The sequence below is a fragment of the Neopelma chrysocephalum genome, unplaced genomic scaffold (assembly GCF_003984885.1).
Source record: "Neopelma chrysocephalum unplaced genomic scaffold, ASM398488v2 Primary Assembly neopelma1_96472, whole genome shotgun sequence".
NCBI classification, from domain to species: domain Eukaryota; kingdom Metazoa; phylum Chordata; class Aves; order Passeriformes; family Pipridae; genus Neopelma; species Neopelma chrysocephalum.
In genome coordinates, this window is record NW_020925118.1 from 39,651 (window position 1) to 183,829 (window position 144,179).

The 144,179-nt window shown below is 41.3% G+C and overlaps 1 protein-coding gene across 3 annotated transcripts; it reads left to right on the forward strand.

Moving 5' to 3' along the window:
• The first annotated feature begins 23,399 nt into the window (after positions 1–23,399).
• Positions 23,400–115,635, forward strand: ZNF462 (zinc finger protein 462). 3 transcript variants are annotated; one of them, XM_027708687.1, is made up of 13 exons: positions 23,400–23,574; positions 62,733–62,983; positions 63,572–69,057; positions 69,940–70,104; positions 71,886–71,989; positions 75,019–75,137; positions 79,378–79,569; positions 94,555–94,816; positions 99,082–99,218; positions 103,874–104,097; positions 106,467–106,599; positions 111,708–111,822; positions 112,812–115,635. In XM_027708687.1, exons 2-13 carry the CDS (start codon positions 62,764–62,766, stop codon positions 113,011–113,013), a joined length of 7,359 nt encoding a protein of 2,452 aa, XP_027564488.1. In that variant the 5' UTR covers positions 23,400–23,574; positions 62,733–62,763; the 3' UTR covers positions 113,014–115,635. The 3 variants fall into 3 exon arrangements, with proteins under 3 accessions (XP_027564488.1, XP_027564487.1, XP_027564489.1); XM_027708686.1 differs by lacking the exon at positions 23,400–23,574 and adding an exon at positions 23,938–24,089; XM_027708688.1 differs by lacking the exons at positions 23,400–23,574; positions 79,378–79,569 and adding an exon at positions 23,938–24,089.
• The last annotated feature ends 28,544 nt before the right edge of the window (positions 115,636–144,179 follow it).

Genomic DNA, 144,179 nt, shown 5'->3' on the forward strand with positions numbered 1-144,179 from the left:
TGGTTCCCAAAGATACCTTCTTTTTTTTATTATTTGGTGGAAGCCATGCAACATGACACCAGATCTCCCCCAGCAATTCTATGGGAACCAGCACTCCAGCTGTGGATGGATTGCAGGAGGAGAATGAGAAGCCTAAAGCCCTAGTCAGACCAAACCAATAGACAAAATCACTAGAGAACAAGCTTTTTCATTCAGTCAAGTTTGAGGAAGGGAATATTTACACAAAAGCAAATTTACTTTGCTGGTACCTGTTTTGTTTATTAACACCATGGAAGACTGCAAGTGCTGTGTTTCTCCCAGCCCAGGTTTCCTTTCAGCCTGACCTCCTGTCACATGGCTGGAATAGTATAATGTTGGGATGTGTTACCATGGCAATGACAGTGATGATGGCATGTGTTCAGCATAGCCAAATTTGAACCTAATGAGAGCAGATGTGACTTGGAACTTTCATCCCCGAAGAGCAGATCTGGTTACACTGACGTGCCTTTTCTTGGGAATCATGGAGAAAGCTCCTTAACACAACTCTTGGGATTGCATTAGCTGTGAACACCGATACGAATGGGTGAAAATAATTTCTGCCTGCTGTAAACATCGTCTTATGAAGTTGAACACTCCCATATCAGGAGAGCTGGGAAAGAGGACAAGATATGAGAAAAACAAGAAGTCTTAACTGTCTGCAGTCCTCTTTGCTGATGTGCATTATCTTCCTTAAACATAAGCAGATTCCTGTAAGTCATTGTGTGTTATCAGTTCTGGTCTCTACACTTTCCTAAGAAGATAACTACTTCCAGTTGCTGCAGGCCTGTGTGACATGCTATGCAAAGCTGCAAAGCACCATGAATAAATTATGGCTGTCACCAACTTCTCAGTCTAAAAAGGACTGTTACAAAAATAAATTAACACTACCCTTGAGCACTGCTAAGAGCAAACATCTCACATATGACTTTGCTAACTAAAAGAGTAAGACCTCCACTTCACCATAGTGAAGCCCTGTACAAACAATGCATTCTCCATATGAAAGAACAGCCACTGTGATAAACAACCACAGAGAGATAAAAGGTCCTAATGCAAGAAAGCAGTATTCAAACCAAACATTTTAGAGCCAGTTCCAGCCCTGTTAACTTGGATCAGGATCACGGAGAAAAGTCTAAGGCTTCTTCATCACTACTCTGGTTAATGCTTTCTCTTGTAGCTTCTTTGGAAGAGACTGAACCTCCAATACTCCCCCTGCCTCCAGGGTGTTGTCAGCTGGAGATGCCAGAAACAAAGTAGCTCTGAACCCCGCCCATCACTATGTAGGAGATGTCTTATATTGCAAGTACTGTGACCTTAGATTTGCAAAAAACAACTACAACTTTGGCTTCAGGAAATTTTTGGAAAAAAATTCTTACAAACAGTAGCATATGTATCTGTACATTTAGATGAAAGAAACCATCCTATCTTTGTATGTGGAGTCTCCTGTCTGCATCTTTTCTTTCTCCTCGAGGTTTGCAAAAGTCCTGATCCTAAACCAGAATTTCACTTGCAAATGTTCATTGCTTTATCTGTGGGGACTTTTTACTAGAACTGCCCAATGGACTTTCCACCAGTGGGCAGCCAATTCAGAGATTATTTGAGAAGCCAGTTTAATCCTCTTCATATCTCAACATTGGACCAAAACTAATTAAGGTAAACCTTGAAATTACTCCTGAAAAACTAAGGAATATTTGTTTTTAAGCATAAAAAAAAAAACAAGCTAAAAGAGGGGAGGAGGATTACCATATCATTGTCTACTCCTCTTAATACTTACATGTATTATGTGGCAGAGGACATGTCTATGAAGATGTTATAGCCATCTCAAAAAGCAGCTGAAGCCTGTGCTGTACTTTCAAGCATGTGCTGCTGCTTCTCCTATTCTCCCTCTAGCTCCCTGTCCCTCCTTCCAAAGAAACTCATCACAAGCTTAACCCAACTCCCATTTCCAGACTCTAAATTTTAACTTTAAGGGAATCAAAGTTAAAGTTCCAGGGAGTAGCAGCAAGGGAGGGCAGGTAAGCTGCACTTTCACATCAAAACCTTGCCCCTCATACTCCACTTCCCTGTTCTGACAGCTCTGAACCTTTTGGGGAGATGCACCTCTAGATGCTGCTGGGAGTCCTTTAGGAGAGCAAGACTTCACAGTGCCCTGGCTGAACATCCTGAAGGAAAGCATCCCTGCTCAGTGGTCTCACCCAGCATATGAAGCTCTTACCATCCTCAAGCGGGACAGCAGAGCAGGACATGGTGCTTGGCCAGAGAGCTGCCAGTACATGCTCCTGGATGGATGCATGGATGGATGGATGGATGGAGCACCAAAGACAAGAGGTAGAACCTGTAAAGAGGTTGCTTTTCAGCACACTGGGCATCAAGCCATCACCCTTCCTTAGTGCTGGCCAAAACCAATGCAACCACACATCCCCTGTGCGCTTCATGTTGCCCCAGGTAGGTGGACTATCCCATAGGGTTCAGGTTGACAGTTGTTCTTTGCCTGGGTGTGACATCCCAGCGCTGTGATGAGCACTGTGGTGTGATGAGTGATGGCTGTGGCCCCTCAGCAGGCTGGGCATATCACCAGCTACAGCTGAAATGTTAGCTGAAAGCTGGGTGAAAGGAATCTGTTTAACAGGTGTGCTAGGAGCCTGGAACACAGACTTGGGCTGGGGCCAGTACCACTGAATGTCTGCTATGTTGCTTTGCTGGCTGGCTAGAGTTACAGCAGGGTGGAGGGAACTGATTGCAAATGCCTCTTTGTCTGCAGCAGCTCCTTGCTTGCTAGAAAATTCTCTCAAGGTTCCTGAGTCATCTACTGCCCAGGAGCCACAGCCCTCTTTTCCTCTTGGTTTTCATTTTTCCACCAGGAAGCTATGCAGCTGTCCTTTGCCAGGGGTTGTTCCTTTGCAGTCCCAGTTCAAACTAGAAAACACAGGGCAGCAGGGAGCAACAGTCCCGAGATTTGATTCACTCAGGACATCCATCAGAGTCTTTCAGATATGACTTTGACTAGTAACAGTGAGCTGCCAAGTCAACCTTCTCACGACACAAGACACAACTAACAGATAACGATTGGAAGAGATCTAAACACGTTAGGCTTGATGGGTTGAGACAGTTTTAGCAAGCTGAGTAAGAGCTTTCTGAGCCAAAGCAGTATCCTCTGCATCCTCATGACTTCAGCCACATGTCAGCAAGCCCTTAAGTGTGAACTGTCAGCCAGAAAGCTTCCTGATGTTCCCCTGACTCCCTTCACTGGGAGTTTTGAGTGTGCAGGACCAGGTGGTAAAAGAACTGGGAAGCTTTCCTTGATCTGGAGTTTTCAAATATGCCATTAATGATTTTTTTTTAATAAAAATTTGACTCTGTATGCCTGAGATCAATAGGAGCTTTGATTCTGACCTTAATGGGATTTTTGGAAGAACATTTAATAATGTCTGTGCTTCTGTCTACTAGCAACAACTACAGCAGAAACTTTTTTACCAAGTGCTAGCACTTCATGGGGCAAGTAAGGCTAGAAAAGCACAGTCTTGCTACACAACAGGCCAGGTTGCCTCCAGAAAGAAGTCCTGAAATGGGAAACAGCAAATTCCGCAGTCTGCACAAATTTAGTGTGCCACAAAAGTGTGACTGGCCAGAGTGTGATACATTCAGTCCACTGGAAATCTTTGCAGGACCAGAGCCATAATCACCTCAACTTTATGTGCTCTTACTCTCATTCTTACTATCCTACTTCTTGATTGACCTCCCAGAATGAGGAAAGATAGCAGAATCTATCCAGGAACTGTTCAAATCAAAGAGAGTTTTTCATCACCTGAAAACTAAAACAAATGAAACCAGAAACATAAGTTAGACAGGTAAATGTTCCTAAATGAACCTCATTCTTTAATTCTTTCAAACAGCAAGCATGCAATCAGGTCAGGGAAAACTGCTAACCTGAAACAATAATTATGATTTGCCTTCTGTGATTTAGCAATTAATTAGCATATGACTAGTGAACATTAGGCTTATACAAGATTGCAAATCTGTTGTCCCAACCCCAGCTGGAGGCTGTGTCAGACTATACTGCTGACATAAGTCTTAATAAGTGGATTGGTAATCTTCGTTATAGGTTTCTTTCTTGTTCAGAGGGTAAGAAATATCCCATTCCTCTAGGTCTGAACCAGGATTAATTGATTGGTCTCATATGAACCTGAAAGCCATTAAGAGCATGAAGGATGAAAAGCAATTCAAACTGCTTTATTACTATTTTCTAGTAAAGTACCAGTTTAGACTCCGGACCTACTGTGAAGCAGCAGGTTTCCAGATACTGACTGTGCTGGTATGCACTTCTGGAAAAGAGGAAACAACTGATTCCTAAAAGCAGAAACATCTGCTCGAATCATGAACACACTTTCTAGCTGAGACCAAACAGCAGGACTGCTAAAGAAGTCCATGTGCTGCCAGCCACGTTGACCAGAACCACAGCAAAATGGTGGTGAGCTGTGAACCACACTAGCTCCTCCTTCACCTTCACCCTAAAAAAATAATTTTAGGGGGCTCACCATAGTCCTTACCATGCTGGTTTTTACAAATAAGGCAACAAGACCCTTTTTCACCCCCAGGTATGGGTGGAGGAGCAGGAGACTCATCAGCTTCAGTGAGGCCAAAGTGGACGAGTTGCCAGTCTGGGCACAGCACTGGGACAGTTTAGATCTTTGCTTATGGTGGTTATATTACACCACATTTTCATTTCTTGGGCTAATGGATCCGCTTGTCTACCCATTTATATCACTATGAGCAAACTCTACCAAAGTCTCCATGACAGGATAGTAATACAAGTATAAGTAATACACTGATGTTAAGACCCCATTTAACATGCTTGTCTGTCCTGAGTTCAGTTTACTTATCAGAATTTCGAAAGTAAAGAAAGGGAAGTGACCATTCCAATTCTGGAACATAGCTTTTCTCACAGCAGCAGAGCTGCAAAATCCAGGTAAAAATATCAAGACGCTCTCAGTAGTTTAGCATTGCTGGCAAGTGAATATGATTGAGGAACCTGACTACCATTGGGATATCAGTCTTATGTTCTTAGCAGAGAAACTCTCCCCACCTTTTATCTTCTATTAGGAGTGTGGGCTTTTTCACTTGTGTCAGAAGGACAACATACTTAAAATCAAAAGAATGACAGCAAAGTCTGAAGAAAAGGGAGCAGACAGTAAACTTCAACCTTGTAGCAATGAGCAGTGCATGTAGACTTACATTCTGCAAATAACTCAAGCAGAGGATGAGTTTATTTTTGACCTGTGGTTAGTTCTCCCATTGAAGACATCAGACTCTGACCATAAGCATTTGCTAAAGTCCTTGCAGAATGAGGGTCATAGAACTGAATACAGCCTAGAGAGAAGAAAAGTGCACAGCCAACCCGTGGGGCATGTTTTCCAGTTCCTGCTACACCTTCCTTTACAAACTATTTACCCTTCTTGTCTGCCTCACAGCATTATGTGAGCATTTCCTGCTTCAGAACTAACACTGCAGCCTTTGATCCTACAGTGAGTCCCATAACTGAGACTTACAGTAAGGAGCTCTTTCTTCCTCTTGCTTCCAGGCCTCATGAAACATATCTCCATCCACACTTCAGCAATGCACTCGAGCACATGCTTAACATTAAGGTCATGCAGGACTTATGTACGTGATTAAAATTAAGCATGCATTTAAGTGCTGTGTGGAACTGGGACCTCAATGAGGATGGCTGTTGGATCAACCTGCTATGACCTCTGCTGAGCTGATTATAACTCAGCCTTTGTAGCATTCTATTTTTCCCAGAAAAGTCATCGTTTATTCACTCTGTCTTGTAACCAAAATTTAAATGGTCCTGGGTTTTTTTCTCTATAATACTGTGCAAATGACACTGATTTTTCTAGCCCTTTAAATACTTGAGATGATAGGAAAGATTCCCCACACACCCCAGCTTCCCCCCTGCCCTGTTCTGTAACAACTTCTGTATACCAAGAAGGCATGTGGAGCACAAAAATACTCTGGGTTCCTTTAAAGTCATAGGAAAAAAAAAATAAAATCAATTTCTGTAAAAATTTCAAGTTTCTGAAAAAACAAGTTTAAGAGAAAAAAAAAGTACATTGAGTTTGTGTCTGTAGCAGAACAAAGAAGAATGGTGAATCATCCACACCACAAAGATTCCTGTCTTGTCCACTTCTGACCATTGAAAAATTTGGAGGCATGAATAATGAGACAGATTTTCTTCACTTTCTCTTCTGAAGGAACATTGCTTTCTTGCTGAAAGCTCAGAGAGGACTCTGGGTATGTAAAATTGAGAAGCAGAAGAAAATTTTTAATTTTTGTTTTCCAGATTCATATCTATGGATTGTGCTAGTCTACTACCCAAAAGAGAAAACAAAACAAAAGCAAAAACAAACAAGCCATGGGATCATCTGCATCACTGCTGTAAACAGATTAGCCCCAAGTCATGTGAAAACTCCTTATCACACAGCTGGGATTTAACATATGAGGACACTTTGTTGTGTGGCCCTGCATGTCCATTCACTCTGATGTTCCAAAGGCAAAATATTTTCACAGTGCTTTTTTTCAATTTACCTATCATACATATTATGAACAGAGACAGTTGATCTTCCTTCTGATTTTTAATCCTTCCCCCTTTCTGTCCAGAAGGACTGCTTAACCTAAAACCTTAATCCTTAAGCTTGGAAAGTCTATAGTCACTTGCCTTCATAACCATGTAGCTTTATCACTGCATCATCAGAAGTACTATTTTTTTTAGCAGAAAAGTCGATGTGCTAAGCCTCTCCTCCAGCATTGCAGCCTTCTGATATTTCAGCCTGAGATAAAGCCAGTGTCTTCGCCCAGACTCATAGGTGGGGCACTTTTTAATTCTAGGTTATTTTATCCTCCCCAGATAGCTGCGAAATCTTGGCTAATCAAGAACCAAAAGGCTAGTAAAAATTCCATGTTTTACCCTGAAAGAAAAGGAAAAGAGCTGTTTATCTTAAGCAGATAATCAAAAAGAGGGCTGAAAGTCCAGCATTTTACAGTCAATGAAAGCTGTGCCATCCACGTCAGCAGGCCAGAATTTTACATGGGATTACAGTTGGTTCCTGGGTGTTTTAGCCTTGGCTCTACTCTCTTTGGCTTCCACAGGCTTTACAATAGCTTCTGCCCTTTTTTCCAATTCATATAATTGAGTGTTTGATGTTTCCCTCTTCTTTCCCTGAGAGTGGCCAATAACCTCACCCTTTACTAGAGATGGGAAAAAGCATATAAGAAAGAGGTGCTGAAAACCAAAATTCATTATTTCTGCCACTCATAGAGGACTTTTTCTTCATTAAGTGCGTTATCTTGAGGGCAAAAGAGAGCTTTAAATCCTTTTTCTCTGGTTTACATTTCTGTTCTTATATACTTTTACCACTCCATCCAACCATTTCTCCACTTACAGCCCTTGCATTTCATTTTTTTGGTCTTTCCATTCTGCCTCTCACCAACCCACCTCTCCTCAGGCCTAGTCCTTTTAGAGACATACATACAGACCTTCTGTATGATACATGAGATGCCCCTATTTATAAAGATATGCAGAATATATGCTTCATATTTTTATACTCCACTGTCAAATTGGGTAATGTGAGGTTAAATCAAGAACAGAGATAGACTTATTTAGCTCTCTGGTATTCATGATAATGAAAATCTGAAACGTCTTTTTTTTCTTTTTTTTCCCCTGAATATTTACATTCCAAAATTTAAACATGTTTATAGCATAACTATATAGTATATAGCTTAACTTAAAAATTTTCTTTCTTTCACTCATGAAAAAAGCAATCACAGACAATATATTCCAATTGTTCTGTCAAAGACTGACAAGTATATTTTAAGTGGTTATTTCATGTGAATAACTTCATCTTGTAGAATTTTTTTATTAAAGAGTCATGAAGGAAAATGATGGTCTAGTAGTGAATATCTGACACCATAAATTCATCAAAAATAGAAGAAGGGCCTATAAAAAGTTTATTACAGGACTTTTTGTGGGAGAAGCAAAGCCTTTAGACCTTCAGTCCTTAACATTGAGAGTTTCATGCCTAATCAACAGCACAGGTGGGCTGTGTTTCCCTCACAAGGATGCCTCAGATTCCTCCCCTGAAAGGGTGCCTGGCCTTTTAGCTGCCTGGTAAAATGAAAACCTATGGCTGCTCTTGGTAACCTGCATCTCAGCCTAACTGAGAAGCACAGGAGGACATGCTCTTCAGTTTTAAAGAGTTTAAGAACAATGACTTTAATCAGAAACATTAGCACTCCTGATTAAATAAACAGCAAGGCATCAGAGAGCCTATGTAACTTCTGCTGAAAAGCTGAGGCCTACTTTGGCTTAGCTTAACATATACAGCAATTTTTGCATGTCAGCTGTGGAGATGTTGTAGTGCCAAGACTCTTGAATTTAATTTGTTCCCTTCTTCTTTACTAATATGATTTATTTTAACAGCACCAGGCAAACTCAAGACTCCACCTCGCTCGACCATTCATCAGCATTGTCAAGCAAAAGAAAAGAAAAAATGCAATTACCCAAGGTATGTAGAATTTGTTATGGTAGGTCAGATTGATCCCATCTCTGACAATGACTTGCAGCAGATGCTTGAGGAAGGAATACAAGGTCAGAACAGCTACAGAGAGATCTTTCCCTGGTATGCTCTTCCACATTCTGAAAAAAAAAAAAAGAACATAGGCCTCTACAAATCTGAATATGCTGTGAGAATTTAGTTGTGTACTTGCATGTGCCCCTCTGCACGATTGTCTAGAAAGGGGTTTCAGTGAATTTTGAACAACAGCTGGCTTACAGGGCAGTAAATCCAACAAAAAATATCTGACGTGCTGGACCCCAGAACAGAGCTTTAAAACTCAAGTAAGTGTTTGAATGTAGTGTCAGAGAACAGCACCTTGTCAAGTCAACCACTTTTACTTGAACACATAGCTCAGATTTTCAGCTCTGGCCAAGCTTGGACACCACCACCTCCCCCAACCCCTCCGCCAAAAGAGAGTTCATTGGGAATTAAATAAAACACACATCTAAACAATAAGAGCAAAACCCACATGTGATCAGCTTACTCAGTGTGCAGTGGAAGATCTAAACACAGAGGAATCTGAGGGCCTCTGGGGGAGTTAACACCGGGAGGATGCCAGTCACAGTGTTACTAATACTCAACCCTGTGAACTATTTGGCCAAAATAGAACAGGCAATCCCTTCATTTCTGTAGAACAATCCTCACTATACTGTGCTTGGATTGAGGAGCCTGAAGCTTGCCAAAACTTTGACTTTATCAAATGTTCTACAGTAGCTCAACCAAAATCAACTTATTTTGACTGGCTGAAGAGCTTTCTGTTCTTTTCTACTTGGGGTTCATATACGTGCATCACTTGAGTCTCCAAGCATTTCCAAGAGGGCAGTAAGCAAGCCAACCTGAAATCTGTGGCATGTCTGTTTTCTTATCCTCTTTTAACAGGTTGTTTGAGCTTGCAGGTATTCTGCTTACAGTTCTGTTGTGTTTGCACGCATATAGCCTTCACATATACATATGCTTGTGGCTATACATTTGCATGAGACAGAGCAATTTCAAAGAAACAAGAGTTTCCTTTTTAAACAGTGGTGCAGACTGCAATTGTCCTTATAAGGCCATTTCTTAGCATGGCCCCAAGCCCTGACAAAGCACTCTGTTCTGCTCAGCAAGTGCTGCCTTTGCAGTGTGGGGATCCACTCTGCTACAAGCATGAAGGGCACTCGTTACCTTGGGAAACACAGGAAAAGCTGATTGAGACCCCATGAGACATCGTTTCCTAGCTTAAAATCCTTCCTGAACTGAGGGATTGATGGATTCTTCTATAAAAGAGCAAAGTGCAAGTACACCTAAAGGGAAACTTTTTTTCTTGACTTGTTTAGATGTGTGGCAGGAAGGAGCTAATATTTTGGAAAGAATAATTTGAAAATGAAAAAAAAAAGCCTACCAAATGAGTGCAACAGGTAGCCCATAAGGTCTGCTCATCCTTCTGCTTTGTGTGCTGAGGCATTTGGTGGCTTGACTTGCTAGGTGAGACATTGAGCAGGTTATGGAGAAGGAGCAAGGGGAAGCATCTTTCCCCTGCATGTGAAGTCAAGGCCAATCTGAAAACCCTGGGTGCAAGGATGCTCCTCTCTTTCCACCCTATCCTGAGACAGGCTGTGCATCCAGGCTGAAAGAGAAACAAACCAGTGTCTGAGCTGAGGACGAGGTGGCAGAGGGGACAGTGGGACTACACCTAAAGTGAAGCACCACTCAACAGCAGGGAAGAGTAGATGCTTCAAGCCCTCAAGGTTTGAGTCAAGCCCTATTGTGGTTGATGGAAAAGTTTACATTCATTTGAGTGGAATAAATTAATGAGTCACAGCACGTATTTTTGAGGTGGTGGTGAGTGTGACAGGAATGAATCAGAAAGGTGCAGGCTCATGATGTATATGAAGTCTTTTTTAGATACAGATCACACTACAGGAAGCCTTTGATCTTCAAGGAAAACCTTCCTTTGCCTTCAGCAACATAGAGTGCACACACTGAGGCAGATCTGCCCTCTGCAAGCCATAGTTTCTGTTGTTAGATTGACTTCACTTCTGCAACCTGGGGAAAGTGAAAAAAATGACAGGGCTGAAAAACTTGAGCGGAGAGAGCACAGGAGTGCAAGTCAGGACAGTTTGCTGTTTATTAAACATGGCTTCCAAACTGATCAGTCTCAACTAGGATTCATTTCCCCACAAATATTGTTTCCTCTATTTGGAAATTCAATTTCCAGACAAGCCCCCTGTGCCCAAGTCCAGCAAATTGCAAGAAGACAGGACTTGTAGGTCCTCGTGTGGACAGGATTCATCAGGTGCCAGAGGTAGACACTGATGCTTTGCCCACTTGTGCAGAAAGCAATGCAACTGCATCAGCAGTATGCAGACCAAGGATGGCTTGTGCCACTTCTTGCCACACAAGGCAAAGTGAAGTGCTTACAGATGCCAGAGGTGGAATAATCCGTGATTATTCCTTTCCTTCCTTATTCACTTACTCTGCCAAATCCACCTGTGCCTTAAGTTGAGTACAGACACGTTTTTTCCTGATAACTGCATGTTTCCTCAGGAAACACTGCCATTGAAAGGCGCAGTTTGGTTTTTGTGTTCACCCTTATTACAGCTCTACTTAACCATGGTCATTCAAACCTCAGTTTGTTCACACTCCCGTTCTACTCCTCATTACTTTGAACATATTGGTAATATATTGGTATTGTTTTGACAACACTTGCCTGAGAAACTTTAGTTCAATGAGTATTGGTCTTCAGCATCTGCCATACCTATCCAATTTTTTAAGATGCTTACTTCATTTTTATTTTGAAGTATATTTCTCTCTCTCTCTATTTATACTGGAATACAAACACAAATTCTACAAAATTTTCTAAGATCAATGAAATACAAATTTCACTTAAATTGTTCTGCAAGTCTCAATTACTGTGGTTATAATTTTTCCCAAATTTATACACTAGGGGATGAATCTGTTTAAGAGCTGGGATGATAGTAAGTTCTAAAGTGTTGTGACAAAAGTTGTGTGAAAATATTAAATTCCTGTTTTAAAAGTCTTAAAATCACCACCACTGTATTGAGAAAAAATAATTGTAAAATATCAATATATTTCAGTACAACTATTCCTTCATTCAAGCATCAGTTACAAAAGACTATTGTTTTAAAAGCTATTCAGCTATCAGTAAGTTATCAGGATACAACTTATATATTACTAATGAATTATTTTAAAAATTAGATCAACTAGAATTAATTTAACAGTGCTAGACACAGGCATATAAGCAGAAAAGAATTATTAAAATTACTTTAGAGATAAGTTTTCTACATATAGTTATGTAGTTTTACCAAAATGCTGTTGTTATGATTTTGGTTATTTTTATTATATTTATTATATTTTTATTATTTATATTTTGGTTATAAACATGAATTATTAAATTCAAATATGTTGAAATAGTCATAAGAGTTTTTTACTTTCTCTTCTGAATAAAACCAAAAAACAGTTTCAAAATATCCAACCTCTCTTGAAATCAAAACTATGTTTTCCAGACAACTTTATTCAATGTTCATTAAATACAACGTACTGATTAATGAAAACAAACCTGAAATAAGAATTGCCTGAATTGATTGGTGGCCTTTTGTGGTGTGTTTTTTAAGACTTTAGAATAGGTTTAATTATGTTTCATTGCATGGCTCAAGTGACCCAATACACCCCTGTTTCTCAGGAAGATCAATTGAAAACCATTGCATCTTGTTCTCTTACATTTCAGAAAAAAAGGAGGGAATAGGGAATGATTTATGCTCCCAAGACCAAAGAGAATAGAGTCATTCTGCCAGTGGCTGGGAATGGGATTAATGGGATTTTTGTCCTCACCTGCAAGGGTATCTCTTGATAAATCAAAGAAAATAATCAACAGTATTCACATTAAAAAACTTAAAAGGTTTTTTTTTTAACTTTCATAAACACCTTTTTGAGATGTGGAAATGTTAGACTGACCCCTAGACACACTTTTCCTCATCTGTATACCATGTGATTCCAACACTTCGTTCTACGTCAGTTCTTTGGTTTTCAATGCCATTCTAACTTGTGTGTCTGTTGCAATCTTCCTTTTATAATGCATGTCCACAATGCTAAAAACTGCATGTAATCTTGCTTCTGCTACTCTGGCTTGGAACCTAATTTAAACAAATAAAATTATGGATACTGTGTGAGACTTATTAAAACTGAAAATTACAATATCCAAAGAGACCTATCCACCCTGTGGTGTGTACTTGCATTTAGGTGTCTTCACAGGACATATCTATCAGCATCACTGCAAATTTGTTAGGTACTTTGCTGTTTTTTTCCCATATAATTTAATAATTTGTAAAGTAAGTTAAAGCAAAAATAATGGGATGTAGAATATAAAGATTGCAGAAGAAAGAATGTCTTCATTGCCTGCTATTTTCACAGAGGTAAGTTGATGAAATCATAGTTTGGTGCTCAAACTATGAAAAGGATTGAATAGGAATGATGGAATTTCTTGATTTCATGAGGTAGCACTGGAGACAGTGGAGAGTGTTGGTGCCTTTATATCACACAAGTCTTAAGAGAGCAGACATCTCTGTATCTATCTATGTCAAAGTTAGCAATAAGGAAGAGGAATAGACCCATATACCTCCAAATGTGCATTCTGGCCTCAAGCTGTCCATTGCTCAGGTTGTTAATGTTTGGACAAGGTTAGATATCCATGGGCAGAAGAACAGAGAAGGATTTTTGAGCTCGACACAGTAGGAGCATCCTGGTGACAGGATGTGTATAACTTGGCTGGAGCACCTTGGTTGATAGGGAAAAGATCTGGAAGCAGACAGGTTCTAATGCTCACATGGCAGGAAGCCTTGGACAAGATGAAAAAGTTTGGCAGGCTTCATAACCTAGGAGTGGAATGAGACTCCAAAGCATGTTGCAAGGCTTCTGCAATTGAAGTCATGGGTCAGGCAAGATAATTAGTCTAAAGGGCTTGTCTACACAGGAAATGAACTGGTTATATTGAAATAATGATACTGCTAAAGCTTGGCCGGTCAGTTTCCCAGTGCAGACAAGTCCTTTCCAAGGCAGAGAAATCCTTGTGAGAGAGGAAAGGCACAAGGTTGGCTAGGTTTTTCCATCAGGCTAAACTGTGGCTATCTCAGAGCTGGTTAATCCAAAGATGGCTTTCAGTTCTGCTTGTTGGTGAAGACCAAGGAAAACAACTTCTGATGGATTAATATGATAGCTGGGAAACTGGAGTCCTTCTGATTGTGAACACTGAGATGAGCTGAACCTTTCACAGGAACGGCAGTGTCCATCTCCTACAACTCATACTTCCTCTGCTTGTGTTCTTCAATCCTCATGCCCAAGGAATAAAGAGCAATACTTCAGGACTTAACAGTAAAGGACAGTGGATGTTTAAATAAACTTGTCCAACACTAAACTGCTGTGGATTGACATTGGATCAGTGCAATGAAGTGTGTTTGATGGAAAAAAAACTAGTTAATACCAGCCCTCCAACCCAGGGAGTGTAAGATCAAGATGGAAAAAGACATTTTGAGCTCTATGCCTCCTCACCAGCAAACCACACCTGAGCTGGTATGCCAAAGGATTCTTGTTGCCGTGAAATTATGTGGCAGACTGATTTTACAGTGAAGATATTGAAATCTGTGAGTAACTAGCTATGAAGCCAACTAATCATTCAGTGCATTAATCCCAGGGACAATTAAGTAGGTAGGCAAACAAATTAATTTATTGGAGTCCCTATGTTTTTTTCTAGTGTGCCATGGGTTCTTGCACTTGAAATTCCCATTGCAGCTTGAAAGTTGTCAAGAGGGAAAATAGATACCATTGCAGCTCTAGACTTCTCACTTGGAGAGCACAAGAAACACTTTGAAATTAGGGAATAAAAACTTCAGAGGGCTTCTGTAAAATGTTCAAAAGGGAAACAGTTAAACATGTGAGCCCAGCTATAAAGCTGATGTTTAAGTTAGAAGAATGTGAAGAATGACAATTTAAGAACATATTGAGAAGAATGAGAAGGTCCAAACCTCTTGGAGCTATTGCTCCAGGCTCTCTGAAAACTCAGAAGTACCTGCATCAGCTGTGTTTGAGGTACATTTATCAGAATTTAATTTGCAGTTACAATGACCAGAGACACATTATACAACATGCACACTTGGACCCTGGAGAACAACCAAGCATCAGGGAGAAGCCTCCACAGGCACAGCACCTGCAACCAAAACCACCACCTGAGAACAGAACAGACAAGCAGCAACAAGTATGACAATCCTGTCTAGAGACAGGGAGCAATTTTCAGTGCAAATTCAACTCAACTGGAGCTAAACTGGCTGCAGAATAGACCTGATTATATCCCCCACACATGCAATCTACCTACTTTTACTTCTGAAGAGCTGCAAACTTGCTGTTGTCCTCAACTTTTTTATCCAAAACATGAATCTTTGCTGTTTTCCCTGAAGCTAGTAATTTCTTTGTGGCTGTTCTGAAAAAATTTGGCTTGGTTACCTTTGCTACAATCACTGTTCTGGTGGAATTCCTGATACCCACTATGTCTCTTTCAATCTGTTCAAGATACTACCGCCAAATATCAAATTGTGATTCCAGCTACATCTCAGTGTTCTCCTAAATCACCCTCTCTGGTTACTACCTATCATCATGTCAAATTTGAACGTTTCTTTTCCTTCCCCCCCACCCCTCCTTTTTTCTTATTTTTCTCCTCCTCTTTCCCTTCCCCTTCCTGTCCCCTTTCCTTACCCTGGATCCTGTTGAACAAGCAGTGTACATATGTCATAACCACCTCTCTATTCAGCTACTTAAAATCTGTGCATTGTCCCTACATTGGCCATATTTCCTTTGTTATCTCTTCCAAGCCCTTCCTTAAAGTGTACTTTCCACAAGAAACTGCCTCACTTATCAAGTGTGTGTGTGCATGAAGTTTTCAAGACCCAGAGCAGAAATCATGCTAACATAATATAAGTAACATATCTGCTAAATCTCTGCTCAATCATATCACTTCTCATTACATTCCATGTCAAGTTTTGATGCTCGGCATGTTTTACTAGTAGAATAATAAGTACCAGCTTGATTGCAGCAATATCTTTTGAAAGACTACACAGAAAAGAGTACCACCCACTTGCAGTTGTCAGATTTTCATATAAATTAGTTCATTACTGAGGAAATTATGGCTTTTTTTTTCTGCCATCTTCTTTAGAAATTGATTCAAATATTAATATATTGATCGGACAGGTGGCATTTACGTAGAGACTGATACATATAAATAATTGTTACCTTTCTGAAGACAGAATGGGATGCTGAAATGTTTTTGTAATTATAGGTGAGGATTTTTTCCAAGTGCACTGGTCTATTTACGGACTTCTTTCTGTGTTCTCCTTTGCATCTTTCCTTTATGCTACCTTCTTCCTACTAACAGCATCCACCCACTCACCCTAAAGGCCAAAATATAGCCTGGGTTTCCATAAAAGAGTTGGAAAATCCTGATACTGAAATGGTGCTGACAAAAAGGAAGCAAACCCCACCAAGCTGTTTCCACATGTTAGTGTAAAAACATCACTATGTGGAGCCTCAAGATAGATAAGAATGGCCATAGATTATGAAGTATATTTTTAAATGTACAATGTAGCACATGCCTCCTTAAATATGAGATTACGTTTCATGACAGTGTGTCTGCCCGCCTCCGACTAGATCAGTCTGTAATGTAATCACTTTAAATATGAACTCGCATTACAAATTATGTGTCTTCAATTCTGGAGAACACAACAATCAGCTGTGTGGATAAAAGCTGGAAACAATGTCTTCTACATAATTGGCACAACATGAGCATAGGTGAGATGTTACAGAAGAAGGGCTGCTCCTTTGAAATGCAGTGCATTAAAATAAATTAATGGAGAGAGAACTCCGCAAAACTGTGGTTTAAAATGAAAGACGGTCAAGGTGGGCATTAGAACATTGAATAACTCTGGAGAGATCAGAAGGGGTAGCAGAAAAAAAACTGTAATTTTTAAAAACAGGCTAACACTTTATGAGCTATCAATAAACCATAGTTAAACCATTAACAGACAGAAACATGTAACTTTAATACCTAACACCTACAAGTAAACAAACAAATATCTAAACTACTGAAAGGAAATGGTAAAGATTAGATACAAGAATGAGCCAAGCAGAAGGTTTAGATTAGCAGTTTCTCCATTGGAGTCAATTAAGCCAACTGAATTGCATCAGCTGAGTATTTGGCTGATGATGTGGATATGTGGAATGGAAAAAAATATATGGGATTAGGAAAAAATCAATCTTTTAACAGAGATAAATGGAGAGCAGATGGATCAGGATGACCTTCATCTTGTGTTCGTCACAAACTTAAAATCATGGGAAAAATCTTCAGAGGCTTTTGTTGAAACATCTCCAGAGTAGCAGTGACAGTGACAAGCTCAGAAAGAGGAAAGGTGCGCCCAAAACAAAGGACATTATTAGAAGAAGAGAGCTGCATGCACTCCAGCAGTGTTTGACTTTCCGTAGTGTGCATCCCTATGCTCAGAGGGAAAATGAACTGGAATTGACCCACATGTACAACTGGGACTTCAGCAAAAGCCAAAGAAGAAACAATTTAATTAGGAAATAAACTGCAAGTTGAAGTAGTTCAAAACTAGGAGATGAAATACATTGTTTCATTTTTATATCTTCAAAGACACACAAGATGGGAAATCAACTGTGCCTGAAATCCTTCCACAGGCAACGAATATACCTACCAGAGTTGCTTCAAAAAAATGAAACTTGGGCTAAATTTGTAATGTATCAATAAAAATGTCATCAAACTGCATATACCAGACAAATTATTCAGCAGTACCAGGCACTTCCCTACAAAACCAAAGATGGCCTTGATCAATGTTATGGTGTGCCTAGAAAAATTAGATATCAGAAATACTGGCTAGGAAGTATTTCTTGGCTTTTTGGAGGCTGTATATTATACAGGTTGATTAGGACATACAGAATAGAAATTATTTGACTGGCATTTGAGAGCTTAAGTTTTAGAAATACTGGAGTGTTAGAGAGACATATGAAGAGATGCAGGAGTTGTATTTAGCTCTTAAAAAAAAGAAAGAAGGGAAAATGCACTTCTCGAGGGTATGCAAGTAAAAATAGATTTGTATTGAATTGCATAAATCTAGTAAAATATATTGGGGGGAGGAAGAGCCACACACTGAAAAATGACCAGTAATATAGCCAGAAACCACTTGTATCTAACCCATACATTCAAAATCGTTTCACAAATCACTCAGTACCTATCCCTTCTGAAAACAAAATCGAAATGTTTCTCCCTTGAAGTCTTCTTAGCAGTGAGTATAATGCAATATTGGGATACCATGTTGCTAAACTAACCAGCAAACAGTTGTCATCCTCTGAAAGTCAGATGTTGCAAAGTAGATGCAGTTTCAATCCCGTTGACTCCATCTAAAACCACACTAAAGGTAAATGAAATCCAGCTGTGTCTTTTGAAGGACTGAATTTCATACAACTTAATTTGCACCTATAGCAAAGAATATTCTAAAGATTTCAAAAGTGCAAAGTGAATTTGATTAAGCTCATGGTAACTGCTTTTTAGCAGTAAGAAATTAAGTCAGGATGTGCCTTTAGTTACTTATATATCCTTTTTATGGTAATTACAGATTTTCCCAAAGTCAGTTTGTTGTTTGTGATGGATAAAACACTCTTTTGACTAGACTGCATTCTATTATTTTATTAAATCAAACTCATCATTGAGAAGAAACAAATAACAACAAATTACTTACTGAAGATCGAGGGCCATTTGTGATTCATGTTTCAGTTACTATGGATGTGTTCTGTTTGCTTCCAACACAATTTCAACACTGAAGGAATTTTTTCATTAACTCTACTGCGAGATTCACGGGGCTCTAAACACATCTTTTTTTCTCCTGCCTGCACTTTTAGAGATGTTCTTAGATTGGGGAAGTGTGACCTGTGGTACTCACCAAATCCACCCTGAAGTCTACCATAGCCTCCCAACACTCATTACTAAATTCAATTAGTGATTTTGTAGAGTGAAATCACTCTCTTTGTAGAGTGATTTCTTGGGTCCTGGTCCTATTGAAGAGTATCTGACGAAACTCAGTGACAGCAATAAAACAAAACTATGAGTTTACCCAAACATCTGACTGCTGAAGATTCAGTTTCCTCCAAGGAGCAAAATCTGTATTTCTAATAATTGCAACTTATACATCTATCAGATAAGGAAGTGACTTCCAACACCGAACATGGTCCTCACCATCATGGTTCTTTAAAGCATTCCCAGCAACACAAAAATATATCTTTCTATGGGTCTTCAACACGTGTACTACATTCTAAGATGTCCTTGAAGACAAAGTGATCTCACAGTGAAGAGCTTGCTCTTGGAGACTTCAGTCTGAGCTCTGCCAGAAAGAAACCATTTCAGATTTTGTAAGCAATCTGAAAGTTGTACATTTGAATAGAAGAATTCCCTGAAGAGTTCTTAAGAGCCTAGGTTTGGACTATTTACATGTAAACTCTCTTGAATCTGCTGTCTTCTATAAGAGTATTTCCTTAAAGAAAACTTTGCTGATGAGATGTCCCTTGTTTTTCAGGGATTCGAGTAGTACTTCAGTGCTTCCAACCAACCAGTTTCTACTCAAAGTCCTTTCACAGTAAGGAAAACCTTGGAGATTAAAAAAATTTGTGAGTTGCCAGGGGAAGGGTCAGATCAGCACATTACTAACCTTTTTAGACAGGAAAGTGAAATTCTCTCAATAGCTGCAGAACATAATATTCTACAGACAGACTGATACTTAGTTCTTCAGGGAGCTGATACAATACTTGCCTCTTGCATAAAGATGCAAAACCTTGGCTCTGGTAGGATAAAACAGCCACGAAGAAAAGAGAGAATAAACAGGAAGTTTCTATAAACTTGTAGAAGAAGGAAGAAATTCTTCCAAATGTGGGGAGAAAAAAAGAAAGGTATTTCCAGTTTCATGAGTAGACATTAACAGTTGCCTCACTGTTGATTATGTATGAAGATTTTTCTTTCAGTGTCTTATTTTCCACATTGCTTTCCTGGTATCTCCTTCTCACTAAGACTGTGTTCACTGTCCATGCTGACCATGCCAGGGTTTGCCATCTTGAAGAGCTACTTAGAGCCCATGGAGAAACAGGTTTGGATGGGGGAAATTAAAAAAAAAAAAAAGTCAAAATATAGCATCATCTTGAGTTTTCTACACTGTCTGCTCACTCTGCTGTGGCCTTGCCACAGTGGCCTCAGCTTCCAGTGGCTGCAGGACCATTCATGCAAACCTGAATCACTGCACACCAGCAAAACCCTGTCTTGGGGATGAAGTGCTTGGGATCAGGCTCAGGCATGCCAGATTTTCTGGGTGAGGAAAGATGTCAATCCTGAGAGGCTGGAAAACCAGTCTTTTCTTTTTTTTTCCTCTCACCCCAGGCTTTCCTTTCCCTGTCTACATGGTGGAACATGGACCATCTACCCCAGGATCGATGACGTAGAATTCAAGTTTTTATTTAAAAGCAAGAACATCCCCTTCCTGTGGCTTCAGCCGATACGACAGTGGGACACCACCTTTGCTGGGAAGACGGACAGAAGCTGAAATCCCCTTGGCCCCTCATCCCCGGCTGCGGAGTGGGACTGCTGAACACCTTTGTGGGTCCGTCCTGGCAGCCCCCACCCGTCCGCACTTGGCAGGGGAGACCCCCGGCTATTCTGGCTACAGCCCGACGTCCTCCGGCGACCCAAATGCCAGCACCCAGAGCGGAGCAAACTGCCTTCATCAGCCTTAATGGGACAGTTAATCCTCCGGGATAACTAGGACCAGGGGGCTGCCAGTACGGTTAACCTCGCCTCCAGTGCCCTCGGCATCTAGAAGAGCCGAAACCAGCGGTCCGAGGGCTCCGGGGAGGCTTCCCCCTCTCTTTTGCCTAGTGGTTGCTTCTTCAGAGCCTAGCGTGTCCACCTCGCTGTTGGCGTTCCCCAGCGGCGCTCAGAGCGCAGTGGGGATGGCAGGAAGCCCGTGGGAGGAAGTTATGGACCACCCGATCCCTGGGGAGAAGCCTCCCGCCCCGTGCGCCCCTCAGCACTGCCCTCCAGAGCCCGGGTTCCTCTGGACGCTCCCACCTCCTCCCGGGGACGGCGGGTGAGTGTCCGGACATTCGCTTTCCCCGCCGAAACACGGGGGTCTCCTACGGGACCGGCGCAGGAGGACCCCCTCCCCCCCCCCCCGCCAAAACGACGGGAGGAGGGGCGACAGGGCGGGAAAACACTTCCAGACTATCTCCATGAAGATAACAGTTTCTTTCTGGTCAGAAGTACCGTGTTTAGTGGTTGTGGTTACTCTCTCTTCCCCCCCCTCCCCCCCCTTTGTTCTTCTTTGTTTTGTTTTGTTTTTGTTGGGTTTTTTTTTAAATTTAAAATGTAATGCTGAGAGACAAAGAGGTAAATTATCTGCCTCAGCGCTGATGGTACGTCAAAGATTGCAAAGCCCAGGCGCTCTATTCCTGCGATGAGGATGATTTATAGAAAATTGTAGGCAGAACACATGCACATTCTGGAAGCCGTAAAGACAGTCCCTCCCTTTTCCTTAATATTCTTTTATCAGCTTCTTAGGAGGTGTCCGCTTCATTTGTCTGCATGAAACCAGTAGTCTTAGTAGGAATCCTCAGTTTTGGTGGTTTTTTCCCTTTTCCTTAAGAAGGATTCTCTAAATCCAACAGTGCTCCTTCTGCCCAGATATTATCCTTCCTCCCATTTCCCACAGCACTTGTTTGGGGTGAGGAGGGGGGGGAGCGGAAAGAGGGAAGAGGAGGAGGGAGAAGATCTTTCTCCTGTTCAGTCATTAACTTGCACGGCTCAAAAAAAGAGAAGATTTAATGGGAGAGATCCTTTCTATGTGCTTTGTAGTCACAGCATGCTTGCGGAAGGGAAGATGGGAGGGTGCATGAGTTTAATATTTGACTAGTACCTGGGCTCCCGATTTTTGTGGTTTGGGTTTTGTTGTTGTTTTTTTTTTGTTTGTTTGTTTGTTTTTGTTTTGTGTTTTGTTTTTTTTTTTTTTAATTTTTTGCTATTGCTAGTGTTTCTGCGTTTGGTCTTCAGCTGAGCTGTGAGAGACAATGAAGTTCTAACGTGCCTGACCTCTCCCAGAACCAGTAAAATCTGAACTCAAATTTTATGGAGATCACCTCAGGTTCACCACTCATATAGAACTTCCTCGGAGCAGGGGAGGATCTCCCCCTTCACCCGAACCGGAGCTTCGTGGTTCTAGTCTGTCTTCCACCCATGCAAACTGCAGAGCTTGAGGGCTCGAGAAACCCCACTGCTGTTCCAACACCAGTCATGCCCTTGTGCTCAGATTGATTTTGCCTCTCTCCCGTGTATTGATTTACTGAGTCTGCAAGTAACTCCTAATTCCTCCCCCCCATCCCAATCCCCCCTTTCCCTGCTAGACATAACCCTAAAAAGAATCTGACCTAGTGCAGTAGAAAGATTGGAGGGGGGGGAGGAGGATTGAGGTGGGGGGTGTCGAGCAAAAGAAGTAACTCAGGCCAATGCTTAATAGAAAGGACACTAAATAAAAATGCAGGCTACAGCCGCTTTGTCTGCTTGCCTTCATCACCCAGATACCTTTCTTTGTGAGCCTTGATCGTTAGTCTCCACGGTTTTAAACACTCAGTCACAAAGAAGCAGACAACTAAGTGTTAGAAGGCATAAAAGTTATTTTAAGTAGATTTATTTATTTTATTTTGCAGCCAAAAACGTTTCACCAATGTAGGAAGTGATTCTGGTGATCAGTAGTACAAGCTCTCTTTTCTCCCCAATCCTTGTGAGAAATAAAAAACCTGGAGATGACCGTCTTTATTTCCAGGAGTAGACTTCAAAATACGTGCCAGAAATGGACAATTTGAGTGTCCTTTCTCCACATCAAATGCGAGCTGGAAGGGGGATTAAAAACCAACCACGTGGTAGATCTGGTTTTATACTTTCCAACCTCCAGCTCCATTTATGTTCTTTACCCTGCTCAGGGAAGATTAGCCTCTAGATGGATGTGTCCGAGGGGTCACCTTGTGGGCAGCTCTGCATGTAGAAACCGGTTTTTGCCATGGCTGGAAGAGAGCTATGACCCAGCAGAGTACTCCATCCGAGTGGCTCCCCCAGCATCGCAGGAGCTGCTGAGCACTCCTGCACAGGAAGCTTTGTGAAGGCAACAGCTTGGAAGGGGAAGATCTTCAGATCTTTCCCCCTCCTTCTCCTCCTTCCTGGCCTGTGAGTGATTCAGTGTCCCAAACCTTAACTTTTTGTTACCACCTTCCTCCTCTTAATCTCCTTCATCTTCAACACCTCCTTCTCTATCACTACCATCTTCTCCTCCATCTGTCTGCCTCCTGGATCTTTCTCTGGTTTGTTTGCTTTCCCCCCTCCTCTTCCACCTCCCTCCTCTTTCTTCTTGCCTTTTCCTCCTCTCTTTTCTTCTCTTTTCTTTCTCTTTTTCCTCCTCTTCCCCTACACGTTGTTGTTGTTGTTAGAAAGGATTCTTGCACCCCCTGGTGCTCTTGCGTTTTGTGTGGTAGGAGAGGAGATTGTCTTCTTTCTCTCTCTCCCTCTGGTTGCTCATTATTCAGAGAGAGACACAGAGGGTGAGAGAGAGAGAGAGAGAGAGAGAGAGAGAGAGAGAGAGAGACAGAGAGAGAGAGTGATATGCAGCTGCAGCAAACCAGTGAAGGAGAGGGAGAGGGAGAGGGAGAGGGGGGGGGGGAAAGCAGGGAAAGATGGCGATCCTCCATTGCTGAGACCTGGCAAGGAGCACATGAGACTCACAAAACAACTTCCACAACAATAACAAGAAGAGCTAGGCAGGGAGGAAGAGGAGAGGAGAGGAGACAGCAGCAAGAGCAGCAGTGCCGGGACGCTCCAGTAAGTTCTTGCAATTAAAACCCATCTCTGGTTTGGCATTGGAGAGATCATCTCTCGTTTGTATGTGTGTGTTTTGTTTGGTCTTTTCTGCCTGTCTTTCTTTTCATCACCTTCCTCTGAAATCCATTCATTCCGTCAACGGAGGAAGGAGGAAGAAAGAAAGGAAGAAAAAAAAAGAGAAGAGACGGGAGCGGGAGCGGGGTGTTTTGTTTGAGAGAGAAGTCTCTTGCATGGAGGAGGAGAAGAGGAGGAGGTGCTGGTGGTGGTGGTGGTGGTGGTGGGAGGAGGAGGAAGGCGGTTAATTAATTTTTTGTTGTTGCATTACGGAGGGGGTTGGGGGGGGCAATATGGGGAGATAAGTGAGATACCAGCCGAGCTTTCGGGGTGGAGGGTGCCCGAGTGGATATGTGTGTGTGTGCGAGGTCTGGATGGTGCTGTGCGTGTGGACTTGGATCAGAAACGGGAGACACACGGAGAAGAGAAAAGCTCCGTGCTGGCACAACCCAGGCAATCTGGTGACCTCTTTCTTCCTTCCTTCCTTCCTTCCTTCCTTTCTTTCTTTCTTTTCTTTCTTTCTTTTTTTCTTTCTTTCTTTCTTTCAGTCACTCTCCCCCTCCTCCTCTCTCTCCTCGTCCCCTCTCGCTGCCCTCTTCGTCACTGGCGAGGCTGGTCCCTCACTCCGGCGGTGGTACCCCCACCGCGGCTCTCTGGGAGCTGGGATGCCGGGGTCCCCGGAAGCGTCGGGGCTGGGGGGCTGGTGGTGCCCGCAGGAGGTTGCTTGGAGGAGGACAGCGTTCATCTGGAGAGCAGGAGCCATTACACACCCTTGTGCTCTCCTTTGAGAGAAAGAGAGCGAGAAGGGAAGAAAGGAAGGGGAAGGAGCCCACTTCTACTTGCTCAGTTCCCCGATGTCCCTACCTTTAAACCAGGCAAGGGAGAAGGCGCTTTCTCCCCTGTCCCTTTCTCAACCACCCAGAGCAGGTTTCTCCCTGTCTCTCCCCCTCTTTCCCTTTCTTTATCTCCCTGTCCTCCATTTGCAAGCTGTCTGCTTTGGTTCCAGTCCAGGCTCCACAACACAAAGCTTCTCCTCACTCTCGCACACATGCACACAGAGTCCACAGGCTCTTTATGTCTTCTGGAGTAACCTTCTCTTTCCCCCCTCGCCCTCCCTCCCCCCGGCCCCTCTTAGCATTGTGGTTTCTGTTCTCCACACAGAGAGATTCTCCTGGAGCTTCATGTAGTTGTGATCTGATAGGATTCCTCCTCCCTTCACCTCCTTCTTTTGAGGAAGAAAAAGGCAAAGTTTCATTTGTTTTTCTGGTGTTTGGAAGGAGAAAGACCTTCAAGTTTGAGTGCTTTCTGCTGCTGCTTTTGTGTATGCGTCTGTGGGGGTCTGTTTGTCTCATGAAGCTGCTTGCATGTCTAAGAGGAAGTGACTAGTTTGGCAGAGAGCTGTGATCTGAGTCAGGTAAGCCATGTCATGTTCTCTAGCTCCACCAGAAAATGGAGGAGAGAGAGAGTAGACAAAGCTGAGATGGGAAGTGCTCCTAACATTGTGGATGTCTCTCCAGGTTTTGAAGCTTTGCTGGCAGTAGCTGGCTTAATCATGATTTTTTCCCCTAAGGTTTCCTTCAGATTTTTCAATGTACAACATTGTGATGGGTCTTCTCACTGTCTTCATGCTATCAGGAAATGAGGATTGGAGGAAATTGCTCAGATTCTCCTTCACACAAGAGAAACACATCCTCAGGCTTTTTTTCTCTGATGCTTTCATGCGGAGGTCACCTTTTTAGATATTTTTCTTTGGTTAAAGACCACAGAATTTAAGAGGTTGATCAGTTGGCCAAATAAATAGTGTATGTAAGCATATTTATAGATTTTCAAAAGCTTTTGGAGGTAAGTGCATGCACCTTGAGGCTGCTCAGGTTCTTCCAGAGGCTATAATAAAATGTCTTTTTTTTTCCTAGGTGATGATGATGGTGCCTAATTTTTGGGATTTTTAACATCTCATTTTCAAGAGTATTCCTTCTTTTGGATGTGTTTTAAATTTAGATGGAATATTTCTCCCCACTCACAAGGTTGCATTAAAATGATACTGGCAAGCTTTTAGGAGGTTCCTCAGAGCATCATAACATTCATAATTTCCTTGAAAAAAAACAAAGCAGTTTTCACAGCTGTCTTTTTGCTGTCATAAAATACTGTTTTTCTGAAAACTCAGAGCAACATTCTTATTATGATTTTAATGTTATTATGGAAACCTGAGATCTTTAAAGTGAGATAGCAGTTGAATGTGTGCTTTTTTTTCACACAGCTTTTAATCTGAAATAGTTTTGAGTAGACCCAAAGCAGGCCTTGCTCTTTCTGAACCTACCTAAATTTGCACATCAGTTGCATGGTAGATGCAGTTCCTCAAAAAGTTCAAAGTACATGCTGAAATGCATGAAGGGGACTGAAATGCAGTTTCATTCACTGATTCAACAGTGCTGTTGAGCTTGAAGGCACAGCTTCATGGAAAAGTATCAGTTATGTTCATACCTGCGTTACTCTGAAGAGTTTAAGAACAAATTTGTGTTACATATGGAAGATGTGTCAGGTAAGGGACCAGTGAATCTGAATCACAACACTCCCAGATGTGCAAAAAAATAGAAAGATTTGAGGATTGCAATGACTTGAGATAAAGTTGAGATCCAGCTGAAAAGTTGAAATCAGTGTCCTTGTTTTATTTTTGCTATGGAAGAAATGTAATCAAATATACCTTGGAAGGATACTGCTTTATCAACTGTGCATTTCTTAAGTTCTGGTTGCTGATAACGTCACCCAAATTACCGAGATACCGTGTTTGTCTCCGTATTTTAGAAGAGGGCCATGGAACATACCATTTCAGGTATGTTTAATCTTACATTTTGACAAAAGGAGAAGTTAACAGTTTTGGGGTTTAGGGTTGTTTTTTTTGTTGTTGTTGTTTTTTGTTTGTTTTGGTTTTTTATTGTTGTGGTGGTGGTGTTTTGGGTTTTTTATCCCCCTGAGGTCATATTCTTTGATGCATTTTTCAGTCTTTGCACAGGTCTCAATCAGCAACCATTGAAGAAACTGAAAAATTGCCCACTGACCTTTGCTTATTTGGGTCAGATTGTAGATATCCCTCCTCTATATAAGAAGACTATGCTGACTACTCATAGTTCAAAACTGAATCTCCTCTCACTTCTTGAGAGGTCAGCTGGTGTTTGCACCACGATGTGCCCTAGAGATGCATTGCCACTGAACATGGCACGTGCACTCCAAGAATCGTTTGAGATTTATGCTCAGGATCTTTATGATCTTACCCTACTTTGTGGTGACAGACAACCCTAGAAAACCAAACAACATTGCAGTAGTTTGAGTTGGAGTGAGAATGCTGTTATTCACTATGACAATGAAGTCTCTCAATAGAATTTCATTCTTGTTAATGATGTTTCTTGCCATAGTTCTGCCCAGAGAGATTGAAGTTCATCTTGCTGTTAAAATACTAGCTAAAGAACTTATTTTATTTTCAAAAAAGCCCCCAAAACAACACAAAACAAATCAAAGAAAACGCCCAAAAAACCAACCAAACAAAAAAAACCTGTCAAAATCATTGGTTTTTAAAGAAGTTCTAGAAACATAATCTTAATTCTTGAGATGGTGGTGACATGAATGTTTCTCCTAATCAAGCATAAACTTCTTAATTTAGACAATGGCTTTCAATTGATTTTGCTTGTGGGCGCACAACTTTTTCTTGCTTCAAGCTCTAACAGAAGGAAAAAGCATTCATAGCTTATGCTTCAGTATATAAATTTGCTTTTCTTAATCACTTTTCTCAAACCTATTAGCATAAGCTATGAACCGTTGTTTTAAAAATGTTTAAACAATACTTGATTTCCTTATACATTTTTACTACCTTTATAGTGGATTATGTTGATGAGATGGTTAAAATTACATGTTTAGAATTTCATAATTTAAAAAAAAAATTTTGCAAGAGGAAAACTAAAAATATGTTGGGTATGTTTAGACTTGAAGAATATGAGTACATAATGGGATGCTGCAACTGGAAAGTAGAACAATTTCAAGTGGAAGTGGAAAAAAAAAGATAATTCCAATTCAGTAAAGTTTATAAACAAATTCATTAGTGTTGTAAACTTTGACTTAAAAGAGGATTGACTTTTATGAAGACTGATAAAAAAATAATTAAAAAGAGAGTTGATAAGTAGATGAGTATTGTTCAACATAGATGTCTGGACATCTGGCAGATGTTACTCTGGGCTCCAAGGAACGGACAAGTTTAATTTTAGCCTTAATAAGGAAATGATAAGAACTTAAGTCTTATAATAGTACAACTTTACAGTTTGAGGAAGATTACTTCAGAAAAGCCCAGATTTGTCTCTTGAAATCTGGAATTCCCATGAACAAGTGTATATTAATTTTTCCTATTGAGTTTTCCTATTATTCCAAATGTGTAGAGTTACAATTTAAGTTGAGTTTGCTGTAACACTTCGTGTGGTATTGTGGATAATTTCTGTAATTGATCAGAACAACTTTGCCTTGTAGTAAGGAATTGCATAAAAAGGACTTAAAAGTTCTTTCTTAAAAGAAACTGGTGAATAGCTGTGTGCTGTTCATTAACTAACATTGTCCCATTATGAAGCTTCACCAAGCAAACTTGGGGACAGATCCAAAAGTTCTCAGTGAAATTCTGAAGAGCATAATTTTGAGAAACACACTGATAGAGGAAGGAGATCCTGTTTTCACAAATCAGGAAAGGTCTACAAAGGCCAAGATGTCTGTGTAATTTTATGTGTTTTGTTTCCTTATATTTCGTTTCACTTCCAATCCATTGTAGAAGAAAAATAATGTAAATGCTCTCCAAACAGATATTTCTCTATTTTGAAATAAAAGAATATGTGTTTTGTGAACTTGTTCTGGATGAAGATGGTCTGCTGCTAATGCCAGAACTGTATGATTTGCTTAACTTGCATCGTACTTGATCAGGATGTATTCAAGTCTGAACTTCTAATTGGTGGCTTCAGCAAAAAATTTTTTTCATCAGCCTAAATGCTTGCTTGCTTTTCAAACAGCTTTTTCATTCTAGAGCACTAAATAGTCAAGCAGTCTATGGGCCCTTAGGAGGTGAGCAGGGGGTCTGCAAAGTGTTAATTGAGGAGAGAATGAGAAATGCCATCTTGCTCTTCAGAGAGTGAGAATAATTTTGAGGGGAAAAAAAAAGGAGTATGATGAGACTGAAGGTTGCTTAAACATCTGCTAACTTCTCAGAGAGAGGAACTCAAATTGTTTGATCAAGAGGTACTGGAGAAGGTGGTGTGATGCAAGTCCTTAGCTGCTGGCAGAGACACAGTTAACATTGTAAACGGTTGAACTTCAGCATGGCACTTCTCCAAATGAGTTGACTGTTGAAAATAAAATGTTCCAGAAGAACAGGGAGAACAGGAAAGAAGTTAAAATAGCATGGTTTGTATGCCAGTGCTGAAAGAAGAAAAGGGGGGAGGAAGGGAGATAGATCAACTTATGATAATTATCTTGTTGGTTGTAGCAAAAAAAGGCTTTAGTAGAAGTTTCCAAACGAGGGGACTGGATTTAATAGAATGTAGTCTTCATCTGAATCCTGAGTTTTGGAAGTGTTCTTCTGTTTTCAGCTTGTGTTTGGGAATTTGGACACACAGGTAAATAGAAAATCATGTGAGATTATTTTGGATTTTGTTCCATTTTGTTCTTTCAACTTTAAAAACAATTCCAAAGATGTAAAGTCTGTCCCTCATCTTTTGAGCTTTATGAAGCTGTGCCAGAAGTTGCAGTACAAATACAACTCTGAAGAGGTTTGAAGGAGAGGGTTTGAGTTGAGGAAAGGGGAGTCTTTGTATCTGGAGTCTTAAGCACGGTCTTATGTACAGTATAAATTTTCTTCTGTGCTCTTTGGAAGTTGAAGATCTTGATACAGTTGCTTTGTTCAGCCTGACCTGGCATGTGTAACTGCAGTAACTCAAAATATCCTTGCCTAATTATGACTTGAAGGAACTCTTCCTTAAGGAGTGTATGGAAAAGAGCCTTCCCTCATCATTGGTTGTGACTGTTTTGTAGTAATTTTTGAGACACATTGATTATCAGAACATCAGTCTCACACCTAGCAGCAGTGCTATACTTTCTATCTCCCCTCCATCCAAAAGTCTCTATAGTTTTGGCTTATCTTTGTGGTATAATTCTGGACCTCCACAGCTGCTCTCTGGGGGGAATACAGTGGGTTTTTGGCTTGGGCTAGAAGCAGCTTTTCTGGTTAGAAGATGCTAAGATCCATCAAGAGAAGCACTTAATTTAGTTTAGTTTAGTTGATAATTTAATGAAGATGGAAGTGAGAGATCTCAGGATGCTCAGGAATTGTTCTTGAGTGGAGTCAAATACAGTCTCTTTAAGAATACTTGTTTAATAATGTCAGCATAAAGAGCTGTAGGCACAGCATCAATGTCATGAGTGATTAGGAAGGACTTAGAGCTTATCAGGGTAGCAATCATTGCAAGGCCAGTGTGTTGACAACAAATAATTCTGAGAAAACATTTGATTTACTGGGCTACTTGTATTAGTTTTGAACTAGCTCAATAAAGATTTCAGTTGTTAAATGTGTCACTTCTTACTTTGTGGTGGAAAATAAGACCATCTAATTGGGATTATGTGAGAAGCAGCTAAGTGTTTATATTATGTGTCAGTGTTTTTCAATCTCCTTTCAATTCCAGGAATATGCAATTAATAACTTGCTAGTCATTTAGATAATGCGTGCTCTGGGTGGTGTATATGCAGCACTTGTTACAGATGCAGGCTCTATGCTGACCTGAAGATTAGGAAGTGGGATGTTCAGCAGTGGCATTACTGTTGCTATTAAAAAGGACTGGAAAGGGGCCTGAGAACTGCAGCTGTTGTCATGGTGGAGGAAGTTAGGTCTTCAAAGGATACAAGGATTAGAGTGTCAGGAAAAGTAAATGGTAGCATCAGCACAAGTAGAAAATAGGCAGAGCTATTCAGCAAACAGAAAAGTAGGCTAAGGCATGCCATAATTGTGTGCAGTGGAAACTTGCTGCTAATAAAGCAGTGGCGTGGGGCAGAGAGGCAGGAGAATGATTCTTCAAGACAAAACAAAGCGGACATTGCAGAGAATGAGATGGGAGGACTGAGGGAGGATTCACTGTGCTCGTGATAATGTGAAAGAGAAGACTTTGTTTTGAAAAATGCTAAAAATGGAATCTTCTGATGTACATGTGGTCACTGTTTCCGTGGCTTGGTAGGACAATGGGGGCTTCTTTGCGTTGCCGAATGAGCAAACTCTTCCTTTCTGCCTGCAGTTCCTACGGTCGAAATAGTAGTGCTTCAGGGTGGAGAGAAGGCATCACAGGATATCCTTTTCGGGAAGAAGATGGGTCATCCTGGGTTGGAACTGTTGTCATGCAAATGCTTCAAAACACAATAGCTACTTAGCACAGGAGCCAGGCAAAAACATTCCTCCCACTCGCTGTCCCTGGACCTCTCACTGCTGGTAAAGAAAAGGGCAGAATGGGGGAATGGGACACATAGAACCTGTGTTCCAGCAGCACATATTTTTTTGAGTTTTCTCCATATTTATAAAAAATAACCAGCATAGATAAGGGAAGACCACATATGCTGGAAGATTTTGGTCCAGCATGATTGTGACATGGAGGGTGGTTCATTTACTTTCTAATTACTTTGACTTGCTGGAGAATTTAATTTAGTGTGCAGCTGGGAAAGGGATCATTAATAAAGGCCTTGCTGTGGCCCAAATACCAGAATTCAGCTGGCTGATGATGCTGAAAAGTGGTTTTTTTTCCTTTCTGTCTCTCTCTTGTTGATATTAAATTGACAGTTCAAATAGATCCTAAGTCAGAAATTCTAGAGGGATTGGAGAAGGTGGTTTATGTCAGTGGTGATTGTTTAGCAACTTCTTCCTCATTTCCTTCTGTTTTATTTTGTTGTTTGTGGGGGTTTTTCCTTTGTTTTTGTTTGTTTTTTGTTTTGGTTTGGTTTTTGGGGGGGTTTTTTGTTTTTTTTTTTGTTTGTTTGTTTGTTCTTGTTTGTTTGTTTTGTTGTTTTCTGAATTTTTATTAAACAAAGTGAACACTGCAGTCTGGGTTCAACTTGAAATAGCTGCAGGAGTGCCGGTCTTGAGGTGGATGCAGTGAGTCAAAGATAAGTGTTCATCTCTAGTTCAGCAAACTGTTTCTGGAGAGCACTTAGAGAGACCCATGGATATTTATTTAAGATTTTAGGTATTTATTTTAAATTTTTTATTTTAATATTTTATTTTTTAGACTTGGATTCTTCAGTTCTAATCAGACTCAGCTAGATTTGTGGGCATGTGGCTCTTTGTAATGGGGTTTGGGTCTCTGACCAAACACAAAGGAGACCAGAGAATTGGGGTCCAGCCCTTGAAATCTTGCTTTTAAATTTTTTTAATTCCTTCAGTGATCTATCCCTCTACCCAGTAAAACAGGCATAATTAGGATTTAACAGGGCTATTGGAAATTAAGTCCTTCTGTTGCTGAGTGTGTTGAAACAAACTACTGTGTACTTAAGAAAAATCTCCTTTTGTGAGTGGTTCTGGTGTGTGAGGCTGGAGCAGACCTGCTCTGCTCTTTGACAGATGGGAACTAGCTTGTGGTGAGTATGGAAGAAGAGACTAATATATATCCAGTACCTACTTAGTTGGTGATGCAGCAAAGTTTGGAAAGCAATGGCCAATGGAGTCATCATCTTGTTTTCTTCTGTGTTGTGAGACTAGTGGCACTTTGAAAAAAAAAAAAGTCAGAATGAACAGTTGGAATGATTTCTCTCCATATCTGATTGGAAGCTCTGGTTTTGCATTTCAGTTTTTCCCTCCCCTGTCTACAGGGTGGCTCTGGGTGCAGGATATGGGACCTCCAGCACTGGTGGGCTCTGAAGCCTTGTTTCTGTCATGCTCAGCTAAATAACTTGACAAGTGTAAAAATGTTAACAAATGGCTGATGGAAAATTGAGAGGAGCCAGACAGCTCTCAGCCTGGTTAATTAGCTCCTTGACTGCTTAATTGTTCCTGCCCTTTCATACGGCTGTAGCTTGCAGTCTTGCAAGAAGGGGTTTGGGTTCCTGGACAGCGGTGCATCCCAAAAGTTGAATTAATGTTACTTGAATTAAGTCAATGTGGACAGGTTCCTTTTGGTCTAAATGAACCATTTATCTTCGTTGGGGGAGGGCAGTGGGGAGAAAGCATATCAGCTTTCAGCTATGTCAGGTCATGTAGAGGCCAAGTAGAGGCCAAGTTCTCGTCTGTGATCAAGCAGGTGGTGTAAAACAGCCCAGTGTGCAACAGCACCAGGACCTGGGGAGAGGAGGACTCTTCTGTAGGAAAATGTGACTGAAGGCTGTGTTGTGCATCAGCATATATGGTGAATTTCAGCTCAGGACTTGCAGGATGAGTGTATTTAACCCTTCAGCAGTGCTGGCTCCTGGTGTGTTTCCACCCTGGTGGGTTGAGGAGAAGCTGTTGTTGCTCAAGAGCACACAGGTTTCTCCTCACACATGCATGTGTGAGACCTGGAATCTCTGGCTCCAAGAACAAAACTGTAGCAGTCACTGGGGCTGCTGAAAGAGTGAGTCAATACATTTAGGTCTCCCAGATGCATGAATACATGAGTAAATCTGAGTTATTTTCAAATTATCAGGTTGCAGAGGTGTTAACATACTACAATGAATTTTCCATTCCACATCCTCTACAAATGTGTTGCTCTTCTTCCACTGTGGAGCAGGGGGGGAAGACAAGATTTTCAGTGTGTTGCTCTCCCAAGGAACCACATGAAAACTGCTGAGGTTGTACTCAGAAAAGGTCTTTCAGACAACAAGCCTTGAGTCAGAAGTTGCATGGCAAGATGACAGGCAGGTTGACCAAATGTTGCACATGCTGTCCTCTTGCAAAATGAACATGAAATGGTCTTTGCCCTTCATGGTTCTTCAGTGCTTCCACAGCTTCACCCATGTTACTTCAGTGGTGTACAGGAATATTACTTGCTTGCTGGTATTCTGGTCTTATCTCTGAAGATATTTATTTTAAGAATTTATGTCTACATAGGTTTGTTAATACTGTACTGTAATATCAGATGGGCTGCAGAGACCTCAGGGGGGTGAGGAATCTATTTTTAGTGTGTTTGAAGGGTAGATGATGTTTCAGGTTATGGAATGACTTTCTAGGGGGCCTGTCACCATATACTGAAGTTTTGTATGTCATGGCAGTGGAGGCCAGTCATATGATGATGAGTTAGTAACTTAAATGGGACGTTAAAAAAATCCTGCTCTTTGGGGAAATTTTAAAGATAGATGGAGCTAAAATGCCATGCAGTCTGTTCTCATCCTTGTTTCCTTGATGTGCTGAAGACATCTAATCCTCTTTACAGGTGAATTAAGCAGTGTGCTTATGAGCTGAAGGCAGTACCTGCTGATCTGTTGACATCCAGATTGGAGAGTTATTCATGTCTCAGTCAGACTTTCAGTAATGGATGACCAAAAGAGCATTTTAGTTGCCCAGGTGGTGTAAAGAAGATGGTTTGTGATCTCCTTCCACATTAGAAGTTAATAACATGTAGAAAGTTGGATAAAAGAGGTGCTGTTCTATTTAAGCATATATAACACTCCTGCCTGCAGAGATTTGGAAGTTTAGATTGAGAACTCAGCCTCAGACGGATGCATGTGTGCAGCAATCTGAACAGTGATTTGGAAGCACTGCACTGTAGTGGTAGCCGTGAAGAACAGATTTAAATGATTTATTATAGTTAGATTTTATGTGGATTATCTTCCTATTTTCTTTGGAAGACAGTAAAACTGCAACTTTTGCAGGATTCTTCTTACATTCCTGGGATTTTGTTTTGTGTGCAGGCATGTAGCTTTATTTATTTATTTTATAACTCCTCACTGCCACTGTTGGGAATGTTAACAAAGGCTTTTAAATAGGTCAGACCTCACTGCCATTGCTTTTTCTTGTTGCTGTAGTACATTTGGTAGATAATAGATGATGGGGGCTAAAGCCCTTATACAGTAAAAGCTCATTCATGTGAATAGTCATTGTGATTTTGAGTTTCACTGCAGCTACTTGTGTGAGTAAGCATCTGAAGACTAAATCCTTGGCTGCATGGACTAATCTTATGGAGCTTTCCAGGAGGCGTTTGGAAATTACATCTTGAGTAGAAGATGCCCTTAACTTTCAACAGCTACCGCCTACATACATAAGATGCTCATTTGTGGTTGCATGTGAGGGCATGGTTGTAGCAGATTTGCAAGATTCAGCGGAAGTGTGTGCATTAGATAATTCTTTCTGTTTAATTCATGTGATCCTTTCCTTTCAGTCTTACTGTTTGTATTTTGACAGAAGGAGCATGTATGTTACAAACACTCAGCTTTGACTTCAGTCAGCACTGGCGTGTCCCTGAAATATGATTTCATGACTTGGTTTTGGATGTTCTGGTGAGAACATTCATGTTGCTGTGTTGCCTGTACATGATTCTGGAGTCCCACCGCTAACGAATGGTTTTGGAAGGCTTTTTTATTTTTTTTTAATTAAGGGATTGATTTGAATAGACACAAATATGGTAATTGCCTGTTCAAGGCAGAAGTGCTTTAGATCAGGGAAAATGCACCTAGGCCCTTTTACAATGACAGGAGTGTGTACCTTTGAGTATGTGTACATAATACAAGTTGCTATCCATGTGGTTCATACTGCTGTGGTAGTTCATCTGGCAGATCATTTAAATATTTACTCCAAAAGATCTTGTTCTCTGTTGGTGTGAAGCAGCATTTCCAGGTATTTTTAGGTCATTTTCATCTTAGCAACCCTGTTGGAGATAAATCAGATACAAGTGTTCTAAACTGTCCCTGCATTTTGGTAGGAATTAATAAAATAAAGTTTAATGGTTTGGTCCCAAGGGGAGAACAGACCATCTGGTTAACAGAAGGTTAGGCCAAGTCATACAGCACTGAGAGTGCCATAAACCAACCCAGAATATCTGGTAGTGTGTCCAGTTGCTTCATGTATTAAGCATTGAAACAGTGCTTTCAGATCTGCAGAGCCAGCAGTTCTGTTACCACTGCTGTGACGCAGGAGATAATTCTGTTGGGCAAGCATCAGCGTGGGGGTGGATCTACAGCACAGGATGTGTAATGTCAACATGAAGCATGGGAGCTGGCAGTAAGAAGGAAAGCAGCCATTTCATGCCAATGCAGGAAGCCCAAATAAATTTTTCTGCTCTGCATCTTGTCCTTTTATGCAGCTTTCATACTTGGTATTTAACAATTACCTTCTGCTTTGTCATCTGAAAACTTCAGCCCAGCAGGGTTTCATTTCTTTCTCTCTTTCTGAACCTGTTTGGGGGGGGGTTTTTTTTTTTTTTGGGGGTGTGTGTGGGTTTTTTGGTTGGTTGGTTTGGTTTTGTTTGTTTGGTTTTGTTTGGGTTTTTTTTTGGTTGGTTGGTGGGGTTTTTTGTTGGTTTTTGTTTGTTTGTGTTTTTGTTTGTTGTTTTTTAAACCAAAACAAAACAAATGAAGGGCATTCCAAAAGCATTTCTGATGGATTACAAACGGGGCTGGGTGGAGGCTGAAGTAGCAGATCTAGAGAAAGAGTTCAATTATGTGCAAATCCTGAGCTTCAGATGAGTTTCATTGAGGATCCTTTGCTTTAGTGCAGAGATAGTTTGTTCAAAAGGTGTAACCACTTGAGAACGTTGTTCTGCAGCTGCAAAATGCAGACGGTATGAAATGGTGCAAGTGGTATTGTGTAGCCTTTGGCATTCTGTAATCACTAAGAAAATGTAGAAGGCTCTATTGTAACTGTTTCTGCTTTCATTTTAGCAGAAATGCAGTATTAGAATGCCTTTGTCTTATTTGGCTAAAGCTACTGTCAAATTACTGTGACACCATTTTTTAAGAGCCAAATATCTGTCTAATCTGTGGAAATAAAAAGATTTCTAACTTGCTAAGCATTTTGTGGACTTAAAAATGTAGGGATATGTCTTCTGTCAGCTCAGTCACTGGTCTACTGGTTTGAGTTTTTTTCCTCCCATAATATCTGGAGATACCTTCCTGTATCTGCAGCCTGGGAAGCTCTGGAAGGCTGAGGGCTTGTTTCCTGATGGGCACAGCAGAGCTGAACTCCATAATCAGAGCTCTCACAGATTCCATTGCCTGTTCAGCAGGATCTTCAAAGAATGTATTACAGATCCCCTTGAATGAATCCTTGTCCTAGATGCTGTTCTGTGGTAGCCCTGCAAAAGTACGACTTTCTTCATATGTTCCTAAGAACTCGAGTGGGAGTGTGGGAGTAATCAACCCACAAGTATGTTTTCCGAGTTGCAATTTGGTGATGGGAGGGGGGGGATGCATATAAAACATGGCTTGTGTGTGAAGACTGTTTGTTCTCTTCTGCAGTAACTTCATCCTTACACAGTCCTCGTAGCTTCATTGGCCCCATTCAGGTTTTTTGGTTGAAGCCATGGAAGTCTAGCACTTCTGCATAGGTCACTTGCAAATAATGGCACTGAGGAATTATATGAAACTTGAACAACATCTCTCAAGACAGGAGTTTTTCTTGGTTCCATAGATAACTCCATGTTCTGGTAGCTGTTTCAGCATCAAAGTTATTAAGGATGCAGGAAAATCAAGATTTTTTCATACGGGGTGGTCACTCTGTCCTGTCTGTCTATGTAATTTTCATTGCAGATTGTATTTTGTAGTATCTGGCAATCTTTTGCTTTTTCCAGTGGTGTTGAACATTTTTTAGAACATCCTGGAGAATGTTCATCAGAAGTGCTTCTTCATATTCAAATGAATAATGCCACTAGATATTGTCTGCACATTTTCTCATAGACCATCACTGCACTGCAAAGGAAATACATTGTCCATGACTTTTTCATACTGAAAAGGGTGCTATTTGCTGAAGATAGTTTATTATAAATAACTGCTAAGATGATAATCTCACCACAGCATGCTTGGCAGTCTTCCACTGAGTTAGCCTGTTTCAGCAAGGAGCTGTCGCTTAAGATACAAAGCAATCTGCAGGGACATATGATCACACACACTGACTGTTTTCTCTGTCATCATGGATGCCTCATCGTTTGCTCTGCCTGTAATTAGGAACTGGAATTATTATCTGGTAAACCAGGAGGATCTAGCACCAGAAAGATGGACTCGAATCCCTATCTCACAGACATTTGGTTACACAGAAGTTCTCAGTTATGGAGGCACTTGTAGAAGAATGTCTGTTGGACATGGTTGTGGTTGGGTTTTTTTTTTCACTTTTATTTTTGTCACAAGGATAGTTGTGAACTATGGGGAAACTCTTGATGTATATATAATCCTTACAGCACTTCTTCCAGTTAAAAATTACGGAGAAATATAAGCCTGGCAATGGTGTAAAGAAGACTTTTTTATTGTTGTCTTTGTTTGGGTAAATAATGACTTCAAGTGTTCTGAATGTTTTGTTTTGTAGAAATAGTGTCCAAAAGAAAGACTGTGATAAAGAGATAAGAGTGCATCCATTTTTATGAGAGTATCAGAAAACTAACATTAATGTGTATTATACACTTAGTGTCAAGATCTGACTGTAGTCACATAACTTGATGGTGACTTTTGAATTTGAAAAGCTTATACTATTTTATGGTGCATGACTGTTACGTTATTGCAGCAGTTATGTGATGGGTATCAGTGGCTGTTGTATGCAAACTTCCTTTCATTTAGAGTGCTGGCAAGTGTTTGTCTTTTATTTGTTTAAAAACAATTTGATCAGGCCATCTCTAGTGCCTTGTTGACAGTATAATATGAATTAGAACTCTTTCTAGCTTCCATGTTACTCGTGGATTCTGTTCTTTGGTGCCTGATGCTTTTCAATCCTAACAACTTGTATTTCAAACCTGGGCATCTCTGGTTGCTTAGAAGTATGGAATATGATATTTAGTGGAAGCAATTGGTAAGACAGAGGTGGAACTAATAAAGATACCAATAATGATGATGGATTTTTTTTTCTCCTGCATTTGGCAGATCATGTTAAATCTTGTATGTATCTCAACAAGATCAAGGAGAAAGCAGGACATGAAGAATTTAGTCAGACACTGACTTGCAAGCCTTAATATCAACCCTTTTTTTCAAACCTTGCAAGTGTTTGGAATTGACTCTCACCTGGACAGAGATGCTAACTCTTTATCTAGTGATAGTGTCCTTCCCTACAAACTCTACAAAGGCTCTGTTCTTTTCCTGTGAATTTGTGGGAGCAGATTAATGATGGAACGGGTCCTGCTTGCACATCAGATGAAGAAATTACTGGAATTGCTTCCTGATGTTCAGTGTCCCATGCATGACTGTGGAATGTTCTTCATCTCTTAACATCTGACCTAGATGCCTTTACATTTTGGGATGGCTGCTCAGAGTCTTCCATGCCCATAAGTTGCCTAACTTGGGTGACCTTTTGTCTTTAAAGAAAACCCCATGGAACAGTTAGTTTCAACCTTACTGAAGGACACATTCTGAAGAGCTAGCTCATTAAGCAAGCTTTGAAGGGTGTGCTCTGCAGAGCAGCTTCCTGTTATTTGGTTAATGGTTGACCTAGTTCTATTGCCATATGCCTCCTGGAACACATTCTAATATTAAATGTGTGCTAAAGCAAGACTGGGATAATAGAAGGAACATCAAAGCCTCTATGAACGAGAAATCATATAATGCTGTTGCATTTTGGAGGGTATCGCCGTTACTTAAAATGGCAGTATCTTCATGGAACTGTATTGATTTTGATTGCAAACTAGGGAGTATTAAACAGAACCATTTATGTATTTTTTTTTCCAGACTGGCCTTGTACAAAAGGTTTGTATCAGTAATTCCCTGTGCTCCATATGTGAGGCTAAAGTTAGGTAGTGAAGCATTCAGAGTGATATTACAGCTGTGAGAAAAGATTACATTAGATTTGGCTAAAGGCAGGAGGATTTTTTCCCCGTGGTAGGTGTTTTTTCCATTGCAACCATGGATTAGCAAATTTTTTCTCTCTCTGAATGCTGGCTAGAAGCCAGAAATGGGTATTCAAGCTTCTACCTGATAACAGAGACGACACAGCATACTCAGACACATACTTACACTTGGACAAAAATGTAAGAAATTTGGAGGTACTACATAAAGTTCAACTTCCAACCTGAATGAGACTTTCTGACAAGCTGAAGTTCTGGAGAGCCTGTGGGTTGTGTTGTCTGGCTAATTTGATATGCTACCCTAGGAAAAGGAAGGATGTATAATAGCAACTGTTTTTTATAAATAAGTGTGCATTATGGCAGAACAGGGGGAAGGGAAAATTAAAGCCATGCTTTGTAATTTTTTGAGACCTCATGACTCTATCAGTAGATGTTGGTGATTTATTTTTCTTATCTCAGTGTGGGAAACTGAGCTGCTCACCAGCTGTACCACTTCAAATTTTCATATGCCCAGGCGGTGACTAACCTTTATCTCTTCAGTTGCAGACGGCTGGCAAGCAGTCCAAGTGTGAATTCTGGGCAAAGGTATGTCACCACAGTGGTGGAGGTTGCCGGGCCACCCCAGTTTGTCTGTGTGGGAAGAAATAAGCTGTCAGGACCTGTAAAGGCAGCCGTTGCTGATCAGCATCACTGCCTAACCTTCAGAGAAGTGGTGGGATATCTTGGGAGTCATAATCATCTTGTACCTCTCCAGCTCCTTCAGTGTGAGCCCATTGATGTGCTGCTTGTGACTCTGGGCTCATTTGGTGAGGCTATGGATATTTTGGTGTGTTTGTCTAGGATACATGTAGCAACAGCATTTATGCAGTTCCCCCTTCTTCCTTAGTGTGTAACACTGAATGGTGTTTTTGTAGGAGAGCTGCTGGGTCTGATGGAAAACAAAACTGCAACATTTTTAGTAGGACACAATGTGTTGTGTGAACTGCAGTCATATTGGTCATGAAAAAAAAATCTCTGCTCTGTGACTTAAACAAGCACAGCTATTTGTGTAACCTGATCAGAACAAAGGATAATGCTTCTGCTGCAAGATCAGACAGATCTGACGTTTCAGCAGGCTGAGCAAATGAATGGCAGAAGTGGTCCGCCTCCTCTTATCCATTGTCTCAAAGATACAGGCTCATGGAGAAGTAAGGGAGTTTGAATAGGGCCTCTGAAGGAATATGCTGCTTTGTGTTCTGTGGGAAGAGAGCAAAGGAGGAGTTCTAGAAGTTCTCTGCATTGGCAGGCTGACAAGCTTGTAATAGGAAAATGTAGCAGTGGACTTCTGGTATTGAACGAGCACTTTCTCTTCTGTAGCCTGCTTAGGAAATCTTAACTGTTATTAGGAAGCTGATGAAGTGTTCCAGGCCTGGAATATAGGACCAAGCCTACCTTGAATGAGGGTCAGTGGATGTAGAAATCCAATGAACTTCTGACCTCCTAGTAAAGAATGATTTGAGATTTTTTTTTCTTTTCTTTTCTTGTTTTCTTTCCCTGTCTCCCCTAGATACATTGTCTGCGTGTTCTGGGACACCTCTCAATTGATGGGATTTTTGTATAGGAAGAGCTGGACTGATCAAATTACTGGAACAGTCACAATCTTCTGCTTGGGAGACTCCCGCTGTTTCTCTTGCTCCAGCCGTCAACCCCACTGGGATTTTAGTAGCAATCTCCCCTTTTAAAGGCATAATGAATCCAAGGAAATGTGAGAAGGGAGAGGGCAGGACAGGGATTTTTGATAAGCTGGGCAGAATTAAGGGTTACTTCACATTCCAGAATTATAATATATGACTTCCAGCCTCAAGGGGGATTTCAGCTGAGAAATGAATTGTTTAGAGAGAGTGGTATAGAATTTATATCGGTATCATAGCTGGTTAGATCTCTATATATTACCTTTTTGCATGGTCCTTGGGACTAGGACTTGCTAGCAGTTAGGTGTATCATGATCAGAAGGCTTTCATATGCAACCAGTTTTCTTTAAAACCAAGCACTTCTTGGCTCAGAGACCCATGGCTGTAATTTTTTTAGCAAGCATAATATTTTTCTTTAAGTTAATGTAGATTAGATTGGTGTCTGTGACAACAGAAGTAGTCTAGGCCACCCATGAGATCCCTTCTGTCCTTTGTTTTCCTGCATACAGCCTAGAAGATTTTGTCAATTTAAAAGAGAAGTAATTAGTTCCATAGGGTTCTGACAGTCCATCATTAGCATGCAGCAGGGATGAAGTTGCTGCTTTAGAAGCTCAGTTAAAAAAGCACATTAGAAAGCCATCAGACTCCTTGAGTGGAACCCTGTGTTGAAACTTTTAAATGTGTGATGACTAAGCTTCCATGATCAGCATGTTAGTGTCCAAAAGCAGTTATGAAAATTCTCAGAATCACACAGAATCAAAGAATGGGTAAGGTTGGAAAGGAATTACTGGAGGTCATCTGGTCCAACCTCTCTGCTCAAGCAGAGAGCCCTAGAGGATATTACTCAGGGTTGTGTCCAGATGACCTTTTAATACCACTACAGAGCAGAGCCTGATCCATCCTCTGACTCCTTCCTGCAGACACTGACAGACATGAATGAGGTCCCCTCTCAGTCATCTCGAGGCTGAAGAGCCCCAGCTCCCTCAGCCTTTCCTTGTAAGGGAGATGCTTCAGTCCTTAAATCATCTTCAAAGTCCTCTGCTGGACTTGCTCCAGGAACTCCAAGTCTCTCTTGTCCTGAGAGCCCAGAACTGGACACAGCACTCCAGATGTGCCTCACTAGAGCAGAGTAGAGGGGCAGGATCACCTCCCTCACCTTCTGGCAGTGCCTTTCTTCATGCACTCTGGGATACTATAGGCCTTCTTGGCCCCCAGGACACATTGCTGGCTCAGGGACAGCTGCTTGTCCACCAGGACCTCCAGGTCTTACTCCACAGAGCTGCTTTCCAGCAAGTCAGTCCCCAGTCTGGCCACTCCTCCCAGTTTTATATTATCAGTGGACTTGCTAAAGAAGCACTCTTTCCCGAGTCATTAAACTACATTGGACCCAGTATCAACCCCTGGGGTCACCACTAGTTACAGGTCTCCAACTAGACTCTGCCACTGGTCACAGTCCTGTGAGACCTGCCATTCAGCCAGTTCTCAATCAACCTCACTATCTGTTCCCTCTTTATTCATTGGAGGGTTAAAACCCATCCCAGAGGATGTACCATGCTGGGTTTGACCCAACAGAACCTCCAGAATTGGTTTCCAGCTTCTTTGATCCAGAGGGAGTACTGTTGGGGACAGGAAATAATATTATTTAGTTGCTTTGTTCCTTTATTCAATCATGTTTACACACTGCGTCTAAACTAAGTCCGTGTTATTTTGACAGGGTAATCAAAAGGGGATATATTCAAAAAATGTCTCATGGAAATGAGTTCAGTGAGCTTTCAAACCATGCCTGAGTGTGAGGATGAGGAGAAAAATCTCCCACATGGAATTAAATCTGACAAAAAAAATCAAGGAGTATTCTCTCAAGTGATAAAGATTTGAGTCTGAAAGTGAGTTCTTTCTGAAAGAACAGTATCAGCTCAGCTAAGCAGAGATTAAAAGGTCAGTTGTGTATCAGTGAAGGCTGAAAAAATATTTCCTACTATATTCTGCTTACAACCTCTTCAGGAAATAGGAGGCACAGCACGTCTTGGCTAGGTTTGGAGATCTTGAGAAAAATATCCTTTGAAGCTGTTACATTCCCAAATTTATATTAGGCAGATCTCAACTTTGTGGGATATTTTTTTTTGTTTTCTTAATAGTAAGACTCATTAAGATACAAGACAGCTGGACCAATCACTGTTTTCTGAAAAGTCAGAGCACTGTGCCAGTCATAAAGCTGATAATCCTTTTGTAGAAAATAAAAGGATACATTGTGGCCTAGATGTAAGAGGAACTATGAAGAATTGACTTCCATGAAATTTTGAATGAGAGCAATGTGCTTGGGTTCTCAGTCATCTATATCATGTTAAGCAATGTGGATGTCTGAAGTTCCTGTGTCCAAAACTTGAATTTTGGAATTTATCTGTTATACTTGAAAGAGAATAGCAGTCTTGTGGGCTGTCATCAAATATTCCAATGGAGTTGAGCTGAATAAGGGAAATGATCAAAACATGTAATTGTACCCTCTTTAGATCTCAGTCTAATACCTTTTGCACTTCTTTTTATTTCTTTTTTTATTTCCCCCAAGTAAAAGGAATTGAGAATTGGCTCAGTGCCTCAGGGATGATCCAGATGGAGGCACCTGCTTTTGCAGCTCTAGAAGAAGGGGACTGTGGGATAAGAGAACCTCATGCAGAGAGTGCAGGCGAGTCAGATCTCATTGGCCATTGGCTTTTCTAGTCTCTCAGAAAAGACTTTTGAAGTTTTCCATGACCAAAGTAGGTAATGACCTTGCTTTGATGGATCAAACAAATAGCACCAGTGTTGTGCCTTTGAGAGCCCTTGATCCCAAAGAGAAAAGCAAGAGTTTTCCTTTTTATCTTAGACCCATTCCATTCAAAACAAGAGCATCCCCCAGGTCAGACAAGTAGGGTATCTGATAAGATTAAAGGAAACTTTCCCTTTTCCCATCTGTTTCCTACATCAGTAATTTATATTTTATAACAGATCAGACCTAAAAGATTGTCATTCAGTTTATAACAGACAGAAAAAGTAGAACAGAAAATGCTCTCTGACTCATTCAAGAAAAGTGTTAGCTTTGTAGCCTATGTGGACTTGAAGACTCTTGTCTTCCTTTTAAATGAGAAAAAAAGTGAACCTGCAAAGTGATAGATACATTTAAAATGCTTAGAATAGCCAAGTGAACTAGGACAGCATTTAGATGTGGAAACACAGGACATAGTGCCATTCCTCTGCTGATGTATGTGAGTACCACTCTTGGAACAGTAAATCCATTCCTGGAAATGCTGGGGATAGTAATGACTTAAAGTCTGGAAAATTGTGCTTCACTGTGAAAGCTTTCAGGTAGTCCATTCCTCCCCTTCAGAGGTCTTCAGAAGTGACATTTGGAGGACTAAAAGCAGCTAATTTGCCAGGCTGTGTCCAATATTATAGGAATCAGGAGTCTGTACCAAGCTGTAAAAAGATGCAGTGGCTGGAATATAAGACTAGAAAATGCTTGTTGTATAAACTATTGTTTATTTCTGATTTAATTGTAGAAAAGAAAAAATAAAAGCCATTGGAATAACTAATGAACTCTGTAAAAAAAGCCATAAGCAGTCAAGTCTAAGTGTAGTTTCTCTTCAGATGCTGTGGTGGGAAACAGGCTTGACTGTTGCCATTGAGTTGGTTGTGGAGAACTTGTCTGATTGTAGAAGGTGAACATTCAGCAAGATGACTCTCGGTGCTGTTATCTCAAATCAGGGATCAGCTGACTTAAAGAACAGCTGAAGAGAAGGCTGCAATGTGGAGGTGGAGGGAGTCTGAGGAGGTGGTTGAGTTTTAGCAGAACGTGCTGCTAAAACTCACTTGGCAAAGAAATGGGAAACAGCCAAATTAAGTGAACTGATAAGACTGACTGTGGGTTTGTAGTTATGAGTTTGGGCTTGATAATCTGTTTGTGGGGTTTCCTCCATTTCCCTGTCTTGGGCTTAAAAGCTCAATGGACAAATGATTTGCATTTTGTTCTCAAAGTGGAATCTGTGCAGAAGATTGGTGGAAGCTACCTTCCTCTTAATAGTTGGATGCATTTTTCTGTTGTCTCTACAGCAGAGGAAATGAAGAAATGGAACAGGTTTTTTGTAGTCCTGACAGAGCTGCTGTAGACTTTCACACTGTAGTTTCTAAAGGATGAGTAAATTTCCCAGACAGAAGATCTCTGGTTTCCTCTACAACTCTACAACCCAGCACTTTGGTCATCCAGAAGCTTAGTCCTGGTTTTGCAGATGGCAACTAGAGTCTTTGTCCTGTAGCTACCATAGAGGTGATTGCAGCACAAAAATCCAATCAGATTTTGTCAACATGTCAGTTTCCTAGAGTAACGTAACTTTCTATTAGAGATAGCCCACAAAGCTATCTGAACTTACTATTAGTAGTCCTATTAGTAGTATTGGTATTACAAAAGCATTTCAGTAGATTCAAGGGTCTAGACCATAATCTGGTTCATTTTTTGTTAGATACCTCTCAAAATCTTAGGCTTTGGTCTGCTAAGGATGATAAATCTAGAAAACCTAAAGATTAACTCGTCTTCTGTCCTTATAAAAGACTTTAACAGTAAGCACTATCATTAGATCCTCTCTCTTGATAACTGATGCACAAACAGGTCCATTTCTGGGAAAAACGGTATATTAGCTTGGCTTCAAAGGTCATGCAGCAATAGAGGCCTCACTGTAAATGCTTTTATTTTTGACTGTATAAACCAATTACAACAGCAGGGTGAAGGAGGTTTTTGATTCCCTAAATGACAGTTTGTTTTCAGTTCTTAATTTGTAGTTTCAGTTTTGGAAGACTGCTTTCAAGATTCAGAACTCGGTATCGCACTAGTCTAGGTGGAGGAGTTAGAAGACAATAAGAGAAGAGAAGAGTTCAGGAATGAAGAAGGAGAAAGATGTCTAAGCTGTTCTCCTTGTTTTTGGAATGAGTGACTATTTTAACCTATTTTTTAAATAATGCTGAGGTTGGTGGCTATGTCCCATCATGAAATGGAAGTACAGATAAAATAAGAAGGTGACTTCCTCTTGACAAACCACTCTTTCTCCATTTCTCTCCCATATTCTGTATAAAATCTTTTCTCCCAAGCATGGGTGAAAAGGAGTCCTCTTGTCTTTAACTTGAATGGTTTTGTCCCTGTAGTAATGAAGCCTATGGATACAGACCCTGTGTGGTCAGCTGAAAAGGAAACCACTTTTTTTTCGAGTGGGGACAGTGAAGCGTCACTGCCAAAATGATCTTATACTGCAGGTGGCTTAGAGGTAAATGATACAAATTAGTTTGCCAGCTTTGCAACACATCTGAAGGGCGGGGTCTTCAGGAAGGGTGAACCACACCACCAGTCCTAAGATTAGCAAGTCTGGTTCTGCCTTCTTTGGCTTCTGAGATCTTGAAGACCCATTGCAGGTTCTGCTTTCAGGTAGAAAGAAACTCCTGTTTTGACCCTCTACTTCATAATAACAGCCTTTAGTTAGGTCTGGTCCTCAGCTGGGAAAAACTGGCAGAACTCCAGCAAATTTCTAGAAATAAAAGCTAGAGAAATCTCTAAAACCACAGCAGTTGCTGGGACTTGCACAATATTCTGCAGCTTGTGAGAATACAGCAGCATGAAACTGGAATGACACTGGTGGCTTAACATTTTTGTGATCTCCTGGGTTTTTAAGAGAACAAAAATCTTCAGGAGAGAACTTTGCTCCTGTTCTCTTGGTGATGTTGGCTTGTATGGCTTTGTTTTTCTTTGAAAACTGATAGCAGAAGACTATCCAGCCTTCAGGAGTGGAGCCATTATATGTGGGGCTGTGCAACAGGAGCCAAAGTTTAAAAATAAAATACCAGGCTGCCTTCCTGGGGATCCAGACATAGCACACACACATGCACACACACACACAATATCTTGACTGACCACAGTTTTATCTGTTACTGAGTTCAGAGCAACAGACAATGAGAACCAAAAAGGGAGTCTTGTTCCTCAAAAAGAAAGAGGAAGAAATATAAGACTTCTGTAGCCTCAGATACAAGTTTCTGGTGTGCATGGAGGCCCCGCAGCAGCAGCAGGGTTGAGAGACAGTGAGACCAGGTAGCTGCCAGTCATTCCTGGTGATGTCTGCTGGAGGACCTTCCCAGCCCTCCCTTTTCTCTCCCTCATTTTCTCTGCCCTGCTGAGTAATGGTTCTGAGCAGAGCAATCTTCTTTGAAAATGTGCTCTCTACTTAAGACATAAAAGCTGTGGCTTTTTTTTACACTGAGTGCTGAGTGACCAGGATGCCAAACATCTTCAGGAGAAAGGAAAAGCCACCTCTTTTGGCTTCAGAAGATACACATCACTGGCATTTGAATCTGTTAGACTCTAGAAATAGCAGATGATCATCTTTCTGGGAGATCTGGAGAATGAGAGGGTACAGAGGAGGTAGTTGATAGACCCAAAGGAATTATTTATGGCAAAAAAGCAGAAAGGCAAGGTTTAATGCCAGGAATACAGCTTGGAAAGTGAGTTATGCTAGAAAGGAATGATCTTTGGAAAGAAAAGGTGACACTACTCAGACAAAGAGTCTATGAACCTAGGAAGGTACAATTCCTGATTAATTATGAATGTAGACAGGAATGAAGAAGGGGAAAAATTTAACCTTTTTTGCCTGCTTCCCCAAAATGCTGACATCATACCAACTTCCAGATTTTGTGTGGTAACTGTGGGCTGGCAAGGGTGGGAAGTCGGGATTCCTATAGTGGCTTAGTGTGAAGCAGCAGGGAGTGTTCTTCTCTCAGCTGACATGACAGAAACTGTGTGCAGGAAGCAGCTGTGCACAGTCTTACCTGCCTGTATGCCACCTCAAGCTAGTGTGCTAAAAGATTGGAGCCTGTGCTTTTGACTGCATGGTGTGGGCAGATGCAGTTTCCATTAAAAAAAACCCAAAAACTGATCCCCAGATGTACCTCATAGTAAATGCAAATGGAGTTTTTAGCTAGGTGTCTTCCAACTGCAGCAAGAATGTTTGTATATCTCAGGTGACAGCCACAGGCAGAAAAAAACACCCAAAGAAGAGGTGTTACCACTTCTCATCTCTACCCAGGCAAAGTAACATTCACAGCTGCCCATGACACACTTGGCTTTTGGCAGAGCTCAGGCTGGTTCTGTTCTGTAGACATGGGATGAAGCATGCTCAGTATGTTTCCTTCAACAGGAGTGCCAGCAGTATCTTGGATTACTACAGAGACTGCTTTGTGTCTACCGTAAGCTCGTTCTGTAGAGTTTGGGTTCACATTAAATAGGATCAGGAGTCCCTGGTAGGCTGTGCCTGGCTCTGAGCACGAAGCCTTCTGGAAAGTTGCGTTTCCTTAGACATCCAGACTGTCAAACACTTCCTGTATTGAAGTTTTTCAGAAAAACCATACTAGCCTTACATAGTGGTCAAACATATACTGAAGGTGATGTTGTAGCCTAAAGGATTTGTAGGACTTGATTCTCTTACAATTTGAACGTTTTTTGAGAAATCCATAAAGTATCTGGATCTTGTTTGTGGTGATGTCCTAACAATGAGTGATAGGTGCAACTGTCAGTCTGTGAAAACTAATTGCTTGGTTTGTTCTCATAAATTTTGTTGGCTAGGGTGGAGTGGATATGTGCACATACTTTGTGGCTGCAGCTAGCATGTGTGAAAGAGAGGTCTGATTAAATCAAACTTCCTCTTCTTTGGTCTTGAATATCACCTGCTTACAAAAGACATTGAGGAGGACCCAGAGGATTCCTCTTGTAGATATTTTTATAACAGTGCTATAAAGAAGATTCTTTTTGATGACTTCTCGTAAGTAGTGGTGGGTTTTTCTGCAGACAATTGCTAGAACAGAAGAATTAATATTATGTTGCCCATTATTGAGAAGAGTTTGGGAAAGAGTAGAAAGACTCAGTAGTTTGGGCAAAGTCATATTGAGAGAAAAGCCTCTCAGATCATACAAGAATTTCAGCTTTTCTAGCTGTCAGTCCTGCAAAAAAATATTCTTCCTCACCCCCATATAAAGCTCCCCTTTTGGATGGCAACTGTTTTTTTCATGTCCCTTCTCCCACTGTGATCTCAAATAATGTGAGGATTAGACCATCACTAAACTCTGTCTCCACTGGTATTCTTCTCTGCAGCTCTGCAGACGTTTTGCTGAGTTGACCTAAATTCTTCAGCAAAAGGTCTGGATTCTGTGCAGAAGGCTGGAAATGGCAACTCCAGTTAGAAAGTAAATACAAACATAAATAAAGAGCATCTGTTATATCCTTGTGTGTGGTGTTTTGATTTACCCCTCCTCCCGAAATTTTAACTTCTGCTCTGCTGGAGAGCTTTTCATTTCTTCTTCTTGTGGGAAGTTAAAACTGGGATTTCAGGGACACAGAAAGGTAGCATGGCACAACTGGGAAGAACTGGAGTCTGGAAACCCACTTCCTGCTTCTGGCTGTGCCACAGACCAGCTGTGTGACCTGAAGCCAGGGTGCTTCACTTCCCTGTGGTTCCCCATTACCAGGTAAAGGAAGAAGGTTCTCTGTGGTGCAGATTCACTCAACTTGCTTTTCACACAGAGCCCACAACAGCATGGCCTGAAGCTGCATGAGTCAAATAAACAGGTTGTAAACTCATGGAAGAGTGTCAGTATTGCTACTTGAAATACTTACACCTGCCTTTTTGTTTCTTATGTATGTACATAAGAGTACATACATACGTATGTATGTATCAATGTACAATTGTGAGTCTACAGATTTTGTTCAATAATTTGAAGCTGTTCAAAAACCAGGGGAATACTTCAGTCTCTGGTCTCTCTGAGAGCAAGTCACTTCTAACTTTAATGACTTCTTTGTGACAAAGGAGTGGAAACCTGAAACATATGATACTGTCTTTTGTCATGCTTTGGTGTTCCATAAACAGCAGAAGGAAAAGTGAACTTTCTGCAGAACCGATTGTACATTTCTCACATAGATACTTTGTCAGTGGCGTCCTAATTGATGTGAAACTTTCACTCTGCATACATTCCTGCAAACAAGAGCCTACGCCGGAATGAATGCTTGTTGCAAGGAACAAGTAAAAAATATGCAAGTGCCTTTTATTCAAATGAGTTTTAAAGGGGAAAAAAGGGACTACAAAGCACATTACATTCTTTCTTTTTCCTCTTCCATAGTTTTAAAGGATCTTGGCCAACACAAATAAAATGTCTCAAAATACTCTTTGTATGAATTCTGGTGTCATAAGATTCGTGTATGCCTCTTTTGGGATGAAAGAAACAGAGAGGAGATTCACCTGACTGGCAAGTGGTGTTGCTGAATGCTTCTGAAGAGCTGCTCACTTAGCTGCACTCTTAATGAAAAGAGATGTTTTGTTTATATATGTGATTGTCCAGGTCTCCTCTCCATTTGTAAATAAAAAGATGCGCCCTGTCCCTTTCAACCAGCACAAATTGAAGACATACAATTTTGTAGCAGTTGAGTCTGTCATAGGTCTTTGTGGTTTAGGTTTTGTTTTCTGGGGTTGTTGTTTGGGTTCTTTTTAGGTTTTTTTATTTGTTTTGGTTTTGGGGGTTTTGTTTGTTTGTTTCTTGCTTGCGTCCATCTTTATTCCTTTGGTAAGAAGAAAATAGATTTCTTTATACAGTTCTGCTTTGAAGTTATACTGCTTTATTTTAAAATTTCTTGAGCTGAAGGATTCAATGACTCGTGGTGTACTGAAAGTACTTAGATGTGCCTCTTGGTAAAGCAGTAAGTTAGGAAGTTTTTAAGTGTCTTCCCTTTAAGTCAGACTTTAGCTCCTTTTCTTAAGAGGTTCTATAATAATCAATAAAGCTAATTTCAATTATGTACCCCTTTGCTTTGGAACTGTGGAACGTCGTACATGTGTCTTTGCCATTACCATAGGGGGATATACTCTCTCTTCATTGAAATTATTGTGAGCCAGACTATTCTTCCCTTGCTTTCAGAACATTATTTCTGAAATTTACAGATTAATAAAAAGGCAAGCTATATAGCTTTTTTTTTTCTGTAATTTATCAAATTGAAAGTTCTGTTGAGTCTATATATGGTTTTTAAACCATCACAGGACTTGAACCTTCTGGGTTCTTTTAAATATTCTTTTAAAATGTGGGGGTTTTCCATCTTTGTTAGCTTAAAATATATCTCACCTGCTTCTATGTACTTTGTGTGCAGAGTAAATGTCAAGGTTTGTTTAGCCATGGAGTTATTTAGACAGAGACACTGTAGTTTCAAACAGCCTCTTTAAGTCCAAAAGCACATCTAACTCTGGGTGCAGCCTCACTTCCAGTTCTGCTCTCCACGTACAGACAGGCAGTGACCTAATTGTGTTTCTTGTGTTGGGGTTGTGAAGCTGTTGGCAGTCCAGGTGTTCCGTCTCCTCCATTCTAGAGAGGGAATATCCCTGGAGCAGTTACTCTGTCTGCAGCTCAAGCAATGGCTTGTGTGGCGATGGGGAGAGAGGGGAACCGCTGCCCACACTGCTTTCCTAAAGTCAAGTGTGCATGCCTTTCTGGTTGTAGCCAAAAGCACAATCCCTGTCCTGAAGTGCCCCTGTCCCACTGATTTTTAATACTGTAACCATGTTTGTAACAAAATAAGAGTTTTTCTGAGGATAAGGTTTATTAGAAGACCCATTTCTTGGCCATTTATCTAATGCTACTCCTCAGGCTTCTCTTTGCTGCTTTTTAGTATTTATGCACAGAACCAAAATCCTGATGGAGCCTGAGATGCCATTGGGCTGCCTTTTTTGGAATTTGTCTAAGAATCTTGGTGGGGTTTTCTTCTATTTGGAGAAGGTCCAAATTTTTGCTAGGGACATACAAAAGTGCTTCCTAAAAAGTCCCTCCACCTTGAATTTACCCAAGAGGCCTCTTTCTTTAGGCCAAGAAAAGCAAAATCTCTTACAGTCTCCTCCTACCTCTTGCAGAAATCAAGCATTTGGGTGCAGATTCCAGGTTACACAGTTGTTGTTGTGTCTGTGGGTTTTTTTGGGTTTGTTTGTTTGTTTTTTCACCAAGAGATACTTTCTGTGTTGATAAACTAGTCTTGAATTGAACTTTTCCTAAGTAGTTTGGCAATTGTTTACATATTCTGGGGTGAAGTTTTGGCAACAACTTTCTGTTTTATCAGCTTTTATCCTGTATCTTTAAGGTGAAGTGTGTCTTCAAAGCAAGAGTAATCTGTTGACAATGAGGACTCATTATTTTGTTCTAAATTTGAATAAATTAGATAAATTAAAATGCTTGAAGACTGTTGAGTTTTAAACCATTAAATGCACAGCATTTGCAACAGCAGAAAAAAATAAGGTGGTGTGTAATGGACTTACAGAAGAGAAAAAAGTCCTAAGAGTTCTGTAATGTCTACATATTTGCAAGGATCATAGCTTTTGAAGGATGCAGTTGCTTATAATCTCAGCCCTTCTTAGCTATAGGCCTTATTACAAAGACAGTTTTAGGCTTTTTTATTTTTTATGGTCCATCTCCTGTTTGAGTATTTCTTAGGAGGAAGAAAAAGAAATTGGATATTAGTGGCTGACCCTCAAACAGCTTATTTAAAGCAAAAAGAATTAAACTTGGACAGAAGAACTCCATTAGGAGCCTCAACCTCTTACTATTTTTGACACAACTGAGTTTTAATACTAGTTTTCTCCTTAATTTCAATCTGTCTGTAGTAGTCAGGGACAAGGGCTGTTTATTACTGGAAGGACATGAAATAAGGTTAAAAAGAGGTTGGTTGATTGGTTTTTTTTTATTATTATCATTACTTTATTTTTGTGGGGGAGATAGTTCTTAATTATTACTTGCATAACAAAGTATGTTTCTTTTATAGACAGAAAATAGCAGCTTTTTTCTGGTTTTAATGTAATTATTTCTAATGCCTCTTTGATCCAAACACTTTCTGACTGTAGAAGTTTAATAAACTTGGTCAATTCATAAACGTTGGGATCCATAATCCTAGAATCACTCTGAATTCTTCTTCTCCCCCATCCTGAAGTGCATTGCAGATGTTCCACTTAGTTTCTTCTGGAGACTGCCAGCTATCTGTGTATCACATTAGTGATTATAAGCCAGTATGCTATTGTAATTATTTTGTACTTGGGCTTTATATGATTACACCAATAGTAAAATCATGTTTCCTGGAAGGAGTAAGTGGATGGAAATGGGGGTTGAAAAGGGGAGTAAAAGAAGCAAGGTTCCCATTTGGACCCAGGATATCGCATTCCAATGTGTATATACTGCATCCCAACATGTAACCCAAAGGAGTCTCTCTATCTATATCTGAAGTTATTTGGGACAAAGTATTTTGGACAGTGAAAGTGTTAGCTGCAACTTGTTCCTCCTTTGCAGCTGTATCACTTTTCAGGGGTAGGACCAGCATCTTGCTGCCACCATTACAAACAGACAGATGATCTTCACTTTCACAGGTGGAAAAGATCTTTCGGGAGGAGTGGCAGGGAGAAGGGTGGCAGCCTAATGGTAATCACTAGTCTGAGATCTGTCAAGTACTGGTCAAGTATATATTGTTTCACCTAGGGCAGAGATGCTGGCTGCCATGCTGCGCTTGAGTCAATGGGCAAATAAAACTGTGTATTCTGTCTGGCATTATAAATGGGTCAGTGATGGATTTGTATTACCTGAGGAAATGAACTGGCAGACAGAGAGGCTTCTGCTTCCTGCCCAGCAAATGTCAAATATAGCAGGAAGCTTGGGGGAAGGGGAGGCGTATCTGGAGACAAAGGCAGTGTTAAAATAGCTAGGGTGTCAGTGGAACTCCTCAAACAAATGCATGCTTCTGAGGAGTAGGCTGAGAAAGCTGAACAATCTTTAGACTTTGTTAATCAGCATTTTCTCATTCTCCAGTAGGGTTCCAGCTGTAGCTTTTGCTTTATAACTAGAGTCATGCATGTGGTGAGTTTGGGTTTGCATGAGGTGAGGTGCTGTTCTACTCAGCTTTGTTTGCTGGTACAAAATATGACTTTTGGTGCTTCGGTTTGATAGGGTTAAAACCACTCCTCTGAATGCTCTTCTTCATCCTCTCCACATGGGTTTCTGCATGAGGTTAACCTTCTAAAGGAATACCTCTGGAGCATGTAAGATCTCAGGATGGACTGAGGGAGAGGGCTCCTTACTCCCCAGGGTCCTTACTAAGCTGAGCTCTTACTGGTGATGAAAGGCAGGCAGTGGGCTATGGCTCACTTGGATCTGATCCACACAGTGCTTCTTTGGTTTCCAACTGCCCTGGGAGTTTTTCTTACTTAGTGACTCTTCAGTGACTACCAAACTGAGCACCAAATTATGGAAGTGATTTGTGGCTGAAAGATTACTCCTCTTACCAGCCAAGTTCAGTCTCTCTCACCACTACTACATCATAGGTCCAGACCAGTAGTTAAAGGAGAAACATGTGTCCAGAAAAGCATCTTTTCGCATCCATCTGTGGCAGATAGTGATAGTCTGTCTTTATTTTGCGTTACATTTTTTCAGTAGCAGGCCAAAAGCAGAGCTTTGTCCTTTGCATTTGTGGTTTCCGAGTGCTAGTGACTTGATTTTCACCTCTGTGACTATGCTGAGAGTGCCTGCTTGTGTTTTAAACCAGCTGTGTTGGCTGGTCTAATCTCAGATCTCTAAAATTAAAATTCTGTGCCCCCTAAAATAATCCAGCAGTTTCTGTGTTCCCATGGTTTAGCTCTGTCACCAGTTTATAAGCTGTCTTTAGCCTCTGTAAAAATACCGTGCTTCTTGCAAACTGAGATTGGTCCTCTCTAAAGCATGTTTGCAACTCACCAGCCACAGCACTGTGACCATGGAATGGAGCATGTAGTTCAGGGTCAGTGGCAAAATTACTTTTAAAGGCACTAGAGGCTGTTTTAAGGGCAGATGGCTATCAGGAGATAATCTCTGTCTTCAGACACAACTTTGCCCTTTCCCACTTCAGTTCATGGTCTAGCAAGGTATGAGGTAGAGTTTGCCATGTCTGATTTGCTACTGGCAGGACCCACTTTTTAACAGCTCTGACTTGTCCTGGCAAGAAAGGGATCTTTGCTGGGGTAGTGCCAAGCTGAGAAGCCTGCTCCTCCCCTGCTCCTTCCAGGGTGAGGCTGGTAATGCATCCTTTGTGTAAAAGCTCCTAGAAGATATTTGCAATGCATGAGAAGGAATTAGGTTGTTTCTGGAGTGCCCAGGCAGAATGCTGCTGTGTTCTTCAGCACCACCTACTGACATCTTTCTCTCAAGGCCAGTACACCGGGGTTTGCACTTCTCCTAACTCAGAGGAACTGGATTTTTTTGAGTTAATTAACTCTTGGCTGGAAATTAGAAACCCCAGACCCACTGCTTTTGGTTCCATTGTGCCATATGGGGAGCTCTAAGGAGCAGGGTACAAAAGCAAGCTGCTTGGCTCTGGCATCTGTTTTCCTAGGCTGGGCCAGCCCACTTGCCCCTTGAACACTTGTGTCTGTGCAGAAAAGCATTGAGCGCTTGGGTTGTGGAAGTGAGGTGAGTAACTTGGCTTATTTCCTGGGAGCATTTAGTATGGGAACCAAGTGGTAAACCACATTTCCAATCTAGAATTTTGCCCTATGCTGTTCCATCTTCCTCTTACACTACTTCTGTTCAGTAAACTGTCACACTTAATAAGAGAGAAAATCCTACTCTGGCCATCTAGTTGTTTAGATTCTCATATATATTTAGTGTCCTTTTGGTTTCTGTAAAGATTAATAACTTGCCATGAAAGTAATTCAGAAGATCAGAAAAACCCATCCTAGCCTTGCTTGGAGCAAGCATTTAATGTTTGAGAGCCTTTCTCATAAGGGAAGTTCTTCATCCTAAGACTCTGTTGCCCATGCTTTGTACCATGTAATGCCTCACAGCTAACCTTCAGAAAGGAAAGACAAAAGTCAGAATCGTAATTTGTATGACACTCTCAGTTTGTCTTGTAATAAGCATTTTATTTGCAATCTGCTTTTATTTTAGAAGTTTAAAGTTTTAAAGTGTCCTTCAGGCATTCGGATGCCCTCTTAATGTAATTTTTAAAAAGGACCTATGTGTGTGTATATAAAGAGAGACTCCAGTAAAGAAAGAAAGAGAAGAAACATTATTTGTGAGAAGTAAAGGTGTAATCAGCATTTATGTAGCTTGAATCCGTAAAGCCCTAGCCCTGATGTGCTTTCTAGTTCAGTTACCTATGTCTGAATTGTCTTTGTTGACTTGATTTCCTTGCAACTAACAAAGGGGTGTAAGATGAAGTATTTCATCTTGGACTTTTGTCTTTGTTGCTGGGGAAGTTTGTAGTGAGACAACTATCAGTTTAATGTATCTGCTTGAGGCTGGAGACTGCAGGATTTTCCTCAAGATGCCCTGCAGAAACTGACTCTGTGCCACTATCTGTGATTCTCCTTTCTTTCATACCATGGTGTGCCTTTATTCTGCTGGGATCTTACAGTGGGATGGCTAATATGCATTAATATTCAGTAAGCATATTTTTCTGGGGTTCTGGGTTTTTTTTCTTTGTTTTGCCTGGTTTTCCCCTCATTTTTTTTAAACTCTTAGTCTTAGTGAACCAGTTGAACTGATAGCAAAGTATCCATCATTTGGATTCATTTTAGGTCACTTACGTAAGAGGTGCTGTGAATCCCTGTTCTTTTCTTGAACTGAAAAAAAAAAATCTCCTGGCAGCTCCTAGTAATGTGTCGCATCTCTTCCATGAGCTGTAGGAATAATGTGGTTCATATTCCCTTTGAAATGCAGAAGATTTTGCAATCTATGAGGTAGCTTTACAGTGATGCATAGTATGGTATCAGATATGTTAAAAGAAGGTGTGTATTCAGGAACATAAATAAATATTAGCTGTATAGGGATCAACAAAGTTGGTACCCTATTTTCCATGACAGGGAGATTTCTGAGAAGTTTGGAAGATACTGTACAAAGAATTATAGTAGGAGGACCTCCTTTTGTGGAATCAGATCTGAAGCCCACTTCAGGTTCAAACACTCTTGCAGATGGCTGGATAAATACATTTTAAAGTGAAAATTAGTCTGTGTCTTTCAGTTTAGATTCTTGTTTTTACTGTTCAGTTGTACTGAATTTCTGAAAGAAGTTCTTTCCTGAAAATATCTTACATTGCAACACGTATTTCCAGGTAGATCAAGAGAAATATTTTTGGGAAGAATGGGTGAGAGAATCACAGATATCAGCTAATATATTTTTCTCATGAGTATAACTCTGTTGAGTGTCAAAATAGAATAAACAACCCAAAACTGGACATCAATATGGAGATCTTGGTAATTAAAGCTATAATTCCTTTACATGAAAATACAAACCACAAAGTAAGTATATTGGAGAGTTGAAACCCGACCCATGGAGTTCTATCAAAATCCAGTTCTATCAAATTAAAAAAAAAAGGAGTGAAGAAAGAAATAGTACTTCAGTTTATATTGTTAGCAGCTTGGACAAGTAACTCTAAAGACAGTGCTCAGTGGACCAAGAATTCCAATAGCTTGACTGGAATTTGGTCATTGAAAAAGACCCACGAGTTAAGTAGGTTTGCCTGACTGTAATTGAGAGTTGAATTTACTCTTTGAATTCTTAATTAATTATGGGGGGTTCCTTTCAAAATGAAAGATGAGGCTGGCTTCCTCCAGTTGGAATAGCTTTCAGGTTTCCAGTTTGTCAAATGTGTAAGTTTTTGCATTACTCCTATGATTTTATTTGTTTAGGCGTCATTTTCCCTGTTGTGATCTCATATTATAAACAGTGTTTAAGAAAAAAAAAATAAGAGGGAAAAAAAGCCCCAAACCCCAAACACAAAGACATCAGAGCAGCAGCTCCATCATACGTGAGCTGAACCTGGCCAGGATGCCAGGTGGGCACAGCTGGAAGGTCCTCAGCACAGCTGTGGGCACTGGTGCCTTAGAAAACCCAGGCTTCTCTAGCAGGGAAAAATGCTTGAGGTGTTACTCTTGGGAATTTTGAAAGCTTGTTTTATCTGTAATTACTTGCCAGGGTGAATCCTGTTGCTGTAATGTTTGGTGGTTTATTTCTGGTAGGGTAGGGAAGGTTGGAAAAAACCTCCAAGACCATGGAGTCCAACTCTTAACCAGCACACTCTAAACCATGTCCTTAAGTGCCACATCCACACATCTTTTAAATACCTCCAGGGATGGTGACTCAACCATTTCCCTGGGCAGCCTCTTCCACCTTGACAGCATTTTTGGTGAAGAAATTCCTTTCAGCTCCACCTAGTCACTGAGTAAAATGAAATCTCTGTGCACCACCTGCATGTTTGATGTAGGGATGAAGATACCCCTGATATCATCTGACTAAAGAAAGCCCTGGAGAACTGGGGATTCATTTGTTTTACATGCCATGTTACTAATGCTGAGCTTGAAGCTCACATTGTGTAGTCTGACTGACCTTTTCAGTTGTGGTTGTGCATGTGCATATTCTTAACTTCTAGAAGCTCTGCTGACTCCATCTCAAAATATAACGGATGGGTAGTCAAACCACAGAAGCTCAATTTTGAGGTCAGTGCCTTGGGCTTCACAATTAATTTTGTATTTTGAAGCTTCAAAACCAAACTTAAACATAATGATTTGTACTGCTTTGGCTGCTGCCAAATTCTGTAATTGCTGTTGTTCAACAAGCACAATTATCTCTTGGTTTGGATTTTTAAAAACCTCGAAATCTAATGCAACTCTGTTTCAGATGTTCTCATGCATTTGTGAGTGTAGAAAAGGATGTCGAAGACAATTTGAGACCACCTTGGGTCATTAAAACTGTGGCTTTGAGAATCTCTTGCCCAACGTTTTAAAAGGTTTTTGCTCATCAGAAAAATGAGAATACCTCCATATTAAGCATTAAGGCCATATATTTAAGAAGAACTTGGAAATGCAAATTAGTCAGACAATGGCATTTTAATAATGTTTGCTGAGGTTAGCACTGCATTAGTAAGGGCATTTTTGAAGTCCCATTATCTGTAGGCAATGTGGTCTCAAGAGATTGGTTGTGAATATGTTCAAGGGCTTATGGAGTTTATGGATTCACTTCATGGTGGTTTTGTTTCATTGTTTGGGTTTTTTTTTTTCCCACACTTACTGTGCTGCTGTTGAGTTAGTAGATTTGGTAACTCCTCTTTCACTCCACCTTCATTCCCCTCTACATTTTCTAACTGCATTATTTGAGAATTTGAAGGGTTATGGAATGTGTTTCCTTAGCTGGCCGTGATGGAAGTGTGTGAATTTTGCTTTGTCTCCGTTGCTTTGGATGTGTCTTGCCAGTGTATTAACATTTGCACTTGAAAATGCTCTTTGCTGGTTGGTAGGTGTGTCTTGCCCAGTGTCATATCCAATGCAGACAAAAAAAGAAAGATACACATTGTATTACAGTTTCTTTTGATCTGTGAGCTCGAACTGGCAGTTTGTGTTTTTAGCCTCCATGCAATGCCTGAATTTTAAAGAAGAATGTGGAAATGGTAGAGCAGAATTCCTTACAAAGTGCTTCATCCTGCTTTCAGTGTGATGCATGGTGAAAACTTCAAACTGAAGCCCATTCAAGCTGTACCCCATGTTTGTTCCTCACAGCTGCAGGAAGGTTAACTACTTCTTTGACTTGGTGCTGCCGTTGTCCTGATTCAAGCTGGAACCCATTAGAGAGTCTCCATCAGTTTTGTAATCAGCAACTATTAATGATATCTCCCAACACACAGGTTGGTTTAAGCTTGTCTAGACAGCAGCCAGCATCCTTCTCCAAGCAGCAGTGTATGCTGGAGATGGGGATGGTGGTGGTTTTTACTTCTTGAAGCTGCCAGGATTATCTTTTTTCAGATCCTCAGTGTTAGTCTCCGTTCTGGTTTTGTGTTTCGTAAGCTGATCTGAAGTTTCCAAAGGAGAGCTGAGAGCGTTTCGCAGTGATGTTTCTAAAGGGTCTGTAGTTTTCGGGGGGGGGGGGGGGGGGGGTGAGGGAAAAGAGTAGAGATTTTTGTGTGTGTGTTGTTTTTTCTCTCTTTCTACACAATGGAGCTTTCAGAGAATCTCTCTACAGCCTTTGTGTGAAGGGTGTGTCTGCTGGCAGGGTTTGCTGATGCAGACAAGCTGGCTGGTGATTAACAAAGGTCATTAGACTTTGGAATCTGGCAGGGGAGTGGGGTGGTGTGTCTTCTGCGCCAAGCAGGAGAGCTCCCCATGGACAGGGCAGGCTGGAGGCCCCCCGCCTGTCATCCCCCCTCACTCCCCCCCTACGACTCCTTCTTCTCTTCCTCCTCTTTCTCCTGGGAGGCTCAGCTGTGTGTCGCTCCTGCTTGAAGGACATCTTGGACCAGTCTTGCTGCTGTAATGCTGTGCTTATGGAATGAACTGTCACATTTGTCATCCATGGGACAGGGGAACTCTAGGTGATGGTTTGGGAAACCCCAGCCTCTGCTAAGGGAAAGAAGGTGCGGCTTGAGGAGTACAGGGGGACAGCAGCAACACGATTTGGAGGACAAGTCACGCAGGAGAAGTGGAGATGTGTTCTGGGGATGCTTGTTTTTAAAGCATCACCCAAGGAGGAGGAGTTAAAAAAAGGGGAGGAAAAAAAAAGAAAAAGGCTGGTGTGCTTGAACTGAAGCTAAGTGAGGCCATGTTGTGCACAGGCAAGAAGCTCTGAGCCTCTGAGTGCAGGAGTTGTCTGAGCTAAAATGGCTGCTTCCAAAGCTCAGAGGACTAGGGCAGCTTAGTGAGTCTTAAAGCTTCAGTGACGCAGGGGCTCATATCTCTTGAAAGTGTGATAAACACATTCAGCGGAGCTGTGGCTTGTTTGGCTGAGATGAAAGGACTAAGCTTGGGGGATGGGTAGTGAAAACTGGATGATCTGCTTTTCTGTGAAGTGCTCTAAATGCAGGAGTCGTCTGCTCCATGGAAAAATTTGTTTTCAGGTCTAATGGACTGTGCTAAAGGAGACGTGGGGTGGGGCTTCACTCACTGCTGTAATTTGATCCAGAGCAGATAGCAACCTCTTCCACACAATTTGGTCTGGTGCTTGCATATAAAAGCTTGAGTATCTCGATTATTGTAACTTTGTTAGCTGAAAAGAAGCTGGTGCAGCGTTCATTTTCTTTATTGGTGGTGGGAGGGAGTCGGGCAGAGAAAGGACATAGTGCAGCCTGCAAAGTAATGTAGGTAAATATGTGGAGAGCCTCTGTGCTCAGACTGTCCGGAATTTGACTTGCTAGAAGTTTATTTTAGCAGGCTATCAGAAGAAGCATTCTTTCATCTAAAATCGTGGTGCAGTACCCTCTCTTGTTTCTGTGCCTTAATGTTTTGGAGCTTTCTGTTCACTGTGGAGGTTGCTTCATACTCCACGTAAAATAAACACACAGAATTTAAAATGCTTTGGGCTGTCCTTGTGTCTTGGACATCTGAAATGCTCGCTTTGTCATCCTTTTCCAGCACAGTTCATGGAAGCTTAGAGAAGTAATTCCTGTGGTAACATAGGAAGGTGGTTCTTGTGCCTCAACACTGCACAGGGTAGGAGGGTCTAAGTTTTTTGTTTGGCTTGTGTTTTGTGGATCCTCTCCTTCATGACGGTGCAGACACATGAAACTCTGTTGCAGGATTAATTGTCACAAGCGGAACCATTGTACTTCACTGTATCTTATGTTGCTTTGTACTTCAAGGTATGCAGGGCTTTTGCATAAATCAAGGAAGTCATAATGACTCTGTGTCTTTGTAACTCATGTTTCCATTGAGCTTTTTCAGTATTGTTATTCCCGTTACTGTCCTTTTCTTCTTCCAGCTCTTTCCATCTCCCAGACTGCTAAGGCACAAAGGTCGTGTCCCAGAATAGACTAAAAGGAAGCTGTAAACATTTTAACAAAGAATGGAGATGCCCTTACAAAGCTTGGTGGAAGTAGGGCAGAGCGAAGTACTCTGCCTTGGATTCATGTGAGTGCGTCTAATCTTGCTGTTAGGTCTAGGTTTTCCACCAATATCAGGAGTGATAGGATGCTGAGAAGAAAGGCAAGAATCTCCCTGTGGAAGCTTTTGATGCATGGTAGTGAATGAGGCAGGAATTGGCAACTCCCAGCAAGGTTAGAATGGGTCTGACAGAGGCAGAAGCCACTGTCTTCTGATTATAAATTTCAGTGCATGACTGAGAGTAACGTGCCGTTTCCAAGCATATGGATTGTGGTCTTTGGACAAGACAAAATTCTGAATAACAACCCTGTGTAATGGAAAAGCCAAGAGGACAAAGTCACTTGTCAGAAAGTTGACTGTGGAGTCAGCAACTTGTGAGCTACCTAGGTGGGACTTCTTGTGAATCTGAATAGATGCCTCTTAATATGGTAAACAAAGTTTGAGTTTCACACTGCTGTATTTGTGGAATCTCTGGAAATGGCTGAGTCATCAAAAGCTTGGTGTTACCTAATTTCGGGATTTGTTCCAATAGCATTGCTGTAAACACATCTCTTTCTTCTTCTCTCCTTCTGTTGTTTTTCTTGCAGAATTTTCTAATGTAAAAGATCAACCTGAACCATGGAGGTCCTGCAGTGTGATGGCTGCGATTTTCGAGCTCCATCTTACGAAGACCTAAAAGCTCACATTCAGGATGTTCACACTGCATTTCTGCAGCCAACTGATGTCTCTGAGGAAAGTCCTACCCAGCCAAGATCTGGATCCATAAATGCTAGCAACCAGACTGAGGTTGAATTTTCTTCTGTAAAGGATGAATTCTCAATTCCAGATGAAATAGCAGGTAAATCTCAACTCTAAGATCTCAACTCTAACCCCATATTTTACATGTGACTTATTTCAGTGTGTTTAAGTTTCTGCCTTTAATGTGGTTTAAAAACTTGCATTATCTTTATTTTTATGTCAGCAAAGTAGATATCTATCATCAGACATATGGGTTCTGACCATAGCTTTTTTTTCTGAAAATACAAGCATAGAGGATGGTTGTATTTCCCATCTTCTTTTCATGTGGTTCTTCATATGGTTTTTTTCCTTTTCAGCTTTTTGTGATTGTTGTTCACTACCATGAACCACCTCAAAATTTTCAACTTTTATTAGTATACTAGTTTTGGTTTTTCCCCAAGAAGATTATTTTTGGAAATTGCCTACCCCTGACTGTACACCACAGTCATATATGTGTAGAAATTATGCATAATGGTCATTTTTCTGACCATTGCCAGGTCTGTAGATCTCGCCATAAGTGAGGGAATCCTGATGTGATTATTGTCTATTCAAGATGTGGTTACATTCTTAGGCATACAGGGTGGGTGGAGGAAAAGCCTTTTTATTTTATTTTTATTTATTTACGTATATACCTTAATTCTCATTTTAGGGCAAAATGCAACAAGTCAGATGGGGACTGGAAGTTACTATAGCCAGAGCCAGACTTTCTATGGCCAGCACATGGCTCCAAATCCTAAACCAACCAGCAAGTTTTTCCAGTGCAAGTTCTGTGTGCGTTACTTCCGTTCCAAAAACCTCCTCATAGAGCACACACGGAAGGTTCATGGAGCACAGGCTGGGGGCAGCTCAGTGGGGCCATCAGCTTCCAGTTCCCTAAATTACAACATCATGATGCATGAAGGGTTTGGTAAAGTTTTCAGTTGCCAGTTCTGCACCTACAAGTCACCCAGGCGCGCGAGGATTATTAAGCACCAGAAAATGTACCACAAAAACAACCTGAAAGAGAGTTCAACTCCTGCTGCTGCTGCTGTGTCTGAGTCAACGTCTGCTTCTGTGCCGGTACAGGAACCCTGCAAGGAGCTGCCTGCAGAGGTGGTGGAACGGAGCATTTTGGAATCAATGGTCAAGCCCCTGACAAAGTCTAGGGGCAACTTTTGCTGTGAGTGGTGCAGCTACCAGACACCTCGGAGAGAGCGCTGGTGTGATCACATGATGAAGAAGCACCGCAGCATGGTGAAAATACTGTCCAGCCTGAGGCAGCAACAGGATGGAACCAGCACACCTGAAGTGCAGAGCAAGAGTGCCCAGAATGCCTCTCCAAACTCTAATTATATCTCCATGAACACAACAGGACGTGAGATGTCAAATGCCAATGTCTCAAACTTCAGAAGCTCCATGGGCAATTCCCTTATCAGGCCCAACTCATCTACATCTTCCAAGTTTTCTTCTGTGTCTTACCCTCAAATGAAGCCTAAGTCACCTCACAACTCAGGCATGGTTAATTTGTCTGACAGATCCCGCTATGGAATTGCTGATATGACGAATTCTTCTGCTGACCTGGAAACAAGCAGTATGCTAAATGACTCCAGCTCAGATGAAGAACTAAATGAAATGGACAGCGAGAATGGCTTAAACTCCGTGGATCACCAGGCCTCAGGAATGTCTGCAGAGCAGCTGATGGGATCTGATGGCAACAAGCTATTGGAAACAAAGGGAATTCCCTTTAGAAGATACATGAACAGGTTCCAGTGTCCTTTTTGCCCTTTCCTGACAATGCACCGCCGCAGTATTTCTCGTCACATTGAGAACATCCACCTGTCTGGGAAGACAGCTGTGTACAAGTGTGATGAATGCCCTTTCACCTGCAAGAGTTCCTTAAAGCTTGGTGCCCACAAGCAGTGTCACACAGGAACAACATCAGACTGGGACACTATGAACTCTCAGCCTGAAAGCATTGCCTCATCTTTGAATGACAGCACAGTGTCTTATGACAGTGGAAATATAAATGGCAGGAAGTCAGCTGGCGTGATGGAACCAGTGCAGCCACAGCAGCAACAGCAACAACAGCAGTCACCCCAGCCCCACTCACAGCATCCATACAAGTGCACGTTGTGCAACTATTCCACCACCACTTTGAAAGGTCTCAGAGTTCATCAGCAGCACAAGCATTCATTCTGTGACAACTTGCCAAAATATGATGGACCACCATCGAATGCACCACAGGAGAGTGAGGCAGATGCTCACCCTTCTGCCAGCACAGTGAAGAAGAGCCAGACCTCCATCCTTGGGCTCTCTTCTAAAAATAACTTTGTCGCAAAAGCCCCTAGGAAGGTCTCAAATGACTTCCCTTTAGATCTTTCTCCCGTGAAAAAGAGAACTAGAATTGATGAAATAGCGAGCAACCTGCAGAGCAAGATCAGCCAAAACAAGCAGCAAGAAGATGCTGTGATTAATGTGGAGGATGATGAGGAAGAGGAGGAGGACAATGAGGTGGAGATAGAAGTAGAGTTGGACAGAGAGGAAGAGCAAACAGAACCAATGATAGAAGTTTCCAGTTCTTATGCACCCCAGCAAATGTGGGGCAGAGAGTCTAATGATTCCCAGAAGGAGACAAGCTTCAGAAGCATGCAACATGACTACAATTCCGCCAACGGAGCAGAGATTGAACTCACTTTGTCTGAAGATGAGGAAGACTATTATTCTGCTGTCAGCATGAAGGATCATCAGACTCCTAACGCCTCTGTTCTGGGGAGCCAGTCCAACATGTACGGTACTGACCAGAACAATGAGAACTCAGAGTTTAGTGACTCTGGCAGGCTTTACTATTGTAAACACTGTGATTTCAGCAACAAATCTGCCAGGAGTGTTAGCACCCACTACCAGCGAATGCATCCCTACATTAAATTCAGCTTTAGGTATATCCTGGATCCCAATGACCACAGTGCAGTATATCGATGTCTTGAGTGCTATATTGACTACACAAATTTTGAAGACTTGCAGCAGCATTATGGAGAGCATCATCCTGAAGCTATGAATGTACTGAACTTTGATCATTCTGATCTGATCTACCGCTGCCGCTTCTGCTCTTACACAAGTCCAAATGTTAGAAGCTTGATGCCACATTACCAAAGAATGCATCCCACAGTGAAAATTAACAATGCAATGATATTTTCTAGCTATGTTGTTGAGCAGCAAGAAGGGCTGAACACAGAGTCTCAGACACTGAGAGAGATCTTGAATTCTGCTCCAAAAACTATGGCAACCTCCACCCCTGTGGCTCGTGGGACTGGTGTGCCAGCTGGTTTTAACAAAAGTGCCACCAAGAGTTTTAGTCCTGAATGTGAAAATCAGAAGGAACCTTCAGTCAACACTGTGGTTGTTTATGACTGTGATGTCTGTTCATTTGCAAGTCCTAACATGCATTCAGTTTTGGTGCATTACCAGAAAAAGCACCCTGAAGAAAAAGCCTCATATTTCAGAATTCAGAAGACCATGCGTGTAGTCTCTGTTGACAGGGGCTCTGCCCTGGCTCAAATGTCTTTTGAGCTGGGGGCACCTGTCTCCCCAAAACTGTCCAACTTGGCTTCTCAACCTCCACCTCCCCCACCACCACCCCCAGACCTCTCCACTGAACTGTACTATTGCAAACACTGTTCCTACAGCAACCGCTCTGTTGTTGGGGTGCTTGTCCACTACCAGAAGAGGCACCCGGAGATCAAGGTCACTGCCAAATACATCAGGCAGGCACCTCCCACCGCAGCCATGATGCGGGCTGGGGAGCTGTCACCTGGCATCCAGAGGCCACCGATGTCGATGCAGCAGTTGGGCCGAGGTGGATCCGAGACCTCTGTGAACCCTCCTGAGAACGAAATGTTTTTCTGCCAACACTGTGATTACGGGAATCGGACCGTGAAGGGTGTGCTCATCCACTACCAGAAGAAGCACCGCGACTTCAAGGCCAACGCGGATGTGATCAGGCAGCACACGGCCACCATCCGCAGCCTCTGCGACCGCAGCCAGAAGAAATCAGCCAGCAGTCTCCCTGTTCACACCTCCAGCTCCGAGCGGGACAAGTCCAAGCTGAGAGCCCTCAAGTGCAGGCAGTGCAGCTACACGTCCCCTTACTTCTATGCATTGAGGAAGCATATCAAGAAGGACCACCCGAGCCTAAAGGCCACGGTCACTTCCATACTGAGATGGGCGTTTTTGGATGGCTTGATAGAGGCTGGTTATCACTGTGAATGGTGCATTTATTCACACACGGAGCCAAGTGGTTTGCTTGTGCATTACCAAAGGAGACATCCTGAGCATTATGTTGATTACACGTACATGGCAACCAAACTCTGGGCAGGTCCCGATCCCTCCCCTCCTGCCCTAGTGATGCCAACAGAGATGAAGACCTACAAATGCAGAGACTGCATTTTTGAAGCATCTTCTATTTGGGATATTACTAATCACTACCAAGCATTTCACCCTTGGGCCATGAATGGAGATGAATCTGTGTTGTTAGATATCATCAAGGAGAAAGATTCTGCTGAGAAAATCATCCCACAGCCTGATGAAACTGGAGTTAGGATGGATTCTGAAGACCAGATAGCAACATCGCAGCTGGACCAGGATGCAGAGTGTGCAGAAGACCCCACCCTTTCCCATGAAAAAACTGTCCAACTGACTTCTGCAAACCCTGCCATCTCCTCCACTCCGTATCAGTGTACAGTTTGCCAGTCTGAGTACAACAACTTGCATGGCCTCCTGACCCATTATGGCAAAAAACATCCTGGCATGAAAGTAAAAGCAGCAGACTTTGCTCAGGATATAGACATTAACCCAGGGGCTGTATATAAATGCAGACATTGCCCATACATTAATACACGTATTCATGGCGTTCTCACACACTACCAGAAACGACACCCATCAGTGAAAGTCACTGCTGAAGACTTTGTGCATGATGTGGAGCAGTCAACTGATATTGCTCAGAATGACGTGGAAGAGACAAGTAGGATTTTTAAGCAAGGCTATGGTGCTTATCGGTGTAAACTCTGCCCTTACACCCATGGAACACTTGAGAAGCTGAAAATTCACTATGAGAAATACCACAATCAACCCGAATTTGATGTTTTTGCCCAGTCGCCACCAAAGGTGTCTGCCTCAGTGGAGCAAGACGTGGTGACTGAAATCAAGGCCTCCCCAGAAATTGCTGCTGAGGATGTTGGGGAAGTCTCTGTGCCAGCACCTCATTTTTCCAGTTCTCACTTAGTGTCTCACACAGTTTTCCGGTGTCAGCTCTGCAAATATTTCTGCTCCACCCGGAAGGGGATAGCGAGGCACTACCGCATCAAACATAACAACGTCCGGGCGCAGCCGGAGGGCAAGAACAACCTCTTCAAATGTGCTTTGTGCTCATACACCAACCCCATCCGCAAAGGGCTCGCAGCACACTACCAGAAAAGACATGACATTGATGCTTACTACACTCACTGCCTGGCAGCCTCCAGGACGGTAAGCGACAAACCCAATAAAGTAATCATTCCATCTCCTCCGAAGGATGACACTCCTCAGCTTAGTGAGGAGCTGAGAAGGGCTGTAGAGAAGAAGAAGTGCTCGCTTTGTTCCTTCCAGTCCTTCAGTAAGAAGGGCATTGTGTCCCACTACATGAAGCGTCATCCCGGTGTTTTCCCTAAGAAGCAGCACGCGAGCAAGCTGGGGGGCTACTTCACTGCTGTGTATGCTGATGAGCATGAAAAGCCAGCTCCAGCTGAGGAGAGGAATGACTTTGAAAAGCCTGAGGTGGAGGCTGAGGCTCAGGAAATCGAGTGGCTTCCCTTCAGGTGCATAAAGTGTTTCAAGCTGTCCTTCAGCACAGCAGAGCTGCTGTGCATGCATTACACTGACCACCACAGCAAAGATTTAAAGAGGGACTTTTCCATACTGGGAAGTGGCACCCGCTCTCAGAGCCCTGTCTACCAGTGCAAGCACTGTGATACGAAATTGCATAGCACGGTAGAGCTGACTGCACACTTGAATGGCCATAATGAAGAATTCCAGAAGCGTGCCAAACGTCAGGAGAGGAGGAAGCAGCTTTTGAGCAAGCAGAAATATGCAGATGGTGCTTTTGCAGATTTCAAACAAGAGAGGGTAAGGATTTGTGTGTCTGGTCTGTTTCTCTGCCCCCTGCTCTGTGCCTGGGAGCCCAAAAATGCCCACTTGCATGTTTTCTTTGACAACCACATGACCACAAGCTAACGAATGACTCAAGAGTGCCAGCGAGCTCCGTAAGTCAGTTGCACATTCTGCTTTAATTTCCTCATCCATCCTCCACATCTCCCTAGGTTCTGTAGGAAACCCTGTTTTTTCCTAACCATTCCTTCAATATTTTCTTCATCTTCTTTCCTTTCCCTCATGCTTCTAGGGGGGCCATTTGTATCTGACAGTTACTTGTTCTTTTGTGGCAAGGCTGCCATGTACTTTGTTGCAGATTCTTTACTAAGTCTCCCATCCCCCTCATCTATGTCCCTCTGAATAACACAGCAGTTTGCCTCTCAGCCTTCTCTCTGTCTCAGTACTTTCTTTCATTGAGCACTCAGTATTAACATGACATGAATCTGTCTGGTGACTGAAGCTTTGGGCAAGTGCCTCATAAGAAGACCAAACCATGCTGCATTTCTTGCCCGCTTACCCCTTCCTTGTGCTTCAGTTTGAAATACGCTTGCTCTAGGGGAAAAGGTCTGCACAGCTCTTGGGGAAGTCGTGATGTCATGGAAGAGCACAGTTTCAGGCCAAAGTGAATGGTCTTCTAGAGGAGCACTCTTATGCATAAACTGAAGGATTCTTCTGCACAGATGTCCACTTACTTTGTAGGAATTAATGATTTCAACAAAAATTGAGCTTGCAGTTCTGCAGAAGGGGACATGTGTACGTCAAGCATAATTTCCCTTCAGGTGTTAAATCTGGTCTGTGTTCCTAAAAGTGAGATGACAAAACATATTTCAGTGATTTATGCTTGTGTACTCAAAACAGGCTTTTGGACATTTGGAAGATGTTTCAAAACTTAAGGAGAGGAAGGTGGTTGGCTACAAGTGCAAGTTTTGCGTGGAAGTCCATCCAACACTTCGAGCCATCTGTAATCACCTCCGCAAGCACGTCCAGTATGGGAACGTTTCTTCTGTGTCAGCTACAGTGAAGGTAAGAATTTTAGAAAGGTGACTGAAAGTGACTGAAACTACTTGCATTGTTTAAAATAAAGGGCTTGTTGATAACCTGCGGAGGGCTCTTGTGAAGTTGAATGTGTTTTGAAAAGGGTATTCTGTTTCAGCATGATGTTTTAATCTAACACTAAATTTCTGAAGTGCATTTGTTTTATTTCAAGATGTTTTAACTTTTTTTCCACTCTTGATCCAGGGACACGAAGACTCTTTAATTCTCATTTCTTCTCAGCCACAACAGAGTTGATGTCGTCGATGACCAAAAAACTTGGTTTATGAGCAGCAGACTTTCTCTCAGCTATTCTGGGCTACTTTTCTGCTTAGTTAAACTCAAAAAGAGTTCTTTGTTTTCTTTAATTTGTTTTGTTTTGTTTTGTTTTTTTAAGAAGAGGAAATGTGCACGTGCAAATGTGTGAAGTTGCTTGTGGTACACCTTTCCCCATGAAATTTGCACACTGGCTCCAAACAAAACATACTGGCCTGCTGGGCCAGTGGTTCCATTCAGGTGATCAGATGTAAGTGTGTTGTTCCTTTCTCCCTGAGAAAGGGAGTGCCTTCTAGGGCATCTCCAAGGATAGATGCTGTTCCACAGCCCAATTTCCAGGATATTGGCAGGGATAGTGAAAGTGCATCCAGAACTACCTGTGTATTCCTCCTCATGCTGCAGTGAGCTCTTGTCAAAGACTCCTGGTGTCTGACAGAGCTTCTTTCGTGACATAATCTGCTTTTTATGAGGAAGCCAAGTCCTTCACAGCCTAACTCATGCTACCAGAGAGCTTTCACTGCCCTATCACTGACCTTCCTTTACCTTATGTGGTACTCATGGCAGATTCAGATGCTTCCCTCCTAAGAGTCCTTTCCCTCTTCTCCTTGCTTCTCAAGTGATGCTTATGTAGGGTTGATGCTTTCTTTTGAGTAAATAGAGATTTTGCATCAGGGAACAAAAGCTGAAAGCCACTGCCTAAAGAATGTGATGGAAATAACTCTTACAGGTTGTTTAAATTGCTGCACAAATGCATGCTCTGGTTAGGAATGGGAAAGTAAAGTTATGAAAGAGAATTAAAAGAAGACTTCTTCTGTTTGCTCTGTATTTTTAAAGAGGATTCTAGGGTCTTAGTGTACTTCTTGTGAGTTTGACACTGATGGACAAAATCTATTGTAGACTAGACAACTATATTAGTCTGCAGAGTAGCTACAGTCAGAGGTAGTAGAGCTATACAGCAGAGCAAAATAAACTAAAATTAACTGCTCTGTACCTTACTAATGATTATCTGATCAAGTTTAGAAGATTCACATAAAGACTATTGAAAGATAGTTGATTTGGTTTCTTGTCTTTTTGCATTATCTGACACAAACTCGATCAGGGAGTGAGATTCTTTTCTCACCTATGTATATCATAGATATAATCGTGTTTTCCCCTCCCAAGAGTAGGTAATTTTTTCAGAAAGCCATTGGTGTGGAGTTTGTGTAGGGATATATTAAGAAAAATAACACAATGGGAAGCCTGGACATTATAATGAACATGGGGTAAAGACTGAGGGGCAGAAGGGAGAGAGAATTGATGGCTTTGGGGGGGTATGTGTTTTTTAGCAGGAAGCTGAAGATCCTTCAAACACAACTTTGATGGAGGGTTGTGAGGGAGCCACAGACCCTGACATTGTGGAATTTACAGAAGCTGAATATGGAACATCCTTGGAAGATGAAACCAGGCCTGGGGGCTACCACTGCAGCCAGTGTGACCGGGTTTTGATGTCTATGCAGGGTCTGCGATCCCACGAGAGGAGTCACTTGGCTCTGGCCATGTTTGCCCGGGAAGACAAGTACTGCTGCCAGTATTGCTCCTTTGTCTCTGCTTTCAGGCACAAGTAAGTTGTGGCTTTTATTTTTGTTTCCTAAAGGATCACAAACCAGCACTGATATTCTGTAGGTTGGCATTGAAAAAGAGCTCACTCAACTTGATCTTGATCTACACTTTTCTCAGCATTTGTGTGTTTACAGTGCTGCAAAATCTTATTATCGCCATTATGATTGGCTATTTATGAAATATTGCATTTTTATATCTTGAATTTATTTAAGCCCCTTTTTTGCATGCAGGGGAAAAGTATGCATGCCAAAGAATAAGATTCTTTCAGTAGGCAAATGGTGAAGCCCACCATTTATGCACCCTTGTAAAATGCATGAGACTTAACAAGCCAAGAAGAGGAAAGTATTTTCCTAGTTAATCTTTCATATGTAAGGATTTTCTGTTATATACAACTACCTTGTTTGTAATTACTACAGCTCTTTGAGGATTGAGTTTTCACTTCTAATGTTAAATAAGTGTCATAAGCTGACCTTGAAATCAGACTTTTTTCTTAATTATGGTGTGCAATTTCAGTGTACAAATATTTCAAGTTCACAACAGTATGGTGATACATAGTCATCATTAATAGTCATGTTTCTTATGATTTGTTTTCCTAAGATTTGACTTTGCTTTATGTTTAGCAATTTTAAAAATTATTTTAATGATAAAATATATATACACCTCCCAAAAATGGGGTTTGTGATATGTTTTCCACTGTATCTTGAACTGATTCACAAGTCTGTGTATTCTCTAATTTCTGAGGAGAGAACTGCATATTCACTGCATTCATGGCTCTCTTAAATTTGGTGATTATGTCACTGTTTTGCAATCAAATGCTTGTGGGAGGGAAAGCATGATAAAAAGCATTTTTTAATTCCTTGTGTTAAAAAGCAAGATTTCTGGTGGTGTCACAGCATTGCAAGTTTATGCCACAGTTTGGTCTGCCTTGTTGGAAAGGTTCATGGGATTGAGCAGGAAACAAGTAAGAAAGGGACTGGGGGAATGGTGTGAACTACTGAGTATATCCAACCCTGCTTTGGCAAGGCTGACAGTGAGGGAAGCCTGTGCATCAGATGGAAGCCTGTGCATCAGATGGTTTGTAGAACTTGCTGTTTCCAAACTGGTTTGCTTCAAAAAATCAGACTTGTGTTGAGTTTGGTGCCTGGTCACTCTGTTTCCTACTTAGGAAAGTCATGTCCTAGAAGTTTCAGAATGGGTAAATCAGAAAGTGGTGGATGTCGGGAGAACTCTACAGGCATCACATAACTTGATAATAGCTGTAGTCTCTGGTGTTGAAGTTGTCTGCTTTTTCTTTTATTTTTTTTATGCAATTACTCTCTTGGGAGATTAAGTCTGTGAAAGAAAATAAACCAAATGTTTAAACAGTCCACTGTTCTCCCAAATCTGACCAAAACTTTAAAACCTGCTTTCAGAAGAATGTTACTGGCAAAGTATGTGGTTGTAAATTTGATTTTAATTATTGCCATGTAGAATACCTTAAGGTATATATTTATAATAGCTTGATATGTATTATTTACCTCTTTGGCAGTCTGCTTTAATTGTTAAGTAATCTCATTCCCTGGAGGCTATTTAAAACAAGTTTTGTTCTATGAAGTATTCACTGCAAGTGATTAAAGTCTTAGTCATTTAGGAGACTTTTCCCCCTTTTCTCTGGAAAAGCTGTGCATTTTGTCATACCACAAACATCACCATGGATTTCTGTTAAGTTGTATTTGCATGGAGTGACCCTGAGAGGAGACATAAGTTCATTTTCTATTTTTTTGTTGTTATCAGATCTTTGCATACTCAGACTTCAGTGTTAGCTCTCATAAACAGGGATTTTCTGGCTCAAGCTCTTGTCAGAGTGGGACTAAAGTTCATGTGGAATCTTGTGTAGTGTGACAGGGCTGGAAGAACAACTGCTGCTTGAGCTACATGTTGATACTCAGTGAAAGAGCAGGACAATTTAGGACAAATAAAAGGAACTATGCCTGAAATACATCTAGAATTAAGGTGGGGGGTGGAAGGCAGTTTTGGCAAATTGTAACTCCTCCAGTGTCTCTGCCCTGTTGTTGTTCCATCACCATGCATGAGATGACTCAAACTAAGACTAGATCACAAGGCATGAATATGTCCAAAGAAGTGGCTGTACTGGAAATGTTTACAGTTTGGGCTGAAACTACCTGCCTGCCACCTGGAGACTGTGAATTCATGGCTGTCAGCCACAGAGCAGGAACTGCAGAGCTCTGCAGGATTCACTCAGTTACAATTAATTTGATCATCTGTTAGGAAATGTGGAAAACATCCCTTTTTCTCTTCCAAACTTTACTAAGCTGTTACAACACACAGTGGAGAGAGCAGGTTTTGATCACTTCACAGTATTCAGGCTGTTGGTAGCTTCCATTTTCCCTGAAGAAAGTAGAGGCTGGTCTTTGCTACCCCTTCTCCTGTTGAGCTTCATGCAGAATCTCCTACACTGCTGCTTCTGAAACTCAGCTGCCTTTTAATCCTGGAACTCATCGACTGTAGCCTGCTGGCACCCTCCCCAGAGCAGCATCTCTAATCTGCTTTTGCTGCTGTAACCAAAAGAAGGCTTCCTCAGTAAAGCTGGTCAACACAAAAAATTATTTTTTTCTCCCTTCAATCAACAGAACAGAAGGGGACATATTTTCACAAAAATCTTTGGCAGGAGAAAAATTATGTAATGATAATTTTACTGGTTTTGTCTGTTTCATGTTTCCTCAACCAGTCCTTTAAGTCTGGATCATGTATAACTTAATTTATACTAATCTTGCCCTATAAGTTTATTTAAATGTCTTGCTTTCTGTATAAACAGAATTGGTGTCAGCTCTGCTCCTGTTCTTCATGTTAGACTTGACTTTATTCTGTAAGCAGACCTATTGAATTTTAAGAGAAAGTGGGAGGAAGGATAGCAGAGTCTGGTCTGCCTCTTGCTTATTTTATTATTGCTCTTAAGTGTTTTGCTTTGCATATGAGGGAAGAGCTGGGATGACTGACTCTCGTTTGTTCCCCTTTTCTATCTTTTTGAAGTCTGGACCGCCACATGCAGACCCACCATGGACACCACAAGCCATTCCGCTGCAAACTATGCCCGTTCAAGTCCTCCTACAACAGCCGCCTGAAAACCCACATTCTCAAGGCTCATGCTGGTAAGTTTTCTCTCTCTCAATTTTGCAGTGGAGCAGCTGAAATGGCCCATGTGTTCTCGTTGCTGATCACAGATGCTGGTTTGAACCACGTGTTTTGTCACCAGAGTTGGGTAAGATTTTCAAAGGCGAGTCATGACTGGCCAGCCTGTGGACCTGTTGGAATGAGTTGGGGTTTGGGTAAGGGGAAGGATAAGACTTTAAAACGGTGATGAGAATTTAAAAAAGTGATGGGTACTTCAAGAACTTCTTTATTTTCTTCTGCTTTCTGTTATGTGCGTGATTTTTTTTTCTTATTTCTGCTTGCTTCCAAGTGAGTTTAATCGCTTATACCCTCAGTGTCTTAACAAATTGGTAGTGAGCTTTGCTCCACTGTTTGCATTTATGTTTGTGCTTTAGGTGACTCTGGGAAAAAGATTGTGAGTTGCACCTTGGTTTTGGTAGAGTCTTACGCTGGCTTTCATATTAAAACCAAACTTTCATCTTAAAACCAAACGTCAAACTTCGGGAGTCAGGTCTGTGTGCAACAGACGGAGAACGTCACAGTTTCATTATCGCATATGGAAGTTAGTCTTGCAAATCTCTGTATTTCAGTACAGAACCCATACAAGCAAGCAAGCAAGCAGACATGCTTCTGGTGACCTGGGAAGGTGATGTGTCACACAGAGTAGGTCACCTGAATGTGTTGCACCTTTGATTATTAAGGAGTGTGAGACCCAAAATTTCTTCATCTTTATTCCTTGGCCATAGACTCTTGACACCATCATGCATCCTGCATTGAAAGATTATCAGAAGATTGGAGTCAAAACTCACTGGCTCCATTGGTTACAGCTGCATCTTTGTGGTTGAAAAGGACAAAAAAATCAACCCTCAAACTACAATCTGAACATACACACTGATGCAAATAATAGAATAGTGACCAGCCTAAAAAACTGCAAACTAGTCCAGTTGTTAAAAACTTGTGAGTAGAAACTTCTTGAACAGATAACAAAAAGGGCTAGAAGTATGTTTGTTTTTTTTTATTATTTGTTTGTTCTATGTCATATACTCTGGTTGGGTTGGAGGAAGGTGGAAAATGGGGAGAAAAAGCATAGGGAATGTGTAGCTGTCTGCTGATATAAAAAAAAATTTAAAGGTTAATTGTTACCATTGATCCAAAGGCATTTTTCACTACAAAAATATAGGAGGGATTGATGGTCTTGTGCACTTCATTTTCTGTATTTTTTTTTTGATTTCATGGAGCTTGTGCCAGGACCCTTTCCTATACTTGGCTGGATATTATAGATCAGTTTAACTTTTGCTTCCTTCCTGTTGTACGGGACCATGACATGCCCTTCTAGGAAATCCAACTACATGCAGCAGTTCCAGTTTACAGAATCCCACATCTTGTATGCAGGTGACATGGTTCTTTATTTTCACCAACCATAAAATAATGTTTTCTGTATGCTATTACGCAGTTGGATTCCTTTGTGTTACCTTGTTTGAACATGCCACATTTTTAAAGCCAAAGTTACCATGCAGCTAATATTTACTTCACGCTTCTGTTCAGGTAATTCACTGATTTATTTATTATGAATTCATGCTTTTGAACTTGATTAGTGGACAGTCTTTGAAGGACTATGTTTTGCATTGTACAAGAACACAATTTCATGGTTGCCTGGATAGTGCTTGCACAATGACATGGGTAATAGTAGGGTTTCCAAAGGCTTATGATCTGTTTCTGCTTCAGTCCATTTCTACTAAATGAATATTCACACCACAGAAAAGTTGCTTGTATGTTTTTTGGCTAGAGCTTTGCTTTGCTGTGTTTGGGGTCAGTCCTTCAGAAATATATGCTCCTGAATAAACGTGTTATGGAGACTTCCTCAGACTCCCCAGTTTTTCAGTAACCCAGTGGTTCTCTGAACCTCTCTTACCACTTTTGTCACTTTTCAATCTTCCCATTATCATTTTATTTAGAAGTTGAAGCTTCAATGCCCCTGAATTTTTCTAAAGTCTCCTGGAGATCTGTAAAAGTCAGTAAAATCCTGAATCCCAAAGTGTTTTACTCAGTCTGCCTCTCTGCCTCATTTTCTGGAGATGGATCAAAATTCAGTGAACCACAAAATCCATTCTTGCCTGACAGCTGGTACCAGTGTTTCTGGCATTTGTTTTTCATCCAGTATGTGCCATCTCCTTTGGCATGGAGCAGAACACTTGACAGTATCTCTAAACAAGCTCTCTGTTGATTTCATCTGAACTTTTTGACTAGTTCTTTTTTTTTTTGCTTGTGTTTTTGAGGGACCTTTGTTAGCAATTTCTTTAGCAATGACACTGGAAATGCAGAAATAGATGATTGTAAGACAGGAGTATTGGCCCTGCTCAGTTTCTTTGTAATCTGGAACACAGTGCTTTGAGAACATATCAAGAGTTGAGACCCACTACATAAATGTTTACATTTATTTATTTATGTCTATTAATATGATCATTTTATGAAATGTGAAACCAGCAGTCAAAAAAGTGCAGAAGACATCTGTTGAGCCAAACTGTAGCCTTTCCTCTGCAATCAAACACATCCTTTTAGGTTGATGTCCATTTGAAATGAATTATGGGCATATTTATTAGTATGTCTAGACTGCTTCATATGTAATCATTCTCTATTTGCTTTAATTTCTTGTGGTGCTTTCAAGTTTACAGTTGGTTCGTGCATAGTGTCATCCAGGAATCTCTTATGCTGACAAACCATGAAGGTCTATATCTGCATCTCGCCGGTATCTTCTACATTGGACTATCTTTTCCTTTTATTATCCTGTTCCAGGAACTTTTACGTGCTATTCAAAAACATGTTTTATTTCTGTTTGTAAAAAGGAAATATATAACTGGTATGATACGCAGGTGAGGAATGTCATTTGAAAAAACACATGCGACAATTTCTTGTTTCACCATTTTGGACTCTTGGGTGATCTGTTCTTTTTCAAATGTACCAAAAAAGGGCATTCTAAGAGTTTGTATTTTGTTCTGATTATTAGCATACTTCTTCTGGAAGAGAATAGGGGTGGGAGATATTTTTATGGAGGATGGTTGCTAATCTTTTCAGGTGTGCTTACTCTGACTTGCTGCAATATGTTTTCACGTTCTCTTTTGGTTCACTTTATTTCCGGTGTTGGCAGCAATGCTGCGTGAGAACCTTGTTTACTGAATTTTTTGAGAGATGGAAAACATTTTCTGCCTCGTTCATTACCAGAACTCTTGTTCTTCTGTTACTATTCATGAATATTTCACTCCTGTATTGGTTTTGGCACTTTATGTACAACTCCATGTGGCCAGTGTTACTCTTGTACATGGAAATGGCACTTCCAAAACAATTACTTGGCACCTGTATAATATCACAGTGTTTGTGTTGGGACAGTTTCACTTTGTGTTCCAATTGCCTCCATGCCTCCATGCCAAACAAATCTTGTATCAGGATTTGTTTCCCCTTGTTTGCTGTCTCTATGGCTTGGAATGTATTCAAAATTAAATCCACTAAATCCACTACTGTTCATTACTGCTATTCTTTCACTTCTTTTAGTGCTTTTTCATAACACACTTTCACACAGCCTTATAGATATGCACTATACTTGGCATTGCCATGTTCACTTCTTGATGTAAACCAACCTTGATTTGGTTGCCAGTTCTGTGAAGAGTACTGCTGCCTAATGGCAGGTTTTTCATAAGGAAAAATGTGGCCTTCCCCAAATGTAATTCCGCTTACTCCCCTTTTCTTTTTTTTTTCCCCTTTTTTCTTTTTTTTTGGAGGGCTCTTTGTTAGCATTTTGTGGTGTCCTTCTTGCTTCGTTAATAATGACACTGGATTTTGCTGCATGCTGAAACAGTTGACGTCACAATCTCTAGTTGCTGTATTCCCAAAGAAATTTGGAAGTGCTATAGTTAAAAGTGACTCCATTTTCATCCCAGAGTCTGTTTTCTTCCCATACCATGCAACACAGGCATGCTGAGAATCTAGTCTCTGTTTTTTTGACTTCAGTCACTGTGCAAGGATCTGCAGTTGTCAGAAAGTGATACTTTGGTCCAAAGCAAGTGTCTACACCCACAAACTCCAGACTGCTCCAACAAGGAGATACGCATAGCTTGTTCTCTTTGGGATCAGTCTTTTGCTGAAGAGTCCATGGGAATTTTACTGCCAAGTTCAGTAAGAGAACTGTGAGGGCCCCATTTTGTTTCTTTTGTGAGCTGATGACTTGCCTGTATTTCGCTCACCCAGGTGAACATGCCTACAAATGTTCCTCCTGCTCATTTTCCACCATGACTATCAGCCAGCTGAAAGAGCACTCCTTGAAAGTGCATGGGAAAGCACTGACACTACCAAGACCCCGCATTGTCAACCTTGCAGCCTCACACGCCCACCACACCTCCAAGAACCACACTCCTGCTGAAGAAGTGGAGGACTCTAATGGTAAGAGGTGCCTCAAAACAAGAATTTAATTGTCTACGGTGCCACTTAATATTTTTATTGCAAACAAAATTGCAGCAGGCAGCTTGCACCGAAAGCATCTTCATTTGGTCGTTAAGAAAAAAACAGAAGTTGCATCAAAACTAAGAGTAAACGTCATGTTGTAGGAAGGGACTTGCTTTAGATCCTCACCAGTTCATACCACATTAGCTTGTTCTGTCACCACACCAGTTGACTTTGGAATATATCACTGCTGGCTTTACTTCTTAGCAGAGATTTGAATGGTAGAAAATTTTGAAAGTCATGGCTTTTATTGACAGCCAGTGAGAGAGGGACCATATAATTCCATTCCGTCTCCTGAAAAACAGCTCTTAATCTTCATGGAATCTTAGAATGATTTGGATTGGAAGGGGACCTTGCAGATCATCTAGTTCCAACCCCCTGTGATAGGCAGGAACGCCTTCCACTAGACTAGGTTGATCCAAGCCCTGTCCAACCTGACCTTAAAACACCTCCAGGGATGGGGCAGCCTGTGCCAGGGCCTCACCACTCTCACAGTAAAGAATTTTTTCCTAATACCTAATCTTTTTAGTAGAGCACTTTTGAGAAACCACATGATTAAGCTTAAAATGTGAACCTGTAATGGTAGTAAAAGTAATTATTCTTCTTGTCCTCTCTACAGAGGACACCAGAAGTACCTTCAGATATTAAGCTGCATGTGCAGAACCTGAGAACAGTTTTCTTTTCAATGTGTCCTTTGAAAGGTGTTAATCCCCTTGTGCTGGAAGGCTATGTTGAAGAATCTTAAAAAATAGCAGAGGAAGGGATACTATTTAAACAGAGAAAATACAGACTCACGCAAGAGGTGTTGTGTGGTATCACAGCAAGCTTTAAGGCTTTTTAAGAAGTAGCTTATGAGCCATCTTTGGATGTCACCTCCTGCCAATTAAGAAAAGAGCTCCTCTTTGAAAAAAAATTCCTGGATGAGTTCTATTGACATGGGAGGAAAATGTAGATGACTATGAGTAAAAGGGTCAGATCTGCAGATATTCAAGGAACTGGAGTTGATGGAGGGTGTATTAGAAGAGAGGAAAATACCTTTTTTTCCATAAGGTTGAGTGGTTCTAAGTACTCAACAGCAGCAATTTTGTTGGGCTGCTTGGGTTGCTGGTAAACTAAGGATGGAAGGTAAATATTATCAGTAATCATTTTTAGTCTCCCACCTTACCACCTTTTCTTTCTCACCAGAAAAAAAAAAAGTGAAATGAGAAAGAGTGAAAGATACAGAAGTTCAGAAAATGGCTGAAAGGGATTGAAATAAATAAGTAATCAGCATAAAAATACTTTATTGAAGAAAAAAAAAGGTGTGAAGAGTATTTTTGTGGTTTAGCAAGTCACTTTTGGGGTCAGAGTCACAATCTTAATAGAAGAGTTTGACCAGCTGCTCTCAGACAATCTTTTGTCAGTGAGTTGTCTGGAACAGTGCATTGAAGACTTGCTGAGGTTTTGCTAAAGCTAGCTTAAACTAATCCAGCAAGCCAGGTACATCTTGAGATATGTTCTACTTCTTTTTGATTGCTTTTTAAAAGCAAATGTTTGATTACTGACTTAAGAAGTGGAAAATAATTTTCAGTGGCTGTCCTAGTCTTTCCTGTCTGTTAACAGTAATTTGTTAGCAATGGTGTGTTGAGAGATACAGAAGGGCAATACTTAGTTTTGGTAAGGATGGTTAGTTACTCTTTTTTTTTTTTGCTTATCCAAGGACCTCAAACTCATGATTAGTGGAGTTAAAATTCAGCTGCAGGTCCTGTAGAAGATAATTCTACAGCCTTTAGGAACTCTTCCTGGAAATACATAAAATGATGACTCTGTTAACGAAAGCACTTCTTTAAGTTGACTCTGTTACCTAGATCTGTGATACAGCCTGAAACCAAGGCAGAATTTATCCCAATTAGCCAGATGATCTTTAAACGGGGTTAATGGTTAAGTCACTTTGACAATAATAGAAACCACCCACTGGGGAGCTGGTCAGACAAGTACAGGTGTTATAATAATCGTTTTAGCATTTTCAGCATTGCTTGAGCAAGGAATAACTTGCTTTAAATCATTTTTTTGCATTAGAAAGTTGGCTGCAGATCAAGTTAGTGATGGCTGCTCTTATGACATCACATATTTTTGGTTTTTAGAAGAGAATAATTCAATGTCTCTGTGGCCTAGGCCTATTGAGTTGCACATGGTGTGCAAGACTAGATAAAATGCTCGTCCTAACAACAGGAAATGCAGGTCTGTGTGATGGGAACAGTTATGTCCAGCTGGAGCCCGTATTAAGAAGGGCTCATGTGGTGTAGTGTAGTTGGATTTTGTCTGTTAGTGTGTATAAATAACCTGCATTGTGAACTGATCAAGTTAATTCACCAGGGATGCAGAATTTAATTAGGGCTGGGATGAAAGACAGACAAAAGGTTGCATCACATTGTTAGGAGCTTGTTTTGTAGGTTGATAGGTGTGCAGCAGGCTGGTATCATTGGAATAGCTGCAGAAAGAATCCGTTCCTGCCTGTGAATGAATATTGTGGTTGGAATAGGAGATAGAGCAGGATGACTTGGGGAGATCTGAGGAGCTAGCAGAACTCATCTTGTCAATTGTTGAGCACTGTAAAAATGAAGGAAAGGGAAAAGGGTACTGAATTGTAACAGCAGAGTGCATGTCTGAATAGAACTGCTCTGGGACAGCAGCCCAGTGGAACTACTGCCAATGCTTTTTTCCCCCCTTGCAAAAATTGTTCCCTGAGGGGCCTTACTTAGAACATTTCTTTTGTTCCTTTACACTGATATGTTCATTAAAAGATGTGAACGAATTTAAGCTTCTGTGGCTCATCTCTTTCAGTTCTGTCTTGGTAAGAGCAAACATATCTGAAGTATTCAGCTGTGTATCCCAGCGATGTTTTGGGATGCTTGATATACCTTTCATGGAAGTGAAGCTAAAGTGGAATAGGTGCTGAATCTTTTGACAATTATAATTCTAATGAAGGTGTTATTAGAAAGCATAACAACCTCTTCAATCCATATAACAAACATTTTGGTGCATTGAATGCTTCTCTCAGGGCAGTAGTGTAAGAAGGTGATTGTGGCAGTCCTGGTGAGTTAATGGAGAAGAATTTCTTCCAGAAACTTCATTTGAAGATCCTGCTTTTTTATCCTACCCCTCTTTGCCCATTGGGTAATATTTTGATAAATAAGGAACATGTTTTCATTATATCTTATTCTAACCAGAGGTAGGGCACTCAGGGTTTTTTTGAGTTGGGGGAGGACTGGGGGTGATGATAATTTGGTTTGGGGTTATTTTTCTTAGAAACACCCCAACAAACGTTGATCATGAGAGCAATTTTTTTGTTTTGTGTAGCATAGGGACACAGAATGGTTTGTGATGTCCAACTCTTATTGAAATGATGAGGTTGCCATTGTGGTAAAAGGCTCTTTTGCTCTCCTCAGAGTTTATAGGTATTTTTCATCTTACAAGAAGGAAATGGTAGGGATTGACTGTTTGCATGTGTGATTGGCTTGGATTTTATTTGGATTTACTTATTTGCCATTTACACTATAATGTTGCTTAACAGTCTTGAGAACTTATACAGTAAAAATTAATTGTAAATTGAAATACTGCAAACTGCTAGGAAGATTGGATGAGTCTCCTCACTGTTTCCATGTTCTTTCAAGTCTTTGTGAGAGTCAGAATTTGCATTCATACATATCTCTCCCCATGATGGGTGGTTTGGATATATGGATGGTGCTGTCATTCTGTGTGTCAGTGTGTGTCACAGGGTTTCCAGTGCCAACTCTGCTCCTGTTGACTTGAGTGCAAGGCAATGGAATCCCACAATCTGCACTGTCAAGGCATTAAGATTAGAAGGCTCCCATTTCTTTCAATAAGGAAGAGTTGCAAGCAAGGCACACACAAGAATTGTGTGACTGAACACGAGAAAACGCGAATAACAAAATGTGTTCAGTGCAAAGTGATCATGAGCTGAGGATAAATCACAGACACTGCTTGTGTTAGCACTGGTGTTATCCATGTGTGCTTGTGTTTGAGGGCTGTGGATGGGGGGTGCTGCCTTCCTCCTATTAGCTGGAGAATCCTAGAAGTGCAACCTGTTGTCATAAGGTCTACAAAGCAGAATGACTCAACAAATTGATAAACAGTTTTGTGTTATGACTACACCCACAGCAAAAGATTCTTCAGAGCATGTAAAATACTTGCCCTAAATTGCCCTGGCTTTTTTGAGTAGCCCTTTATTTTGTGAAAATAACCCCTTTGGCCCAACTGCATTGTAGAGCAAAGTTCTACTTTTTCTTCATATGACTGGTAGATTTGGAGCCTCATAAATTTAATTGTATCATGACTGTGTGCAATAATTCAAAATAATAGTTTGTTAGGGTTTTTTTTTAATTTTACTGATTAAGAATATTGAACTGTCAAAGTAAAACAGTAAAGTGTGAGGCTAAACAGACCTGGATGTGGTTTCTAATGTCTTCTCAGTCAGAAGACATGCTGCTGTTGTACAAGACCGTTCCTTTTTACTGGTGACCAGTTCTTGATATATAGAAAGCGGCACACTTTCTGTGTGTCCTTGAAGCTCAGTAATTATGCTTTTCACTGTTGTGCAAACCAAATAGGATCTATCACTAATACCAGCACACATCACAACACACATGCAGGGTCAGAACTAGAAGATTTTTTGAGTTTCCTAGTGCATGGTATGTCAACATCTTCACTGAATTTAATTACTTGCAGCAAGAAATGCATTGAAAACTACTAAGTGAAACACTCAGTTCCATTTTTTCCCTGAACTTCGGCCTTTGCCAGTGGAAAATAACTTTCCCTCATCTAGAGACAAATACAAATACATCTGTTTGCTCTGCCAGAGCTAGGCTGGGTACAAAGCTGCTTGGTGAAGTCTTATTTCTGGCACTGTTGTTTATGCACTGTAAATCCCTTCCTATTAATGTACAATTTTTCCAAGTAGATAATGCATAATCAGAATGGTTTTTCTTCTGTGGTGCTTGACAGATGAACTTCTGGAGGGTGTGGAGGGCCTTTGGTAGGTTCCACCTTTTAGAAAAGATGCAAGCTTTCCATATGGTCAGATATACTACCCTGATTTGTGGGGTTTGTTGTTGTTTTTTTAATCCCTATCAGGACTTGTGGCTGACTTGCTTGTTTTTATTCATGTGCACTATTACTCTTGATAAGGGATATTTTTCTAACCTTGCAATCAGAGCAGAAAGTTTGTAAGATGGTCCTCTTCCACTTTGGTGCTGTTTCTCTCCCACTGATTGTTACTGGTGTGTCTTGGTGTTTTATGGTTGCTGCTGTTTGGGGAAAATCACAGTGGTCAATCCTCACAGCCAGGAAACTTTGTATTGGAGCAGAATGTGTTTAGTTCATGGTTTGGGTGTTTTTTGGGGGAGGGGTTTGTTCAAAAACTCTTTTGAAGTTTCAGACTCTTTTATTTCATTGAAGTTTGACTGGAAAGGCAGAGAGCCAGTAGTGACTACAGGGCAAATTCAGACAGAGCTTCAATAGCTAATTGCTTTAATTGCAAGGTGAGTTGGAAGGATCACATCCCTGTTAAGGATGCAAGATGGTGATCTGCATACTGCAGAACAGAAGATGCCTCTACTTTTGCAGCCACAGTTAGGCTGCAAAAAGCTGACTATTTGTTCTGCCTGTTTCACTGCTTTTGTGCCCCACAGGAGGAGTGATGCCTCATGCTTACTCTGAAGTATCAGTGCCTTGCAGGCTGCTTTTTTTATCCCCAGCTGTGTTCCTTCTTTCCCTAACCCAGAGCAAGTTCCTGCTCTCCCCTCAGACTTTGCTTACCTTTTCTTCCTACAGTGGTCATGCTGCCTTCCAGTGCTTGTAAAACTCTCTGGTACTTGTTGGTGTGTCTTACTTCTTGTGGTCAGTGTTAACTAAATATCAGATGTTGGATCAGATGGAACTTCTCTACTGCATCAGATTGGCAGAGGCTGGTGGAACAAGCGCAGGACTTGTTCACCTCCAGTTCTACTGAACAAACTCCTCACTGTTTCAAGGTCCTAAGGCACTGGGGATGACCTTGTTCTCTGCAGCTCTCTTCCACTGTGGAGTTGTTTGGCTTTTGGCCTTTTCCTGCAGTTTTATGGGTAGTGGAACAGAGGGAGATGTCATTAGCTGTGCTCAGGGGGGTGTCAGCTTGCTGTTCATTGTGTTTTTTTTTCCTGGTACTATTTTTTGTGCTTGAACTGAATGGGTAAAGGCAAAACTGAAATTCAACAGGATGCAGACAGGAACTCATGCAGCTGGGGGAAGGTTGCTGTCAGTCTTTTTATGGATTCAGCCAGCCTGCTTTGATGGGATTGCTGTGGTACTGAAAGGCTTGCCTAGAGCAGGGAGGAGACAGACTGTTTGGGTGGATCAAGCAATAAATAAAGGAAGAAACATCTGGATTCCTTCTGAGCAGAAAGAAATTACCTGATCACACCCACAGTGAAAAGAAAGAAGCAAATCCTGACTCCTGTTGTGTTTTTTTCCTGAGGTTTTTGCTGTCTTTTGGCTTTGATTTTTGTGTTCAGGCTAGGGGACAAAGTGGTAGATGCTGGTCTCCTTATGTATCACATGCTACTGCTGTCCGTGGAATTTGTGATCACTCTATACAGAGTAAAAAGGATGCTGTTGGTGAGAAGGGTTATAGAGTATGACTTGACCAAGAGAGCATTTCTGTAGACTATCATTCCCGCATATTAGTAGCCTTCTTGTGTAAGCCAACTGATATTCCTCATGTCCCTTGAGACTCCAGTTACTTCCCATTGATCTAAAACATGCTGGAGGGATTTGGTGCTTGGTGGAGAGGTAAAACTCCTTTGCTCATTTTAGCTCTGTTGCAGTGTACATACATCATCATCACAGTTGACAGCTCAGTGTTTGACATTTAGGTAGCTGGTTTTATTTCTTCTTTAAGGAATATTGTTCCTACATGTACTTGAAAATATTACCCAAAATAGTGTGAGCTCAGAGCTGGTGATGGAGATGGAAACTTTCTGTTGGCAATAAAAATAATGTCAAGGTGTGTGCTGGAGGTCTCCAGAACAGATTTACAGGTTCCTGAACTCTATGATTAGAATAAATCCTCAATACCTGTATATTGTCACTGTAGTTTTAGGACCAGTTTTAAAGCAAAATGCAAATATGTAGTACTTGATAAAGATGATTTCTTTCCCTCTTCATTTCAAGCCTTGGAGGCAAGTGAGCATTTAGGTGACAACAACACGTGTGTTTGTGGCACTGTGTTTGTATTAATACAAATATGTAAAGGGTAAGTGCAACAGAGAAGGAAATGTGGAGCGCTCCTGAAAAACATCTGATGGATTGCCTCTTTAAAAATGACAAGGAAATCATGGAGCATAATAGCATGAGAATCATTTGGTTACTGGTGCAAAAAAAAAAAAAAAGATTGGTAGATTGTTGTCTGAGTGAGGGATCGGTTGAAGTAGAACTGTGTACATCTGTAAATTCAGAAAGGAACCTATTACCGGTAAATCCGTTTAGCAGATTGGTTAAATCAGTCTTTCTAAAGCTATTTCAGATTTGTTTGTGTTCTTCTCTTCTGTAAATGCCCTTCCATTTATGAGGTTTGAGATTGAGTTTGCTTCAACAGAATAAGAAATAGCTAGGCAACCTTTTATCCATTTTATGGAAGTAGGTAACTTTGTGGAGTTCCTAATGTTTGACATGTAGCAAAAGTCTTTGACCAAGTAGAAGTCTCAGTTTTAAGTGCATTTAGACAATGGAATTTCATTCATTGAATAACAAATTACAAGAATGTAGGGCTGAAACACGACCAACAGTTTGAACTGTTCAGCCAGTGTAAGTCAGTGGCAGCAGATTCTCAGACTGAAACATTCTTCAAACAAAAGGCAGTAGATAAACAGAGGTAAGATAACATGAGTGCCAGAGGAAACTCAATGCACCTGTGCATAATCATCTTCTTGTTGTTAGTGAAAATGGCAATGGGCAAAGCAATTGGTGGGGCCAGAAAGCTGTAGTGGCTTGTCACTGTTGGAAAGGTTGTGAGAGGTGGAGCAGCTGCTGAAAGTTTACAGTGAGAGGGTTGTGTGCAGCCTAAGTGTGACTAGTAAGTGGCCAAGTCACCTAGAGAACTGCAGGAAAGTTAAATTGGGTTGAAGGCAGGAAAGAAATATTGTTGTGGGGAAAACAGATGAAAATAATGGATAACTAGGAGTTAAATGGCAATATGATGAAGAGTTTCCTGACCACTAAAATGCTTCTTCCAAAACACACTGCAGAGCAGTTGTAAAAGCTCACGCTAATGGGAATTCCTGGTAGTGTTGGATACTCTAGAACAGGAGGGCATGGGAAACTCTTGGACTAATCCTTTTCTTCTGATGGAAATAACATGGTATGACTTAGTTCATCAATTACATTATTCCTTCATAAATCTTAAACAGTTCCTACTGCTTTCATTTGCATCATTTATACAGAGTATTGTAGCCACTCTTGATCTCAGCTGTGAAACTCCCAAATTCTTCTACAGTCAGCAGTGTGAGACTGTCTCTGTGGAAGGGATTCAGATGATAAAATTATTTATTATTTTCTTCTTATTAGGTGAAATTTATGTCCCTTTGAAATGATTTTGATATTAGCACAAGAAGCTACATGACATATATCTTACCTTGGTTCCATTCAGAGCTAAGTGTGCAGATAACTCTAAAAGGAATTCAAAGTTATAAGGAAACATGGATATAGGTTCTCTCATCTCTTTTGAATAAACAAGATTGTACAGTCCATGTGTCTTTCTCATTGCCTACTTCTGAGGCTTAGAAATATATGTAATATCTTTCTCACGAAAGCTGGTCTGAAATGATCCAAAAAGTGGCCTTTATGGATAGTGGTGAAATAAATTCCTCCAACAAGGTTTCTGTTTTGGTTTGAGGTTTTTTGTTGTTTTGAGGGTTTTTTTTGTTTTGGTTTGGGTTTGGTGGTAGTGGCTTTTTTGGGTTGGTTTGTTTGGGTTTTTTGGGGTGGGGTGGAGTGGAGTGGGTGGAGCTGGAGATAAATCCTTTAAATGGTAATTCTATTCCAGGACTTTGTTTCCTTTCCTTCGTGATTATTCTTTTCTTCTCTCTTTTGGAGGGTGCAAACAGGGGCACAAGGATTGTTTCTATCTCTTTCAAACATCCTAGCAATGTCAGGGTTCTTTAGCAGAAATCAGAATTTAGATTGAAGAGTAGACTCGTATTCTGTTTTTAAACATGCAGTGAATAAAAGTTCTGTATGGTTGTACTGTATGGTTCTCTAAGCTTCTTCATGAATGCTTTGTCACATCTCTCTGAGCCTTATCATTCCCTTCCCTCATCTTAATTCATTGCCAGAACATTTCACCTCCCACATACTCTTCCTTCTAGGTCGGTGCTGCATGGCATAAAGTGAACAAATGTGTGTAGTCTTCACAATCTTTGTATGACACCCTGCTTTGCCACCTTCCCACTTTTCAAGCTGTTGCCATTCATGACTATATGCTATCCTACCACTCATCGAGCTGGTAATTTTGAGTTCCCATTGAATTTTGGAAAGGATTGTGTTCCTAAATCTCCTAGGTTCCGCTCTTACAGTTATCTTGTGCATTTTAAAGTAATAATTGGCTGTATATTTTGTGTTTGTTGGTACTTTTTGGTACAGCATTGCATCTTTATTTGGTTTTACAAATAGGTTTCTATCTCAATGAAACCATTTTTCTGCTGCTTTTCTTAAATCCTTGCAATTTTTCTGTCATTCTTAATAGAAATTTTCTCTCTATGAATGAATTCAGATAAAATTAAATAGCATTCCAAATATTTTCCTCTTAGTCTGTTTAGAAAATTTCCTCACAGATCCAGAATGTCCTAAGTCTGTGTTACTACTACATTGCTCTTTTCCCCCACAAAGGGTTATTAAGCATTTTTTGTTATTTATACATCCTCAGTTTCATTGTTCGTACAAATGCTGATCTCTTTTGACTGGTTGATCTTTCTGTGTGGATATACCAGGAAGACATGGTGTCTTCATTTTTATCTCCCGCTGACTCCTTCTGGTTGTTGAGCTATTCAGTTATTCTTAGTCTGTAAATTCAATAACATCTCTTTCCAGTGTATGCAAACAGCTGCTTTTCCTGAACAGTGTTTCTCACTCCATGCCTACTCATCACTGTGCAGGCATGCAAATGCTTATATTAGATATATCTGGTTCTATTCACCCTAAAAGGATGAAGCATTAGTTTAATTTCTTTCCTTTAATAAGTACTTTTGCCTCTTGTTTCTCAGCTGTTGCTGAGAACTCTGAGCTGTTGCTCAGTGTCTCTTACTTAGAGGCATCAAAGTGTATTTCTGGTCTGTTGTTGTTTGGTTTCGGTGACTTAAGTGTTTTGCTGCTGCATATGTGTTCACTGGTAGCTCTGCAAACACCTACAAACAACTGAAACATCATTTAATTTCTGTGTAAATTTATGTAATCAGTTTAGAATCTGAATTTGAATTTTTCTTCTGAAACGATCCCAAAGTTGGGATTTTTTTAGGTATCTGAAACATGTTCTATGATGCATAGGATCCAATGAAACTTGGATTTTTATTTTGCTTCTCTGTGGTGGGTTTTGATGGTATATTTTTCCCCAGTGTATGATCCCAGGGTATGCAGGTGTGTATCAAGTTGCATTTTCATTATTATATTCTGTTGCTCTTTTGGATGAGGTAGTAACTTCCAGATTTGTTGACAGGCTGATTGTGCCAGTCTTTGTGACTGTACTCTGAATAAATTTTTCAGAGTGACAGCATCACTGACCAGGCATTTTAGTGTTTTAGGCACTCTGGAAATACCCGTGCAGAGACACAATGAGACTTACTTGTATTTTGTTACCAAAATGTAGATGCATCTGTGTTGATAAATCACCGTGTGGGCAGTAAGTTCTACTGGTTTCCTTTCAACTAGTCACTTCTGCATTTTGGTTATGAGAATGCTTTTGTATACTAAGGATAGATAGTATCTTTTACATCCATAGGTGCTGGCAGGTATTACACTACTTGCTGGTCTTGTTATTCTTCCTGTGCAGGTAGTTTGTAGGTAGATCCTTTATGTGAAATATTGCAGCATTGCCACTGTCCTTCCATTTTTAACTACATCAGTCACTCTTAATATTTGCCTCTTGACATGAATATAGGTGTCTTTCTTTTATCTGAGATCATCCTATGCTGTTATCTTGCTTTTGGAGTTGCATGGTGAAGTCCTTCCATTCATTTTGGATAAAACTACCTTTATAAATGGATCTCAGTGTTTTGGGTGTGGGCTTTTATTCATTTGTGTGATTGTTTCAAATGAGTCAGGACTAAGTGTTCAATTTTCTTTAATTGCATATATAAGTGTGCTTTATTATCTTGTGCTGCCTCAAGGCTGTTTAATGAAAAAAAAACCCAAACCTTTTTTCCCTTAACATGTAATTGGTACTTTCAGGTGTTTCATTTTTCTTCATTTTCTTTCCCTTCGTGTTTTCTCTTTGCCTTTGTGTTTTACATGTACTTGATACAAATTCTCTGAAATCTTCACATTGGTTATTTTAATGTCTTCTGCTTTTTGACTTCGATGTTGGCTTCTAGAGCCTTATTTCAGGCATGGATAGCTGGACCCTGCTCCAGGCCAAGGCTGCTAATACTTTCTCAGAGTGCTCCCAACCTTTGGTGCTTGGGGTGCAGGAAAAAGGCTGAGGTGGAACTTGCATTCTGTATAGCCATGACTCAGTTGTTGGTCAGTTCTGAGGGGAAGGCTCTGCTCTCTTCCTGCTTCATTCTCCACTCTTAAATGCAGGCATCCTGTTATTGGAGTGACACCACCAAAATGTGCACAGCAGCTCAAGGCTTGTCTATGTGCTAAGGCCCTTGTAACTTGGTCAACATTTTAAGTCAATCCAGCACTGATTGTCTGTGGATTTGTGTCCCTAGTCCTTCTCTTGAAAGATAAAATAAATCTTTGAAAAATAAATAAAAATATGCAAACCTTGACCCCGTCATCTCTTTCTTATTTTCTGGCAGATTCGTTCTGTGCTATGTGCTAAAACGCGTTGTTTGGCAGCAAACTTGAATCAGTTTCTGTCATTCCCCTGCCTTCACTGGTTTTGGAGTGGGCATGATAAAGGTGGGGTTCACTGAACCCAGTGGAAAACTTCCCATGCCTTTAGTCGGATTTGGGTTGTGCCCAAAGTGTCCCTCATGGAGCTGGGTTGCACCTGGATGCCGGGATAGCTCTCTGGCAAGCTGATTCTCAGACAGTAATAGAAGCCCTATATACATGTTAATCCTGAGTGTTTTCCTTCAGGAAGTGCTAAATCTTGCACTGCAGAAAGATTGCAAAATAATGAAAGCATCTGGCAGGGGAGAAAGTGAAGAATACATTAGGGATATGCATGCTACCATTGCTTAAGGGTAAGACACACTGGATAAGCTCTTCGGATGGTTGTTTTTTCTCTAGATATCATAGCTATTTCAATTGTAATGGAGCAATATACTAAAAACTGTAAGCTGGCCAGCATGAAAGGTAGAATTTACTTTTGGCTATTCCTGATGACAAGGAAAGCTACTTCATGTGCTTTCTTTTCTGTAAGAATTGACATATAGCTGTCTACTTCTGCACTTTTCCCATGGCAGATTCCACAGAGCTCTGTAAATACCCAAATGAAATTTGGAAAGCTGAATTAATAGACACCAGATGATAGGGGAAATAAAAGCATCTGAAGTACAGTAGATCTTCCAAACAACAGCAGAACTTCCTTCTACTGAAAATAATCATTTTTAGACCTGTAACTTTCTTAGCCATGGATGTTGCTGAGGCTTTGGCTGGGAACCTTGATGGTGTTGTGGAAATTTTTGATCCCTTCTTCCTGAGAAGGGGAACAGTGAGACACAAAGTAGACTTCAGTCAGTACCCTATGAGTGATTCGACTGGTACACATGCAGAAAAGAGCTGCCTCCAATGCTATGAACTTTTTTTGAGCTGCTATACATACCCCTGTCAGGAAATCTGTCTGTATTTTGGGCTTTTAGAATCACTGATAAAACCCAGGCACCAGGATGCAGCAAATCCACTCTGAACCACACACTGTTTTGGTCTCAACGTCCCATTCCAAAGGAGGGTGAATACACAGGTGCTACCTTTGAGAGAAAAGAGACTTCTGTAGAGGAAGTGGCTTCTCAGACCTGTCCTGTGCCAGAGTAAAGGAAATGGGGAGCCTGTTACAAGCACAAGGAAAAGAAAGCCTTGACATTTAAACAGGTGGAGCTCACTGTGAGCCCTCTTGGTGAACAAACCTGCGGTAGAAGGAGTGGAAGCAAGAGATGATAAATGCTGCATTGTAATCCAACCTCAGTTCATGGGGCTTGGTTAAGAAAAACAAAAAATGTTGCATTCATTTTACCAGAATCTTTCATGTCTCTGCCTTTTGTCTTTGCTGTACACCTGGTGGTAAAGCCAGGGGAGCCCAGAAACATTTATCTCCTGTGTCTGTTTTGACTGTGTGTTCGGGTTGGGTTTTTTTATTGTTGTTATTTGTTATTCATTTCTTAGGCATGTATGTTCTGTGGTAGTGAGAAAAGGAGGCAAGCATTTTGCTCTGTTGAAGACAGGTGGAGAAGTCCCCACACTGAGTGCTGTACAGGCCTGTTTGCCTTTTGTTTCTCCATACTAATTGGTTAGAATGGATGGTGTTAAGTTCCCAGAAGTATGTCTCTTAGAGAATTCCTGTATATCTAGCCTTGGGGAATTAAGCTTTGGAAAATGCAGTACACATCAAAGCAGCAGGTGGCTAGTACAGTTTGTATCCTGACTTCCCTCCCCCCTTGCTTTTTTCTCCCTTTCTAGAAAGCTTAGGAAAAGAGCCTTTTGTCTTCTGTTCAGGAAAATTGCACTGAAATTCATCTGTGCTTTATTCATCTGTTTTGATTTGTGCCATTCATGGTCAACTGTGTGTTATATAGAACAAAGCAGATGAATTCCTAACCTCCACATTCAAGGAGTGTGTTGCAAAGGGTTCAACACAACCCTGCCTCTTTCCCCTTGTTTTTTGGGGGGTCCAGCTAACATATTACAGCTTTCAGTTTCAGTACTGAGACATCTCTGAACTGTGTTCCTCCACATGCAGTGAAAATGGTGTGACAGAGTTCTCCTGGCTGGTAGAAGGGATGTGTCTATACAGACATACATGTAAAGAGAGATCTCTTTCTCTGTAGCAAAACATAACAGTTTAAAGGTTTGTTTTACTGGAATTTATGATTAAACTTCTTTTTTTTTTCCAATGATGACTTAAATTCAGACATCATCAGCTAGGAGCATTTGAATTTACCTTTCGTGAAGACTTCTTCAAACAGGACAAAATAAAATTGTGTCATATTCTAAAGTTAACTTTTGATATGAGTTTCTTAAATAATTCCATGAATGAGTAGGGAAGAGTATCCATTTATTTATCTTCCTTTTTTTTTTTCCTTTCCCTTTATAGATAGCCTATTTATGTATATTCTGTGCCAGACCTTCACCTCGAGAGAGTCTGGTTTGATTTATGCACCAAACACATAAAACATTTGTCAGTATGATTCATGAGCTTTACCCTCACAAATTAAGTGTCCTAAAGTCAGACTTCTTTTTAGACTACTTTTAATTTGAATCTGTCACTCCTCTCCTCCCCAAATCAGATCTAAATATCGTAATTTGTACTGATCACCTTTTAAATTGTAGAATACACATTAGATTAGATTAAGAAGTCCTATATGTCTTATTCCCTTCAGAAAGCAGGATTAGTTTCATAACTAACATCTTGATCAACCCCTTCTAAAAGCCAAGATGTTCTGGAGCAGGCATCAAACCTTTTCAGATTTGGTGATCCACCTGGAATAACAACTTCACTCTGTTTCTCTACAGACTCTTCATACTCTGAGCCTCCTGATGTTCAGCAGCAGTTGAACCACTACCAATCTGCAGCTTTGGCCAGGAACAACAACATCAGCCCAATCCCACTTTCTGGGAGTGCTGCAGGAGTGGAAAAAGCGGAAGCCATCCTTAACTGTGAATTTTGTGAATTCTCCTCGGGTTACATACAGAGCATTCGACGCCACTACCGTGACAAACATGGAGGGAAAAAACTCTTCAAGTGCAAAGATTGTTCCTTTTATACAGGCTTTAAGTAAGTACTGTGCAAAACAGATAAACTGAACTCATAAGGGGTTTTTTAGCACTTGAAAAGACTTCTGAGATCTTTGAGAGCTGGCTGTAGCTAACAGAAACATGGCCACTGTTGAGCAGGGTGAGAAACATAGGAAATGCCATACCAGATCACAGCAGCATCCATGTAATCCATTTTCCTCTCTCCTACAACAGCCGGTACCATCTGCTACAGACAACAGCACAGTAAGTCCTTGCAGTAGGTTTTAAAATCATAGAATCATAGAATTGTTTAGGTTGGAAAAGACCTTTTAGATCATCAAGTCACATTAACCGAGCACTGCCAAGTCCTCCATTAAATAATGTTCCTAAGTGCCACATCTACACGTTTTCTAAATACTTCCAGGGATGGTGACTCAGTCACTTCCCTGGGCAGCCTCTTCCAATGCCTGACAGCCCTTTCTGGGAAGAAGTTTTTCCTTCTATCCAGTCTAAATCTCCCCTGGTGTAACGTGAAGCTGTTTCCTCTTGTCCTGTCACTTGTTTCCTGGGAGAAGAGACTGACTCCCACCTGGCTACAACCTCCTTCCAGGGAATTGTAGAGAGTGAGAAGGTCTCCCCCTCAGTCTCCTTCAGGGTAAACAACCCCAGTTTCCTCAGGTTCTCCTCATCAGACTTGTGCTCTAAACCCTTTCCCAGCTCTTTTCCCTTCTCTGGACACACTTCAGCACCTCAATGTCTTTCTTGTCTTGAGGGGACCAAAACTTGAGGTGGTGCCTCACCCATGCCCAGCACAGGGACAGGCACTGCCCTGGTCCTGCTGCCACACCATGGCTGGTACAGGCCAGGTGCCATTGGCCTTCTTGGCCACCTGGGCACACTTGGGCTCATGTTCAACTCCTGTCACCAGCACCCCTAGGTCCTTTCCTGCCATACAACTTTCCAGCCACTTTTCCCCCATATTGGAGCACTTCAGGGGGTTATGACCCAAGGGCAGGACCCAACACTTGCCCTTGTTGTACCTCACACAATTGGCCCCAGCCCATCAATCCATCCCATCCAAACCCCTCTGCAGAGCCTTCCTGCCCTCCAGCAGACCAACACTCCTCTCCAGCTTGGTCAGCAAACAGACTTGAGGGTGCCGTCGATCTCCACATCCCAACTGTTGATAAATATATGGAACAGAACTGTCCCCTGTACAAAGCCCTGGTGCACACTCCTGGTGAGGGGCCCCAACTGGATGTCACTCCATTCTCCACCACTCTCTGGGCCATCCAGACAGCTTTTTATGCAGTGAACAGGGCACTCATCCAAGCCATGAGCATACAGTTTCTCCAGGAGAATGCTGTGGGAAAACGCGTCAAAAGGTTCAGTAAAGTCCAGGTAGACATATCCACAGCCTTTCCCTCATCCACTAATGGGTGACCTTGTCATAGAAGATCAGGGTGATCAGGCAGGACTTGACTGTCCTAAACCAAGGCTGGCTGGGCCTGACCCCATGTTGTCCTGTGCATGTTGCATGATGGCACTTAGGATGATCTGCCCCGTGACATTCCCCAGCACTGAAGTCAGGGTTGTAGTTCCCCAGATCCTCCTTCCAACCCTTCCTGTAGATGTGTGTCACATTTGTCAACTTCCAGCCCTTGGACCTCCCCAATTTGCCAGGACTGCTGGTCAGTGACAGAAAGTGGCTCAGGAAGCTCTTCCACCTGCTCCCTCAGTGCCCTTGGATGGATCCCATCTGGCCCCATGGACCTGTGTGTCTCTTAAGTGGTGTAGCAGGTCACTGACCATTCCTTCAGGGATTATAGGGCATCATTCTGCTCCCATCCCTGTCTTCCAGCTCAGGTGGCGGGGTATCCTGAGAGCAGCTGGTTTTACTTCTAAAGACTGATGCAAAGAAGGCATTAAGTCCCTCAGTCTTCCCCCTGTCATTTGCCATTGTTTCCTGCTGCATCCAATAAAGGATGGAGATTCTCCTTGGCCCTCCTTTTATTGTTTATGTATTTAAAAAACATTTTTACTGTTTTAAACCAGTAGCCAGATTAAGTTCTAGTTGGGCTTTGACCCTTCTACTTTTGTCCCTGTATGACCTCACAGTACCCCTGTTGTGTTCCTGAGTGGCTTGACCCTTCCTCCAAAAGTCTCAAACTCCTTTTTTGCTGTGAGTTCCATTCACAGCTCTCTGTTCAACCAGGCCTGTCTTCCCCACTGGCTGATCTTTCAGCATATGGGGGCAGCCTGCTCTTGAGCCTTTGGAATTTCCTTTTTGAACAAGTCCAGTGTTTCTGGACTCCTTTGCCCTTCAGGATGGCCTCCCAAGGGACTTTCTCAATCAGTCTCTTAAACAGGTCCCACTCTGCCCTCTGGAAGTCCAAGGTGGCAGTTCTGCTGAACCCCCTCCTTACTTCTCTAAGAACTGAAAACTATCATTTCATGATTCCTTTATCCTTAAGTGTGAAAATTTTCTCTGCAAGAATAAGGTCATTTCCTGCATGAAACGTGTGGCAATCATGTGTCCTAGGGAGACGGGAATTTATATCACCTTTCTGAAGAAACCTTTTTAATATAATTTCATTTTTCCCACAATCTTTCTAGCTTAAATGCTGGAAAGGTGCTATCCCCTTGCGTATCTGATAGCATATAGAGACATTTCAGAAAATCCAGTTATTTAAATTTAAGGACTCAGTGCCTTGTGTGTTGGTTTGTGTGTGTGCTTTCAGCTGTTCTTTAATGGAAAAAAAAAAAGCCTGTGCACCTGTGTGGTTCATCGTTTTCCCATGATGTGCTGGACTCTTGAGTATAACACCCTGAGATGACAATTAAGGCCTCAAAAATGTTTTTAGGAGACCACTGGTAGTAGGACTAGATAAAGGGAAGGAATTCTGTTGAAGAAAATGTTGAGCACAAACCTGAGAGAATCCACCTTATAAGAGCAACCTCTAGTTACATGACTGTGGCTTCTGTTGCTTCAGCCCCTTGCTACCTCTGTTTTAAAATTTATTGCTTGTGCTTTGTTTCCTGATTGCTCTCTGTCTTAAATATTACCAGAAATTTCCAGGTCCAGTCTGTTTGTGTCTTGTGAGTGCCATTTTCTTTTACCTCGATGTTATGAAATAATCTTAAATCAACTAGCATTTGAACATGTTTTTAGTAAGGGAGTAATGTTTTTCCATGTGGCGTCTCAAACATTCGGGAATTAAGTTGTGCTTCTGTTAGAAACACAGCATATTTTCTGTCTTTAAAAAAGGGAGGGGGAGGCAAAAAAACCACCGCATACCAATCCCCTTTTAAAGCCACTGTAGAAACTTAAATGCATAAAAGCACTCACTGAAGATGATAGAAATATACCTGAAGAATTCAGGGATTGCTGGATTGGGTCCAAAGCCACTCGTAAGTTGCTTCGTGTTCAAGCTAACAGTCTTGAAGAAAATTTAAGAGACTTTTTAACTCTAGTTCAATGTGTCAAGCCCTTTAGCTTTTGCAAGCTTTGGGAAAAAAGTACCAAATGCCCTAAGTTTACAGAGACCTCTGACTTCAGTAGCTGAGCTTGTGGTTAGGTAAATGTACAGTTAATTTCTTCTGTATGCATATCTCTTGCAACTCCTAAGTATGCAGCCAGTGTAATGCCAGCATGATATTTTTTGTTTGGAAGTACTGTGAGTATTCATACACTCTTCCACACTAATAAATACAGTATTCTTAGTCTTGGGTTTTCAGATCATTATAGCTGATGCTTTAAAAGTTAACCACTCAGTGCCAAACTCACTGTGAACGCAAGTCACTTTTGTACCCTCAGTCTGAACAGTTTATCTGGTTTGGGGCTTGTCCTGCAAAAACAGAGATGGTTAAGGGTGTTATCTGCCTGCAGAAATAAGTTTGTCCTCACCTTTGCAAGTCCAGAACAGTTGATAGATTTTGTTCAACTTGCTAAAAATTTAACCTTTGCTAGAGAAAGTGCACTGAGTATTTCAGCCTGACAACAAATTATGAGCATGAAGGATGGGAATTCTGTTGCTATCTTAACTATAGCAATGTGACCATAGAGCAAAAGAGTATCTTGTCAGAATGAGTGATTGTCACTTGAGGATGCAGGCCTGCAAATACCTCTGCTCATGTGTTACTCATGTGAGCAGCCCCACTGCAGTACCACGTGACACCGTGAAGGGAGGACTGAGTGGCATCTGCACCGTTTTACATGACACATCTCTTATAGAACTTGTGACACTTCATCGTTTCTCTGCACACCTCTCCTGACTGCTTTCATCTCTCCCTCCTGTTCCACAGATCTGCTTTTACTATGCATGTGGAAGCTGGGCATTCGGCAGTCCCCGAGGAAGGACCCAAAGACCTTCGCTGCCCTCTTTGTCTCTATCACACCAAATACAAACGCAACATGATTGACCACATAGTTCTGCACAGAGGTAACAAACATCTGTGTGTGTGTCTGTACCTGACAAGGGGAATGCTGAACAGTGCCCTTGTCATTAAATTTTCCCCTCACTGTATGTGAGGACAAGTATGTTGAATAAGTCATTAGTCCTTGAGTATCTTTTTGTTTCATTTCTAAACCATGCATCTTATTTATTCCTTGTAAAATTTCAAAGTTTGCCACTGCTGAAACGGGAAGATTTGAAATTGTTTTTAAGGTTTTCCTCTAGCGTGGTTGGCAGTCATCAAGCACCTGTTTAGCAAGAGTTGTCCTAATTTACAGCTTTGATCTAGGCCAGAGTTTGTTTCCTGCTTATGCCCTTGTTATCATAAAGGCCTTGCTATCCTAAACTCACCTAAAGTTTATCACCTAACCAGAGAGGCCCCAAAATATCCCTTGGTTACGTTTTATTTTCTCCTCCTCGTTCTTAGGATCAAAACAATTATCTCATTTTTGCTTTTCTTTAAGGCTCCTTTTCTATCTACACCTCTCCCCCTTTTTTTATTTATTTTTTTAAAGTCTGTTAAAAGTGAGATTAGGGATTTTTTATATTTTATTAACTGTGGGCTTGCTAGTTGAGAAGAGACAGCAGTTTGGGCTCTCCAGGCTGGGATTCCTGCCCACAGCTATCACACTTGATGCTTGTAGATGGTCTGTTGGCTGCTGAAATCCAAACCCATGTGTTGGGATGGCACTCTGCCTACTTGCAGGTTGGGCAGAGTTTCACAGTAGGGTATTGGTGGTGAGCAAACACAAGTTTTGCATGCCATCTTTTTCCTGGGGGAGATCCTGGTGTGACAAGTGCTATCATAATTCCTTGTAACATACCACTTCCCAGTGTTGGTAGCTTCAAATCCTTCTTGTACCAATGCAGTGAGCTTGGCAGAACTCATACAAATTTCTGTCTGCTAGCAGGGCTGTTCAGAGGCAACATCTGGGGAAAATGACCTGTCAGTGGTTCAGAAAGCACCTTACAAAGCTGCCATGTTTGGTTGTAAGTGTTTGGCAGGTGCTTCAGCTTTTACTTCCCATCTTTGAAGGTGTTGCTGTGTCAGATTTTGCTCATCTTGAGGACATAATCCAGAATTAGTCCACTTTAGAGTAGAGGAGGGTTTAGTTAACCCCTGTGCAAGTGTTGCTCAGATATGCTCTGTGGCTGTGCCAAGGTTCCAGTAGACACTGACAGAACTTTACAATAGACAACCTCGGGTGGAACTGGGTGGGCTTGGGGTATTTTCCCAATACTGGGCACTGGGAGTGTCCAGTTGCAGAAGTGGAAGAGCGCTTAATGAACTCAGGCACCTGCACTGCCTGTGCAGAGCTGTTTATGACCAGTTGCCAGGAGGTTTTTACCTCCTGTGGTTCTGTTCTTCTGTGGAACTGTTGCTTCAAACCAACCTTAGGAGTTTTTGCTGCTGAAACAAACAAAGGACATAATGGGCTGTGCACTAGAGTATTGGGAGAGGTAAAACAGAGTAAAAGAAGTTTTAATGCAAGTGGGATTATAGCTGACAAAGAGTCTCGGAGGCCACCGAGGGAAGGACAGAGGTTCTCTGACATCACGTGTCCAGGTAATAATAAAGGAAGTAAGGTTCTTACTTAAAGTTATTTCTGGTGCATATACCCAGCTAAAAAAGAACCCTCTACCAGTATTTAATTGTGTGGCAGCTGAAGCAGACAATTTTGACAAGATTTGACATACACTGAAAGAGAGACCGAGGGATAGTGAAGGAAGTCTAAGATAGCCTTCCTTTTTTACAGCCATTGCATTGGTAAAGCACGGGCATAGCCCTGAGCTGTGGTCCAAGAAAATTGGTTTTGAGGTAGATAGAGTGGTGCAGTTTGTAAAATCAAGAGTGTAGGATTTGATCCATTCATAATTAATGTTCCTTTTGTGTAAAAGGCATGTTTACAGATGCATGACTCTTAACATTACTTCGAGGTTGCTGCACCCCTAATCCTTGGTGAAATTTCAAATGTGCTTGAAATGGAGAATATATTTGCCTTCTAATGAGTGGCTACAGAAGCCGAATTTCACAGGGCTAAAGCAATATCAGCTAGAAGCCTGAATGTCTAGTGAGAAAAAACCCACAAAAACACAGGCAAGAAATTTGCTTCCCGTTAAGAATTAGAGCTTCCAAGAGCTTCTTTCATGTATCACCTATCCCTCATAAGTGTAAAAGCAGTTTACCCCTTCCTTCTGTGGGTACAGATGGAGCACAGACTCACCACAGGTGTCCTGTCACAGGGGGCTGGAGACTGCTGCAGGTTGGTGAAGAGAAGTTTGGCTCTCTAGTTCTCCCTGGCAGACCTGGGAAGAGGAGAGAGGCACAAGAGAAGACAATGAATTCTTGCTCCATGACCAGCAGAGGTGTTGGCCTTTAACTTATTCTGAACAATACAATTAGTTTTTCAAAGAATCACAGAATCAGTTAGGTTGGAAAAGACCTCTGAGGTCATCAAGTTCAACCTTTGACATCTTCTTGTGAATTGTCTGCAGTAGTAGACACTTAGTAGTAGTCTTTGTTTAAACACTGCTGAACTTTGGAGAAGTCTACACATGGGTAAAGAAACTGCCTCTTCAATTTGTATATGGGGTTTTATGGTTTGCTATAATCTTGTCAGTTGCCCAGATATGATAAGTGCATTCTAAATGAGTAAATAAATAAACAGAGCTTTTTAGGGGCAAGGTGGAGATGAGAACATCACCTTACAAAATGTAAGGTTCTGGATCCAAGCAAACCCTGCAAGTTCCAAAATCGTTTCTTGGAGGAAGTTCTCTGGCATGAATACATCATGCGAAAGTTTTAAATCATTCATTGAAAGTGAAATCCTTCAGGCTAGAGTTGATGTTTATGTTTATTTTGCTTTTCTCCTCTTACTGTGCTGCCTTTGATTTGGGAGTGCGTGTGTGTGTGTGTGTGTGTGTGTGTGTGATTGTAAGATAACGGGCTTTGCTAATATACGTTAGGGAATGCTGCATTATTCCAGACTGGTAGATACAAAGTTTTATACCATGCCATGTTTTAGCTTTTTTTATCTGTGCCAGGTGCTAGAGGAAAAGTGATTTTAAAAATATTTTAATTAGTATTTCCTTTTTTGAAAACATCACTTGACCTTTTCACTTTTGAAACCAACTGTGTCACTTATTTCTGTGAGTCAAAAGCATACAGCTACAACAACTTTAAAAAAAAAAATTTTAATGATCTCACCACCACAACTTTAAATTCTGCTGTCTGTTAGACCCTATTCTTCTGTCCTCTGTTTCGACCCTGAATGACCACAACTTGGTTTCCTTATAGCTAAAAAAGCTATTGTTGGTGTAGGAAAAAATCACAAGTCTACAGGTAGAGGTTTTGGGAGGTTTTTTTGTTGTTAAGGCATACTTTTGGGGAAAACTTTTTTTTTGTAGTGGCCAGAGAGGAAATTATGAGATGGGACAAGTTTTTTGTTTAGGGAGAAGCTGAGCATGACAGAATATTTTGTTGCGCTGTAGGAAAAGTCTTACTGTGAGGGAGGGGAGTGTGTGTTTCTGTAGTTATCTTTGGGTGTAATATTACCCTCCTCACTAAAGAAAAGGACCCATTGGCTCAGATCCATGTGTGCATTGCTACATCTCACATTCCCCTAGCCTTCATGTCTACCATGAGAGATTCAGGCCTCTTTTTTTTCCATCTATCATGAAGGATGAACCTGGATGGGGAGGATCAAACCCCTCCTTTAACATGCGCTCCATAAGGATCGATAGTACTAAATTTCAGTGTTCTAATTCAAAATGCCGGATGAGTGAGTATCAAAAGCCCATAATGAAGATCTGGTGACTCTCTACTGAACAGTCACATTCTGAGTTTCCCTTGTGCACACATCTTGGAGAGCACCACAGTGGAGGAATGTTAAGGCACATCGAATTCTGCTGTGTCAAATGACATGAAATTATTTGCAGTTCTGTTAAACATCAGTGCTTTGAGAAGTGCAGAGTTTAGAAACTCAGCAAGAGCATTTGCAGTACATCATGCCTGCGGATTTTGAGCCTGAGCCTTCTGAAAGCTCTGGGTGTGTTGGGAAGTTTCTGCCCCTGGGTTAACCACCCAGCCCTTTCAAGGAAAAGGTGCTACCTTGCTTGCACTCTCAATCCCCAGAGAGCAGTTTAGATGAGATTGCAAGGACACTGGTTCCGATTTATATAGAGCCAGCAGTGGGCTGGCTCTATATAAAAAGATGCATTGGGAAGCACCTTGCAGCTTCCCTCTTTATTAAATTTCTAGAGGCCGTTCCTGGCTGCTGTGAGTGCTGAACCAAAATGGACTTTTGGTTTGGCTTGATTTATGGCTGGTTTTGTATTCCTTGGCTCTGCTACTCTGACTCGCAGATGGAGTCTCATTTGCCCCAAAACTTCCATTCCTATCCTCACCACCCAACAACCAGTTAGGTCTGTGAGGACACCTGCTTTGTAGCTTTTAAAGATTAACCCTGTGATTGCAGGGTTGTTTTCTTGTGTTATTTTAATAGGTCCCGTTCTGTCATAGACAGACTGCCTGCCCATACAGCAGATCCCATTCTTTGTGCCAGTGGCAGCACCCAAACTGTTGACATGTTGGCCTGGTATTTCATAAAATTTGTTAAGTGAATGTTGTCCTGTCCCTACAGAAGAGCGGGTCGTTCCCATTGAAGTCTGCCGTTCCAAACTGTCCAAGTACTTGCAGGGAGTTGTTTTCCGCTGTGATAAGTGTACCTTTACTTGCTCCAGTGATGAGAGCTTGCAGCAGCACATAGAGAAGCACAATGAACTGAAACCTTACAAATGCCAACTCTGCTACTATGAGACCAAACACACAGAGGAGCTGGATGCTCACCTTCGAGATGAGCACAAGGTAACATCCAAATAGTTTTAATTTGTGGCAATCTACCCCTTTGCAAATGCTGTATTAGTTTAGTTGCATGTCTGACTAGCCAACTTGACACTGTTTGGGTTTTTTTGGTCTCCCTCCCCAAATTTGGAAACTAATCCCATGTTGCGCTTACCTGCCTCATTTTTCTCATTTTTTTTTTCTTCAGAAACTGAAAAATAAGAGTTTCTAAAGCTGTTCAGATTGATTATAATTGGCAGACTGTTGCATGTAGAGTATGATTATCTGGAAAAGGCTCCTGTGTATGCTAGGTTTATTTAAAGGAGTGGGGTGGTGGGAAGGGTTGTGAAACAATACTAAGGCAGTGTGATTCAGCCCCTGTAAAAGGTAGGATATTCCAAACATAAGATTGCTCTGGTAACTTCAGCAGCCATGCCATGCCATGCGTAGTTTAATAACAAAGAGGGCTATACATCCCCATTCACGTTTAACAGGGGAAAGATAAACAGCAAGTCTAACCAGGTCCTAAGTTAAGACTGCTTTGGAGGTTTTGTGGATTACCTGAGTGCATACCAGGTCCAGTCTTTGAGAAGCCATTAAAGGCTTTCCACGGACTGTTAGCTTTGAATTTCTGTAACTGCTAGCTGTGTAGCTGAGAAACATTTATGTTTTAGAACTGAGATGTGTTTTGGAGTACTTCTTGGAGTGCTTCCTTGTCAGATTTCCAGGGAAGGCAGCTATATGTCTCCACCTGTTGGAGCTGAGCTGCCCAGGTCCTCAACTAAAAACTTCATTGACTGAATGACTTTTCCTTACATCCACATATATTTATATGGAAGGTATTGGCAGGAGAAGTCCCAGAAAAAAAACCTTTTCATGCTTAAAAAGTAACTGGCTGTCCTATAAAAACAAACTTTGTTAACTCATGTTGGCCTGCTGTACTTGTATGCCCCCTTTATTACTTCTGGAGAGTCTTCTGCACATGAAACAGTACACGAGATGTTCCATACCTCCTAGTCATCACAGCAAGGTGCCCAGTCTATCAAGGAGGAACTATTGCTCAGTTTTTTTGACACAGTTCATCAGATTGGGAAAATTATTTCCTTACTTAGCTCTCCTTTCCAATCTGGGCTTGCAGTGATGGTGCCGGTAGTTTAGGGTATCATTTCCCCTTTTTTCTTTAACTTTTACCTCTCTAATTTGTGTCCCTGTTCTGGGCTCAGATACCCAAGTTATATATTGCACCTTAAAGAGTTCCTTTATATGAACCAAGTGCCTTGAGTGTGGTCCTGTTTGTTTAAATCTCAGTGGGTAATGTGTTAAGTTAGAGAACCTGATCACAACTGTCTGAAGAGTAATGCTAGGAATCTTCCCGCCACTGCATCTAGGATGATTTACTATGTGGATATATACTGCAGTCTAATTCACATCCTGCTTGGGATCATTGACATTCCCTTTCCTACAGAGGGATAAAGAATAGTCAGTGGTGTTGATATTTTCATTCAGTATCTTGCAGGAGGTGTTGTACTGTGCTCATTCCTCCATCTCTGTCCTTCCTGCCTTTTGTGGCTCAGTGCTTGTGCTGATGGAGGGCTGTCCTCTGCATGAAAGATGAATCCAAAACCCTTCCTAGCAGTGATCAATGAGCTCAGAGGGCACTTGTCATCCAGCAAGTATTGGCCTCAGTGTCCTGATCATGCTCCACGCTCTCCGCCTCCACTGTAAATCTGGACTGCTGCTCTGTTTTTTCTGTTGGATGTGGTGGAGTTCCTAACTCCTATGCCCTGAGCTGCTCCTTTCATACTGCTGCTGTGAGCTGTTAAATAGCTGGTGCATTTCACCCCAGGGTTAGCTGAATTTGGCTGCTGGGTGAATTGTTCCCATTATAGTCTATGTATCAGTTTGCAGAGCACTTTGCAGCCCTTCGTAATGAAAATTAATCCATTATTCATGAGTAAAAGTGTATGTGGCACACAGCAGCCATGTGCTCAGTAAAAAAAGATCCATCCTTTCATGAATAAAGCTGAATGAACCAGTCACAAAGAGGTTTTCTTCAACGTGGATATGCAGTGGCAGCGTTTGATCACAGTGGTTGAGTAATGCCATAAAAAGAGGATGCTACTTAGTGTTTTACATTTCTTGGATGAAGAAATGAGGGGGGTTGCTGAATCTCATTTATTTTTGAAAAGCAAAAATGAGAAATGCAGAACAAACAGCAATAGGATTATTGCTGTCAATGAAAAGAAAGAAGTGTTAATTTGATTGGAGGGGACTGCATGCTACCTCTAGCTCAACAGGCTTTGGGGTGTACTTGATTTTGCTTTGCATATGTGATAATTTTTCAGATTAGTTGGTGATTGTGCTGACTGCTAACAAAAGTATTTCTTTCAAAGGTGAGTCGTAATTTTGAGCTGGTTGGACGGGTTAACTTGGACCAGTTGGAACAAATGAAAGGAAAAACAGAGAGCTCTAGCAGTGATGAAGAAGAAAAAGATGAAGAGTTAAGCCCCAAAACTGAAGAGAGAGGTCAGTGCAGCTCTTTGATATGTTGGGTTTATTTTATTGGGGATTTTTTGGCACTGCAACATGCCTCACCAGTACAACCATGTGAGGTCAGCTGTTGACTCTACAGCACATCGTCTGTAGCAGGCATGGCAGTAGAAGCAGAATGTGGCTTTTGTCACAGACACTGCTGCTGTGGGAATCTCATGTTTCTAATCCTCATGGCAAGTTTTCTGTCTGTTAAGAGAAAACATACCATGGAAAAGCACAGATAGCATCTGTGACTTACCTACCCATGCAGAGAACATCTGTAAGGGCTCGGAAAACTACGTAAGTGGAGTATTTTAGTGGTCTGTCAGATTTTCTGTTTTGGTAAGCATTTTTCATTCAAGTGAGGGATGAAGGCTGGTTTATGGGCTTTTATTTATTCTGTGCCCAGCATTTTTTGACAGTCAGCCTTGTTGCAGTTCTGCAGTTGGCAGCTCTGTAGCCAGGGTGGGTCCGTGCTCCACCTGTCTGTACTGTTGCATATTTAAACATGTGCCTAAGTTTGTGTCTAAGAATAATCCCACTGACTTCAACAAAGCTGGGCCATGTGCTTACTAATGCTTTTGGTTTGGTTGAAGTTAGATCAGCAGGGAAAAAGTAAGGTTCTCTGTAAATTAAACAAAGGGTTTCTTGCCCTTTCCTTTTCAACAACTTCTCCCATGAAAACCAGGTTATTGCAATATCTGGTGTGAACTGTGTGTCATCTAGTTCTGGTGCACAATTGATCATTCAAATGCAGTATGTTCACAACTCTAGCCCATTTATGGTTTGAATGCTGGGTCACTCATTTTCTTGATGCTGACAGCTGCAGTTAGCAAAGTTCTGTGTGCCTCAGTTGAAGGTACACCACCATGTTTAACTTTTTCCTCCTCAATTTTTAGCTTTCAAAACTCAGTCAGGAATTTTTCAGGAAGGAAAATGTGTCTACCTACATATTTTCAGACGTTGAAAAATTCCCATTTCTGGATTCAGAGTTAGTTTACAGAACTAGAATGATTCAGATCATGTTTCTTACCTTTTAATATCAAAACCCCTCAGCATCTTGACTTTGTTTGGTGTCCCTGCACCATAAATTCAGTCTGCACTTAGCAGTGGAGCTTCAAGTGTGGTTAGTGATAGCTTTTATTTAAATGAGAAAGGAAGCCAATTGGATAGGAAACCACTTGTGCTTTAATGAAAAATATCCTGCATGAGATCTTAGGTAGAGCAGTAGAGAAATCAAGAGGAGGACCTAGAGAATGTTAGTTCTATATGCATTTCAAAGTTCAACATTAGGAGTCATGTGGAAATATGCTTGGTTGTCTGTTCAGGGACAGCTTCAACCCTCAGATCCTCATGACTGGAACAGGATTTGTGCAATGTTTGACTAAAGCACCAGTTCACTTTAGCTGGAGATGTAGGAGGCTGATTAATGCTCTGTGTAGACCCACAGCTAGCAGGGGATGAAGAGTCATGCTGTCCTTGTGAGGATTACCTTAGCGTTACATACAAGCACAGGTGCTGGAGCGACCTTGGAAGCCGTGGTATCCAGACCAAGGAGAAGAAAGTACTGTCTGCCAGGCCTGACAAATCCCTGTAAATGCACCATGGGGAGGGAGGACAGCCCAAGGTGAAGTTCATTGTTTAAATTGGCTTTAGGTTACACTGTGAAACTGTAAAAAATATCATCTTCTGTGCTGGAGTTTTAAATTTGCAGGGATGGTAGATGTGTTATCCCCATGTTTCTAGTGATCAATACTTCAGCAAGGGGTGGGTAGTGTCTTAATGATTCTGTACATTTTTTTTCTCACCTGTATCTGTGTTTTCTTTAATCTGTAACTGACTAAAATAATTTCTGCATGCTTGTTCAGATGACCTGTCTTAAAAAAATCAGACATATTTCCGACTTTGTTTTGCAGCAATTCTCTCCTGGTTGGTCTGTAGGCCCACTGTTTCACCACTGTTATTTTTCACTCCTTTTTAATCTGTTACCATTTGTAATATATTATACAAAAATAGGTAGAAAATGCAGAAAACAGTTATGCCTACTACAGCAAAGGTATCTGGAAAAGATTCAGTTTTATTGATTATTTTTCAAGACAAGTGGTGTGAATTGCCACTATAAGGTGCAAAGATGCAAGGAACACTTTTGAAAAATGTCCCAGCGAGACAGAAACTGAAGACATGGTTGGATGCTAAGTTACCTGCTGGCATATCCCTATGGATTTTCAGAAGATATTTCTAACACAGGAGTGGTTTGCCCTGTTATCAGAGGACCAGACCTGTGGTTTAGAGTCTGTCAAGGTGGCTAATGCTGTCACAGCTTTCAGACCAGATTAAACTATGCATTTCTGTGTGCTACTGGGGTGCATTTGACAATTCTAGCCTTTGTGGTGTTAGCAGAAAGTGGGATTTGCTAGGAGTGCCTCCATGTGCTCCAGGTATGTGGAAGCAAGTGCTGTCTGGACCCTCTGAGGTCTTTGACTTTGGGAGAACCCGGATTTCTTCCTGTGAGTCAAGCAGCTGCCCAGGTTCACCACTTTGACTTTGTGCTGCTCTGTGCAGTGCAAATCTGAAGGTGCAAATAAGAGTACGTGGCTTCTCCTAATGATCTGTTGGACAGTGGACCAAAGAAGGGCTCTTGCCCACCTGAACAGGCAGAGCTAAGCAGCAGAGCTGAACTGAAATCTTGAATGGGAAAGGAAGAGAGTAATTTGCTTCTGGTAAAGAATATAGTATAAAAGGAGATGAGGGAGGAAAAAGAAGGTGCCTGGCAATGCAAAGAACAGCTCTCCCTGGTGGGAACTGTGTCTATGAGAGACTGACTGTCTTTATTGATCTTTGTGTGTTGGTCTTAGCAGAAGTTGGAATTGAGAGGCGTTTTTCCATAGTAGACAGAAACAAATAGTAAGCCATTAGAGAGTGTCCAAAGGAGGGCAGCAAAGATGGATGATACTCTGGGGCACATGGTGTGATTCTTGGGGATGGTCCTTTGGAGGGCCAGGAGTTGGACTCAATGATCCTTGTAGGTCCCTTCCATCTCATCATCTTCTGTGATTTTGTGAAATGTCCACGAGTGCTTGTATGTGTGATGAGATGCAGCAAAAAAACAGGTCAGGCGTGTGTGCAGTCTGTTACTTCTCCTCTCCAGGCCCCAAAGAAGAGCAGCTTTGATTTTCTGCCAGGGAAGCGGCCCAAATTCACATCCTTAGAAGCAAAACTTATTTGGAAGTAAGATCAACAAGGTAGTGTTGTCTGAAAAGGTGTTGTTTTTACTAGAATAACACTTGCTAATCTTAATGGGAGTTACAAGCATAAATCATGGACCGGGTTGGGTTGGAAGGGCCCTTTAAAGATCGTGCAATCCAACACCCCTGCCATGGGCAGGGACACCTTCCACTCGACCAGGTTGCTTCAAGCCCCTATTCAACCTGGCCTTGAACATTTCTAGTGATGGAGCAGCCACAGGTTCTCTGGACAACCTGTGCCAGGACCTCACCACCTTCATCTTAAAAACTTTCTTCCTTATGTCCAATCTAATGCTACTCTCTTTCAGTTTTAAACCCTTGCCCTTTGCAATGAGACTACAGGCCCTAGTAAAAAGGGTCTCTCCATCTTACAATCCCCCTTTTAGAACCAAAAGGCCACAACAAGGTCTTGCTGGAGTTTTCTCTCTTGCAGTCTGCACAGCTCCTTCTCCTCCCTTTTTTAGGCAAAACAATCTCTCTGTTTAATATCTCCTCTCTGCAGAGGTCCAGAATAAAGATTCTATTGTGTACTACACCATAGATGTATTCTTATGCAGAACAGCAGCAGCTTTTGCCTCTAAAACTATTACCCTCCATAAATATTTTTCCGTGCATCATGACTAGTCTGTGTGTTGCAATGTGTTTATAAATTTGTACCATGCATAAGGTATTAAAATTCAGATACAAACTGAGCTAATGGCATTTACTTACATTCTGGTACTCCTCATGACACAGCAGCTTTATGATATTTAACCACATAATAAATCACTACCAATAAGGAATACAAAGTGGATTTTTTTTCTTCCAGGGTGAAGAGGCAAAAAACCATGTCAAGAACCATTTCATATAAACTTTGGTCAAGGCTAACTACTGGGGCGTGTCACAAAAATGCTTACACAGGGCTTACATGTGGATAATAGGGAATGTGTGAGCAATTTTGAGTTCAGACTGATCTTGAACAGAGTAAATATGAGAGTGAAGAAATCAAGTGAGCAAAGATCAGAATCAAAATTAAGCAAAATCCCTTTCATTTTATTATGTACTTCGAGAGAAGTCAGAAAGACATTCTGTTGGTTTCTTGCTTAAAATAATCCCTGCTAAAGAATTAATGCTCTGAGCAGATGGTGCTGTGTCATTTCCAGCAAAAGAATCAAGTGAGATAGTTCATGCAATTATTTTTAATGGCTTGTGTGGTGATCTTCTTAATTTGGGAGGAAATGTTTCATCTTCTGTGAGAGCGGGCTGTGTTCACATGGAATTGGCTTTCAGGAATGCCGCTCCCTGAACTGCCAGTGACTTCACTCATATTGCTGGGTGCTTGCCACTTCTGCAAATGTGGCCCCAAGCACTTTGTATAAAAGATTAGGATGTGATGAAACACCTATGCGGTTAAGATGCGAGACTTAATCCATTAGACTTCCCTGGTGAAAGGATGTTGATATATTATGAGGGTCACATGTTAAATACACCAAGTCTGTGTTTCCTAAAATTTGTACTACCAATTCAAAAATTATAGATGGACTTGAGTGGGTTTTTTGATTTTGCTTTCAAGCCATTTCAGTCCTAAACTTCCCAGTTTTGATTTGGAATTAAAATTCCACAGTCTCTTCATTTGCTGAAACACAGAAACAGGAAGTAGTAACTCCTTACCCTGATTTGCAGAGATAGTCTAGGATTTGGGATGGGATTTGTCACTTGTAGTGTTACTTTGCTTTGGGGGAGTTACATTTTCACAACAGTTTTTGACAGGAATGTGCTTTTGCTCCTCCAGGATGAGAAGGTGCAGCAGAAGGGATCACAGTGATCCCTTCTTGCTCTGGCACTTCTGAGTTCATGGGCTATGCTGTCTTTTTCCAGATCCCATGATGTATCCTGACAGCAGTGCTCCAGAGAAACGCTTCCCGTGTGAGTTCTGCGGCCGATCTTTTACAGAAGGCTCTGAGTGGGAACGACACGTGCTCAGACATGGCATGTAAGTTGGTTTGCATTCCTTTACCAAACAGCCAAAGGAAGGATTAGATCTCTGTATCACCCCTTTCCTCCCCTCCCAAAAAGCCCTGTGATGAAGGCAAACACAGTTCTATGAAGAACAAGTCTATCACAGGTATGGATATAGTCATCAGATGTCTCTGCATAGGAAGTTCTCATTCATCCTTTTTAACTCTGTGGCCCAGGGCAGCTGTAAGACTGTGGGGTTTAACTATGATTCCAAAGCTTAAGATTGTCCTTAGGTGAATACCACTTGGCCAGGATTAACTTCATCTGAGTGTACTGTTGATTTTTTTTTTAAATTTTTGCCTTTCTATGACAGCTTGCCCACTGTGGGATGATAGCATCACAGATGAGACAGGCATCTCTGGAACAATATTTTTCCTTCTTTGATGGAGATCTCATTGGTAGCAGAGATCTCATTGGTAGCAGAGATCTCTTTGCTGACCAGAGTTTCTTCTAAGAGTAGATTTCATTCAAGGTTGCTCACTTGTGGAAAACATTTGAATACAATATTGTAGGTTAACTGCGATAGGACAATAAATGATGACTTCTCTTACCCATAATATTGTTTGCCTGAATATGAGTACTCGAAATGCTGCAACCTATAAAAAGTTTTATTGGATCATTAACTCTTTTGGAAAAGTACTGTCTTCCTGTGCCTTTGTTTGGTGCCTCATAAGTCTTGTTTACCCGGGGACTGGAAAAAGGGGAATAGACATTAAATGTCATAATTTGAGTTCTTCCCTCTCACTCATATGTGTCCCAGCGCAGAACAAACAAAGATTTGGTTTTAAAGCCAGAATATTGTGGGTGCCAGTGGTAACTTCATTCCACTTCCTCTTCTTTCAAGCCAGAGGTGGCAGTGGCCTGTCTGCCTTTTTGGAAAGTGGTGTGTTTTTCTCCATCATGTGATTGGCTTTGCTGTGCCCTGTATTGACTGTTTCTGTTCTCTGCTGCTTGGCTTTGCAGGGCGCTGAACGAAAGCAACCACAGGACTGGCGAGGACAACCAGCCAAAGGAGGACATGGAGGAAACCGTAAGCACACTGCCAGAAGAAAAAGAAGACATTGAGACAATGGTGGTGGACTACTCCCACAATGGTGAAACAGCAGTCAGCATGGTAGCTGCTGACAAACCTCTCCAAGACAACTCAGAGGCCAAAAATGAATAAGTGTTTAGTGTGATTCTAATCGACGTACTTGAACAGAGATGAGCGGGATGGCGTGGGTGGGTGGGGTGGGCAGAAGGAAGAAAAAAAGCTGCTTTTAGGACTGAATGATCTATTTTCAAAGCACTGGTTTCTGTGTGAGTGTGTGTATATTAAAGTTATTTAAGTGATGGAATAAGTGGCTCCATTACATCACTGCATCTTTTCTTCTGGATTGATAGCGGGAAGTTACATTCATCTTGGACTAATGAAGCAACTCCCCGTGTTTCCTACATTACACATCGTGTTTTGCAGTGGAGAACTTCGATTGTTTTGAATGGAAGCGTTTGAGCATGGAAGAAGTGGTGGGGGGACAACTTTTCAACGCACAAATTTGTGTGCGTTTTTCTAGTTTTAATACATAATGCTTTTCCAAACTGAATGCAACTGCTTTAGAAAATAAAAAAAAAGAGAAAAAACAAACAAACAAAAAAAAGAAAACAAAAACAAAACAGAAACTGCTTTGCTTAAAACAGTCACCTGTTTCCTAGTACCTCAGAATTAACCAAGGGAGATCTCTGCATTTGTCAGTACTACCTGTTGTTGTTGTGGTTAAATGTAGAGAGACTGCTGGGCAAGGTGGTGAATGGAGGAAGAAAAAGAAAGTTTTAAAGAAAGGAAAACAAATTGTGCTTAAAATCCCAGTGTGGGTTTTATTTCTTAAAATACTGTGATTTTTTTAATTATTTTAGTAAAAAAAAAAAACAAAAAAAAGAAAGAGATACTTTAATTCCTAGATAACTGTTTGTGAATTGTCATCCTTTATTCCAGGTAAGCTGTTTGTTAGTATTTGGTTATAATTTTAGTATTTGGTAGAATTTCATGTGACTGATTGTGCGGTTTTGTTTGCCACACGTTTATTTTCTATCAGCCTGAGGTGTTACAAATACAGCACAATTGAGTTTTTCATGTAAAATGAGTATTTCTTTTCAAGTGGGAGACAGGGAAAGGAGACTAGATCTTGTGAATAGAATTTTTTTTGTTGTTGCTGTTGTTGTTATTGTTCGTTGTTGTCAATTTTAAACATATGGAGATAACAAAGAAGTTTTAACTTTAAAAAAAAAACCCTGAAGAACCAAACTTACAGCACAGCTATGCAGCTCATGGGCCAAACACATGGGTCCTCATAACCGTTCTGTTGCTTGTCATATTAACATGGATCAGTCTCACACCAGTAACTTTTCATTTAGATTGGCTGCCTTTTTTTTTTTTTTAATTCCGTCTGTGGTGTGCATGTTTTCTTTTTTGTTTTGGTGTGGTGGGAGGGAGGGGTGTCTGTTAACACATCTTTTTTGCAAGCGGAGGTGAAATAGTTACATATGACATTGAGCCTGGAGAACTACTTTTACTCAATTCAAGATGGAGTTGCTGAGTTTTTTCCCCTCCTCCTTAGCTTTTAGCATGAGGGGAGCAGTGTAGAATGAAAATAGGAACCTGCATACCTAAGTGGCTGATCCTGCACTACTTCTTGGGTGGAAAGCCTACCAAACTTAACTGGAGTTCTGCCTGAGCAACGAATACAGGATCTGGTGCCCATGGATATGTTCTGATTGTGAACAAAACAACAAACAAACAAACAAACAAAAAAAGACAAAAAAACAAAAGCTAAAAAAAAAGTTTCTTTCCAAAAAGTAGAAGTACTTGACTGAAACCTAGGTTTAGAAATGCATGTGTCTTCGTTTGTTTTTTTTGTTTTTGGGGGGATCTGTGGGAGGGGGAGGGAGGGGAGAATAGGAAGCTCTCGAGGATATTGTGTCCTGGATAGCTTCACATAAAAATGATGGCAAAAATGTTGCATTTGTGGAATAAGTGCTACTTGAGAAGCATGGTGTTTTGCTTTTTTGGGGATTCATCAACTGTGTGTTAGGGGGATTCTTTTTGATTTTTTTGTTGGGTTTTTTGTTTTGTTTTGTTTTGTTTTGTTTTTAAATAGGGAGGGAACATCATAGAAAAACACATTGGAGGGACAAGTATAAATACACATTTTGTGTCTGTATTTGTTTTTTAATTGGCCTCATTTCAAATGTATTTAAACAGTTCCATACCTGGATTGGGTGTTTGTAATGGTTACCAAAAAGGAAAAAGAAAAAAAAAACAATGATTGTGACATGCTTTTATCACTACTTAATTTTTCAAATAACATGTAAATATTGTAATCCATTGGATTTTGTTTTGCTAACCTGTAATAAAAAATATGGGACCATTATCCTTTTAACAAGCTTAGAATGTCATATTTTTTTCATTTTTCTCTTTTCCGAAAAATGTATACCTGATATATTGTGGACACACATTTTAGGTGCATTATTATGATTCTGTTGACTGTAATGACATAGAATTGAAAATAACATTTTTTTCATTGTTTAATTTATACAGAGGACTTTTTCAGAGTTTGACAGAAGGAAATAATAGCAAAATGCTAACCCATTGGCTTCAGCACTCGGTATTTCCTGATTTTAAAATTACTGCTTACTGATGGGGGATAGGAAGGGGATACTGAACTGTTGCACTGACGGGTTTGTTTTTTTAAAAAAAAAAAAAAAAAAAAAAAAAACCAACAATGAAAATTAATAAAAACTTTTTAAGAGTGCTTCCTTGTCTGTGTGTGGTTTTGTATTGGCCACTCTGATGATAGGTCTGTCCAAGTGGCTGGTCTTACAATTGGCAGCTCTGGGGGGGAGCAAAGCTCCCTTTATCTGCTCCTGCACCCATTCTTCCCTTGCTTCGCAGGGAATTTTTGATTTATAGGTTATGGGGAGTGAGTTGCCCTGGCTCACACAGGTCTGGGGTTTACAACAACCCCATAGAATGCCCTGAATATGCACCAGCCCAACATCCATTAGAGGTCAAAGGCACTTTGCCAAGGTCTGCTGGCTCCTCCTGAACCCAAACACAGAAATGAAGGAATTTTGCAGGCTCTTTAGAAAGATCAAAATAGAAGGAGACAGGTTGATGTTTGCATTACCAACTCAGTCTCACCATGAGTTGCAATATTGTATTCTCCCATATCTGGTAACCTGCTAGATCCCACACTGAAGCTGTGCTTAACTGAAGTTTAATATGCACTCAGTAATCTGGAGCAAGAGGCTTTCCTCTTTCTCCCTTGAAAACTTTTAGTAGTGCTTGTGACATTATCCTGGAATCTTTCTTTGCTAAATACAGATTTTAAAATGCATTTTCAGAAGATTATTTTTTCTGGATGTGTTTTAATCACATCCCATTTTCCAGTTTCAGTGGCTATTTGATTGTACTGGAATTGGATTCCAAAGGAATGTGTATGCTGTGAAATAGCATGAAACCTTTGATCACCTCATAGCTTTATATGCTTCTACTTTTCTCCCTGGGAGTCAAACCCCAGAGAAATATAAGATATATTTCTCTTAAAGTACTTATTTCCTTACCCTGTGTTTATGGAAGAGAGGGGAAAAATGATGCATTTTAGGCTGTTACATACTCCTTTTTTTCAGTGATCTCTGGAAACATTTGTTCAGAAAGGAGACTCACAAATGATTTGCACATTATATACGTTCTAGCCCACAGCTAACCTACACTTCCACCAGTTTAAAAAGGGAAGGGTTGCTCAGTGGTGCATCAGTAAAAAGAATTATATAACTGATGTAATGAAAGACCTTGGGATGAATTCTGTATTATTGCAGTTGCATTATCCCATCCACCTCAGTGGTAGGATTGTGTGAGTTTGAAACAAAATCCTCAGTCTCTCCAGTTTTAGGTATCAGACTGGATGTGACTGGATCATAGAATCATAGAATCACAGAATGGTTTTGGTTGAAAGGTACCTTAAAGATCATCTGGTTCCAACCCCTTGGCCAGGGGGGCTGGTCAACTAGACCAGAGTGTTGAGAGCCCTGTCCAAGCTGCCTTGAACACTTCCAGGGATGGGGCATCCACAACTTCCCTGGACAACCAGTTCCAATGCATCACCACCCTCAAAGTATAGAATTTTTTCCTGATATCTGATGTAAACATACTATCTTTCAATTTGAACCCCTTCACCCTTGTCCTGTCACCACATTCTCTTATAAATAGTCTTGCCCTATCTTTCCTGTAAGTTCCCTTCAAGTACTCGGTCACCTGTGTTGAGGTTCCTGTGCTGAACTGAATTACAACACAGGAGTGGGAGGGAAGAGGCAAGGGAAATAGTTATCACCATTATCCTTCACTCACATTACTACTCTGCCTCAATGGACAGTTTCCTTTCTTTCACTTGAAAGCCCTGAGCTTCACAGGGAGCACTCGTGCCATGGAACAACTGGTGATCTGCACACTATATTCCTGGGCTCATTGTCCTTCTTTTGCTTATGAAGTCTGGGTAAATGTTTGCCACATTATTGCTCTCTGACTGCTGGCATTTTCTTTTGGCCAGAGGTGCAGTGCCTGAATGCTCCCCATGCAAAGATCTTGCCTTTGTATTCACACCAGGGCAAAGGCTTTGCAGTAGTTGCTATGGGAAGGCAGACCCATATCTCCCTCCCTTGCAAACCTCCCTGGAGAAGAGCTGGGCTCTTGAGGTTACCCCATGACTTCAAGACCAACACTGATGATTGGCAGGTTCTCAAATAAATCTGGATCTGTAGAGTTTCCAGAGGAAAGTCCACTCTTTGAGAAGTGATAGGGACTATGCGAAATGTTGACACTCGTGGCCCAGTTATCTTGGAAACTGATGCTGCACAGAGGACTTAATGTGAACTTACACAGCAAGAATGTATAGTCAGTCTTCAGGCTTCAGAAAGGTATCTAAATACAGTTGTAGATGTTCAATTCAGTGAAAGCTGGCCTGTGTTTCTCCACTTTTCCTCACCCTGAAGTCTTCCTTTCATTATTTTTCTGATAAGACAGGACTTTTCCACCAAGACGGCCAGCTGTCTGGCTCCAAAGTATCAGGATTACAAATCCATGACTGACCTGGTCTGGTGTCAGCAGTAATCCTGCTTTTGGCTAGAGTCTGAACCAGAGACCTCCAGATCTCCCTCACAGGCCTATTTCCCCATTCCTACTTCTTTGGTGTTCTCTAAACCTTTGATTTCTCCAGCTTGGCTCTGACTTTTTGCAAGCCCATGTTTTTGGTGAAGTGTGAACTACTTTGAGGGGATTCACACTGACTCACAACTCTTCTCTGACCAGAATTTTTGTCTGTCTTGTCTAATCATTTTTGACCAAAAGGCAAATCTAAATGTATGAGCAAATAAAGGAGCATCTAAATGTATGCTCAGTGACATATAATGTACCTAAGGCAGTGATCTCTTAGCAGAATCAGAGTGAATTTTATCAGACTTTCTCTGTGGGTTTGTAGGCATTATTAGCAGGGGTCAGCACAGAACAACCCTTAGATGTAGAAAACAACTATCACATAGGAGAAGATAGCAAACTGTATTTCATCTTGGCCTAAACTATTTAAGTTGTTCTGACTTGGATCCTACAATTTCTTTTCTCCCGCACTCACACAATATGCTACTAATCAAGTGAAACACCCAACAAAATAGTGTCAGTGTGGTGGGTTTTTGGTTTTGCTTCGCTTTTGTGATTGAGCCAGTATTTTCACTTGTTACAAGTGGAGGAGTACAATCCAAAGTTCTGTCAATTTGGAAAAAAAAAACCAGAAAAAATAAGGTTCAAAAAATAAACAAAATAAAATAACTTTTCATGCAATGCAGTCTATTGTGTAGCAACAGATGGAGTGTGCATCTAAGTATCAGGCACCACTACTGATTTTCCTTTTGCTGCTTTTGAGGTCTATTTTGTTCTAGCAGAATGTGGGAATTGACCAGGTCAGATCTGTTCCCTCTCTAGTTCAGTGTCTTGACTCCTGAAGGAAAAAACAGGAAATCCCATGGTGAGCAGGAAGGGGGTAACCTGTCCCTAATGAAAGTCTCATCTTAATCCATTTTGACAAAAGCTTCAGAAGCATAAGTCCTAACTCTTTCACATTCATTTTGTGTTATAGTAATATAAGTTACAGTACTTTTACTACCAAGTCAATATAAAATTCTACTGAACTCCTGGTTTCTCTGATGAGAACTGACAGGTAAAATACTTTTGTGTTAAAATTTTTTTGCTGTTTTAGTATCCTACAAAGAAATGCTTCCTAAAAGTTAGTTGTGTGAACTCTTTCATTCTTACATTGTTCACAAAATGCATTTATCAAAAAATAATCTATCAAGAATTCCAATTGATTCATTTCAGCTAGGATGCTAAGGAAAAAATTATGTCAGCTGCTGGAATGAGAAGAGACACGCTTTTCCTTTCAAATAATTTGCCTCTTAGAATATTTGGTGTAACAGCAAATGTGCCTCCGCTTGATTCTTGAATTCTCTGTAGAGTTTACACTTCTATTAATAAAGAGCTTAGCTCAGTCTAGCCAACTGTATATGCATGACTTCCAAATCTGAGATGTGTCTCTCTGCAGCTGTTCTGTTGTGCTCTCAGTAGTGAGAGAGATATTTACCAGTAATGCCTCAAATTAATTTCACTTGTGCTGAAAATGTTGGACTGAAATTTTAACTTTTCTCTGCAACTGGAAGAAACTATATTAAGGTACTGAGCCAAATGTTGCTTCAAGTCTTTGTGGAATCATTTAGACTGAAGTCAGTGAAGACTTCTAGCAGAGATGCTGCAGTAAAAGAGATGGTAGTTTTGGTCTGTAAGAACCAATAGATAATTAGCAGGCAAGCTCTGTAAAGCAATGTCTTTGATGTGTCATTTCCAGAAAAAAATGTTTTCCTCTGCTTGGATTCTTCTGGGCCTTAGGCATGTGATTGTTGAAATCATGTGATTTGAGTAAAGAAGTAGAAAGGATTTGGTTTCTCATAGATAAATAAATACCCAGCACTAAAAGCACATTGCCTACAGAAAGATGTAAGATCTTTGAGCCATTTTGCTGCAGCTGTAGAGTATTTCCTGCTGATGCTATAGGAGTCTCCTCTTGGAAAACAAGTTAGAGAATGATGTTTGCTTCTCCTGTTCCTCAGCTGCTCCTGTAAGCTCCTCTTCCACCTTCCTTCAAAGGATTGCTCCCAGTAAGCAGGTGGCAAACACTGGGTATGCTGGAGTTGGTAGGAAGTGGACTATTGTATTTAGGAGGCATTCTCATCGCTGTTGGTGAGGAAGCCCAGGCTCATGTACAGCAAGGCTGGGACATAGTCCCTGCCCAGAAGGGGGAAGTAAGGGAGTTGTCTGCTAGGCTCCAGTTGGGACCAAACATGATCCATCAGGCCATCAAATGAATATCCCTGTGCTTGCCTTCATCAACCTATATGATCTGTTCTGGAGGGATGGGGGTTACAAACAGGACTTGTGATTTTCAGCACAGTTGCAGAAAATAACTTTCTGGGGGTCAGCAAAGTCAAATGTGCCTGATCCTTCTCTGAAGAACTGGCTGAACCTCTGTCCTATTAGCCAAAAGCAGGAAGGACATGTGATCATATGTAGATATCATATGCTGTTGCAACTAACAGCAACAACAAAAGTATAATTATATTCTTACCATCAGATTAAATGTATGTTGTTATTTAATCCATTTAAAGTGCACGTTTAGCAATTAGGACCTCATTCTGCAGGGATTCATGCTGTAACTTAGATTTCTTTCCATGTAGTTTAATTGGAAAGCTGACAAGGAGATTCTATTATTTTCCACATTAATTTATATCAAATGGATGCTGTCTCTGAGTCAGTAGACTGTTCCCAGGGACGCTGTGCAGTCTGTGAGGGCCTTAGAGTGAGACAGAAGAGAGGAATAAAGGACGAGGCTTTCTGAATGAATATGCTGAGTATACACAAGGTGGCAAAAGTAAGCAAATGCACTGATTCCTTGGCAGCCTCCTTGCCTTTCAACTTTCCGGATGGCAGTGTGAGATTTTTAAAGTCTCAGGGGTCCTGTTGGCATCCTTTGCATCTGAGTGGTTTTGAAAACATCTGAAAATCATGCTTTCCATTGCAGGAGGTGTGAGTTCAGAGCTTAATACTGGTGTTGGTATTACAGGTGTGCTTGTAACCAACAGGATCTGCTGGCACTTCTTTCTGATTGCAGACATGGAAGAGTCTCTTTTCACGGGTCTCCCTTCACCTGGAACAGAGGATTTCAGTCATCTGCTGCAGATTTTTTTGCCTTTGCCTGTGGAAAAAAGTAGACCCTCTCCTCAGTGTCATCCTGGAGAGCAAACTCTGTGATTACATACTCTGCATTCAAGTAGAAGAATGTTCATGTACCCCCACCAGTCAGCAATAGAAAAGTGCTGTGCTTGCAGGTGGTTATTCTGCTCAGGGAAGAGGTGACCATTTTGCTTTTCATGCAGAAGGGGAACTTTGAGAAAGTTGAGCTTCCAAGTTTTCTCAATTAAAACATTCACATTTAATTTCAAAGAGCTCCATCCTGAAATGAGCACTAGCAAATGCTGTAATTGAAACAGCAAGGGTGTAATACAGGTGAGCGGCTCTCCAGCACTCAGGTGAGTTTCTGCTTTATGAGAGTTTACTAATTCTGTGTTTCAGTCATAATTTCTGCAAATAACAAGAACTCCATTTAATGGCTGGTTCTTATGCATACAAAGGTGGTTTGCCTTTTTACCAAGCTAAAGTATTTCAAACATGGACATTATACTTATTTTTTTAGATGTCTAATTTAATCCAAAAGCTAATGATGGAAAAGGGAAAACACAAAGAGAGAGGGTCATGGCACTCCTTTTCCACACAGAACTCAAAGCAGAGGATGAAGTTAGGTTCTTGCTTCATTCAGTCTGATCCTGTGGAGCTGGAGCTGGGTGTAAGCCAACCTCTCAGACCCAAACTGAGCATGAGCCTTGGAGACAAGAGTCCCAGGGTAGGCCAGACTGAAAACTTATTTGCAGCGTATCTGAATACTGATCCAAACTTTATGGCTCAGACCCATATCTAATTTGAACATCTAATGTGATGGTTCCTAAATAACCTGTCTTTATGGCTGTTTCATTGCTGGACTGTTTTGCTCTGCACAAAGTTTTCCAGACTGTCTTTAGCTGTCTCTGACCAGAGAGGAATCTTGTTTGCTTCTTCGATAGCAGTTTTCCAGCACAGCTTTTGTTAGCCCAAGCTGTGTCCAATTGCAGACTAGTATTTCTTTCTTTTAAAGGTAGGGATAGTCCCCTCTTGACTAACTTTACTTTGTCATGGATAACATTCACTAAATCTATAATATTTAGACTTTGAGTATCTCAAAGAAGGAAGAGTTGTACAAACTTGCATTCAAAATTCCTAAACCCTAATTCCTGTTTATATTCCAGTGGTAGACAAGGGCTTAAAACTATGTATAAATGTCTCCTATCACTATTTCAAGGTCCCTTTCATGGAGAGTAAGTTGCACAAGGGGGGTTCTCCTGTTAATGAAGTATTTCAATTATTTTAAATCTAATGTTTCTTTTCACCAACAGTAGTTATAATTTGAGCAAAAGTCCATTACTATTTCATGCTATTATCCTTTGTCAATTATGCTCTTTCAAAGAGACTAATTAGAGGATGGAATAAAGAATTGGAACAAAACACTAATCTTTTTTTTTACATGATAATAGCATAAAGAAGTAATGTCACACAAGTATTTTTGTAGTGTTTGCTGCAGTATAAACAGAGCACAAACCCTTCGCCAAAAAAACTTTCAATCTAAGAGACAAACAAGTTGTGATTTCCTGTTGGAGCAGAAAAAGGTTTTAATATCCCCATTTGATAGAATGAGAACTGGTCTAGGAAGCAGAGGAAATGATGTGGTTTTGGAAAATTCTGTCATAACATGAAAATAAATTCTGGTAACTTAGGTTCTTGTCCATGGCCTTAGACTAAAGTCTTCCCCTTCCTTTTTACCAGAAAAAGAATGTAAAACTAAAAGGGACTGTCTATATCATGGAGCTGGATTCTGACAAGCTAAACAAACCATCAAACTGGTTCAGCCCTCTAAAATGCACTGAACATCTGCCCTTTTGAAGGAAAAGACACTTAACCCACCTCAGAACTAGGCAACAAATACCAGACCAAGAATAACATGCCCTAAACAAGGAATATTGATCTGACATACTGTTGTAGAGCAAAAAGATCCATTTTTCTCCAATAATTTTCAAGACATATTCGGGCCCAGGAGAGAGCAGAAACCTGTTCCTTCAGCAAACTATTTGTTTCCTTCCAGCAGCTTCACATTGTGCAAACTTTTAATAATAACACAAATTTGTTACTTTATGGGTTAGATATCAGGGTTGCTGGTGGTCTTGCTGATGGTTATTGAAGATGTGAATCAATTTCTGGGCATTAGGAGTGTATTAGGTTTATGTGGCCATTTTTTCATAAGGGTTGGGGCATCTACAGTGGTGGCTTCTGTAATAGAACACCAGAGACTGCCCTGACTGGGAGTCAAGTGAAACCTGAGAAGAAGGTAGGGGTGGGAGGAGGTTGTTTTTAGTTTTGTTCTTGTTTTCTATTATCCTACTCTGTTTGATTGGCAATAATTTAAATTGATTTTTCCAAGGTGAGTGTGTTTTGCCCATGATGGTAGTTGATAAGTGATTTCCCTGTCCTTACCTTGACCCCCAAGCTTTTTGCCTTATTTTCTTCCCCTGTCCTGTTGAGGAGGTGAAGTAATGGACCAGCTTGGTGGACACCTGGTAGGCAGTCAAGCTCAGCCTACCACAAGAGCCATCCACCTCTTGGTCCCTAAATTGCTCACATTTTAATCTGTCTTCTTGGTAAGTGTCCATACATAATTATATCAAGAGGGAAAGTGCTTTGGGTTAAATATTTGCTCTAAGTTAAACCTTTGTGGATGAAAATCACACTTTTTTTTTTTTTGTATGACATATCTTTGAATCTGGTGGAGTACTGTAAATTCAAATTTACCATCTGGGTGAATAAAACGCAATCAAATGTTGTAAAATATTTTTGGAAAAGCTAGTGAGAAGACACCCTTTTTCTGAGGGGAACAAATCTGCAAGCTCCCTTGGGGTTTGTTAAAAGATACTTTTGAAGAAAGGGAAGATTTTTTTCCACCCACTCAGGTGAGAGGCAACCATGTACTGTTGCATCTAGGGCTAAGAGAAGGCCCTCTCTTGTTGGCCCTTCACTTTGATCAGACACTTTGATAGGTTTTTTTGGATGTCCCAGCTCCATCAGCTCCTCCTGCAAGCCGAGAAGCAAAACAGGTCTCCCTCGTACAGCCCATCCAGCTTGCTGGTGGATCTTCCTTCCTCTGTGCTGACCATTAGGAGTCCCTTTTTTCTGTGAAGCTGTGGGGCAAGTCCACAGCCCTTCACAAGCTCACAAGAGTGATGGGATGTGTTGGCTACATGCAAACTCTTTGTACCTGACCTTCCTGTGTGAGCCTGTAGGTAACAGCCTCTGTGAAGAAACCAGGCTCTTGATTGTACTTGGCAGGCTTGTTGCTGAGATGAGGATGTTATCGTGCTTGGAAAAATGGAATTTATGCTTTCAAAGCTCATTGTGAAGTGGAGGATGCTAACATTAGCTTGGGCAGCAGATGGCTTTTTCAGGAAGACATTCTGGGAACGTGTTCAGGGAACATGTTCAGGTTTCGCCTTTCATGTGGTGTATGTGCATATTGGCAGCTGACTTAGACTAAACAAAGGGTAATTCTACGTTGTGGTTTCCTTCTGTCAACAGACTGTGTGATTGGATGGAGCTCCCCATGGCACATATCAGCTATTATTTTCCTTCCTCTGGGATCCCCAGTAAGAATTCATCTTGACTGCAAGTCAAGTCTAAGGTGCGACCCTACTCCCTGCTCTGCCAGCCCTCCCTCCCTTTTTCTGCTTTTTCAAACTCCCATTGTAACATCTAGTCGCTCACTTCCCACCTTGTGATGCTGGAGGCCTCCAGCTCTCCAGTTTTGGCTCCCCTCTGGCCTCTGCCACAAACCCGCCTGCTGATGTCATTTACCACTAATCTCCTCTTCCACTGCAGGGACCTTCTCTGCAGATTTACCCCCCCCCCCCGTCCTGATGTGCTCATAGCCTCTGATGAAGTTCAGCACATTGTGAATTGCTATTAACACCCCTTTTTCTGGCCAGATTTTTAAACACAGATGAGTGCTGAAGACCTTACTCAGGAGCATCTCTTCCTGCTGTCGCTTCTTTGTCTTCTGACTTTCCCAGGAAAATCCTGTGTTGTAAGAAAGATGATTCTGGAGTCCATGAAAATGGGCAATATATCATTGTTCCCAACAGAGCAGGGAACTCAGCTGACCTAAACTCACTGAATAGTAGCTGAAAGCACCTAATTGCTAGAACAATCCAAGCACTGCATACAGGGAGGGTTGTTTCACGTGGTTAATGAAGAGCTCAACAGCCTTTTAGTGATCATTTGATACTTAACTTTTAGCCTGTTATGTAAGTGGTAATTAAATGTTTTAATATGCTGTACATTTTTTATATATTAATAAGCAATAAGCGTACAACTTACACTTTTTACGTGATTTAGAACTAATTGCAGGGTGTTGAGATTTTCTTCTTTATATACCTATTAAGCCCATATAACTGCTGTTTTTACAGTTGATGGGTGTTCAGTTAACATATAGTAATTGCTCTCTAAAAGTTTCGGTAAGTGCACATTTGAGACAATTTACAGTGTTAGCAATTTCCTAGTACTGTTCCTCAGAGGGGAGCTAATCACGTTCAACTCTGGATTTCAGTGGGAGTCTGCCACAAGTTCCTCGCTGTGCACCATGAGAGATTCCACTTTCAAGGATGATAAACACACACAAAACCCCGCTTCATCGGCTATCATACAATTGTTTAGGTTCAAAAAAACCCTTTAGGATCATCAAGTCAAACTGTTAACCCAAGTCCACCACTAAACCATGTCCCCAAATACCACATCTACACATCTCATAAATCCTTCCAGGGATGGTGACTCCACTGCTTCACTGGGTAGCCCCTTCCAATGCTTGACAACCCTTTTGGAGAAGAGTTTTTTTCCTAATATCCTGAACCTCCTCTGGTGCAACTTGAGGCTGTTTCCTCTTGTCCCATCACTTGTTCCCTGGGAACAGAGCCCAATCCCCACCCTCCTGTTAGGGAGTTGGAGAGAGTGAGAACGTCCCCCCGATCCTCTTTTTCTCCATGCTGAGCCCCCCCAGCTCCCTCAGCCACTCCTGGTGCTCCGAACTCTTCACTGCACAACATGCTGCAATGAGTCGAGCAGCTGGGAGGTAGGGACACATTGTTAGGAAAACAAATCAGAAGGGGCATCACTCAGTGTTTTCTAGTTTATCCTGCAAAGCCACAGAGAAAAACAACCATCTGTCCTTTTTTCTCCTGGTAGATCACACAGTCCCTCTGTCTTTGCCTCCAGTTTAAAGACAGGGAAGCTGTGAGCCTGAGTCCCTGCTCCTACAGCGAGTCTCAGTGTAACCTTAGGCAGATCACTTAGTGCGTCTGTGCCCTGTGGGCCCTCCTGTGGGCCCTTCTGTGGGTGTAACACTCTGCCTCTCTTCACTCTGAGGCAGTATTGTTAGTTCCAGACTACAGGCTCCAACACCAAAGTGTTCAAATGCATATATAAGAGAGATTTAAAACCAGACAAACAGCACCACACTTCTGCCCCATTGATTTAGAATTTTTGAGGGCAACAGGAAACTGACAGCCGCTTCCTAAGGACTGAGGCAGCAAGGTGCACAAAGTGCTTGCCGTTTACTTGACACAGTTATCTGGAATCCAATCTACCAGACAAAGTAAAGGGAGAATGTAATTTGAAATCTGTACACCAGTGAGAGAGAGTGAGTAAAAAATAAAGTAATTTTTGTTCCACTTCATTCCTTTTGCATAATGTTGTATTCTTTCAACAAGGCAGCACAATAAAGTTTAATTCCCTCTTTGCTGTCCTCTCTCCAAATGCTGACTAAAAAAGAAGAGCAAAGTCCTATCTTTAGTGTCAAATGAATAATGGGCTCTCTTCCAGCCAGAAGAAATGAGCTGATTTTGAAAGAGGTCTGGAGGAAAGTGCAAAATGTTCTAACTTCTCATGAAATAAATATTTGAATGATAGTCACTTGGCTAATCCTATATTATGTCAGTGCAGGTTTTGCACTCCAGGTTTATGTGAAATATTGGTTTGGGTGGAGAGAGGGTTAGAAAGCTCTTATTGCAGATAAGAAAAGACAGAGATACAATAACATCTAATACACTTCAGAAACAGTAATGGATTAATATTTCCAACACATTTCTATCTCACTGATGACACTTGGCCAAAACTTTCCAGCCAGCCTGGAGTATATTGAGACATTGATTTTAACAAGCCTGAGGAAGCTCAGTCCTTGAGGCAGTGCTGTGTATTTCAGCAGGAGCTCGGGGTTATGCAGCTCCAGCTCTTAGGAAGCTGCAGGAAGTCCCTCAGCACAAAGAGCAGAGAAAGTCCTTTCTCCTACAGGGTGATGAAGACTCAGTGGAACAGCACTGGCTGAGATCAGCCAGGAAACTGTCTGACAAAGTTCAAGGCTTGAGCCAGAAGTTTTCCTGAAGCCAAAAGGGACTCAGACCAGGCACAAGGAGTTGTCCCGACAGGGAGAGCCTTGGTGCTCCACTGCTTTTGCAGATTCTGCCTCTTTTTTTTTGGTTTTTCCTTTTTCTTAAGTTGGTTGTCATGAAAAAGACACTCTGTTTACAGTGTTTAGACTCCTGTTATCGCTGTTGAAAGCTTTTAGAAAAGTTAGGAAAAGCTAATTTAAAATACATTCCAGCAGGCTAAGGGGTTGTGTAATTCCCTCTATTATCATGGTAGATGTAGCATTTTTGAAAAAATGCCTTCATCTAACCCAATTCAGGGTGTTTGGGAGTGACTCCTCCAGTTTTCTTCCCCTTCCAGAAACAGTCATAGGTGAAATGGAGCTCTCAATACTTTCTCCACAAAGTGATAATAACAAAAAAATTCCTTGTATGTTTGTGCTAGTTTTCGTGCCCACAGGAAAATGCATATCAAAATGATAATTTACCTGGTTGTGCATAATGTCAAACCACCATGTTGCCCCCAGCAGCTGCCATAATTTTGGCAATTCTGCATTGTCTCAGCTACCAACATATCTCCCAGTTATTTTCCTCTCCCAGGATGGTTACAGGTTTCCCACTGATGATGATATATCGAGACTTGTCATATGCAACTGAAAGAGGAAAAACAGTCTTCAAGGTCAGGCTTGGGGGTAAGGTTCTGATGAATCCTGTTCAGCTTTCTACACCATACCATGATTCCTGTTTAAGTCAGTTGTGACGATGCCATCCTACTCCTACAGAGCAGGAATATGGTGAAAATGAATCCCTCAGGAGCTTTAAGGTGGGCAAAGGGATCCATCGAACACTCTGTGTAAACCTGGTTCTCAATATGGAGCGGTGTTTCAGATGGTTCTTTCCTTCTCTCTGCCTACCTTCTGATATAACAGTGACTGTGGAATGATATCTGAAAGACCACAGAGCAGTAAAAATATGTGCTTGAAGCACCTTGCTTTTATGAAACTTGGAAATGCCTGATATTCTGGCTTTTTCAAAACAAACGTACAATTTAAACTTGTTTGTTGAAGCAGAGTTATAGTTAAATGTTACCATATATCCTGCTTGCTTTTAGTGCCTCTGAAATTGTTGCCTGTGAGTAACTCGCATCACCTAGAAGCTCCTGTGGTGGTGGGAGTGATAATGTCAGTTTGGAAGAGAGCAACAATGTAAACACTTATAACAATGCCCATTGCCCTGGAAAGAACTGGAAATGCAAAAATAATTTTGCTAAGGGTATGGTGAAAAAACTTGCTCTGGAAACCCCCTAGGCTTCTATCTCCATCTGAGGTATGATTCAGTGTTGATGTGGCAGCTTGATCTGCCCTGAGCACTGTTTCCAAAGCAGTGATGGCTACAAACTTTCCAAAAGCAAGGTTTTCTGCTAGGACGTGCTGATTCAATGAATGCAGAACCTGCCATGCAAGAGCATTTCTCTGGTTGGAATCTCCTTGCAAATCAAAACAGTGGGTTTCCCTTGTTCTAAGTCCTGACAGGAATGGCCTTTGTTTAGAGGGCAATACACTGCTAAAAGTTCAATTTGAGAGTGATTTTAGTTTTAATTGAAACACAGCTCCCTTTCTCCTCTTTAGGAAGGACCTGTCACCTTTACCCTGGCTCCAGCTGTTCCTCAATGTGTGTGAGGACCTGGAGCTCCATCACAATGTGGGACAGGAATAAGTGAATCCTGGTCCCAAGGATTCATTCTGTGGATGCATCACAGGCTGGCAGGGTTTAATCACATTTTGTCTTGTGCCTGAAACAAATGTGACCTGAAATGCTGTGTCTCCCCTCAGTGAAGCCCTCGTGCGAGTACCACAGCCCTCCTCTGTGGGAAGCAGGCTGTCTGGTCTGGGCAGGTCCCTCACAGTTCCTTCCTTATGGGGACACTCTTGCCTGTCCCAAACAGCCCTGTTTGTTTTCACACATTCCTGTTTCACCGGGTCCAACAAATCCTCCTGTGTCAGTGCAGAGGACACTTGATACCCTTTAACATCTGGACACTTAATTAAACAGCCACTCCAAAGCAGGAATCCATGTTCTCCAGTTTCTGTTAAAGCCAGTGCAGAGGCCAGGGGTGTCTAATGGGAGCACAGTGAACAGGAGGGATTAAAGCTGTGTTATCTCAACCCTGTGGACCTGGAGCAGAGGTGCAGGAAGGAGAGGGCTTTAATGGTTGATGGTGCCTCAGCCACAGCAGCAGAGCTGCTTCACACTGACACTTTTTCTGAAGCTTGGTGAAGGGGCAGGCAATTGAGATAAGAAGCTTCAGTTACCATCTCCGGATCCAGGCTGGACACTGGAGAAAAGGATGAGGTCAGGATTACAGAAACAGCACAGGCTGACAAAAGGCAGAGCATGTCAGGCGGCATTTCCCTGGTGTTTTTCCATGACCTCACCAGGCTTGGTTTCTCACCTTCTGAAGCCCAGAAGGCATACCGGGGAGTCATACTACCTAAATCCTGAAGAAGAGCAAGCACTTCATACTGTTCTGATGAAAAATACCCACATGTCAGGGAGCTGGACAATCCCTTTGGACTTGCAAGGATCCCAGAGTAGTTTTCTTCTTTCCCTATAGTGTGCTCACCAGCTCCTGCCTGAAAATCAGAGGCTCTTCTTCTGTCTGTGCCTTGATAACCAAGGCAATAAATAGAGTTTTCAGCTGTCAGTGGACTTACACTTGTTCAATACTCTTTTCTGTTACATGGAGTCATGTTACAGGTTCTCCTAAACTTTAGTTTAGGAAAGGTTGAAGCTCACATGATCCCTTCAAATGCTCCCTTTCTTACAATAACAGCTATTTTGCTTAACTGCACATCTGAGGCCTGTTCCTTTGTGTGAAGGAGACTGCAAAAAACCTGAAAGTTTTGTCAGGATCTCTTTCCTCACCCACACTAGGCAACTCCTGCCTCCTCTAGCACTTCATGCTAATGGAGAAAAAGAAGATTATGACTTCCATCAAATTATTTCCAGGAAAATTGGATAAATACAATAAAAATCTGTAAGTATTATTAAAAATTTTTTTGCAAAAAGAGAAAAAGTAATGCAATGGAAGGACACATCCTGAGTATTTCCCAGCCCATGGCAGTGACAGTGAATCTGCTGATCTCTGATGAGGGCAGGTGTGGCACTAAATTTTTTTCCATATCCTGTTCTGAGCCATTGCCAGGACAAGTGTTGCATGACAGATATGTGGCATGTAGATGGTGCTGGACACAATGTTAAGAAGATGCACTGGGCATGGAAAAGTGGGAAAGGTGAGGACTCTGCAAGGACAGGCTTAGTAGGGGCCATAAACATGGAAAGATGGGGACACCAGAGCATGGAACTAGAAGATGGGAGAGACCTAGTGTTTGTATAGCTGTCCTAAGGAGCCTGGATAAAGCTATTCCCACCCAGCTGCAGAAAAAAAAAAAAAATCTAAAAAATTATTTTGCTAGCTTCACACATGCACACACATACATCTTGCAGTGTCTCTTCAAGAGAGATTTCCTGGTGGACTGGAATGTATGACTAAAACATTTGTGAAGTTTCCTTCAAGGCATTAGCTCTTCTACTGGCATAAATCAGCACATCTCCACTGACTGATGGATTTACTTCCCTTTGTGTAGCCCAAGAATCTGGCCAGAGGCACACACTACTCTTTGCTGCCCTGTGGGGTGTGCAGAGGTGCAGATTTGCTTGGTTAGATTCTTTGAAATTCCATCCTTTGATTCCAGTGACAATGTGAGCCAATCCGGAGCATTTTCAGTGACTGGGAGGTGCTCAGGTCTCACTCTACAAACAGCTAGCTACATCTAGCTCTTTAGTGTTTCTAACCCTGGCTGCAGTGATGTGAGTTGTGTCTCACAAACCTGCAAAGATCTGAGAGTCATTGCTGCAAGTATCTGGAGAGCAAAAAACTGGGGATATTCCAGGAGTTCATTGCATGCATCATTTCAAAAGCACAGATTACCTGCTGAGGTTTCTGCTAAGCTGAGTGGCCTCATGTAGCAGTGCTGAGTGTCTGTGTGTGGAGGGGGATGAGTAGTGTGGGCTTAACTGTGCCTGAGCGCTGCCTTCTAAGGTTGAGTGCTTCTTGGCATGAAGGATTCAGCACACGGTAGGACAGTGGTAGCACTTGCATTGTGTTCTCCTCCCTAGATGGTATGACAACCAGCAATGTACACTCTTTAATAAAGAGATGTCCTTGACCAAGGCTCAGAAGTGTGGTTCTGTTCTCAGGAGTGCCTGGAGAAGTGCAACGTGTATGCTCAGTTTGCTGGTGACCTCCCAATCCACTGCACCTCAAACACGCAGTGGCATGCCCCTCATCCCTCACCTGCCAGACTTGTGTGCTCTGCCTCAAGTGCTGAGACCGCGTGGGATGTGCTCATCCTCCTTTGAAAGCAGCAGAAGTGAAAGGTCTGAGAGGAAAACTCTGCTTTCTATTCTACTCACATGAATCTTTATAGGGTGGCAACAGGAGCTCAGGAAACAATTTAGTGATGATCCACAGCCATAGACCAAACCCGCATCCTGCTGTCTCAGGGATGTCATCTCCATGGTGTCTAGGGAGGAAAAAAAGCTATGAAGTACTTCTGCAATTACTTGGGTCACCAAAGTAGCTGCATGCACACAGAGGATCCCTGCTCTGCAGCAGCTGTCTGACAGATGGAGAATAAATGTAACCATCAGAACTGGTGACATAATAACAACAACAATAATAATTACAATAACAACAGTAATAATAGGGGTGAGGGGAAGCTGTTCCTGAGCATTTTTGATTTGGAATTCTCACCAGACTTGTCTATTCAGGCCATGCTCTGACTTTGCCTATTCAATGTGCATAACAGCTCAAAAATCAGATTTTTTTCTACCAATCCATGCACATAAAATTCCTGCATGTTCATTACTGCTGTTGTACTTAAATCATTGGCTGACCTGTGTTGACCAATGGCTCTGTTGTCTCTGTGTACTTTCCCATCTGTATGTGCCTTTCTTCTGTTGAACACCTGCACTGATATTGATCCTTGGTGCAGGAGAGCTTACTTGGCACAGAATCCAGGATGGTTGGACCCTGAAACAGCAGAACACAGTAAAATATCCAGTGTTCACAACTTTTCTGAAGTTGTCAGGATCATTGACACTGCTCTCTAGAAATGAAAGCTGTGTAATAGGCAGAGGGAGTGAAAAGTCCAAAGGCAATTTTGTGCCTGAAGATTTTGGTTTCTGCAGTCCCAAGCCTATATCACTGTGTCCCAGCAGCACTCACAATCTTGTGAGAGTTGGGAGTGGGATAAGAAAGATTTTTTAAAAACACATATTTTTGCATTTCCTTTAATTAAAATTGTGTAAAATATATCTCTACGTTAAATGGAGTCTTGAATGGCTCCTGTGGCCAGTGCTGTCACTGGAACTGTTACATCCCACCCATCTTCATGCCGATGGGTAGCGATGGTGACCTTTGAGAGTTTAATTCTCATTTTCTCAGCATGAAAAATATTCCTATAGTAAAAAAAAAGGAGGAACACCATACCTTCCACTTCCCAGCCATGTGAGTTTGAAATCATGGTTCTCTGGATTGCATTGGTTTTAACCTGGATGCTGTTTGATCCCATCATCCAACTGATCCCATCATCCCATCATTGTGTTAGGATGTATGGGATTGCTCTCAGGAGATTACTAGGCAGGTTGGGAGGGATCTTTTGGTTTGAATTTGCTGTATTACATTACTTTTGAAAATAAGAAAAGCCCAAGATTTGTTCTGATTTCACAGAGGTCTTGAATGATTGCAGATGCTTTTGATTTTTGGGAATTGGGTGCTTTCAGAGAAATCAGGTCAGCCTGGGGTTTCTGTGAACTAGATTTTCTTTCCTTTTTTTTTTTTTTAAAGAGAAAAATTTCCTCCCTTAGCAAGATGAATCTGTGTGCAGACCTTGTGACCCTCAGCACCTTGCTACCTTGTTAACTTGCTGGCTGCAGAACTTTTTGCTGCATGTTTTATGTTGGTAAGCACTGAAAGTTCTGGAGTGCTTCTGGAGCTAGTTCCATAATCCTGGAACTGAATGGGAGAACAAAACACCAAGTACACCTCCTAGAAACCAGCCAGTTACATAAATGGACCTGACTTCCAAGTGTTTAGAGTTGCAGAGCATTAGACTTCCATTAAGATACATCAGCTCACCTCACCTGGCCATTGAAATGATAAGGCACCAATGAGGTGCTGAAGATTGTTTCACACTGTATTGATTGCATTGAATGAAGAGCTGCAACATCCTTTTGTTCTATTTGGTCTCAATAAATGGATTTATGGAGTAGGAACAAGTCCAAATGACAAATACTAGTCATTGTAGCTGACATTTCTGTTAATAGAGGTTGTGGGTGGAGTGTGGCACAGGTTACTCAGAGCTTGATGGCAAACTGGTGAGAGATCTACCTTGACTTCCTCAACAGAGAGTCAAAACACAGCCTTTTTTCTTTTTTTTTAATCAGAAATATTTTCCATTGCTGCCATCAATCAGTGGTGTTAAACTAAGGGTTGTAAATGGGTTGACAGCTTTATGTTGCCACCATGCACAATCTCGTTTCCAAACCCCACGACTCCTTACTCCACCTCTGAAGGGTAGGAGTAGCTATTCTTTGAGGCTTAAATAACTTCTTTGCTTTCACGTTTGCTGGTATTGATAATTGCATTACAGAGAATGAGCTACCTGTTCTGCAGGAATGTGATATTTAGATAAGATACGATTTTAAAACTGAGCAGGCAGGAGAGCATCAAAACTAAGGACAATGATGAAAACAATAGACTTGGAAAAATGTCTTCAGAATTTGGAAGGAAGTGGTAGAAGTCAGAAGAATTTTCTTCCCTGAGAATGGTACTGAAGGAATGGAAAAGGGGTCATTACGATGGAGTTTACTTAAAGTAGATATTTCCTTGTATATGTGAGAAAAAGTAAGAAGGAGGGAAATGAAGGTTTCTGATGATCATGTTTGTAAGGAAAATGCAAAAAAAAGTGTCCATTTGTTTGAATTTAAGATTCAAAGATTGTGTGCATCTCTCTTTACCTACTCTGCACGAGGAGCAATCTCAGCTGAGTGTTTCTGCCTGGACATTTCTGTTGGCACACGTGGATTCCGTTTGCATGCATGTATAGGTGAGAATTGGATCTCCTGGTACTGTTAAAAAATACAGTGGCATGTGATGACTGCAGGGTCCTGGCAAGATGCTCCCTCTCCAAAGCACATTCCTGAAGGTGCAGTCAGTGCTGCTAGGGCAGCTTTGGGGGTGTGTGTGTGTGGAGTAACTAGTTGGTATTAAGTATGCAAACCCTTGGTGAGCTACTTTGGGGAAGTGCAAACAATGTCATCTGGAGATGTCTGTTCTTCTTCTCCTTTCAATCCAGAACAATCAGGGTAATAGATGAGGTTTCCTGGGCAGATGACTCACCGAGCTTGATGGACGGAAGGGAGGGGAAATGAAGTAAGGGGCCAAAAATAGTCTTGGAGACATTGGCTTGGAAGGAAGGACAAAACAGAGCACAGACTAGAAAATAAAAGACCTACAGTGATGTGACATTAGGACCATCTGGACAATGTTTGGCTGCAGTTGAAAAGCAAACAAAGCCCTGAGAAGGGCTTCTGAAAGTGAGCAGAATATAAATGACACACACTGATAGGGAAGTGTGTAGAAAGAATTGAGCTCTTCTGATCTTTCTGCATTGGTGCCTCCAATTCTGAAAAGGAGCAGCCCAGAGGCAAGGGGAAAAAAACTGTCTCGGAGAATGTGACAGAGGTTGAAGACAGAGATTCAACCAAGTCTTGGCTTGCTGATACTTAGAGAAGCTCTCTGAGAGATCTGGCTGAGACAGGGTCATCTGAGAAGCAGGCAGCAGGGTAACACTCACCAGCTATGCAAATAAGTCCCAACAATGAAGGAAGAGCTGACGTGCAGAATAGTGTAAATAGACCTATATGTTTGCATAACATCTGCCAAAATGATTGAGGTTGCTAGGTGCTATTGCCAGAGAAATGAGCTAATAGTGATCGTATCACATATGGTGTAAGAGGAACTTCAAAGCTTTGGAACTATTAAGGAAAAATAACACTTTTGGGATGGTTCTTCATAGTTCCTTTAAATGTGACAACAATTCACTAAGAGAAACGCTGTATTTGAAGGGAAAAAGCACTTGTATGCTTTTCTGAACTGAAAAAGGTGGTTTCCTGCAAACTTTTTTTTTTGAAGAAAAGCTCAAAGCAAAAAGTTTGCTGTATTTTCTGGGCTAGTGGTTCAGAGTTTTTTCCCTGCCTATATTTTTCTTAAAGAAACCAAACTAAACCAAGACAAACCATATTCTAACTACAACTTTACAGGCCATAAGACAAAGAGAGATGGAGAAATAAGAAATGCTAGCGAAAAAAACCCTGTTTAATTCCTCATTCCCCTTTCCCTGATAACATTCATTTTGGTCCAAGTGCCTTAGCAACGCTGTTGGGAATGTTTCTCCTATCTCTAGTCCAAAATTAGTGTGAAGGATCTTTCCTGGCAGACAGCTAAGCTTTGTTTTGGGGAAGTGTATCTGTATAGACAATCATGGTTTTGCACAGCAGCTAAGGATGTGGGCCTTTATCTACCCAGACTGATGGATGGAACAGAAGTTTTCCTATCCAACAATTGCCACAAATCCAATAAAGTCCTTAAAAACAACACTACTACTGATGTGGACAGGTGTCATTCCATTAGCTTTGGATAGGGTGGTGGTTTGCCATCCTTCCACACAATGTGTGCATGCCTCCCTCCTGTTGCTTAAGGAGTAGTAAAAGTGATTATCAGCTTGGAGGCAAGTCTTAGGTTTTGTGGGTTTCTGGCTGCTGTTTTGTTTTGTTTTGTTTTTTGTGTGTGTAAAACTGGAAATTCCCCCCTACTCCCCCTTCTTCTGACTTTGCTGTTGTCCCCTCAGCACTGGTTTCTAGATCCTTTTATCACAGGCCCTGCTGCAGAGTTCCTTCTTATCTAAATTGAGTTTTGTGATCTTGCATCTGAACACTCAGCACAGAGGTAATGATCCATTGCAGAGACAAAATCCATGGGGCTTCAAACTGTCGATTTCACACTGATTTCCCCACAATTGGCAAGCAAGCTTATAATTTCCTGGTTGGGCACTCCCCGTTACTAAATTCACAAGAACTGGGAGAAGAAGTTGAATTATGCGAGGATATTTAGGGAGGGGATTAAAGGCTCATTAGTTAAGAATTAATGTCTACCAAGTATAAGTGGAATTTAAAGTTCTGCCTGCATGTAAGCTGAAGGGTTGAGAGGAGCGTGATCTTTCCAAATCTGTTTTCCCTGAGGTTTTCAAGGTCTTCATGAGTAAATATAGTTGGAGAGGTAACATCAGGATAGTTGGGGCTCAAGCATGTGACCAGCTATGGCTTGAGGAGACATCTGGTACCAGCTGATTCAGGACTGGGAATGCTTGGCTTGTTGCAGCAGAGACTGGCCAGCTCAAAATCCTCACAGTAGATCTCTTCCTTCACTTTCAGTTCTGCTGTGGATTAAGATGACACTGAGAAACTTGTTAAACAGAAGTAACATCACCACGCGTTGGATCTCGGAGACTTCAGGATACCTCCACCTTACATATGGTGAGCACCTCTCATGCTCCAAGGATACCACACTCAGCTGTGCCGGTCTGCAAACAAGTGACATGCTCACAGTGATTGGATGGCTGGAAAACCCTGCTCCCAGGATGTCAGCAGTGTCAAATCCCCAAACGAGCCTTATTAAAATCAAAGGAGTTAATTTGAGCCCCAGTAACCCACTCACATAGCACAGTATAAAATAATCCTCTGATGAAGGTGCTTTGTTTAAAGAGACAACTTGTAAGCAGGTAATTAGAAAATACAGACCTACAAGAGATATCTACTCCATCGCCATGCCCCAAGGCTGGTTCAGCCATGCCCAAGTTATCCAAGATGGATGTTTGTCTGATCTCCTCATGGATGCCTCCAGAGGCAGAGGTGTGATATACCATACTCCAGGACTCAGCTATTCCTGCTTTGCCTGAATGTTTGTTGCCCCTGAGTTGGAGCTAATGACCCTTTCCTGCAATTGACAACATAATTTTATATCCCATCTGGAATGGAAATGGAAAGCAATTTATTCTGTTCTTCCTCAAATCATCCTGGTACACGGTTGGGGACAGCTCTCAGACCTCCCTTTGCTGTCCTCTAAGCTGCTTTCAGCCTATCTTTGCAGGTCTGGATTTCACACTGTCGCTCTCCTCTGCATTTACTGCAATAGACTCACATTTTTCTTGAAATTTGATGCCCAAAAATGATCAAATATGTCAATACAGGTAAAGTCTTACCAATGTGAAGAAGCAGGTGTTAGACATAACAGCTGTATTCCTGCATCCAGACATACATTGTCTATGTCACTCTTGGCTTACATTTAATTTCTGACCAGCTATAACCCTCAGGTATTTTTATACTCTATTTATACAATTGATTATTCCTGCTGAATTGTCTTTATTTTTTTTTAAGACAATTAAATTGCTTTCCTAATCCCTTTCTCAGGTTAATTTCCCATTTTGTCAAGATCAGATTGAATTCTCAGCTTGTTTGTCAAAGCACACAGGCCCTCTCACTTACCATCTACAAACTAATGAACATACTGTCAAGTCCCTCAAATCAATAAAGACATTGAATAAAAAACATTGAACACATTCTTTATCTGAATTGCAAATTGACTTTTTATTATGACAAGGTAATCTCTGTTTCACAGAAAAATGTCTCCCTAAAAGGAAGCACACACAAAGAAGTCTGAGTTTTGCCTCATGCAGGAAAATGCAATTTCAGATGTGCTTCGCATCAGAGAGGTGTGTAAGGAAAGGAGGCAGAGTTTAGACTCAGACCTTGTTTACGGCTGAGGTTTCACTCTGCCTTTAGGTCTCACCAAACTCGCTAAAGACATCAGGAATCTCTTCTTCACCAAGTAATATAACCAGGAATGTGACTTTCACAGGCTGCCAGAGAACAGTGACTCACTCGACACCGAAAAGGGATGAAACTTTAATAGTGTTATTTCCTTCACTTTCTTTTACTACTTGACAGTGATCCAGAACTTCCTATAACATTCACCAATGACTACACAGACTGCCCAGGACTATCTGTTACCACAAATATTTCATATGCATAATACAGGGCTCTGTGTTCCCCACCTCTCCTATGAATTCCTTTGATTCTTGAATTCATTCTTATTGCAACAGCCAGAGGTGGAAGGGCTCATATAAAAAGAGAAAAGGTGATAATGGATGTGTCTGCAGGTTCTATCAGCCAAAGATATGGGATTAGACACATATTTATTACTGATTCTTTTAGCGGCTGCTTTGTTATATAAGAAACCTCCAATTGTTTCAGGACTTGAGATAGTTTACTCAAGTTCAGAACTTCTTCAGTTGTGGTACCTATGTTTTGTCTCACCTTTTTAACAGAAGGTACCAAGTTGTAAATATACTTTACCCTGCCAATCTGAAATTGTGCGGCTGATTCAGCTCCAATGTATATATTTCATAATGGAAATTTTTTTCCTCATGCATTAGCAGTTAAGCCATGATTTCCAATGGGAAACTGACTCAATTAAGTTTATTCAGCATGCATTCAAGAGCCCCATTTTTGATGTATGCCAGAATTTGTCTCCTCTGGGATTGCAAATAACCTCCCTTGGAAAGAACTTAGGCAAGATTTCTGTCCTTTAAAGCAATCCAAGCTGGAAAAACAGCACCGCTGTAAGTGGTGTTGTTTCTTGGGAAAAATGTTTGATGCCAGCATGGCTAAATCTGCACAACCTCCTCATATCGTGTCCAGTGCAGCTGGAAGGAACACTTGAAGATACATGAAGGACAAATCTCGACTCTGTCTAGCCTTTTCTTTGCAGTAATCCAAAGTTTTGTTTCGTCTGTACCAAGGACTGAGACAGTAACTTGCCATGGGAAAGTTGCCTTAGATCTAGCAGGCAGTAGCTGATGTATCCAACAGCAAAATAAACTTCTGTTCTCACTGCTGGCTGCTCTCCTGACACCCAGCTAGTGATCAGGAGACACTAGCCAGCCAAAATCAGCACAGCCTGAGTGTAGCTTGCACCTTCCAGAGTTTCCTGCCCAGTGCACTGTTGACAGAAACCAGTCCATGCTCACTGAGTTAGAGGATGCTGATCAGATCCACTACAGTGGTGTGGACCCAACATCTCATGGTGCTGGTTTATTTTCCTGCTGTGGAGAGGACATCAAAGAGGCGGAAAATCCTTTCAATTTGGTTATATTCTGCCCATGATGAACATACGGATCTTTCCAGGTGTTATGAGCTCATCTTTTTCTTCTCAGAGAAGGCTACCTTTTATTTTCAGACCATTTTTTAGTGTGGGATTTGGGGTAGTGTTCAATTGCTTATTCTCTTGCAAAAGCAGGAGTGCTCTTAGAGTATTAATGGCGTTGCCCTATTTTGGGTAACCACCAAACCCAAAAGCAAAGCTGTTCTTAAATTCAAGAGGTCCAAGCACAGGTGGGAGGAAGTTTGGGAGGTTTTTAAGACCAGCACTTTTCCCTCCGCAGTCATGTTTTAGCACCGTCTCTGCACAATGTCTGTCACCTCTGCACTAAACTACAGGTGTTTCCATTGGATCTCCTCCCCGTTCTTCCAGGATATACTCAATCCTCAAACCAATTATCTGAGGCATCTTGGACACCTTACCTGTATTCTTGTGTTTCTATAGTAGAATTTGTGGACATTGTGAGCTCTATTTCAATTTTTTTTAACCTCAGAAACTTCTGGGAAGAGGAAAATGCTTTACCCTCTATTTAATAAATAAGAAAATAATATTTAATATTTGTTAATGAAATTAATTAATATTAATGTTTAGTAAATAATAAAAAGCATATAATGGATCTAGACAGTAACCTAACTTCGGATTTCATGATCATCTGAAGCATAGAAGGCAATCAGTGAATCCAGCCCTTGGTCAGGAGGGATGCCTGTAGCATAGCAAAGGAGATGGAATGGGTTCTCTCCTAGAAAAGCAGGTTAATCCCCAGGCTACTCTTTCTGTCAGCTTTTTGGAGACAGCTGCTGGCCAGGCAGAGAGGAGGAAGGCTGTGAGTAATCTAGCAGCTGGCTGTCCCCCAAGCATCTTTTGAGTTATCTCCAACAGCTCTAGATCCCTTGTGTGCTGCCAAACCATGCTCCTGTCACCCCGTGAGGAGCTCCAACTTGCGTTAACTTATTTCAGAGACAGGAGAAGCTTATCCCATGGAACAAAGCCACCAGGAGAAGGGAAGCAGTGGTAGCATTGCTGCATGCAGCAAATGAAGGGTTTCTTTGCTATCTATTTGAGAGTGACATCATCTGACTACATAAGGAGTAGTGAAGGTGAGAATGAGTCTGTGAAATCATATGATTAAGCAATTTCTCCGTGTGATAACTAAATTAAATATAGATGTTAAACAGTTCAATTAATTAGAATGCAACAACGTAGTCTACTCTTGTGGATTAATTTGTGCCATGTTGAAAGTTGCTGCTTCTTCCACTCCCACCTCTTTATAAATAAATCATATGCTTTCTGGATCAAGTCATCCAATTATATCTTAATTGTTTGTAGGAGTAAATCTTACTGCGACATTAATTGCCACACGAGGATTTGTTCACGCAGGGCCAGATTCCCATCAGTGATTTTTTAATTATTATTACAGTGGTCTTTAATAGCTTATTAACACTAGAGTGTTATTAGTAAACTTATATCAGCAAACAAATACCAAAAAAAGGGTATCTCCTGTAAGGATTATAGTAACCTCTTTCCTTATTTCTTTATAATACCTCTGGAGAAGCTGGAAACCAGGATAGGCCTCAGAAGCCTATTTTGGGTATTGGATGTATCTGACTCCACCACACCTAAGACGATGTTTGACATGCACTGTGTAATAGATATGTAGCCAGACAGACAGACAGCATGTAGTGGAAAATGAGTAGTTCTTTTCTCATTTTGTTACAACTAGATTTCTGAAGTTTAGAGGGCCACATAAGGTTTACAAATAGCATTTATTCAGACAGTTGCAGATTTAAATTGAGGTTTGAAAACACTGCAGGTTTTGTTTTCTGAACTGCCATTGACATTCAGTGGGGCTTATCCTCCTACATCACTGTTGAATCTGCAGCTCTTCTGTGTGTATTTTAGCATATCCCAATAGGCTGTGTGGTTAAAGACAGGGAGAGGACAAGAGATGCTGAAACTTGAAGTGGCTTATCTATACTAGAGCTTAATAAATGGAACTTTGTGAAAAATAGGTCTTTACCCTTATTTTAGTTCTACTGGCAGTGATAGCTTTTTAAAGCTATCTTTTTTTTGGTTTTTTTTGACTGTTCCTTTATAAAACAAAAAGTAGTGGAACCCCCCCCCATTTAGAGACAAGCAAATTTTTAGTCTTGAATAAAACCACTTATTTTCAGTTGAGACATGAGTTTTAAAAGCACATGCATAAGCAGAAAGAGTTTTGGTAACAGACATCACTGTGATATGAGAGATCACAGTATGATGTTCAGGCAGTAGTGGACAAAAAATAGGCTTCCTGTTGCTTGATCTTTCTCTCTTCCTCCTGAAAAACTACTTTCCCAGTGAGTTACATTTTAAGCTGTTCTGGTCGACTGGAGCTGGGGTCTTCCCATGTGATTCCCACTGCCTCCCACAGCATTATGGCAATCCCACTTTGCGTGAGGGTGAGAGTGGAGAGAACTAGCCCCTGGAAGATTCATTCCGCATTCATTCATCCAGTGAAGAAACTTACTGGAAGACATTAGTGAATGCTTGTTCTCATCCTGCTCTTTCCATCCAGCTTGTTTGTTCTCTTGGTTCTTTAAAAAGGGAAGTTGGCAGGTGCCATCTCTATACTAGGACACCTGGATCTGGACTCAAACCTTGAGTCTGTGAAGTGCTCTCAGAGTGAAATGTAGCTCTGTAGAGCACTCACCCACACTCCCAACTCAAGTTCACTCAGGAAAGGAGAACATTTTGCATGAGCAGAGCGTGATGAGGATGTTCTTTGTACAAGGATCAGCTGGGCTGCCTCACTCTATTGTTTAATCAATAGTCATACATTTAGAAATAAGGTGAGTGATACACTTAGAAATAAGGTGAAAAAGAACAGCAGCCTTCAGAGAGTGGCAGATCTCTGGCTGGTGTTCTTATGTATGTGCTGAGACTCCCTTAAGGTCAAAGAGGGAGTTTTTATTAGAAGTTAAGCCTGAATATGCTACTATTTTCCCTTTCAGCAATCCACTATCAGATAACCAAAAAAATGTGCACAAAAAATGATGTTTATTATTGTTGCTGCAGTAAATTGAGCAGTAAGCAAGACAGTAGACCAACCACAGAGCACATGTATCCAGGCTCAGGAAGAACTGGACTGAAGTCCAGCTAAGTGCCAATCCTGGAACTTGTGCCATTGTGAGCTGCCCCAGCTGGACAGAGGTGCAGAGGTGGACAGAAAAGGGTCCGAGCCTCCTCCAGCCAAGCCATGAGTACAGACACCTCCTCGCTGAGTAGCCCCTCAACAAGGGGAGGAAGATGTGGAGCTTTGGCTCACAGGCAGTCCTGGGCCTGCAGAAGCCATGAATGTGGCAGATGAGGCAGCTGCCCTTCACTCCCACACCTTCATGCTGTATGAGTAGTGAAAAGGGGCCAAAAATGGGAAAGCCATACTGAAGAGAAGAGCAGCATGTACTGCAGCTGGAGCTGAGCTGAGGTGCCTGTTCTTTGGTTCTGCCACAAGAACATTGCCTGGGAGAAGATACCAGCAAGGATGACAAGTATGATATCAACTTCCAGCAGAAAAGACACCAAAAAAAAAAAAAAAGGAAATTTTAAAGGGCAAGAAGGTAAAGACAACCTGTCTGTATTTATGCTTTCAGGAGGAAAAAAAAAGGAGAAAGAGTTCTAGCTTTTTCTGGATGCAAAGACAACCTGGCCTCTCTAAAATGAAAGTGTAGAGTGATTCCTTGTGCATACAGATGAACTGAATTAATAGCACTGGGAAAGCCAGATACTCGCCCCTTTTAAGTGCTTGTTCCCATGCCAAAAGAGATCCAGCTCATGCACTTTATTAGGCATGGACAGAGACACCACCATGAAAGCTCTGCTTCTATGATAGGATACTCTGCAGGACTGTGTCTGCAATTCAAGCATGGCCCAGTAGCCACTCACTGACTTGAGGACCTGTGAGTGGCTGTATAATCCTGCTGCCAGTGGAGATGCTTCCACTGCAGATGGCTGGTGCAAGTCTGTCTTCTGCTGGGATGCACGCGTGAGAGGATAGTGGCGATGGAAGAGCAGGACAAACCCAACACCTCAACTCAGCTCTTTGCTCTACCTGTGGGTGTCTCATATGAGATTTTTTAGTCCAGCAGTTCCTCATCTGAAAAAACATTGCCCCTACCCCATTCCAATGAAAATGAAAGGAAAATGAAAGGTATGAGGTACTCAGATCCTGCTTTACCTTTGCATTATGCAGAGCTGAGCTCATTACAGTTTCTTCAGGGCTTGTTCATGCTGCAACGGGACTCCTCACAGCATCTCATTTAGTAAGCTGG

Excerpts from the sequence above, each read along its gene's own strand:
- ZNF462 (XM_027708687.1), top strand. The coding sequence starts at position 62,764 with ATGGAGGTCCTGCAGTGTGATGGCTGCGATTTTCGAGCTCCATCTTAC. Across the intron at positions 79,570-94,554 it reads AGAAGTGGAGGACTCTAATG|ACTCTTCATACTCTGAGCCT; the intron begins GTAAGAGGTGCC and ends GTTTCTCTACAG. Across the intron at positions 106,600-111,707 it reads CCCCAAAACTGAAGAGAGAG|ATCCCATGATGTATCCTGAC; the intron begins GTCAGTGCAGCT and ends GTCTTTTTCCAG.